Source organism: Martes martes, assembly GCF_963455335.1.
Source record: "Martes martes genome assembly, chromosome: 1".
Taxonomy (NCBI): domain Eukaryota; kingdom Metazoa; phylum Chordata; class Mammalia; order Carnivora; family Mustelidae; genus Martes; species Martes martes.
In genome coordinates this window covers 115,930,573-116,041,607 of record NC_137888.1, presented here as the reverse complement: position 1 = coordinate 116,041,607, position 111,035 = coordinate 115,930,573, and the positions used below count along the sequence as shown (strand labels likewise).

Genomic DNA, 111,035 nt, shown 5'->3' with positions numbered 1-111,035 from the left:
TATTTGACAGAGAGAGCATGAGAAGTTGGGGGAGTGATAGAGGGAGAGGGGGAAGCAGGTTCCATCCAAGGACCCCGGGATCATGACCTGAACCAAAGGTAGCTGTTTAATGGACTGAGCCACCCAGGCACACCAAGCACCGTATTTTTTAAATCAGTTTTGTAATTCTGTGTATGGCCTTTTTTGTTTAAAGTGAAGAGAATGGGTACTGTCCTCTTGGTCATTTTGTTCCAGTATTTGTTGAACTTTTATGGTTTATTTTTCTTAAAGTATTAGGTTATGTTTGTTTAGATAAACAGAGACATGAGTTACCTCAGCTAAGGGTGGTGATGGGGCAGAGATGTGTGTGTGTGTGTGTGTGTGTGTGTGTGTATCTAAGCCACTCTACCAGGAATTTAGATTATTTAGCTAGGTCTCATGGAAGATGATACATATATGACTTGGAAACTGGAAAGATCTAAAGCAGCTCTATTGATTTCAGAATATAATGAGTTTAAGAACGATTCGAGGAAGATATTCTATTTATTTTAGGTACTCATTTATATTTTGATAATTGGTGCTCAAGATATGGAGATAAATTAGGGTGAGATGACTAACACCTTTCCACATTACCCTCCAAACTTAGAAAATACAATACTGGCAGGTAGTTGAATGTAGGGTTTGGTAGGCTGTGAGAGAATGAGATAATATGGATTAAATATGCTCTTCAGGATTGTCCTAACCAGTGATAGGATGGGTAGGTTTAGCTAGCTATCTGATTTCTTACATCTCAGACCTTACTTCAGGAATCAGTCTCCTCCTGAAGTATACCTTTTTAATGAGTTCCTTTAATAGGTCTTTGTCTTTTTTTTTAATTGAAATATAACTGACACACAATGTTACATTAGTTTCAGGTGTACAGCATAGTGATTCCACAAGTCTATGGTTTTGCTCTGCTCCCCACAAGTGTAGGTACCGTTGTCACCATACAACACTATTATAATACCAGCAACAGTCTCTGCTTTTGTTTGATTCCTTTTTTTTTTTTAAAGATTTGATTTATTTATTTGACAGAGAGAGCAGAAGAGAGGGAATACAAGCAGGGTGAGTGGGAGAAAGAGAAGCAGGCTTCCCACCAAACAGGTAGCCTGATGTGGGGCTTGATCCCAGGACCCTGAGATCATGACCTGAGCCGAAGCCAGATGCTTTATGACTGAGCCACCCAGGCACCCTGATGATATTTTTCTTTCACCCTCATATGACTGATAATTTAGCTCAGTCTACATTTGTAAGTGTGGTTATTTTATCTTGGTACTTTGAAAATATTTTTCCACTGTCAACTGGCACCCATTGTCTCAGTTCAGAAGTGTTCAGAAATTTAATAGTTGTTTCTTTGTAGGATATGTCTTTCCTTTCCCGTTGCTTTATCTATGGTTTTCTGCAGTTTGACGTTGTGTTTGAAAAGATCCCCTTTACTTATCCTGGTTGGGCTTCATTTTGCTTCCTGAATCTGAAGATTCTTGTCTTTACTCAGTTCTGGAAAATTCTTAGCCATTATCTCATCATATACTGTCCCTTTTGTATTCTCTCTTCTCTCAGAGTTCTTGCTAGGTGTATGGTAGACTTTCACAATATATCCCCAATGTCTCTTGATCTTTCTTTCATATTTCCTTTGTCTCTGGGCTGTTCTCAGTAATTTCTTTAGATCTGTCATCCAGTTTACTAATTCTCTCTTCAATGTGTAATCTACTGTTTAACCCAAACATTGGCTTTGGTTGCAATTATTAAATTCTTTATTTGTAGAAGTTCTACTTGTTACTTCTCAAAGCTGTGTGGTCATATTTTTAAAAAAGCAGTATCTTGTTTCTTACTCCTGTATTATTTTGTTTAATCTTTTAAATTTATTTTATTTTTAAAGATTATTTATTTATTTATTTGACAGAGGGAGAGAGACAGGGAGAGAGGGAACACAAGCAGGGGGAGTGGGAGAGGGAGAAGCAGGCTCCCTGCTGAGCAGGGAGCGGGATGCGGGACTTGATCCCAGGACTCTGGGATCATGACCTTAGCTGAAGGCAGATGCTTAAAGACTGAGCCACCCAGGCACCCTTAAAATTATTTTATATTCTGTAACCAATAGTTCCACTATCTAAAGTTCACAAGCTTCATTATTTTGTTTGTGGTTTCTGTTGATTCATTCATGGTGGCTTATTTCCTCACATATATTATAATTATATTTTGGGTGCTCATAGTTAGCTTTTGAAATCCTCTTTATCTTTGGAAATCCTTTCAATCCTGGGTTAAGAGTGAACCTGTGCAGTGAGGATTTGTATTTGTTTCTTCTGGGCCTCCAAGCACTACCAGGCTGGGACCACTTTCTTGACTTGAGGTTTCTTAGACAGTATAGGTACTATAAACTTTAACTTTCAAACCCATCTGAGGGAAAGCTTGTGGTTATGAATTCTAAAGGGAGATTGTTTCCCCCTCCGTGCCACTCTAGACTAAAACATACTAATTTCTGCTTGTCTCCCTGGGCTGGTACAGGGGATTAAAAAAAATTATTTTAATCCCTAGTCTATTTTTGGAGCACATAACCCTGTGAGTTTCCCAGCCCTAAGCAGGATCACTGTCCCAACTCCTTGTATATACCCAAGGCCTTGTCTTTGGTCTTATGTGCAACCAGTAAAACCACAGAGATTTCTGAGATAGTTAACATACCCTCACTACAACCATAGCTTCACCATCCCACTCAGGTTTCTTGCTCCCCCTTTGGGTTGTGTGGAGTTGGAGGACTATCAGAGGTATTCCTCTTTCTTCCTTGAAAGCTTAGTTATGCCTTTGAGGGGATGCTCTTTTTTATCCAGCATTTCACTGTGTTTAATAATGGGACTGTTTTTCAGGTTATCTAATAATACTGTGCCATACTGCTCTTTGTTTCCTTTCTCTCAGCATCAGCTGGGTTTTTATTCTACATCTATACATAAGCACAATCTAGGTACCTTCTCCATTTCTACCATGTCCTTAATATCTGTCACGATTACTGCCTTTCTAGTTCATTTCCCTTCTATTCTTGCATCTGTATACTACATTTTCCATATAGCAATCTAGTGATCTTAAAGTATAAGCCAGATAACTTCACTTCCTTGTTTGAAACTCTTTAATAGCTTTTTGAAATAAATCCAGACTCCTTAGTATGGCATTCAAGATTCTTCTTGACCTGAATCTTATCTACTCTAGTGTTTTTTCACAGTACACTACTCTTGCACTGAGCTCAAGCTACACCGGTCTTCTTTACTGATCATAGCAAGCCTTTTTCTTGATCCTTTTGCCTGTAATGCTTTCTCCTAGGAGCTTCTCATGTCTCTCTTCTGTTCTCAGCTTAAATGTTGTCTCCCTAAAGATGCTTTCTCTGGCCACCCAATCCAAAATAATCTCCCCGGTTTTCTTCTCATACCAGATATCATGAGTTTAATTACTTGCTCGCATATCTGTAAGCTCCACAAAGGCAAAGTGATTCGTGTCCACCCGTTATCCCTGATGCCTAAATGATACATTTTAGATGTTCAAATGTTTGTAGAATTAGTGAATACGCTGATGAACTCCTCCCTGGATAAAACATGAAGGCTTTAATTTCAAGGAGGTGGGACTTCATTTAGTAGCAAAAAACAGTAAGAGTTTGTAAGTAAAATGCAAAATGGATAACCATGTAGTTGTTACCACAAACAAATGTACGGAAGCAGATTTCTATAACAGCAATGTTGGTCAGCGTCTTTGACTGGCACGGACCCGAATGGAGACAATGCTCAATTAAAGGAGGGACTGGCTGTCTTTCTCAATTTAAAGAACACTCTCTCCGCCCTTCCCACCGCCAAGAAGGAAAAAAAAGAGCGTGAAAGAAAGCGAAAAGAGCCGGGTGCACGTGTCCAAACTACGACTCCCAGCAGCCCCCGCGTGAGCCCGCCCATCCGGAGGTGGTGCGGGTCTCCGCCCCGTGGAGCTCCGGGCTTGGGCCAGAGAGGGGCGGTGTTCTGGCCCCGCCCCTGCCCTCTCCCCGCCGTCGCCCTCCCCCAGGGTTGTGGCCACGCGCAGCGGCGGCGGTTGTTCCGCTTCCCCTCCGGCCCGGGCCGTCGCCATTGCCGAAGGCTCCCTGCCCTCCCCTGCCGGCGCCCGCGGGGCTCGGCTGCCGCTCGGCCTAGCGGTAGCAGCGGCTGCGCTCCAGCGCGGCTCGTCTTCCCGCCCCGCTTCCCCTTCCGTCCCCGCCTGCCCCGCGCCGCGCGCTTGCCCGGGGCGGCTCCGGAGCCCGCCGGGAGCTCGGACCGAGGCGCCTCGCTGGGGCGGGGACCTTTCCTCGCCTGGGGTAAGTGTGCAGACAGGCCGGGACGCGGGCCCTCGCTCTCTTCCTCCTTCCTCCTCCGCGGCCTGCCCGGCTCGAGCGGCCCGCGGCAGCCTACCTGCCGGGGGCTGCGCCGGGGCAGCCGCCACCTGCGTGCCTGGAGCTGCGGCTCCTGGGGCGGTGGCTCATTGTCTGCTCCCTAGGGCTGTTTTCTTCGGCTTTAGCCCGAAATGGGAAGCTCGCTAGGCTGGCGAAGTCTAACTCTTCCTGGACCCAGCCCTGCCCAGGGCCGTGTCGCGCCACAGGCTCTGCCCACTCTCGGTCTCCCTTCCCTCGCATTTCAGCGTCCTCCTGTTCTCAGTTTAGTGGTCGACCTCACGTCTCGGCTTTTAGTCCTCGATTTTTCCTGTCGTACTGAGTCCCAGCCCCTCCTTGCTACCTCTCTGGTCGTCCTAGTTTCATCGGTTAGGCATATTGTCTCTCGTCCCTTTACTCTGTTCTAAACTGCAGTGTGCGGTCTCTTCCATATTCCGCGTTAGTGGGAACGAATAGTCTTCCGAGGGTTTGAGGGCCTCGCCTAATAACCAGACTTTCGGATCTTCTCGTGATTCTTGTTTGGTCTTCAGCCAGGGGGTGAATAGTTGCTTCTTTAGGTAATTTAGGCGAAGGTTGGCTTTTCACCGTGTTTGGCTTTAATCCAACCCACATAGTACGTTGCTACAGTCTTCGGTGGACTCAGCCTTTTGACTAATTATTTAAAGATAAAGTCATCCCAGAGCTAAAGTGTGAAAAGTAATTTCTGTTGTTGGTTGGTGCGGGGCCGTATCCTCCTTGTAGCTTCATTTTAATTGGAAGTCGTGAGCGTGATTTGTTTCCTCATTGATAAATCATGCCAACTCCCATTGATATAATTGTTTCAGTTCTACTTTACAAGTTGTCTGTAGTTGGTTGTTTTCTTTTTAACCTCTGTAAAAGACAATCAAAATGGTTAGGCCTAAAATTAGACAACGACGAGCTGTGTTTTGGATCAAGGTTGTGCACGTCACGTTTTTTCCCCTTCTCTGTTTGACTCTTCCGCTCTTATAAGTAGGCAGGATATTGAAATTTACAAGAATTTGCTTGTGGGGTTTTGTTTTTTTTAGGATTATCCAAAAGAATAACATTAAATAAAATTAGATTGGGGTGAAGACAGTGAATAGTAATTTTTAAAGCAGGTTAGAACTTGTCAACTTTGCCAGGAGCTCTGTGGCATTTGTAAAACACACTCACACTAACTTCTAAGTATGTTTTATGGATATGTGGAAACATACATGTATATACACACATACAGATACATATGAATGGAAAGCTTTGTTCATGTTCTGTTAATATAGGGTATTGATTAAGGCAGTTCTTTAATCCTTAGCTTTTAAATCTATTAATTACCCAAGAAAACTGATTTACATTGTGAAAAATGAGCCTTAAAATGTTTTTGACTTGTAATATATGTAGGTTGTTAAGCCCAGTTTCAGGGTTTGGTGAAAGTGGTTGATCAAAATTCAGTGAATTTTACTTTCACTAAATACTCTACTTTTACCTAAGTGATTTTGTACGGAGCTTTAATACTATCATCATTTGATAGTGTCAGTTGTCAATTTGAGAGGTCTTATTGGTCAAAGGGGCCTAATGTACAGAAATGTTGGAGTGTGAAATTTGGTCTGTTGATGTCATTCTCTCTGTCAGTTCTTCTATAAGCAGATACTTTTACCAAGGAAGAGTGACTGGATATTCCTCTTCATTTAGGGGTTTGATTCCTGGTTTACCATTATTCAAAAAGAGAATTATTCTTCTGGACTTTGTGACGTTTAATACTAACCTTCCAAACCCCAAATAAGTTTGTATTTGGAGTGTATCTGCTAAACAAATGAATAGGGGTTCCTGTAGTTCTCTGATCTTTATGATAGGCAGGCTTCCAAGTAGGCATGGTTTACAGTGGTGTATATTTCTTTTTAATTATAGTTTTTTAAAGAAAAAACATAAAACTTGCTCAGATAGCTAAGGATAAACTTTCAACTATACTTTTTAAAAAAGAGAACTTGTGGGGCGCCTGGGTGGCTCAGCGGGTTAAAGCCTCTGCCTTCGGCTCGGGTCATGATCTCGGGGTCCTGGGATCGAGCCCCACATTGGGCTCTCTGCTCAGCAGGGAGCCTGCTTCCCCCTCTCTCTCTGCCTGCCTCTCTGCCTACTTGTGATCTCTCTCTCTCTGTCAAATAAATAAATAAAATCTTTAAAAAAAAAAAAAAAAAGAGAACTTGTTCGAATAGATAAAGATAAAATAAGTAGGTATATTTCTTCTGTCAATATCGATTATTCTAATAATCAAGTATAATGTTTCTTTTGACTTTCTGAAATTTCTCTTTTTTTTTTTAAGATTTTATTTATTCATTTGACAGAGAGAGATCACAAGTAGGCAGAGAGGCAGGCGGGGGGGGGGGGGGAGCAGGCTCCCTGCTGAGCAGAGAGCCTTATGTGGGGCTCAGTCCCAGGACCCTGAGATCATGACCTGAGCGGAAGGCAGAGGTTTAACCCACTGAGCCACCCAGGCGCCCCTCAAATTTCTCCTTTTGATTAAAACTTGAAACTAGGTCTTGTTCAAGGCTAAGGCTTCAGGATGCTGATAGTTTGTTTTCAGAAGCCCATCAAGTTACATAGAGGGCTAATTCCAGACTAGTCAGAGGGCAGGTAAGTTACTTAAAAATCGGAGTTGTCCCTTGTATCCTTCTTGTACCTTGGTAGAAGCAGAAGGAGAAGGAAAAACAGCCCCGCTTGCCTTGAAGAAATACTGATTGTTTTCTTCTGTGATCAGAATTTTCACTACTTCTTCATTTTAGGGTCATTAACCTATTTAAGGATAGCCATTCTGAACATTCATGTGGGATTTCAGAGTTCTAGCCTATTTATTATCTCTGAGGTACATTAGTACTTACCCTTCCATGTGTCTTGAATGGTTAGATGCTGGAGACCTGGATTTTGAATCATGGCTCTTCTACCTGACCCTAGGTAAGACATGTACTCTTTCCAGGACTTGGTTGTCTTCTTCTGTAAAATGGGGATTGATAGTAATAATAATATAATTCAACTTTCATTTGGCTATTTAAAGCAAATGAGATAATGCAGGTAAAGTACCTTGCAAATGCAGTGCTTACATTCTTAATAAAGGTTAGTTAATATTCCATTCTAAAATAGGTTTGGGGCGCCTGGGTGGCTCATTCGTTAGGTGTCTGCCTTCGGCTTGGTCATGATCTCAGGATCGTGGGGTCAAGCCCCGCATTAGGCTCCCTGCTCTTTGGGGAGCTTGCTTCTCCCTCTTCCAGTCCCCCTGCTTGTGTTCCCTCTCTCGCGGTCTCTGTCAAATAGAGTCTTTAAATAAATAAATAAATAAATAAATAAAAATAAAATAGGTTTTACATTTAATTGTTTCTGTAGCAAATATTATGCTCCCAAACTTAGATTTAAGAATGCTTTCTGGAGGGGTGCCTGGGTAGCTCATTTGGTTAAGCGTCTGCCTTTGACTCATGTCATCATCCTGGGATGAGTCCCCTATGGAGCTCCTTGCTCACTGGGGAGTCTGTCTCTCCATCTCCCCCTCCTTGTGCTTTCTCTCTCTTTCTCAAATAAATAAATAAAATCTTCAAAAAAAGAAGTATGCTTTCTGGAAGAGGTTGGGATGTCAGGACCAATTTTCTGAGACCATAACTGTTAAATTAAAAATATTGGGGGAAAAAAAGCTTTGCCACTGATACAAAATACAGGTTTTTCAAATTTTAAAAAATATGTGTATTTCTCATAGAATATTTGAAGAGTAGCAAAGATTATTAAGAGACGACAAAAATCACTTTAGCCTCAGCCCCCAGAAATAAGCATCATAATGAACTAACGTTTTCCCCCTTATTTTTAAATTCCAAAAGTAGCACGTGCTTATTATAAAAGGTTCAAGGCAACCCAGTTATTTAGAATAAAAAAGTAAAAATTGCTCTTTGCTCACTTTCTAGTCTCATTCCCTTAGAGGTACCCACTGTTAACAATTTTGTTTATGCAGAAATAAGCATATTTTTTTAACCAATTTTTAAAAATACAAGGTCTGGTTATTACATACTCTTTTCCATCTCAATATATACAGTTGTACTTCATCTTTTTAACAGTCATGATATAGTCCATTGTCCTTTAATTATTCTTTTTTTTTTTAAAGATTTTATTTATTTGACAGAGAGAGAGAGAGAGCGCGTGCGCGCGCGCGCACGCACACAAGCAGGGGGAGTGGCAGGGAGAGGGAGAGGGAGAAGCAGGCGGGACTGGATCGCAGGACCCCGGGATGAGCTGAAGGCAGTCACTTAACCAAGTGAGCTACCCAGGTGCCCTATTCATGGTTCTTTATGTTGCAGTAATCCCACCTTATCCACAGAGGATATTTCCAAGACCTCCAGTGGATGCCTGAAGCTACGGATAGAGTGAAGCCTATATAAACTTGTCTTTTTTCCTTATATACATACCTGTGATAAAGTTTAGTTTATAAATTAGATCCAGTAAGAGATTAATAACAGTGACTGGTAATAAAATAGAACGGTTATAACAATATGCTATAATTAAAGTTACGTGAATGTGATCTATCTCAAAATATCTCATTAGACTGTACTCATGTTTCTTGTGATGATGTGAGACGATAAAATGCCTACATGATGAGATGAAGTGAGGTGAATGGCAGAGGCAGTGTGATGAAACGATAGGTTACCATTGACCTTCGGATGATACCTCAGCCATGGGATCCAGGGCGGCGGTTGACTGCTGGTAACTGAAATTGCAGAAAGAGAAACTGTGGTAAAAGGGGACTACTGTACAGATCTTCATCAACTTACAAGGGGATTTTGTCCCAATAAAAACACTGTAAGTTGAAAATGGCATGAGGCGAAACATCATCATTTTGCGTAGCCTGCCTTAAACGTGCTCAGAACACTTAGGTTAGACTGCTGGTGGGCAGAACTCTCTAACAATACTTATTTTATTTTCAAGTGTTGACTGTCTCATTTACTTTATTGAGTAGTGTACTGAAAGGGAAAAATAGAATGGTTTTAAGTGTATGAGTTGTTTATCCTCTTGATCACGTAGCTGACTGGGAACCGTGGCTCACTGCCACTGCCCTGTGTCACAAGACAGTATGGTACTGCATATTTCCAACCCCGGGAAAAGAGCAAAATTCAAAATACAGTTCCTACTGAGTGTGGAAACTTCACTTTCATGTTTTCATAAGGATGAAAAACTGTAGGTCAAACCATGGTAAGTCAGGGACATTCTTTATTCTCTCAATTTTAAGCAAGTAGAACTGGAGCTTTACTGAGCTTCTGTGTATCTTTGTGCATATGCATATGTGTACCAGTATTTCCATAAAAAAGTTTCTTCAGTGAGCATTTTAAGTTTTGATAGATGCCAAATTACTGTCCAAAAGTCTACATCAGTCTATACTTCCTCATCAAATTATAGAAGCTCTTCATACGTCATGGGTAGTAATCCTTCACCTTCTCTTAGGAAGATCTTTCCCATTTCACCTTTATTAAAAAAACATTCTTCTTAATAATTGTTGTATTGGGACACCTAGCTGGCTTAGTCGGAGGAGCATGTGACTCTTGATCTCAGGGTTGTGAGTTCGAGCCCCATATTGAGTGTAGAGGTTACTTAAATAAATAAAACTTTGTATTTTATTTATTTATTTAAAGATTTTTTATTTATTTATTTGACAGAGATCACAGGTAGGCAGAGAGGCAGGCAGAGAGAGAGAGAGGAACGGAAGCAGGCTCTCTGCTGAGCAGAGAGTCCGATGCAGGGCTCGATCCCAGGACCCTGGGATCATGACCTGAGCTGAAGGCAGAGGCTTTAACCCTCTGAGCCACCCAGGCACCCCAACAATTGTATTTTAATCTTTTTTTTCCTAATATTTAATTAATTAATTTATTTGACAGATCACAAGTTGGCAGAGAGGCAGGCAGAGAGAGAGGAGGAAGCAGGCTCCCCGCTGAGCAGAGAGCCCGACATGGGGCTCGATCCCAGGACCCTGGAATCATGACCCCAGCCAAAGGCAGAGGCCCCAACCCACTGAGCCACCCAGGCGGCCGTCGTATTTTAATCTTAATCCTTCTGAAATATGGGGGCTCCTTGGTGGCTCTGTCGGTTAAGCACCTCTGCCTGCCACGGTCTACTTGTGCTCTCTCTTTCTCTGTCAAATAAATAAATAAAATCTTAAAAAAAATCCTTCTGAAATATGTGTAGGGGCAAGTAAGAGTTTTAACAATATAAAATAGCTTGGCTACTGAAATGAAATACGGGTCTAGAAAAAGTGTCAGGAGTTGTAGGTTGCTGTGAAAATAAATTGATTATAGAAATTCAGGGAATAATATTGTAATGGTTTCATTGTAAGCTCACATCTGAAAATGAAAAAAAATGCCCCCTTTAACTCTTCTTTTTTCCTTTTTTTTTTTTTTAAGATTTCATTTATTTGTTGACAGAGCATAAGCAGGGGGAGAGACAGAGGGAGCAGGAGAAGCAGGCTCCCCACTGAGCAGGGAGCCCAACGTGAGGCTCTATCCCAGGACCCTGGGATCATGACCTGAGCTGAAGGCAGACACTTAACTGACAGAGTCACCCAGGTGCCCCTTGACCCCTGTTTCTTGTCATCTACTGATTTCATCCTCATCCTTCAAATTTCCACCGTTGAGCGTAGCTCTTTGGGAGTCTTTCTTGATCTCTACTATGATATAAATATTCTTCTTGTATATTTTCTTAACATGTTTTAATCCACAATCCTTATTTGTGGTGTGCGGAAAGCATGAATTATTTATCTGGAAATGAGAGTTATTTCTCAATTTTTGCCAGTTGAAACTAATCAAACAGGGAGATGTAAGGAAGAATTCATTAATGTTGGTTAAAAGTGATACACACACATACCCATGCATGCAGAGCACTTTTAACTGGCATTACTGAGTTCTTCCTCACATCTTTCTGATCAAGCTGTTACATTGGTAATATTTTTTTCAGGTAAATGGTTAATAGGTTCTGGAAAGCTACAAAGTTTTTTTTTGCCTTGCATTTATTTCATCAGAAAAGGTATATTTTGGGACACCTGCATGGCTCAATTGGTTAAGCATCCAACTCTTGGTCTTGGCTAGGGTCTTGATATTCGGGTCCTGAGTTCAAGCCTCACATTGGGCTCCACGCAGGGCGGAGAGTAGGAAAGCAAGGTGAATTTTTTTTTTTTTTTAAGATTTTATTTATTTATTTCACAGACAGAGATCATAAGTAGGCAGAGAGGCAGGCAGAGAGAGAGGGGGAAGCAGGCTCCCTGCCAAGCAGAGAGCCCGATGCGGGGCTCGATCCTAGGAGCCTGGGATCGTGACCTGAGCGGAAGACAGAGGCTTTATTAACCCACTGAGCCACACAGGCGCCCCGCAAGGTGAATTTTAAGATACATTCTCAGCTTTTAAATTTTTAATTACTGTTGTTGTTTTTTCTTTTTTTAGTTTATTTTGTGATTTATAGGCTTAAAAGTGAAACAATTATTGTATAATAAACATGAGCAGCAAGAGGTGGGTAAAGCATTTAAACAAAATTTCAGGTACTCTAAAGAGCGAAGTATTAAAAAAGGAGAAGGTATATTGGCACAAAAAATAGTGGAAATAGAGCTAGATGTTTGATAAGGTGTCTCTATTGTAAATTCTTCCTGAACTTTTTTCACCTTCCTGACTAAATACTTGAAAAGAATAAAGTTGCCTTTTTTTTTTCTTAAACCCCATATTCCATTATATATAGATAACTACTGTTGATATTTTGGTATGCTTCCTGCCAGTACTTTTTCTTCTTTATATATATGTGTATGTACATAGTTTACTTTTATAAAATTAGAATCCTGTTCTGTATAATTTACCGTGCTAAATCTTGAAAGTGTCCCTTTGTTCTTAAAGATTCTCTTAAAATCATCTTCTAATGTTTGCCTGACATTGCATTGTACAGCTGTGCCTTATTTGCTCTTTTCCTATTGCTGAATGTGTAACTTATTTTCAGTATTTTATATAAAAATGTTATAATGAATGGTTTTCTAGTCATCCCTGATTATTTTAGAATATTTTCCTAGAAGTGGAATTGCTGAATGAAAAGGTATAAGAATGTAACAGTCTTAAATTATCCTTCAGAAAAGTTTGCTGTGTGTCATCACTAGCAGTGTGTATCCCATTTGATTGCTATCCTCAATGAAGCAGCCATCATTTTTAATGAAATTAATAAAATTTGCTTATTAGGAAAATAAAAATACAGTTTAATTTGCCTTTATTATTTAAATTGTAATTTTGTTTTAGTTAATTTGATTTACTTCTGATAAGTACACAGATGTAACTAGATATTTGTGTCTAATATTTTTATTATTTTACTGGTCTTCCAATAAAATTTTATTTACTTTTGTTTTCTAGGTTCATTGTCTTGTCTGAAAATATTATAGTAACCTTTCCTTCCTTTCCAATAGTCACAATATTGATTTCTGTTTTAGGGCTTTATTACATTGGCCAGATTTTCTAAGACATGGTTCAGTAAGAGAGGTGATAATTGTCTTAGAGTATCTCTGATATTTTTACAATTAAGAATGATGGCAGTTGTTGGTTTTAGAGAGAGAGATTTTTTTTTTTTTAAGATTATTTATTTATTTATTTGACAGAGATCACAAGTAGGCAGAGAGGCAGGCACAGAGAGAGGGGGAGGCAGGCTCCCCGCCAAGCAGAGAGCCCGATGTGGGGCTCGATCCCAGGACCCTGGGATTATGACCTGAGCCAAAGGCAGAGGCTTAAACCCACTGAGCCACCCAGGAGCATCAGAGAGAGATTCTTTAGGGAGAGATTCTGTTCAAACTTTACAAAAAATAGGAATGGCTTCTGAATTTTATCAAATGTTTTTGTAACACTTCTTTAGGTGATGCTAACTAAGGTTTTTCTTCTTTTAACTACTAATAAGGGTATATACTAATAAATTTGCTAATAGCCAAAGGCACGTATTATGAGGAACCAGAATCCCACTCATATTAGTCAAGTGTACGGAAGTTATCGAAAGAGTAGAAAAAAAATCTCAGAAATTTAGTTTAATAGGAGTATACAGGCCATGTGGTAACTTCTGTAGTTCTGTAAAATCTTGAGGAATCCTTACTTTTTGAGTCAGTTTTGATCATTTGTATTTTTCCAGATTATATATCTATTTTGATTTTTAAATTTGTTATTGTATGAATATATGTAATATTTTACCTTAAAGTCTGTGGTGTTTATTTTCACCTTTTACTAGTGATTTTGTTAATTTTTCATGATTTGCCAAGTGTTCATCTATTTAGTTTTTAATAACCAGCTTTCAGATTTATCCTGTTGGTTTTCTGTTTCCCTGATTTTTGCTTTTCTCTTGATTAGGGATCTCATCAGTCATCTAAAATAGCCTCCACCTACCCAACTTGGTCTCTAACTTCTTGCCCTTCTGTGTCTGTCTGTATTGCACTTTTCATCTGAAGTCATTTGGCTTTGTTCATTTTCTTGTTTCTCTATTTCTTTGCTGCTATTCTATTTAGAACTTAGAACACGTGGGCATGCAGTAAATAGATGCTGGTTGAATGTCAGTTTCTTTTATTTCTAATGATTTTTAATTTTTTAATTTATAGACTTTATTTTATGTAGCCGTTTTAGGTTCACAGCCAAATTGAGTAAAAAGAACAGAGTTCCTATATATCCCAAGCTCTCCCTTACTCCCTTTACCCCCACCATCAACATCTTACCATGTATGATACTTTTTTTAAAATTGATAAACCCAACATTGACACATCTATTATCAACCAAAGCCCATAGTTTAGGGTTTACTCTTGATGTTATACATTTAATGGGTGTGGACAAATGGTGGATGTTGACATGTATCCATCATTACAGTGTCATACAGAACAGTTTCCCAGCTTTAAACATCTCCTGTGTTCTACATAGTTGGCCCTCCCTTTTCCCTAATTCCTGGCAACTACTAGTGCTTTTACTGTCTCCTTAATATTGCCTTTTCCAGAATGTCCTATAATTGGAATCATACACTGTGTAACCTTTTCAGCTTGCAGTATGCATTTAAGTTTCCTTCACATCTTTTGATGACTTGATAGCTCATTTCCTTTTAGCAATGAATTTTATTCCATTGACTGGATGTACTGCAGTTAGTTCATTCACTTGCTGAAGGACATCTTCATAGCTTTCACATTTGTCAATTATGAATATAATTGCTGTAGACATCTGTGCTTCATTTTTGTATGGATACAAGTTTTCAGCCGATTTGAGTAAATACCAAGGAGCATAATTGCTGGATGGTATGGTAAGAGTATATTGAGTTTTGTGGGAAATCTCTAAACTGTCTGAATTTCAAAGTGGCTTTACCGTTTTGCTTTCCCACCAACCGTGGGTGAGAGTGTTCGTGCTGCTCAGCATTCTCACGAGCATTTGATGTTCATAGTGTTTTGGATTTTAACTGTTCTGATAGGTATGTAGTGGTATCTCATTTTTTTTTTTTTAAAGATTTTATTTATTTGACAGAGATCACAGGTAGGCAGAGAGGCTGGCAGAGAGAGAGGGGGAAGCAGGCTCCCTGCTGAGCAGACAGCCCGATGTGGGGCTCGATCCCAGGACACTGGGATCAAGACCTGAGCCGAAGGCAGAGGCTTAACCCACTGAGCCACCCAGGTGCCACGGTATCTCATTGTTTTGATTTGCAGTACTCTAATGACTGATGTTGAGCATCAGTACTAATGATGCATGCTGCTTTTCCATCCATGTATCACTTTTGGTGAGGTATCTCTTCAGAAGTTATGCACATTTTTAAATTGGGTTGTTAATTTTTCTATTGCTGAGTTTTAAGAGTTCTTTGTATATTTTGGGTAACTGTCCTTTATATCTGATATTTCTTTTGCAGGTATTTTTTTCCCCAGTCTGTGACTTGTTTCTCATTCTCCCAACTCTAATGATTTTTGTTATGTATTTTGATTCAGTATTATTTGATGTATATGTAAGTTATCTACTGCTAAAGGTCTCATTATGAATTATACTTAATAAAAATAATCATCATACTTTCTGAATCTTGTATTTTACTTAAATTCCTGTCTGTACTAAATGTCTTTGTTCAGTAAATTATCCAACTTTGTCTTTCCATACCATTTTGTTTTAGTTGTGCCTTTTAAAAATTACATGTAGTTTTTTTTTTTTAAGATTTTATTTATTTATTTGTTTATTTATTTATTTGAGAGAGAACACATGGGAGAATGCACTTGAGCAAGCAGGGGAAGCTCAAGCAGACCCCACATTGTATGTGGAATCCAGTGTGGAGCTTAATCCTATGACCCCGAGATCATGACCTGAGCCAAAACCAGAGTCAAATGCCTAACTGACTGAGCCACCCAGGCATCCCTGTAGTTTATTTTTGTTTTAATTCAAAATGAATGCTTAAAACATTTGTTTATTGTCATAATGAATTCTGTTGGGTGTGTTTCTATCATTTTACTTAATGTTTTCTGTTTTTTAATGATTCCTTGCTGCTTCTTTAATTGTAAAATATACATAAGATAAAAATTACCATCTTCACCATTTTTACATAATAATTCTTTAGCATTAAGTACAGGTACATTGTTGTACACCCATCACAACCACTTTTTCATCTTCCCCAACTGAACCTGTATACTTTTTATTTTTTTATTTTTATTTTTTTTTAAGATTTTATTTATTTATTTGACAGACAGAAATCACAAGTAGGCAGAGAGGCAGGCACAGAGAGAGGGGGAGGCAGGCTCCCTGCCAAGCAGAGAGCCCGATGCGGGGCTCAGTCCCAGGACCCTGGGATTATGACCTGAGCCGAAGGCAGAGGCTTTAACCCACTGAGCTACCCAGGCACCCCGTGAACCTGTATACTTTTTAAAAACTAACTCTCCATTCCTCCTTATTCCCAATCCCTGGTAACTTATCTCTGATCTTCTTTATGTGTCTTAGAATTTTGCCTGTTCTAGATGAGTCATGTAAGTGGATCATACAATATTTTGCCCTTTTGCATTTGGTTTGTTGCACATAGCACATGATGTTTTCATCTTGGTGTATTTTATGTATTGTATGTATTAGTACTTCATTCTTTTTTAAGGCGGAATAAGAATACTCCATTGTGTGTGTGTGTGTGTGTGTGTGTGTGTGTGTGTGTGTGTGTGTTTGATCCTTGAACAATGTGGGGATTAGGGGTGTCTGTGCCTGCACACACAGTCCAAAATCTGTGTATAACTTTGACTACTCTCCCCAACACTTAACTACTGATAGCCGACTGTTTTGTTTGTTTGGTTTTGTTTTTTTTTGTTTTGTTTTTTTTTTCAAAGATTTCATTTATTTAACAGAGAGAGAAATCACAAGTAGGCAGAGAGGCAGGCAGAGAGAGAAAGGGAGGCAGGCTTCGTGCTAAGCAGAGAGCCTGATGTGGGACTCGATCCCAGGACACTGGGATCATGACCTTAGCCGAAGGCAGAGGCTTAACCCACTGAGCCACCCATGCGTCCCTGATAGCGTACTGTTGACCAGAAGCCTTACCAATAACATGAACAATTATTAACACATAATTTGCATGTTATATATGTTATAGATTGTAGTCTTATGATAAAACAACGTGTTACTCAGAAATCATAAGACAAATTATGTAGTACTATATCAAAAAACTGGCATACAGTGCACAGTTCAAACCTGTGGTGCTCAGAGGTCAGCTGTATATCACATTTTGTTTATCCAGTTATCTATTGGTGTTTTCTAGTTTTTGCTTTGTAAATTATGTTTCTTGCTTTTTTTTTTTAAAGATTTTATTTTTTTATTTGACAGATCACAAGTAGGCAGAGAGGCAGGCAGAGAGAGAGGAGAGAGGAGGAAGCAGGCCCCCCGCTGAGCAGAGAGCTGGATATGGGGCTTGATCCCGGGACCCTGGGATCATGACCTGAGCTGAAGGCAGAGGCTTTAACCCACTGAGCCACCCAGGTGCCCCATGTTTCTTGCTTTTATCTCACTTATTTGGAATTTATACATCTTGTTTTTAAGTCCACTGATTTATAGTTTAAATGAATTCAAGTATAAATCTAAATTAGAAAAAAATTAATTTTTCTGGTTTGTCAGTCTGAAAGAAAAGTATACTTTGACTACCCCTAAATTAGAAGACTAGGGGCGCCTGGGTGGCTCAGTGGGTGAAAGCCTCTGCCTTTGGCTCAGGTCATGATCTCAGGGTCCTGGGATCGAGCCCCGTTTCCGGCTCTCTGCTCGGCAGGGAGCCTGCTTCCCCCGCCCCCTGCCTATCTCTCTGCCTACTTGTGATCTCTGTCTGTCAAATAAATAAATAAAATCTTTAAAAAAAAAAAAAAAAGACTAGCTTCTCCTCTTAATCCACCCTCACTTTATCTGCTTTTCCTCTCCATGGTGAACTTGGAACTTTGTATTGTTCATATATTTTTTACCTATTTCATGTTTTCAACTTCTTTCAAGTCTTTCATCTTGTTAATTACATTCAATGTTAACACAAATTATTTAAATTTTCTTTAGATGGAGTTGGTGCTCATTGCAATTTTACTCAGGCTTACATTTAAGGTGATTGATTTAAGTTTGTCGACAAGCATTTTCAGCTAATTTTTGTTTAAATTTAATTTATTAGAGAGTGTACAAGCAGAGGGAGGGGTGGAGGTAGGGAGAGAGAATCCTCAAGCAGGTGCCCCCTTTTTTCTTTTTTTTTCTTTTTATTGAAATATTTTGACAGATCATGTCTTTTATACATGTTCCTTAATATTGCCTGATACATTAGCTCCTTACAATCTTTGTACTTGGTTCTTTTTTCATTTCCAGAAATATTTTTGGTTATTTTGTTTTAGTTTTCTTTCTTGAAAATACTTAACAATAATTGGGTTGGCTTGTCATTTCTGTCCCTTGTGTGAGCTTCTCATATATTTGTCTTGTCACTCATTTGATTTTCCTTTATCTCTTCCAGTGTAGGCTTTATTTCTGCTATTGAAATTTTAGCTTCTTTGTATCCATTAAAAATTTGTGCCACTCCCTTTTCTTAAATTACTTTCATATTATCTTTGGTTTTTCTCTCCATATATGCCCGTTTCCTAGTTTGCCAGACTTTAGAAATTAATTCTGTATCTTGAGGTGATTCATCATCTAAGTCAGACTGCTTTATGTGATGGGTATTATCTTTTCTTGTGTTAACATTATTTTTTGTTGGGATCAACAAAAATTGTTGAATATTTTTTCTGCTTCTTTATCTTTGAATTGTAATTGTTATATATTATCTGATGTGTATTTGTTAGAAGTGTTCGTGGCTTACCCTTGCTATAGTTAGCTGGATTTCTGGATGAAACCTCTTAGGTGTATTGCTAAAGAATACATAGCTCCTAGCCCAAGTTCTGGTGATTAATAGACATTCATCTGATATAGTAGTTCTGGTGGGATCTTATCCTACCCTGGTTTCTGACTTGTGCCATGAGGGCTCTTCCTGATTCTAGCCTTATACCCACAACACAACACTTTGCTTATATGATTACACCTCTCAGGAAGCCATGTGCCAGTCCATGTTTCTCTGTGCTTATATAGCTCCATGTGAACCTTACAGACACATGGGCACATAGACACTTGGTGGGTTTGGTTTTTTTTTTTTGGAACTTGCACGGTAAAATCCTAACTTGTATGTAGAAAGATCAGAGGGGAAAATAAGGATCTCTGGTTGCCACAAAACCCCCCTCTGCATAGCAAGAAACAGCTTAGCAAGGGTGGGAGACTAGTTCAGTTCTTTGAGGCTCACTTGGTCTTTAAATAAAAGGATGGCTAGTAGAGAGAGACACCATGTTTTCATATCTTCTTTTAGGCGGATAGTTGAACTTAGTTTTATGAAGCAGAGAGCATGGCTGGGTCATGAATCTTAGTTAAGATTGACCTTATTGTTAGTGGATATCCTTCAGAGATCTGATATAAGTTGTTTTCGTGGAAATTTGTGATAGACCACGTGGGTGGCTTCTGGTTCGATACCATTGTTTTATGAGAATAAGCCGGCTCCAGTTTTTGTTTAACCTAGATAACACTGCAGGAATCAAGTAATCTGTCTGCTGTTAACCATTTTTTAGTCAAAGGTCTTATTTTTAGATTATCACTGTGATAGTAGGAAATGTTATCTTATTTCAGTTCGCATCTCTTCTGAAGTTGAACACATTTCATAAAACTACTGCCTCCCCCCCCCGCCCTTTTTCATTTTTGAATTGCCATTTGGGTTTTGTGACCAAAGCCGCCTTTTTTCTTTATTACTATTTTTTTTAATGGTTGTTCCTTACTTCCCCATTCCCTACCTTATGGTCATTTTGAAGCACTTCTGAGTCTTGTCCCTTTTTTCATGCTTGGTCATTGTTTCACTTTTTCACTGTGGAGATTGGGTGAAGGCCAAGGGAAAAAAGAAAAAAAAAAGAAGGATCACATTTAGATTACTACGTTTCTTTACACACCCTGCTTCCTCTGTATATAGAGACCTTCCTCTCTTTCCTTGCCTGGTAAATTCCTTCTCATCCTTCAAAAGCCAAGTCTGATTTCTTGGCCTAATAACTCATATAAATGGGAGCTGTGGTTCCTCTTTTCCATTGTATTCCACATATCCCTATCAGCTCTTAACCTCATTTCAGAGTAGTTGTCTGTTATTTTCCCACTGACGCCAGCTCAAAGGGGACAGTGAATCATAGTTATCTTTGATCTCTAGCATCTGACACAGTGTAGGCACAAAATAAATATTTGACTGACTTAGGAGAGACTAAGGTTTTTTCCTTCATCTGTGTCATTTCCCTGCTTCTAGTGTGAAAATAGAAAAAACAGATCTTTCTGGGAAGTGGAGTTACAAATATTTTTTTGTTTAGATTTTATTCTGGTCTGGGTTTTTTGTTTTTGTTTCTGTAATGATCAGGCACTACTTTTGAGAGTAAGAAATACTCAAAACCAACCTCTCAAACTTCCAGGTGCTCCCTGTTGCCCAGCACCTGTGACTTTTTGGTCCTACCCCACAATCTGATTTTTCACTACTTGTGAAAAGTCTGCCATATGCCCTCTTGTCTTCTTGCTGTCTCATGAACTAGATCATACTTGTTCCTACTTGTTCCTGTTCTCCAGAATCCCATCTTCTTGATGGGAATGTGCTCTGTTGTAAATTGAGATTGTAGTAGGGATTGAGTAGTGAGAATTTAGACTGCTTATTGTTGTGCTGGTCTTATATTGAGTATGTGATGGTTAAGATGAGGTTCCTGGATCATTTTTATCAATTGTGAGGATCAAAATAAATAGAGCATTTAATTGTCTTAGTTCTAGTGATCTTAGTGTCTTAGTTCTTAGTGATCTGAAACAAGACAGAGTAGTGACTGTTACTTCAAATTTTGCTGAGTTCCCTCTGGCCTAAAAAAGGAAAAAAACCCTTCCCTTGACTTTGATGCCATCACAGATAAACCTTTCACTGGTTGATTATTCATTCAGCAATTACTGTATAGACAGATGAACTGGATACAATTCTAGGTGTTAGTGATATAGTGGTCCGCAAAATACTCATTGGATCCATGCTTGTGGAATTTATAACGTAGTTAAGGAAGATAGACAGTAAAGCAAATCCAGTGTGATGAATGTTAAAGGAAATAAAGTAATATGCATGGGTTGGGAGTGAGTAGAAGGTGTTCTGAGAAAGTGGCCTTTAGTCAGTAATTGAAGTGAGTGTTTGACAGGTGGAGCTGGTGGACAGAAAGTAGGGTGACCAACTCAATGCCTGTTTGCTGAGGCCTTTCCTGGGTTTAGTGCTGAAAGTCTGGTGTCCCAGAGAGATGGAATGATTGGTCAGTGAATGGAAAATCTTCCTAGGAGGTCCCATGTAAGGCCTGAGATGGCTGTTAGAAAAAGTGAAAGAATGGACAAAGCTACAGGAGAACTCTTTAAAACTACAAAAAATGAGTATGGAAAGTTAGGGGCCTGCTCATGCACGTACTCTTGAGCTCTGTCTTCAGTCTCTCACTTGAAGGTTTTAAGTGGGACACTGACATGGCAGAGTTTAATGTACTTGTAAGTCCTTCCCCCTGCAGTGTGAAGAATAGACTGGGAGGGGCTGAGAGTTCATTTGGGGATAATAAATAACAGTGATTAAGTCGTAGGCTGCAGTGACTTAGACGTTTTGAGAGGCATGGATAGTTTTGAGAATTAGGATATTTAGAGAGTGTGAAAGCCTCTGAAACAAATGATTTTCAAAAATTGTTTGAAGACTAATTTCTTAAAAATGGAAAAACTGACCATTTTTACTTCCATATTTTTGTCACCTCATAGACATTTTACCAGCAGAACACATAATCCAGAGAGCAGTTTTGTTTTTTTGTTAAATGATGACAACCGGTCTTTTTTCCACAAATGAAGACCAGTAGAGTAGAAGATAGGAAGCGTAGCTTTGACATTTTGAAGATGATTCCTTTTCCGAGCACAGCAAGAAGTATGACTTTAGGTCGTTTGTCACCTTGAGAGTAGTCCCACTGCAAGGCTGTATGATCTTTCCAGTGATGGTTCCATTCTCCATTTGTTTAGAAGTCTTCTTTTTAATTTTTTTTTTAAATTTATTTATTTGTTAGAGAGAGCGAGCGAGTGAGCACAGGCAGACAGAGCGGTAGGCAAGAGGCAGAGGGAGAAGCAGGCTCCCCGCCGAGCAAGGAGCCCTATGTGGGACTCGATCCCAGGACGCTGGGATCATGACCTGAGCCGAAGGCAGCCGCTCAACCAACTGAGCCACCCAGGCGTCCCAGAAGTCTTCTTTTTAAAGTACTGTAGGAGACTGCAGCAGTTGCTTCAGAGTTGTTTCTTCCCCAGAGGGGAACCGTCCGTCTCTGCTTCTGTTTCCATCACTCCCTTTCTTTCTGTGTCTACATCTGCCCCACTGTGACTGCTTTTCCCTTAAAGAGAGAGAAAGGATAATTCATATATGATAAAATCCACCCTTTAAAAGGTATACAACTAAGTGGATTTTGTTTTTCTGTATTTGTAAGATTGCATAATCATCATCACTCTCTAAGTCTAGAATGTATTATCACAGAGAGAAATCTCGTACCCGATAGCAGTCACTCATTTTTCCCAACTGCTCCTCTTTGTCCCAGGCAACCACTCATGTATTTTCTGTCTCTATGAATTTGTTCTGGACACATAAGCAGATTCACATAAAACGTGGTCTTATGTGACTGGTTTCTTCCATTTAGCACAGTGTTTTCAAGGTTGTAGCATGTATGAATACTTCATTTCTTTTTATGACTAAATAATACTCCATTTTATGGGTTTACCGCATTTTTTAAATCCATTCATTGGTTAATGGAAATAGGGTTGCTTTCACTTTTTGACATGTTAGATGAATAGTTCTTCTGTGAACATTTGTCTGTAGGTTTTTGTATGGACATATTCTTGCTTCTCTTGAGTATATACATAGGAATGGAATTGCTGAGTCATAGGGTAACTTCATGTTTAACCTTTTGAAGAGCTACCAGGATGTTTTCCAAAGCAACTGTACCATTTTGCAGTCCTGCCAGCGGTGTGTGAGGGTTCCAATTTCTCCCTGTCCTCACTAACACCTGTTACTTTCTGTCTTTTTGAATGTAGCCATCCTACTGGGTATGAAATGGTATCTCATTGGGGTTTTAATTTGCATTTCCCTAATGGCTAATGATGTCAGGTATCTTTGAATGGGCTTATTGGCCATTTGTGTATCTTTTGAGAAATAGGTACTCAGATCCTTTGGGAAAGAATTTTATGTTCAGAGTAGATTTAGAGCAATGCCTCTCAGAATCTTTTGGTAATAAACTAAAAACTTCTGCAAAATACTATAAAATGGAAATAAAAGAAAAAGCAGACGTACAAAATACAAGCCCCTTTTGTTGTTGCTGTTGTTGTTAGAGTCAACAGCAAATTATTGTGTCAGATTGCTCTGAAAGTTTCTAAACACTTTTTCTTAATTTCCGTATTTCATTGAGTACTGATAAAAGAAATAGTCCATGTAACACTCTTTGAGTGGTACTGCTTTAAATTACTAAAAGGCATTTGAAAAGCAGTGCTGCTTTTTCTGTGTTTGAACTCAAGGCATAGCTTTTTTCTTGTGTATTCTGTACTTCCAGCTCTGACTCCCAATTCTAACTTGCTATTGAGGTAGTCCCCCAGAGGGCTGGTTTTGAGGCTTGATGAAAACAAGCATTTCATACGGATTTTACATAAGCAAGTTATGTTTTATTGGGATAAGCTAGAGGGTCCAGTTTCAGCAGAAGACAAGGTTGCAGCCAGTGAGGGCAGCCTTCTGACCATTTCCCAGTTTTCCTCACAGGAGATTCCCTCAGTGTGGACGACACTGTGCTTGTGAAGGGGAGGTTCCTGCTAGGTTTTCAGAAGCACAGAATGCAGGTTTACCATAAAGCTTCGTGTACCTTCCAGTCATGTCACCCTGAAACTCCAACGTAGTTATCTTACTTGTTATAAATAAATAACTTATCACTGGGCTGTAACATCCTTGTCCTGATGTTCTGTAACATCTTAATTTCTTACCTCATTATTTATAGTTATACGGAAATAAGCATTAATCATCCTCAACCTCTTTCTGACCCTGTAGCCATGAACAATCTGTGAGCATGAACAGTTCATTATCTCCTGTCTTAAAAGTTATAGGAGGTCTAAGCATGCAGGCTCTTCTGTCTCTGAAACCTTTTAGTCTAGGGACACCAAGGGATGCATTCTTACACTATTGTGATTATTTTATGTTTTGGGTGGTGAAATTCTGGAACAGTTGTGGGTCATTAGAAAGTATTTTATTTGTTTATAGTGGCCTTAAACTAATGAGGGTGGATAGAGTATTTTTGAAGCATTTGAAGTGAGTTTGAACATTTGTTAGTCCTTTTGTGTTAAAAGCATTATTTTGGACAATGTCAGATGGATACAGCAAATTAAGAAAAGTGTTCCGGGAAGCTAGGAGTTTAAATTCTTATAGAAGAAAAGAAAGATGCTGGTGATTGAAGTACAAAGAAGTGTGTGAGTGTAAAACTTAAGGATAGCACTGTATCAGTCTGGGTCCAGTCAGGAGAGAAACCACACAGTAATTTGAACATGGAAAGAATTATTGACTATAACAAGAGAGTAGAATATAGAATAATGAGGGATGAGCTAGTAAGAAGTAAATAGCAGTAGCAGGTAAGGAGCAGCTGCTAACCCCTGGAGCTCATATCTCAGCACCTAGGAAGGAGCCATCTTTCCCCTAGAGCTGAGATCCAGATCTTGTTGGAGAGAGATGGCTGCGGATCCTTGAATGGTAGAGGTGCTGTGTGGGCAGAACTTGCTGGACATCTGCTCTCTAGGGTACCAGAGAAAGCTGTTGACAGGGAGGTGTTAACTCCACTACAGAAGCTCCCAAAAAGAGGGTGGGAGAAGCTGTGGGCTGCCGGATATGATGCTGGTCACCTGGCGGTACAGAAGCCTGGTACTGGAGGAGTTTGGGGAGCAAACACACCAGAACCAGGAAGCAGAACTTTTCTCCTACATTGTCTCCTGCGCCCTCTACTGATACAGCTTAATATCGTGCTAGCTAGCCAGGGAGAAACACTGAAAGGTCCCAGATCTATTTTCAGAGAAGACAAAAAGGATGAACTTGGAATTGAGAGACACTAAATCAGTTAACTAGCATGGGAATGATATTAGTGCTGTCAGAGCTCATAGGAGTAGAGCTCCTATGAGATTATGACAGTTGAAGACTAGTAGTGTATGAACTCTTGAAGATCAGTAGGGTGTTTGTTTGTTTTAAATTCAACTGTGGTTGACATACAATGTCACATTGCCTCCAGGTGTACAGCATAATGATTTGACACTTTAAAAAAAAAAAGATTTTATTTATTTTTTTTTGAAAGAGAGTGAGTGAGAGAGAGAGCGCACAAGCAGGGAGAGGGCTAGAGGGAGAGGGAGAAGCAGACTCCCCTGCTGAGCAGGGGGACGTGGTGCTCACTCCTAGGACCACAGGATCCTGACCTGAGTGGAAGACAGCTGCCCAACCAATTGAGCCGTGATTTGACACTTCTATACATTATGAAATGCTCACCACAATAAGTGTGGTTACCATCTGTTACCAGACAAGGTTATTACAGTATTATTGACTGTATTCCCTGTGCTGTATTTTTCATCCCTGTGACTTACTTATTTTGTAACTGAAAGTTTGTACCCCTTAGTCCCCTTCACCATTTTGCCCAGGGTTTGTTGGTTTTGTTGTTGTTTTTTTTTGAATTGAAGAGGACAACTGTTTTTTCCTCATTACAAAAACAGTACATGTTCGGGCGCCTGGGTGGCTCAGTGGGTTAAAGCCTCTGCCTTCGGCTCAGGTCATGATCTCAGGGTCCTGGGATCGAGCCCCACATCTGGTTCTCTGCTCGGCAGGGAGCCTGCTTCCTCCTCTCTCTCTGCCTGCCTCTCTGCCTACTTGTGATCTTTCTCTGTCAAATAAATAAATAAATTTTTTTTAAAAAGTACATGTTCATTTTAAAATTAATTAGAATATGGACAGTTATTTTTGTCCTTGTGTATATTATAAAAGGATGGGAAAAGCAATCAGCTCTGTTACCCTTAAGAGAACCATTGTTAATCATTTGATAAAATATAGCTAGGTAGAGGAGATAGTGGGGAGGAAAAGCTTTCTATGATGGTGTTTGCTGCTGCTTTTGTGTATTTGTTTACAGAAAAAAATTGTCTTTGAAATATAATAATGCTAGGAACACCTGGGTGGCTCAGCAGGTTAAGTGCCTGCCTTCAGCTCAGGTCATGATCCAATCGTCCCAGGATCAAGTCTGATACCAGGCTCCTAGCTTAGCAGGGAGACTGCTTCTCCCTCTGCCTGTCACCCCCCCTACTTGAGCTCATGCTCTTTCTCTCTCTCTCTCTGACTAATAAAATCTTAAAAAAAAAAAAATACAATAATGCTAAATGATATATACTAGCATTTTGAGGAACTTTCTGTCTGGTGTTTATGTGAAATACGTTTGTGTAAGTTCTTTTTAAATGTTTTATTATATTTGAATTGTATTAATTTTAAAATTCCAATGTAATTAACCTGCAGTGTTGTATTAGTTTCAGGTGATTCAGCAATTCTATGCATTACTCAGAGTTTATCACAGTAAGTGTACTCTTAACCCCCTTCACCTATTTCACCCATCCTCCCCCCACCGACCTCCCTTCTGATAACTATCAGTTTTTTCTCTATATTTAAGGGTATGTTTTTTTGTTTATCTCTTTTTTGTTGTTGTTCATTTGTCTTGTTTCTTAAATTTCATGTATGAGTTTAGTCATACGGTATTTATCTTTCTCTGATGGACTTATTCTGCCGTAACTTATACCCTCTAGATTGACCCATGTTGTTGCAAGTGGCAGGATTTCATTCTTTTTTTATGATTGGGTAATATTCCACCGTATTTATATACCACATCTTTATCCATTCATTTATGGGTAGACACTTGGATTGCTCTTATATTGTGGCTGTTGTAAATAATGCTGCAATAAACCTAGGGGTGAATATATCTTTTTGAGTTAGTGTTTTTTAATTTTGGGGGGTAAATATCCAGTAGTAGAATTGCTGGATTATATGGTAGTTCTATTTTTAATTTTTTGAGGAATTTCCATGCTGTTTTCCACAGTGGCTGCTCCAGTTTGCATTCCCACCAATAGTGCATGAGGGTTCGTTTTTCTCCACGTCCTTGCTAACAATTGTTTCTTGTGTTTTTTATTTTCCCCTGTCATGTGTGAGATGATGAGATCTCATGGTTTTGATTTGCATTTCACTGGTGATTAGTGATGTGCATCTTTTCATGTGTCTGTTGGGAATCTGTAGGTATTCTTTGGAGAAATCTCTGTTCATGTCTTCTCATTTTTTTCTTAAAGATTTTATTTATTTGTCAGAGAGAGAACACACCTGTGCTCTAGCACAAGCTGGGGGAGCTCTTCTGCTTTTTTTTTTCCCTGCTCATTTTTTAATTGGATTATTTGCTTTTGGGTGTTGAACTGTGTCAGTTCTTTATATATTTTGGATACTAACCCTTTATCACTTACATCACTTATATCATTTACAAATACCTTCTCCCATTCAGTAGGTTGTCTTTGTTGTCTTTTAATTTTGTTGTTTGTTTCCTTTTGCTGTGCAGAAGCTTTTTATTTTGATGTAGTATTTATGTAACTTAACTTTGTCAAATAGACAATCACTAGACATCACTTTGGTGCTCTTTAAATGACCTTTAGGAAGATAATCACATTGTAATCACATTGATGGAATGTTGGATCTTATAAGTCATCATGCTTTATAATGATGAATGCTCCTCGTAGGAACAGGGTTCTAGCAGATTTAATCTGAGAAAACAAATTGAAAAGTAAATCTTGCCCTTGTTGAGGTTTAAGAATTAATTCCTCCCTAGATATCAAAGACTGAAGGATTCTCATAAAAGAGAAGGACTTTATAATACCATATTACTGATGATTGGCATTTATACTTTAAAAGTTGGAGAGTAATTCTAGAGAATGAAAATGAAGTTCTTGGTTGTTAACCCACAACTGGGCCCTTATAGTCAGGATACATAATGTTAGGCACATTTTCAGAGAAAAATCCTCTACTACTAAATCTAGACTAGTACTTACCGACTTACTAACCTTTTACCAGGTTGGTAGAGAAGTGAATTGTTTGCTTTCATTTTTTTTTTTTAAACATTCTTTTTTTTTTTAAGATTTTATTTATTATTTGACAGAGAGAGATCACAAGTAGGCAGAGAGGCAGGCAGAGAGAGAGGGGGAAGCAGGCTCCCTTCTGAGCAGAGAGCCCGATGCAGGGCCCAATCCCAGCACCCTGAGATCATGACCTGAGCCGAAGGCAGAGGCTTAACCCACTGAACCACCCAGGCGCCCCTCATTTTTTTTTTCTTTTTAAGATTTTATTTGTTTATTTGACGGAGAGACACAGAGAGGGAGGGAACACAAGCAGGTGGACGGGAGAGGGAGAAGCAGACTTCCCACTGAGCAGGGAGCCGGATGTGGCCCTCAATCCCAGGACCTGATCATGACCTGAGCTGAAGGCAGCTGCTAAACAACTAAGCCACCCAGGTGCCCTGCTTTCCATTTTTGACAAATTTAAGAAAACTACTAACAGTACAGTTTTTAAACCTTTTGGATATAAGCTTTGACTTAGAAATATTCAATTTAAAAATAACCACTCTCCCTCTGATTATGTATGAGTAGTTGTGTAGAAGTGTTTAGAATAATGCTAGATTTGGGGCATTTGGGTGACTCAGTTGGTAAAGCATCTGGCTTTGGCTCAGGTCATGATCTCAGGGTCCTGGGATTGAGCCTCATGTTGAGCTTTCTGCTCTGCTCCCCACTGAGCAGAGAGCCTGCTGGGGGACTCAATCCCAGGATCCTGGGATCCTGACCTGAGCCAGAGGCAGAGGCTTAACCCACTGAACTGCCCAGGTCCCCTGGAATATATATATATATATATATATTTTTTTTTTTTTTTAACTTATTTCACTTCTCAAAAAAACATTTTTCTTAAAGCAAGGAGGGATCTTTTTTTTTTTTTTTTTTTTGGCCTTTCTGTCCTTGCTGGATTATTTTGTTTCATTCCCTCCCATGAGAGGAATGCAGCCTCAGAATTCTCATCACAGCGTACAGGACGTGGCAGCCAGCCGCTCAGGAGCCTTCAGAGTAGCTCTGTGAAGTGAAGCCTGCGGGCTGTCAGCATCTCTGGTAGTACCTGGAATATCCTGCCCCCATGTTTTATCTGTGCAAACTGTTCTTTACATCATTTTTTAAGTTACAGTGATGCTCTTTTGAAGGGATAGACGTGATCTCTCACCCCTCCATACGCATGCATTCATTTAGCGGACATTCATGGATGGCCTTGTATATGGCAGGTCCTTTAGAGCACGAGGTGGGAAGTGAGCTATGTCACTTCTGGAGGCCCACATGCCCTCTCAGTCTCTCTTCCATTTTGCTGGTGACTTGTTAAGATAGTGGAACTTGAGGATTGCAGCAGCCTAGATCCATACATCATCTCAAGGGGAAGAACTAACTTCCTCATGTTTGGTGTCCACTAGAAATAAACCTTCATTGTGTTAAAACATTAGGATTTGGGGATATATTTGTCACCAGTGCATAGCCTGGTCTGATAAAGGGTTGTTTTTGGTCTTTTATTGGTATGACATTGCTACTATAAGTGTTCTTACAGTTTGCACATGTGTAAGAGTTTCTTGGATTTATATCCAGGAGTAAAATTGGTGAGTTGCAGAATGTAAAAACAGACAGTCTACTTTCCAGGCTAATACCAAGTTTTCTGAAGTAGTTTTTACTTTGCACTCCTGCTAGCAGGAAAATTCTCTTTGGAAAATTCTCTTTGCTCTACATCCTGGATAGTACTTGATTTTGGTCAGCCTTCTTAATTTTTGCCAATCTAGAAGGTATAAAATGGTATCTGCTAGTGGCCTTAGCTTACATTTCCATGATTTTTTTTATGAGGTTGGGCATTCTTATGTATTTATTTACTTTGTCTTCTACAAAGTGGTATTTGGGTCATTTGCTCATTATTGATTGGATTGCTTGTCTTTTACTTCTCCCCACCCCTTTTTTTTAAAAGATTTCATTTATTTACTTGGCAGAGAGAGACAGCGAGAAAGGGAACACAGCAGAGGGAATAGGAGAGGGAGAAGCAGGGAGCCCGATGCTGGGCTGGATCCCAGGACTCTGGTATCACACGACCTGAGCTGAAGGGAGCTGCTTAACGACTAAACCACCCAGGTGCCCCTTAGGTTATTTCTTTATAGAAATTCATTGTATGTTCTGAATATAATTTTTGTCAGCTGCTTCTTTTGCAGCTGACAAATATCTCCTGGTTTGCAGCATATCTAATGTCATATTTATCAGTCTTTTCCTTTATATCATAAAGATAACTCCTCTGCATAAAGATACCCTCCTATATGATTTTCTGAAAGTTAGAATTTTGCCTTTCACATTAAATCTTTAATTCATCTGAAGATATTTTTGGTATGGAAGTGGAACTGATAGCTCAGTCTCCTCGTGTTGCCTCCCAGGAAGTTACAGAAAGTCATTCTTAGGGTCATCCAACAGGGGATAAGAAAAAGGATCTATCTAATGAGATGGGATCTCTTCTCCTCATGCTGGTCATAGGCTCACCCCACAGTTAACTCCCCTGCACTACCAGGTTGCAGTTGAGTGGGTGGTGTGCAGCTCAGGAATGAAGTGAGGCGTTGTCATGTGCCTCCATTTAAAAGTTGGCCACATCCAATCTAGAACTGGTAGGTGGAGTAGCAGCTTGAGTAAGAGATAGGTGAGGCTGAAAGGATCAGAAAAGATAAACAAACGGCGTGGTATCTAGTACAGGATCCAGCTTCTTAGATAAAAAATGTTCCTGTCAGGGTCTCTCTACATTATTATATTTCTGGAATGTCTTTGCTCTTCCTGGGCTTTTGCTCTTCCACATAGATTTTAAAATTAGCTGTCCAATTTTTCATAAAACCCATCTGGGATTTTGATTAAGATTACTCTGAATCTAGATTAATTTGAAGAAATTTGGCATTTATACAATTCTGAGTCTTTCTAAATTTTTTTCTTTTTTGTTTACAATTTCTTTCTTTCTTCTTTTTTTTTTTAGATTTTATTTATTTATTTGACACGGGGGTGGGGGGTAGAGCAAGCACAAGCAGGGGAAGTGACAGGCAGGGGAGAAGCAGGCTCCCTGCTGAGCAAGGAGCCCCATGTGGTGCTGGGTTCCAGCACCCTGAGGTCAAAACCCGAGCTGAAGGCAGATGCTTAACCGACAAGTCACCCAGGTGCCCAGTTTGAGTCTTAAATTCCTGAACATTAGTATCTCTCCATTTATTAGTTCTCCTTAATATCTTTGAATATATTTTCCTCCTATATAAAGATTCTAGTTCCATGGTTCCCAAACCATGCCAGTGTACCCAGAGATACCCCCTGAACTCAGAGGCACCATGGTATTTTAAATTTTAGAGAGAATCAGTGATCGACACCTGTTGAACACTCTGTGGGGTCTTCCAGTCCTAGGGGGTTCCACAGTTTGAACATTAAGTTCTGATACCTTTCATAATGTCTGTTTTTATGAAGCAGTTGCTGTGATTAAAGGTACAGAAATCGGGGCGGGTGGGTGGCTCAGTGGATTAAAGCCTCTGCCTTCGGCTCAGGTCATGATCCCGGGGTCCTGGGATCGAGCCCCGCATCTGGCTCTCTGTTCCGCAGGGAGCCTGCTTCCTCCTCTCTCTCTCTCTGCCTGCTTATCTGCCTACTTGTGATCTCTGTCAAATAAATTTTAAAAATCTTAAAAAAAAAAAAGTTACAGAAATCAATGTGGAACAGAAAGTGAGGGTGGGCAGTACCTGAGCTCTTGTATGATGCAGTGCCAATCGGGTGCATGTTTCCAGTTTTTAAGTGATTGAGAAAGAAAGAAAAGAAATCTTCAGTTTATGTGTATTGCTTTTTAAAATAACTACTAAGTTTTGGGGACATAAATACTAATACAGTTGTTTGGACCTAACTACTAAATAAATGAAACTGTTAAGAATTTTTTTTAGCATTGTGAGTAATTACTGAGAATAGTAAGGGCACCATGAATTGAGAAGGTTTGGGAACTTCTGTTTTAGGAACTTCATGTTTTTTTATATCATGTTATAAGTGGTATCTTTTCCCCTTCCAGTCTGATTTTGTTTAGTGCACAAAAATGCAGTTGAATTTTGGATATTCCTCTTTATCTTGCAAAATTTGCTAAATTTGTGTTTATCTTAACTTACTGTAGTTTTTGAGCTACCACCTCACACCTGTTAGAATGGCTAAAATTAACAACACAAGAAACAACAGGTGTTGGTGAGGTTCTGAAGAAAGGGAGAAAGGGAAACCCTCTTGTACGGTTAGTGGGAATGCAAACTGGTGCAGCCACTTTGGAAAACAGTATGGAGTTTCCTCAGAAAGTTAAAAGTAGAACTACCATATGATCTAACAATTGCACTACTAGGTATTTACCCAAAGGATACAAAAATACAGATTCGAAGGGCACATGCACCCTGATGTTTATAGTGGCATTATCAGCAATAACCAAACAATGGTAAGAGTCCAAATGCTCATTGACTGATGAATTGGTAAAGAAGATGTGGTGTGTACACACACACACACATACAGCTATTACTCAGCTACCAAAAAATGGAATCTTGCCTTTTGTAATGATGTGGATGGAGCTAGAATGTGTTACGCTAAGAAAACTAAGTCAGAGAAAGACAAATACCGCATGGTTTCACTCATGTGGAATTTAAGAAACAAAACAGATGAACATATGGGAGGGGGGAAAAAGGGAAACCGTAGGAGACTTAACGATTGAGAACAAACTGAGGGGTCGGTGGAGAAAGGTTGGGTGGGAGGTGGGCTAGATGGGTGATGAGTATTAAGGAGGGAACTCAGTGCCCTAGCATATTTTTAGTATCCAGTGGATTATGTGATTGGGTCTCTGTGCTGTCTTATTTATTTCAAGTAGTATTACTCATTCTACTTTTGCTGATGATTATATATAACTTCCAAAGTTCCAAAATCAAATATACGAAGCAAGATATATTCAGAGAAATCTGACTTTTTAATTCGGTCCCCTCCATTTTGTTCCCTTTTTCCCCCAGAGTAACCATTGAGAAAAGTTATGGTTTATTATTCTGTTAAAAAAAGTAATAAGGTTGTGTGTGTATGTGTGCATGTGTATGTGTGTTGACATGCCTTTCCTTTCCACTTAGATAAAGGGTAGCATACCATACTTACATTTTTCTCCGATCTTGGATTTTCATTAGTAGTATACCCTGAGATCATTCCGTGGGATAGATTAATTTCCTCACTCAATTTTACAGCTTCCTAGTACTTGAGGGGGGGGATACATCATAGCTAATTCAACCAGTCTCATATTTATTGCCATTTGAGATGCTTCCAGTCTTTTGCTGTTAACAGGTAATACAGCCTATTATTTATGTATGTCCATTTATATATGTTTGTCTGTATTTTTGCCATTGTGTCTTTGGGATTGATTCTTAGAAATGGGATATCTAGATCTGTACTCCAAAACACTGTGTTGTACTGCTTTCCTATGAAATAAAAGTTAGAGATTATTTAAACCAGTCCTCTTTTCAGGGTAAAAAATCAATGTAATGCCCTAACTCACCTCCCTGAATCAGTTTTGAGGGAAAAATTAATAGAAAAAATAAAGGAAAACTGTAATAAAATATATATTTCTATTTGTAAATATGTATTTGTAAATACTTGATCACAACATACTATAAAAATCAGATTGAAATGCCTGTATCTATCTATTTAGATACATTAAGGCTTGGCCTTAATGCAGTCTCATGCAGAGGTACTGCTGTTGATAACTCCACCAGTGCGAGCATGTTGCTTTAAATGGTACGATATTCCAAATAGTAAATAACAGTAACTTCTCAGTAAAAATGAACTGAGCAAGACGAATTCCAGGCTCCTCTTGGTTTCATAGTGGTTGCACAGCTGGAAAATTCAGTGTGTGTTGAAACTGTGTAAAAAAATATATTTTATAGGGGCGCCTAGGTGGCTCAATGGATTAAAGCCTCTGCCTTCGGCTCAGGTCATGATCCCAGGGTCCTGGGATCGAGCCCGGCATCGGCTCTCTGCTCAGGGGGGAGCCTGTGTCCCTCTCTCTCTCTCTGCCTGCCTCTCTGCCTACTTGTGATCTCTGTCAAATAAATAAATAAAATCTTTTTTAAAAAATATCTTTTGTGTGCAAAATAGAACTGTGCCCTAAGTTCAGATAATTTTACATATAATATTTTTCCTTTTTTCTTTCTTTTTTTTTTTTTAACTGTGAATTAGTACATGATGGGATATTTAAGAGTTGTGAGGATGTGGGGTGGCTGGGTAGCTCAGCTGGTTAAGCAACTAATTCTTGATCTTGGCTCAGGTTTTGATCTCAGGGCTGTGAGTTCAAGCCCCTCTACACTGAGTGTGGAGCCGACATAAAAAATAAATAAAAATATAAAAATAAAAATAACTATAAAAAAGAGTTGTGAGGGTAGGCCTGGGTGGCTCAGTCAGGTTAAGTGTCTGCCTTCAGCTCAAGTCATGATCCCAGGGTCCTGGGATGGAGCCGGAAGCCTACTTCTCCCTCTCTCTCTGCCCTCCCCCTGTTTGTTCTCTCTTTCTCTAATAAGTAAAATCTTTAACATAAAGAGTTGTGAGGACTTGCTGGCACATTGCAAAATGCTGGTATCTGTGACATCTGCTCTCTAAATACCAGTAGAACCCCCCCCCCTTTTTAAAGATTTATTTATCTATTTTAGAAAGAACACGCACAAGCAGGGGGAGGGGCAGAGGGAGAGAGAGAGACCTAAGCAGACTCTCCTCTGAGCATGGAGTCCAACGGGTCCTCAATCCCACCACCATGAGGTATGAGCTGAGCCAAAATCAAGAACTGAACACTTAACCAACTGATCCACCCAGAACCCCTTAGACCCTTTTTCTTTCCTATGGGTGTTTTTTTGTGCTTTCTCTGTTTCTTGATTAAATTTGTCAGAGGTATTGTACTGGTTTTATCTGAGATCTAACTTTTAGCTTTATTCATCTCCACTGTATGTATAATAGTCTTCTATTAAGCAATTTCAGTGTCGATCTGAATTATTTTCTTCCTACTTCTTTGGGTTTACTTTGTTGTTTGTTTTTGTTTTGCTTCTTAGGCTAGATGCTTAACTCATCAATTTTTAGTTCTTTTTTAAAGTAAAACTTCAGAACTGTAAGTGTCCTTAAGTGCTTTAATCATGTTCTACAAGTTTGTGTATGTGTAGTAAAATGCATTTAACATAAAATTTGCCATTTTCTTTTTTTTTTTTTAAGATTTTATTATGTACTTGAGAGAGAGAGAGCATGAGAAGGGAGAGGGTCAGAGGGAGAAGCAAACTCTCCACTGAGCAGAGAGCCCAACGCAGGACTTGATCCTGGGACTCCAGGATCATATGAGCGAAACGTAGTCACTTAACTAACTGAGCCACCCAGGCACGCAAACTTGCCATTTTCAAGACTGTTTTTGTCTTCCCAAACAGAAACTCTCTACACATTAAAACAGTAAGTCTCCACTTCACTCCACCATCAGGCCCTGATGATCTCTAATCTTTCTGTCTCTGTGAATAATTTGACCACTCTGGGATGGTCACTCATAGATGTGACCATGGAAGTGGTCCATGGATGCCTCCTGGAAGTGAAATTATACAGTATTTGTCCTTTGTGTTTGGCTCATACTACTTAACGTCTTTAAAGTTCATCCTTATTATAGCACATATCACATTTCACATCTTTTTTTATTTTTTTTTTTAAGATTTTATTTATTTGTTTGACAGACAGAGATCACAAGTAGGCAGAGAGGCAGGCAGAGAGACAGGGAGGCAGGCTTCCTGCTGAGCAGAGAGCCCGACGCGGGGCTCGATCCCAAGACCGTGGGATCATGAACCGAGCTGAAGGCAGAGGCTTTAATCCTCTGAGCCACCCAGGCGGCCCTTCACATCTTTTTTAAAGATAAACATGCTCTATAGTAGGTATATACAACATGTTGTTTATCTAATCCTGTAAGTTTTGGCACATAGCTTTTTCATTCTCATTCAAATTCTAATAAGTATTTTCTAATTTCTTTATGATCTCTCTTTTTTTAAAGATTTTACTATTTATTTGACAGAGACAGCGAGAGAGGGAATACTATGATCTCTTTTCTTAACCTAAGTTTTTTAGAGGTGTTTTTAAATTTCCAAACTTAATAGAGTATGTTTCTAATTAAATCTTTTTGTTACTGATTTCCAACAACTGACTTCAGTTAAGAGTATAGAGTACTTCTAATCTTTTGAAAAGTTTCTTTGTCTCAAAATATTTTTATTTTGTCCTCATTCTTGAAAGAGTCTTATTGAATCTGCAGTATGTTGGCTCCTTCTCAGAAGATTGAGAATGTTCCAGTGTCTTCTGGCTATCATTGTTGGTATCAAGAAGTAAGCTTGAAGTCCAGTTGCCCTTTTTCCTTCCTCCTTTGGCTGAGTTTAAGAACTCTGGTCTTTGACCTTAGTTTGACTATGATGTGTCTTTACTTCAATTACTTTTTTATCCTGCTTTTGAGTTATTAGGTTTCTTCATCTTAAGGATTTGTGTCTTTCATCAGTTCTAGAAATTTCTCAGCTACTGATTTATCTAGTAAACCAGTCCCTCATTCATTCTGTCCTTTCCTACTGAAACTCCAATAGTTTTATCTTAGGTCATCCAACCTATTCATCTTACTTTTCTTTCATATTTTCTATCTCTTTGCCTCTGTGCTGCTTTCTAATGTGACTTTTTAAAGATACATACATCTCCCAGTTCACTGATTCTTTCTTCTGTTGCATCTATACTAATTTTTACTGCAAATGTCTAGTTCCCATTTTCAGGTATTACGGTTTTTTCTTACTGAAAGTAGTCTGGTGGTTTTTCATACTTGCTTTTTTTCAGGTTTCTTGACATGTTCTCTGTCAGATCATTCCACATTTATTTCACCAGTCTGTTTTGGATCATTCTCAATCCCAGTGCCTTGTTTCATTTTCTGAATTTTAACTATGAGATGTTCCTTTTCCTCAGAATTTTATCTTTGGTTATTATTTGAGACCTGTATTAAAGTTCTTTTCATTTGACTTTGCCATTTACTAGCATGACCATATTCAGTTACACTTATTTGGGAATTTGGGGGACCTCAGAGGTAGGATGAATTCAGACCAAAAAATGTGCATTTTCTTGTTAGGGTTACTCAGAGATCCTCGCCCTCATCCCCCACCCACATATTAACCAAAAATATTGGACCCAAAATATTTAAGATTTTCTTGTTCTCTTTGACCCAGAAGGATTTATTCCTGATTTAGTCTTATATAGATTATACTTTTTAGGTCTTAGTCTTATGTGGAAGGACCTTCTGTTAGATTTTTCAATTTAGGCAGACTTGGTTTTATTACCTGCTCCCTATGACAGCCATCAAAGTGGAAGTTGAAGGTCTTTAGGAGTTAGTAAAAAAAAATAAATCCCCCAAGAATAACTGGATTTAGTAAATTGCTTACTCTCTTGTTCTTGATTTCACTCAGCCTTGGGCTCTATGGAAACATCCTTTTCATCTTAACTAGCCTATCCTTGCATTTTTATACATTTGATAGGTTATCCACTCCTTTATTTGAGCTTGATGCAAAGTTTCTTTCCACTTTCCTTCTTTATTCTTTTCCAGTGTCCCAGTTGTGTTTTCTACATCTGTTTCCCTCTTTCCCTTTTCCTTTCTGGCTTTGCTACTGAATAGGCCTAATGTTATGGCCATTGTCACCAAATAAAAACATTCCTTACCTTCTCGTTTGTGGACTTGCCTTCCATAGTGTGTCTTGTCCATTTGAGGTGATTTAGGATATTTTCAATGGATACTTTCACTCTCAAAGGCATTTGAGGCTTTTTTAGAGTGGGAGGGGAAGAGAGGCCAGTGGTTTGAGAGCTCTTGTAGCTTATTAGAGATTGCTAGAAGTCTTTTCAAATACTGTTGTGTTATTACATTCATAAGGTACTGAAAAATTAAGGTTCATTTGTTATTTATATAAAATGTAAGTGCAAATATAAAGCAAACTGCTTTTTTAAATTGTCATGTTTGTCAGAAATAATATGATTTATACTTGAAGTACCATAGTAGATCCAAGTTAGATTGTAAAAAAATTAGTCATTTTTACTACTTTGACTAGTACCCAGACACCACTCCTTTTTTCATTTCTGTTGTATATTTAGCTTCCCCTAACCTCCTTCAGTAAACAATGAGGAATTGTTTGTCTCTGAGTCGTGTCACAGTTAAACAATGGGCCTGTTAGAAGAGTACAGTGTGTTTTGGGCTTGCTTTTTGTTTCGCCTACTTGTTTTTCACTGAAAAGTAGCAAAAAGTGTTTGAGCAGATTTGGAGAGAGACACTGTACACTTATCATTTTTTTAATAAAACATTTTTGGGTAATGATGGAGCGAAACATTAGTAAATCAGAATTTTATCATGAATTGTCTTTATATTCTTTATTGCTTCTGACTAAAATATAAGATGTAAAGAACCTTATTGCATCATCATCTAGCACTTTTTAGGCATTTGATACCATCAGTAGAAGCAATACACACAAAAAATAACACTGTCTTATGGAAAAGGATCAAAGACTAAGGCCATGAATCAGCTGTTAGAGGAAAAGTATAAATCTTTCCAGTGATACTTTTGTTAATATTGGGTAGTTTATATGTTGTCAAGTGAAATGCTGTTTGATAGAGAACTAATAAATTTAGGAAGGATAATATTTCATCTGGCAATAGAGTCCCATAAATCAGTAGATATTATTGTCTTAATACAACGATCAGTGTTACACATTAAAGGAGGTAGTACCATGTATAATAATAGTAGTAGTAGTAGATAGTATGATGTATAATAGTAATAGTAATAGTGATGGTGGTATAATCCCTGCCTTTCAGTTGCTTAAAGTCTTGAGCAGAAAAGGCACCTAAAATAATAAATGATGCACAGTTAAAATTCATTGCCATAGTGATTCCATATGTATATGTTTGTTTTTAAGATTTGGGTTTTTTCTTTTTAAGATTTAATTATTGTATTATTTTTTATTAGCATATTATATATTATTTATCTCAGGGGTACAGGTCTATGAATCATCAGGCTTACACATTTCACAGCACTCACCATAGCACATACCGTCCCCAGTGTCCATAACCCAGCCACCCTATCTCTACTGCACTACCCCCCAGCAACCCTCAGTTTGTTTTGTGAGATTAAGTCTCTTACAGTTTGTCTCCCTCCTCGTCCCATCTTGTTTCATTTTTTCCCCCTTCTTCCCCCCCACAACCCCCTGCCCTTAAGTAATCTCTTCACCCAATGTGGGGCTTGAATTTAGAACCCTGAGATCAAGAGACACATGCTCTACTAACTTAAGCCAACCAGGTGCCACCCCCGTACCCCCGCACCCCCCAGAATGGTCCAGTCTATTAAAATGATTGAGAAAAAACAGTATCAGGGATGTCTGGGTAGCTCAGTCAGTTGGGCCTCTGCCTTCAGCTCAGGTCATGACCCTAGGTCCTGGGATCCAGTTCCAAATCCCACTACTTGCTCAGCAGGGAGCTGGCTTCTCCCTCTACCTGCTGTTCCTCCTGTTTGTGTGCTCTCCGTCTCCCTCTATCTCTGACAAGTAGAATCTTAAAAAAATAAAAAATAAAAAGAGGGGCGCCTGGGTGGCTCAGTGGGTTAAAGCCTCTGCCTTCAGCTCAGATCATGATCCCAGGGTCCTGGGATTGAGCCCCGCATCAGGCTCTCTGCTTGGCAGGGAGCCTGCTCCCCTTCCTCTCTCTGCCTGCCTCTCTGCCTACTTGTGGTCTCTGTCAAATAAATAAATAAAACCTTTAAAATAAATAAATAAATAAATAAAAAGAAAAAACAGCATGAGATTAAGAGTTGTTAGTAGACCTTGAATTCTGGTCTTAGTTTTGTTTGTAATTAGATTTGTGTCACTTTAGGCAAACTGCTTATTCTTTGGGGCGTCAGGTCCTTCTCATATAAAATAGGAAAGATAGACCAGATAAATTCTAATCCAACTTCACTACTCTCTGAATTTGTTTTCCTGTGAAACTTGTATTCAGAGGACATGGGGGAGAGAGGGGGTCTTTTTTTGTGTGTGTGAGGGGTCATTCTTGTTCAGAAGAAATAAAGGCTCATTTTGAAGAAGGATAGACAGAAATGACCTTATATAGGAAATAATTATTGCTAAGCATTGAAAGATTTGGGTTAGATAGAGAAAAGGATGAAGAAAATATAAAAATGGAAAAATAGGGAAGCCTGGGTGGCTCAGTTGGTTAAGCGGCTGCCTTCGGCTCAGGTCATGATCCCAGCATGCTGGGATCGAGTCCCACATCGGGCTCTTTGCTCAGCGGGGAGCCTGCTTCTCCCTCTGCCACTCTGTCTGTCTGTGCAGTCGCTCTCTCGCGCTCTCTCTCTGACAAATAAATAAAATCTTTAAAAAAAATGGAAAAATACATATACAACGCAAAGATGATTTAGGCCAGAAAATTCTTTGGTGTATTTGGGCAACATAAAGCATATGATTTATGTGGTGCATTTATATGATATCAGATTGATTCAGTAGTAAATGTCCCAAATATCAGAGTTTAGTCCTAAGTCTGTTGGTTATGGGTAGCTCTAAGCAAAACCTGAATGCATAGAAACTCTTTAGGAAGCTCGTTAGAGCTTTTATCCTCTTCCCCTGAACAGCAGCTTGGAGACATAGGTACTAGTTAGAGAAATCATGAAATGAAGTGATGAAGTCATCTTCTGCTAAGCTGGTGTCAGTGTATCAAAGATCATGGGTATCATTACTAAGATCTAATCATTTATGAGGCCTGTTAACTTAGAATTGTTGCTATCATATCTGTTGTCTTGAGTAATTTCACTACAGACATCTGTAATGCTTATGTTTCATGTTATATTTGGGCTTTATTTAGACGTGTGTTGCCTGCAGGGTACATGATGTTAATTGGGATTTCCTTGAGACAGCTAATTCAGCTCTATCTATAATGTACAATCACCAAGAAGAATGTTTTGAAACAGACAAATAATAAATTCCCCTTTAGTTCTACTGGACTGAATTTGTGCAGCAGATTAAAAAGCTGCTGTGTAGTATATTAAAATAGAGCAGTAAAGAAATTTTTTTTGGATAACCAAAGTATGAGGAAAGGCTGTGTTCTGCAAGTTGCCATGTAGTATTCTCTGCTTAGAATTGTGTGTGTGTGTGTGTGTGTGTGTGTGTTTGTGTTTCATACAGATGGCAGTTAGTCTTTTTGAGTAACCCAGGAAAGCCTACTGCTCTTTCTGATTTTTGTTATAAAAAGTAATGTAGTAAATTCCACTGTATATAGATTTTCAACCATGTTAAAGGTTTAATTAGGTTTATATGCCTTACCGTTTCCTACGTTTAAAATGTGGGGAGTATAGGATGAATAAATAGGGGTCTTCCACCCCAATAGCACATTAAAACTGGGGGTATGAGGGTAATAGAGAGCTGGGATATAGTTTAAGGTCTCAGTTCTCTTAAGTGTGGTCTGTGGTACTGTTGGGATCTATGAGGTCAAAACCTATTTTTGTAACAGTACTAAGATATTCTTTGCTTTTCATACTGTTGAAATTTGCATTGCTGGTACAAAAGTAGTGGTAGGTAAAACTGCCTGTGCTTTAACAGAAATCAAAGTAGTGGCCATGCACTTTATAGTTTTTTGTTGTTGTTGCAGTGGGTGGAGGCAGAAAGAGAAGGAGAGACTCTTAGGCAGGCTCCTTACCTAGTGGGGAGCCCCATGTGGGGCTCAGTCTCACAACCCTGAGATCATGACCTGAGCTGAAATCAGGAGTTCTGCGCTTAACGACTAGGCCACCCAGGCACTCCCACTTGTAGGTTTTTGGTTTTGTTTTTTTTTAAAGATTTTTATTTACTTGAGACAGAGGGAGCATGAGCTGGGGGAGAGGCAGAGGGAGAGGGAAAAGCAGCCTCCCTGCTGAGCAACAAGCCTGACGGAGCCTCGGCTCCATTTTGGGACCCTGAGATTATGACCTGAGCTGAGGGCAGCCACTTAACCAACTGAGCTATCCAGACACTCCGCCCCCACCACTTGGAGGTTTTTCATTTTTGTTTTTGTTTTTTGTTTCTTGTTTTTTTAAAGCTAGTTTTACTTAAGAATGTACTTGATGGGGCGCCTGGGTGGCTCAGTTGTTAAGTGTCTGCCTTCAGCTCAGGTCATGATCCCGGGATCCTGGGATGGAGCCCCATATCAGGCTCCCTGCTCAGCAGGAAGCCTATGTCTCCCTCTCCCACTACCCCTGCTTGTGTTCCCTCTCTCGCTGTTTCTCTCTCTCTCTCTCTCTCTGTCAAATAAATAAATAAATCTTTAAAAAAAAGAAAGAAAGAAAGAATGTACTTGACAGCACTGTGGTGATTGAGCCCCTTTTTCATTGAATGCCATTTTTATTTTTGTTTTGTTTCAAGTTTTTATTTAAATTCTGATTAACATGGAGTGTAATGTTGGTTTCAGGAGTAGAATTTAGTAATTCATCACTTACATGTAACATCCTGTTCTCATTGTAACAAGTGCCCTCCTTAAATACCTATCACCCATTTGGCCTTTCCCATGCCCGCCTCTCCTCCAACACCCCTCAGTTCTCTATAGTTAAGAGTCCGCTGTGGTTTGCTTTCCTTTCTTCCCCTCCTTGCCCTATGTTTTGTTTCTTAAATTCAACATAGGAGTGAAATCATATGGTATTTGTCTTTCTTGACTGACTTGTTTGACTTCGCGTAATATACTCTAGCTCCATGGAACACCATTTTTATTTGAAAGAGCAGCTGGCCTACAAACTGGTTGTTCAGACTAGGTATTTAGAAGACACTTCCTGAAAATGAAATACTAGAATTTGTTGTAATTGATTAAAAATGTTTTTAAGACTTACTTATTTTAGAGCAAGGGGAGTGCAGAGGGGGAGGGAGAGAGAATCCTCAAATAAGACTCTCCGCTGGGCAAGGACCCCACTGCAAGTCTCAATCCCAGGACTCTGAGATCATGACCTGAGCCGAAAATTACCCTGGTAATGGATAAAATTTAAGCTTGCAAGTGAAAGTTAGAATTTCCTTAGGGGTGCCTGAATAGCTCAGTCGGTTAAGCAGCTTGATCTTGATCTCAGCTCAGGTCTTGATCTCAGGGTCATGAGTTCAAGTCCCACATTGGGCTACATGCTGGGTGTAGAGCCTACATTAAAAATAATAATAATAATAATTTTAGAAAACTTATATGTACTTCTCTTGAGTTTTATAGTTTCTGAATACTTAGAGAGTTTTATGATGAGATCACATATTAATGAATATGATTTTTATTGTGTCATAAAATGTGTCAACATTTGTAGTAGCTTCATAATTCAGTAACCAATATTTTCCAAATAATCAATTTATAACATTATAAAATTCATGAATGGGTAAAAGATCCATTCAAAGTATAAAAGAAATAATGAGTTTAAGGTAATAGAGTACAAAATTTATTGCTGGATTTTAGATTACACAACCTACCTTTAAGAAGGTTGAGTTTAGTGTAATATCAAAGAAAGAATATCCACAATTAACTGAAAGCTATTAAAATACATCTTTCCCCACTACATATCTGTGTAAAATCAGATTTTTTTCATTTCTGTCAACCAAAACATAATAGATAGAACACAGCAAATACGAGAATCCAACAGTGTTCTACGAAGCCAGACATTTAAAAAATTATCAGAAATGTAAAATAATGCCACTCTCTCACTAAAATTTTGTTTAAAAAAATACTATCTTTCATGAAAATGTTATTTATATTAACATATGAGTGTTTTTTTTTAAGATTTTATTTATTTGAGAGAGAGACAGTGAGAGAGCATGAGAGGGGAGAAGGTCAGAGGGAGAAGCAGACTCCCCATAGAGCAGGGAGCCTGATGCAGGATTCCCTGCTCCATGGACCCTGGGATCATGACCTGAGCTGAAGGCAGTCGCTTAACCAGCTGAGCCACCCAGGTGCCCGTGATGAGTATTTTTTGATGAAATATTTAACTTACTTTAATTTCTCATATAGAAAATATAGACATAAATAATATGGATATATAAACAAAAATTATTTGGGAGCCCCAATAATTTTTAGGAGTGTAAAGGGGTCTTGAGGCCAAAATGTTTTGAGAACTGCTACCTTTTGAAGAAACTAAGTGGTTTTTGATATGCATGTGTTGAGATGTCGATAAGGGACATGTGTGACCTATCTTACTTGTTTTGGTCTTTCCCCTAGTAGTTTATGAACTCTTGGAGAAGAACTAGATCCTCCTTTTTTCTCTAACTTAAAGTATAGAGTTTTATAAATATTAGTGATCATGATAGTAGCAGCAACATTCTATCTTTATTAGCTCACTTAATCTTTATGAAGTAAAAATTCTTTTTTAAAAATTGAAATATAATTTACATAGCTAAAATTTACTATTTTAAAGTGTACAATTCAGTGGTCTTAAGATATTGAAAAGGTTATACAACTATTACCAGTGCCTAATTCCAGAACATTTCATTACCCAAGAAGAAACTCCATACCCATTAGTAATCACATCCCATTCCCCTCCCTTCTCAGTGATCACTAATCTACCTTCTGTCCTTGTGGATTTGCATATTCAGAACATTTCATATAAATGGAATCATACAGTATGTGGTCTTTTTGTGCCTTTCTTTTTCCACTTATGTTTTTAAGGTTCCATCCATATTGTAGCTTTTATTAGTACTTTACTCCTTTTTGTGGTCAAATATTCCATTGTATGCATATGCCACATTTTGTATATCCATCTGTTGATATTTTTGTTGTTTTATCTTTTGGCTATTATGAATAATGCTATGAACAGTCATAGGTAATTTATTTGTGGACATATATTTTCAGTTCTCTTAGGTATATTCTTTTTTTTTTTTTTTTAAGATTTTATTTATTTATTTGACAGAGAGAGATCACAAGTAGGCAGAGAGAGAGAGGGAAGCAGGCTCCCTGCTAAGCAGAGAGCCCGATGCGGGACTCGATCCCAGGACCCTAAGATCATGACCTGAGCCAAAGGCAGCGGCTTAACCCACTGAGCTACCCAGGCACCCTCTTAGGTATATTCTGGGAGTGGAATTGCTAAGTCATATCATAAATAATTCTGTAACTTTTTGAGAAACTTATTACATAATTCTTTTTTCTTTTCTCTCTCTCTCTTTCTTTCTTTTTAGTTTCAGAGGTAGAGTTTAGTGATTCATCAGTTGCATATAACACCTGGTGCTCATTATGTCACGTGCCCTCCTTAATGCCCATCACCTAGTTACCCCATCCCCCCTGACCAACTCCCCTCCAGCAACCCTTAGTTTCTTTCCTATAGTTAAGAATCTCTTATGCTTTGTATCCCTCTCTGATTTTGTCTTATTTTATTACATAAGTTCATTTTAAATAGGCTTTATCATGGGATAATTTTAGATTTATAGAGAAGTTCCAGAGATTGTGTATTTCCTGTATACCTATCACCTATCTTGTCCTAATGTTAATATAAGCCCTAGAATGTCAGCAAAAGCAGAGAAGCCAACATTGGTCCATTACTGTTAACATTTTTTAAACTCTAGGTTTTATTTGGATTTCACCAGTTTTCCACTAATGTCCTTTTTTGTTCCAGAGTATAATGTTGTCATGTCTTCTTAGACTCCTGCGCGGTGACAGTTTCTCAGTCTTTCTTTGCTTTTCATGTCCTTGCTAGTTTTAAGGAGTATTGGTCAGGAATTTTTGTAAAACGTCCTTCAGTTTGGGTTTGTCTGATGTTTTCCTCATAATTAGACTGTGGTTATGGATTTTGGGGAAGAATACCGCAGAGGTGAAGTATGTTTCTCATCACATTAAATCAGGTGGTGAGTGATGTCAGCATAAGTTATTATTGGAGATGTTATCCTTTGATCACTTGGTTAATGCAGTGTTTCCACATTTTTCCACCATGAAGTTATTTTTCCCTTTCCATACACTGCTCTTTGGAAATGAGTCACTAGGTCCAACCTACATTCAAGTGGGGAGGGAAGTTAAAATTCTGAGTGCTAGAAGAGGATTTGTCTACATTTATTATTTGGAATTCTTTTTTGAGGATGATTTGGTACCCCACCATTTTATTTACTCTTCTTGGGGGCAGGGAGAGGGAGAGAGAGAGAATCGTAAGCAGTCTCTGCCCAATGTGGAGCCCAACATAGGGCTTGACCTGATGACCCTGAGATCATGACCTGAGCCAAAATCAAGAGTTGGGGTGCTTAATTCACTGAGCCACCCAGGCGCCCCTTATTCATTCATTTATTTGTATTGATATGAATTGTGTATATTTATTTTATACGTTGGGTCAAATATAATGGTACTTTATTAATTTTGTTGCTCCAAACCATTCCAGCACTGGCTTTTGAAAACTCTTTACTGGGGCACCTGGGTGGCTCGGTCAGTTAACTGCTGCCTTCAGCTCAGCTCATGATCCCAGGGTCTTGGGATCCAGTCCCTTGTTGGGCCCCTGCTCAGTGGGGAGCCTGCTTCTCTCTCTCCCACTCTCCCTGCTTGTGCTCTCTCTCTTTCTCTCTCTGTCAAATAAATAAAATCATAAAAAAAAAAAAAGAAAGAAAAGAAAACTCTTTTCTGTGTGTGTTCCTCATCCTTTTTAAGTACTTCCTACCTTCTGACAATATAAGATACTCTAGGCTCATCTTGTATTTCCCCAGTCCCAGGCCTAGAACCAGCTATTTTTTTAAGGAACCCTGAGGTACAGTTAAGTAATTCGTCCAAGGACACAAATTGAAGTAAATGGTGGAACCAGGATTCCAACCGAGGGATCTCATTCCACAACCCATGCTCTTAATCACGACATTGGGCAGCACACTGCTGAAGGGGTACTGGCAGTGTCTAATCAGGTTCCATCTATGAGCCAGCCTTAAGGACAGAATTTGTAGTCAGTTTACATTAAGAAATTATTGTGTCCTGTTTTATTTTATTTTATTTTTTAAAGATTTTGTTTATCTATTTCACAGAGAGAGACAGTGAGAGAGTGAACACAAGCAGGGGGAGTGGGAGAGGGAGAAGCAGGCTCCCCTCTGAGCAGAGAGCCTGATGTGGGGCTTGGTCCCAGGACCCTGGGATCATGACCTGAGCCAAAGGCAGACGCTTAACTGACTGACCCACCCAGGTGCCCTTGTGCCCTGTTATAAAGATTTATTTTATCTTGAGACAGAGTGTGAGCACAAGTGGGAGGGGCAGTGGGAGAGGGAGAGAGAGTGAATCCCAAGGAGGCTCCATGCTGAGCGTGGAGCCAGACATGCAGCTGGACCTCACCAGCCCACAACCTGAGCCGAAACAAAAAGTCAGACACTCAATCAACTGTACCACCCAGACACCCATGTTGTGCCCTGTTTTATATTGATTTTTTTTTTCTCAACCACAGCTGTGATGATTATAATCAAGCTAAAAATTACTTGTTAGTCACAGATAACTACTAATATTTTGGTGCATTTCTTTCTTTGAATTTATGCAAATGTATTTTGAAATTTTGCTATATTTACCCTGATTTTTTTAAAGATTTTATTTATTTATTTGATAGACAGAGATCACAAGTAGGCAGAGAGGCAGACAGAGAGAGAGGAGGAAGCAGGCTCACTGCTGAGCAGAGAGCCCGATGTGGGACTCGATCCCAGGACCCTGAGATCATGACCTGAGCCGAAGGCAGAGGCTTTAACCCACTGAGCCACCCAGGTTCCCTACCCTGATTTTTTTAAAAGATTGATTGATTTGGGAGGGAAAGAGAGCTTGCACATGAACACGTGAGCATGAATGGGAGGGGCAGAGGGAAAGGGAGAGAGAATCTGAAGCAATCTCGGGGCTGACTGCAGAGCCACTTGCAGGGCTTGATCTCATGACCCTGAGATTGCCACCTGAGCCAAAACCAAGAGTCAGCCGCCTGACTGACCACGCCACCCAGACATATTACCCTGATTTTTCAAATTTCATATGCATAAATATGGAGCATTCACAGTGTAACCAAAATCCTAACATTGTGTGTCTGTTGGAACTGGTGATTAAGATGAAAGTGAGCTGCTACAGGGTTCATCTGGTTTGTCTTGATGTTCTGGTCACATTTGAAAAAAACATCTGTCTTGATTGATCGTGTTCTCAAGTAGTCCTGCCAGTACCGGGACTAAGCCTTACCTTTCTTCCATTTGTAGCTGTACGTAAGTCCTCTCTGGTGATGTATACGTGACAGCCCACACTGAAGAACAACCAGGTACATCTCCCTCCAGAGCAAACCGAACCCCCGCCCCCATGAATCACCTGACTGCGTCTTCTGCATCACGTTCCTAGATTCCAGCCCTGTTTCGTCTTTTGACCACCAACAGTGATTTCACTTCAGGCGTCTTTCTCACAGATGAGAGATCTTTTGTACTCTCTTCTCCCAGTCCTCCTGTAGCTACTCTCCCCAGAAAAGTTCATTTTCCCCCTTTACCTTCTCTCCTTCCTCTTTTGTAGGCTGAAATCATTGTCATTACGGCAGATAAAATATGGCACTTCTAGGGACACATACTCTTGTCAAGGAAAACAAAAGCTGTAAGATTTGAAGTGGACTTAGGTACCATAATCTCTTCATTCCTCAGTTCTCCTCAAATGATACCACTTTCTTTTAGGCACTAACATTCAAACTAAATAAAAAAATAAAAATTTATTTTTATTTTTAATTTTATTTAGATACAGTTGGCCTTCTTTTCATTGTACATATACAATGTTTTGTTCACTTACATGCATTAAATAACTATAATCAAATCAGGATCTAATTACCAATCAAAATCTTGTTCACTGGGGAAATGTATTGTTTTACTAATGTATACTTTTGTATCAGAACTCATCTGGGGAAAAAAAAGAAAGCAACCTGGAAGTTAAGCATCTCCTTCCCTTTCCTGCTGACTTTAAATGTGTATAATCTACTGTTTTTAAAGGCCATATATATATGTATATATTTCCTACAGTGTATATATAAACAGTGTTGAAGTTTCCACTGAATTAGTAACATGTGGATTAAGAGGGGTAACTAGACTGCCTGGACAGGGCATCACAGGATAACCAAATCTTGGGATTTGGCCATACTCTGGTTTTCAGCCAGACTCTGGATTTAACTTGTCAGTGTTCCCAGATGGGTCAGGTTCTGTGGGACTATCTGCAAAGCTTACAAGGGACTAACACATGTAGTTAGAGTGTCAGATTTTCAGAGAAACCAAATGTTGCATCAGTGGCACATTCTCATCCTTTAGGAAAGTTTATGTGAAGGCTGAGTTGTAATCACAAGGCTAGTGAGCGTGGAGTCGGATTCTTCATGGAGAGTGGTGTTGGTGGATATATTTAATAGCAAGCGTTCTATCTCTGCTCTAGAAATGGACCTATCAGAGACCTGTCTTTGGGTTGATCAGTCAGAACATAGTCTTCCTCTGCAGAATTCTCTCTCTTTTTAAGACTCCCATGTTGTCTGTCTTTTCGTTGGAATATATACTCTTAGACTCAGGTGAATATTTTGATATGTTAGTATCATCATGCTTTCCCAAAACTTACCATCGTCCTCTTTACTGGACTTGGCTTTTCAAACACTCCCTCAGCTAACCATTTACCAACTTTGTTAGGGGAGATTACCTATATTAATAACCAATTTCATCTCTTACTCATTGAGTTTTACAAATTTTGCAGATTGCACCCTAAATGGATAACCTTTTCTAATTCAGAGTTGGAAGGAGGATAATTACTACTGTTTGTGCTTGTCTGTACTGTTTTTTACCTTGCTGTCAACTTGTTGTTAACTGTATGATTTTGCCTATCTATTTCAGGCCATATCATAATTCCAAATCATGTCTGATAACGGAGAACTGGAAGACAAGCCTCCAGCGCCTCCTGTGCGAATGAGCAGTACCATTTTTAGCACTGGAGGCAAAGACCCTTTGTCAGCCAATCACAGTTTGAAACCATTGCCCTCTGTTCCAGAAGAAAAAAAGCCCAGGAATAAAATCATCTCTATCTTCTCAGGCACGGAGAAAGGTAAATACCTACTATCACTTCAAGAGTCTCAGTTATTTTATGTTACTGATTTCGATGTCATTTTAATTGAAGTATATAGAGAGTTGAGATTTTTATGGTGAGGGCAATAAACAGATACAAGAAAACTAATAATGGTGGTATATAGGCACTATTAGAAAGGCGAATTTCTCTTAACCTGTGATAGGAAAGAATTAAACTAAATATGTTGGCTTATCTACTTGTTATATCCAGTGAAATTCTGTAATCCTCTCCTTCATTTTCTAAGACTTGGGCCATAGTTTATGGCTTCCCAACATTAATGAGATTTGGATATTTGAGAAAGATCTACTTAAGAGAGTTTCTGATTTTTCAGTAGTAGTAATACTTGCATTTTTTATCATGTATTCTGTTATGCCCTGAGAAGCGTCAGAGCCTGCACTCAGTGATCAGTGCATCACTGTGTCTTCTGCAAACATTAGTCCAGTCCAGGGTTTCTTAACCTCAGTAAGATTGGCATTCGGGGGCCAAATAACATTTTTCGTGAAGGGTTCTGTCTTGTGCATTAAGTGGTCATCTCATTTAAGTTGAAGTCACTGAATTTGTTTTGATAACAAACCTAAGGAAAAAACCTGGGTTTTCAGAGCTTTTTCAACTTTAGAATTAGATAGGGATTATGGACTGGTAGTGGATTTCAAAGTAAGAATTAGGGATTAGTTTATTTGATTACATTAAGCATGACTGTATGGCTCTGATAGCCAGTAATACATCTAAGTGAAGATAAAGATATATTTTCACTTTTATAGCTAGGTTAACATTGAGAAGTAAACGTAAGTGGAAGAGGATTAGTGCTTTATACATAATAGTAAATGCACATTTAACTTGAGAGTTAAGAATACATAATCAGTGAAAATATGAATGATTTAATATTAATAAAGAATCAGATCTTTGAGAAATTAGATTTGCAGACAGGATGTAATCATGGGACAGTTGAAAACTTATTCCTTCTGTAGTATATCTCTTATTTCTCAATTTGCTTTTAAGATTTCATGTAGGCTTGTAACTGAAAACCCTCATGGAAGTATGTTTTTCAAGTCTGTATGGGAAGAGGGCGGACAAGTGTGTGTGTGTTGGAGAGCACTGAATGCTTCTCTTCCATGGTAGTAAGTTAGTGTATGGAGTAGGAAAACCCAAAAATGTCTGTGTAAACACAGTATTTATAATTACGGAGGTTAGAAAACAAATTTATGCAGGTTAGTACCAAATTGCTGACAGGGTTGAAATGACTTGCCTATAGTGAACAGAATGCAAAGTGGGGTGGGGGAAGGGTGCCTGGCTGGCTCAGTCTGTGGAGCATGCGACTCTTATTCTTAGGGTAGTGAGTTTTAGTCCCACATTGTATGTAGAGATTACTTAAAACAATAAAATCTTAATAAAAGGGTGGGGTAGGGGAATGCTCATGATGGGACTTAGGGACAGCCTTGGAAAGGCAGAAAGCACACAAAAGGAAATGGGTTAGTGGTAGGGTTTGTGAACAAGTTGAACGTGCCTTTACATAAGTTGAAAAGAGCATACTCATCTCTCTGATCATTTTGAGAATCTTCTCATTTTACCACCTTCTTTTTTTTTTTTAATTTTTTTTTATTTTACCACCTTCTTAACTTCACTTTCCCTTTCTTTCCCTGTATTACTCATCAGCTATTACTAACTCAAGGTCACCCCATACCAAGAGAGGGTGAAGGTACCTAGGATGGCTCTGATTGCATTTAAGTTTATCAGCTCTTGAGATCTGTAATTAATAACCATTAAATTTTATTTTGTGATTTCCGGTCTTTTTCTTTTGTTAATCACATTCAAGGTCTGATAACTTTTTAGTGTTAATATTAAAACTTTACAGGCTCTTTATTTTATTTTATTTTATTTTACTTTATTGTTTTAAAGATGGATTGGTTGACTGATTGATTTGACAGGGAAAGAGAGATTGGGAGAAGGAAAGAACCCCAAACTGTCTCCATGCTGAGCAGGGAGTGCTGAGCCCCGTGTGGGACTCAGCTCCATGACCCTGAAGATCATGCCTTAGCTGAAACCAAGAGTGCAACATTTAACCAACTGAGCCACCCAGGAACCCCTACAGGCTGTTTTAAAATAAACAAACAAACAAATGAAAACAAAGTTTGCCTTCTTACTCATTTCTTATTTTTCTTTTCTCTTAAAAAAAATTCTATCAAAGGGGTGTCTGGGTGGTACAGTTGATTAAGCGTCAGGACCTTGGTTTCTGCTCAGGTGGTGATCTCAGGGTTGTGAGATCTAGCTCCATGCTGGGCTCTGTGCTTAGCACACAGTCTGCATAAGATTCTCTTCCTCTCACTGTCAAATAAACAAATCTTTAAAAAAAAGAAAGAAAGGAATCTTTGGCAAACTAGGGGGTCAAAGATACTTTCTTATGTTTTCCTTAAAGTTTTACAGTTTAAACCTTTGAACTATCTGGATTTGTTTTTTATATTACTGTAGAGATACATATTCACTTTTAAAAAAAACCAGTGACCCAGATCTTTCATTGATACTTTTATCATTTCCCCACTGACCTGCAGTATGAGCCATTGTTGATCAGGTTTCCAGGTGTGCCAGGGTCTGTTTCTGTGTTCTCTTTATTGCATTGGCTTATTTGTCCCTTAGCGAATACTGTACCGCCTTAACTACTATAGCTTCTAATTCTTAATACCCGAGAGAGCAAACCAACCAAGTTCTTCTTTATGATATTTTGGCCCTTGGCTCTTCTCTGTACATTTTAGAATTTGTTTATCATGTACTTAAGAAAAAAAAACTGTTGATATTTTTATTACAATTGGATTGAATTTGTAGAGCAAGATGGGAAGAATTGCATTCAGCTTTGTAGTTGAGAGTAGAGCACCTGCAGAGGCACTTTTTTTTTTTTTTTAAGATTTTATTTATTTATTTGACAGAGAGAGATCACAGTAGACAGAGAGGCAGGCAGAGAGAGAGAGAGAGAGGGAAGCAGGCTCCCTGCCGAGCAGAGAGCCCGATGCGGGACTCGATCCCAGGACCCTGAGATCATGACCTGAGCCGAAGGCAGCAGCTTAACCCACTGAGCCACCGAGGCGCCCCAGAGGCACTTTTTATAGCCTAGTTGGAGGGAGGGAAGAAGAGAGAGAGAGGTGAAATGTTTGGAGGGCTGGGTGCTCCTTAATTTCTCATTCCCGGGGCCCCTTCCCTCCCCTTTCAGCGCAGCCTCCCATACTTACTGTTTCTTTCTGGACGCTGACATTTCCAACACAACTATGACCTGAAGCTTTGATGATTAGGAGGAAAGGAGAGCCCTGTGTGTGTACCCACCTTCATGCTTAAATGAACACAGAGATCTACCTGCTTAATCAACCCCAAGATTTCTGAACTGGCCTTCTCCTGCCTATATCCTGAGTGGTTGTTTCTCTCCTCAGTTTTATCTGAATTGCTCTTCATCTTGAGGCATTCTTCATTCTTTTTCTTTATGATAAATAAAAACATTTGTTCTAAAGGAGGAGAGCTACAGCATGTCATTAGTCTATCATCTTAAAACAGGAGTCTAGAAGGGAAAAACTGTATTCTTTTTTTTTTTTTTTAAGATTTTGTTTATTTATTTGACAGAGAAAGATCACAAGTAGGCAGAGAGGCAGGCAGAGAGAAAGAGGGGGGAAGCAGGCTCCCTGCTGAGCAGAGAGCCTGATGCAGGGCTCGATCCCAGGATCCTGGGATCATGACCTGAGCCAAAGGCAGAGGCTTTAACCCACTGAGCCACCCAGGCACCCTTGTATTCTTATTTTATTTATGTATTAAGATTTTATTTATTTATTTATTTGACAGAGAGAGACATAGCGAGAGAGGGAACATAAGCAGGGGGAGTGGGAGAGGGAGAAGCAGGCTTCCCACTGAGCAGGAGCCTGATATGGGGCTCCATCCCAGGACCCTGACATCATGACCTGAGCTGAAGGCAGATGCTTAACGACTGAGCCACCCAGGCGCTCCTGTATTCTTACTTTAAAGAAATCATAATTACCCTAAGATTTTTGCTGTCTCTACTATAAAGCCTGATCTAGAGATACTCATTTTATGCTACTCAAATTTACATCTTTATTGCTGTCCTTACTAATAGATAGCTAATGTTTTCATTTAAAAAAAAAAAAGCTGGACTATCTTCAGTTACTCATTTTTGGTTAATCAGTGTTACTGAAAGAGTTAAGAAAATTAGAAATTAGACGTTTTATGACAACTTGAACAAATCTTTTCACAGTCTGTTACAGATGTATCATACGAATCCTGTGCATGATCAGAGATAGTGAGATAAACAAAGCACATGGTGTCCCTGCTCTCCTGACACCTAAACTACAGCATAAATTACGAACTGTGAAAAGTGGTGGTTGGGATAGTGTAAGATGTCTGTCTTTTCTGGGAAAGCTTCCTAAAGAAGTGACAGTGGAGCTGAAGACTAAAGAATGAGTAAGTGAAAATAGGTAGGAGGATTATAATAGTTAAAATGTGTGTCCTGTGCCTACAAAAGTTTCAGTGGCCCACATCCAGGAGGGGTCATAGCACACTCATGGAGCTGCGCACGGTCTATTGTGACTCGAAAGCACAGGGGGGAAGAAGAATAGCATGATGTCTGGAGGAAACTGCAGGCAGGAAAAGAAGCTGAACAGGCGGGCAGGGAGCAGGTCATAAAGGGCCTTGTATTCCAATTTACAGAACTCAGATTTTATCCTGTTTCCTAGGGAACCATTACAGAATTTTAAATAGGGTAAAGACCTGGACATATTTCTGTCTTAAATAGGAGAGACTAGTAGCTGTATAGAAAGTAGGTATGTTTGGAGGCCTAAGGCTGAAGTTGGAAACTAGTTAGGAGGACTTTACAGTAGTCCAGGTGAGAAATGGCTTAACAAGGCCAGTAGTTTTGTTAATAAAAATGGTAATGAGGGGTGCCTGGGTGGCTCAGTGGGTTAAAGCCTCTGCCTTACGCTTAGGTCATGATCTCAGGGTCCAGGGATCGAGCCCCGCATCGGGCTCTCTGCTCAGCAGGGAGCCTGCTTTCCCCTCTCTTTCTGCCTGTCTCTATTCCTACTTGTGATCTCTGTCTGTCAAATACATAAATAAAATCTTTTAAAAAAATGGCAATGAGCCACTGTCTTGGCTTATTTTTAAAAAGCTCTATTCCAGGGGCACCTGGGTGGTTTAGAGGGTTAAGCCTCTGCCTTCGGCTCAGGTCATGATCCCAGGGTCCTGGGATCGAGTCCTGCATCGGGCTCTCTACTCGGTAGGGAGCCTGCTTCCCCCTCTCTCAATGCCTGCCTCTCTGCCTACTTGTGATTTCTGTCTGTCAAATAAATAAAATCTTAAAAAAAAACCACACAACTCTGGTCAGTGTTGAATGGTATAGTACTTATTAACCAAGGCGATTTTCTGTTTCTTTCTTTCCTTTTTTTTTTTTTTTTAAAGATTTTATTTATTTATTTGACAGAGATCACAAGTAGGCAGAGAGGCAGGCAGAGAGCGAGGAAGGGAAGCAAGCTCCCTGCTGAGCAGAGAGCCCGATGCGGGGCTCGATCCCAGGACCCTGCGATCATGACCCGAGCTACCCAGGCACCCCCCCAGGTGATTTTCTAATTATTCAGTCTGTGCACACTTTCACCTCTGGTTAGTGATGAAGATGACAGAACTGTAAATATCCCTTCTGGTCTACAAATTGAATTCTAAGATTAGTAAGAGTAGCCCATACCTGTCTTCCTATTTTTTAGAGAATACCCTTCTTTGTGACGAAATAAAGGTTTACTAATTTTGAAGCCGTTGAGAATCACTGGTTCTTTTAGAGTAGAAATAGAAGAGTCTTCCTTTTAAAGATTTATTTATTTATTTGACAGAGAGAGAGCATGCACAAGCAGGGGAAAAGCAGGCTCCCCGCTGAGGGGCCTGATGTGGAACTCTACCCCAGGACCCTGGGATCCTGACCTGAGCTGAAGGCAGATGCTTAATGGACTGAGCCACCCAGGTGCCCCGGAAGAGTCTTCCTTTTAAAGAGATGGGGATTTTTTAGCCTTAGACTTCAGTTCTAATGTTGCCTCTAAGGTGGTGGCCTTAAAGAATATGGCAGTTATTTATTTAGGATTCTTGTTAAGCACCTTCTGTGTAACTACCACATGACATAAGGGCCCCACCCCTCAGCTGAAAGTTGCTGCCTGCCTGCTTATTTTCTTTTGTCTGATAAAGTTGGAAGGTGGTTCTAAGAATCTTTTTTCCCCCTCCTACTCTAACAAGTTGTGGGTTTTATTGGAAGTTTCTTTCCCTGATCTATTACTTCCCAGTAAGTGATCCAATTGCCTGGTGGACATCTGTTGATAGATGATCATGGGGTTTTTCCTTGGTGGCGGTCCTTTTAGTTCTTGGTTTCCAGAGTTATAAAGGAATGATTCTCTTTATGTAATAGTAGCCTTCCCACAGATGGTTTAATTTGAGACCTGCTTCACTATCTTTTTGTTTTAGATATTTTTTAAAATAACCCCTTTCCCTTCTTAAGACAACTAAAATACAGGGAGTATTTGTATGTATGTATGTGTGTGTTATATAAAAAACAAATGAAATTAAATAGATTTTTAAGATATTGGGTCATTTCCTTTGTAGTGTACTAGTGTACTTAAATGTGTCTCAAGTTCTGCTTAATTGTTTTTACTTCTTTCCTTTAACTTTTCATTCTGTACTCCTAATATAGGTGAAACTTTCTTTAATATAGGTCTCTAAATTCAGCATTCCCAAGTTGAAAAATATGGTTGGGCCTTAGATACAGGTGGAACCAGGAATTCTCTGGCTATATGTCTGGTCTTTCTTTTTCCGTGTTACCTGGCTTATTTTTTTTAATTTCAGGCGCTTTTTTTTTCCTCTGTGTGTTAGGAAACAGCCCTCAACAGTTCTTGAGGTTTATTTCTTATAACTTCATTCACTAGTGAGAGACTGATTTTTGGGTGTTAAGTTTGGCTTAGTTTAGGTATGCACTCCTGAACCATGCCTATTGGCTGGGAGTGTAGGGGGAACAAGGGCTGACCTGGCTTGAATTTCATGCCTACCTTGGACCAGTCATCTGTAATCAAGGTCATTTAAGAAAATAGTATCTTTGCCAACCATATGCAAATCAAAAGTGGGATGCTGAGCAGATTTTTTTTACAAGAAGAGGAAACAAGTACTTTAGTAAGTATATGAAATTGTTCTTCTGTCTTCAATTCAGAGCCTTGTAAAAAGTAAACTTTTAGTTTATAGTTGGTTAAAAAATATTTCCTTCTATATGCAGATATGGAGTTGGAAATCTAGGGATTTCTAAAGAGTCTTCCAAAGAGAAGTAGAGGGCATGACCTCCAAACACTCACAGTGTAGTTGAAAATGAGAGGTTATTTATGATAGATGAAACTGTGCATTTCAGTAGAGATAGCAAAATTTATACTAGCCTTGCAGTTGCGTTTCCCTCTGCTCCTTGCTACACCTAATTTGCCCTGCCCGCTTACCATAGTCATATCTCTTGTAAATAAATGCATGTCATGAGACCTAAAAAGGAGATGGACAGTTGAGCACAAATCTATCATCACTAGTCAAAAAATATAATATGTTTCTTACTAATGCTGGGTCAGTAGCATCTTATAAACAAAGAATAGTGTGTACAGTGACCTTTCAACTGTAGATATGCAGACCTATCAAACAACGTGACTTTTAGCTCATTTATAGTAGAAGACTTCTCTGGTTGACAATGCAGCAGATTGACCACATGCCTCTATTCACTATCCCTCCCCAGACCCAAGTAAAATGACAGTTAAAAAGATGTTTTTAATATAACAAGGGCAAAGAGAATAGAAGAAGAGACATAGTATACATATTTGAAAGAAGGGTGGAAAAGTGACATCTCACTAAACTGAACAGACGAGGACCTATCCTAAGCATTTGCAGATGGGAATGTCTGTGAGAAGTGAACCGGTTTCCTTGTAAAAATCTCAGAGGTGTAGGATTTAGGGACGCACAACATCATGTGTGTGTGGTGGGGTGGGGAGCTATAATAATGCACAGGCTGAAGGGGGGGGGAATTAATTGAAAATCTATGCAGGTGGTGTCAGAGGCCCATTAGGATCCCTTCTTTATCCCATACAGCCAGTGAAATTTTAAGTCCCATCCTCCAGTAGAAGAAAAGAACAAACTAATGTTCATATGTATTTGAGGAGAAATTAAACCTACGAGGCTTCTCATTCTTGTCAGAGGAGTCAGTGAAAGGTGTAGCACAAGAATAAGAAAGGCAAATTTCTTAACTATAGGAAACAAACAGGGTTGCTGGAGGGGAGGTGGGTGGGGGAATGGGGTAATTGGGTGCGGGCATTAAGGAGGGCACTTGATGTAATGAGCACTAGGTGTTATGTGCAATTGATGAATCACTAAACGCTATCTCTGAAACTTGAAAAAAAAAAAGAGAGAGAGAAGAAAGGCAGATTCAAAGCATGTTAACATGTTAAATTTGTTTCTAAGCCCTCAGACCAGAGATTGGAAGATTTTTCTCTGGATAAACAAATGCCCTGGAAAAAAATACTTTAGGTACCCTACCCCCACCTTTAATGAAAAGGCTGACTTATCTCCTAGTTAACTTTTTTAAGACTTTTCTGTATGAGTAGACAGCAAAGGATTACTAGACATTTGAGAAACACCCTTGGTATAAGAGAGTACAAAACAAAGGGGATAAAAAAGGAATATGGAAGAAACAGACAATGGAGGTAAAGGGAACCAACTTATACATACAAGTAAACTATATAATCTTCAAAAAGATCAGTGGCATCCATGAAATAAGGAAAATATTCTCAGAGAAAGAATGATCAGAAAACAATGAAAAGTAATTCTTGGGAAATCAACATTTAAGATTACCAAACCAAACCAAGGATACCAGTGGGTAGAAGATTTGAAAGACACTCAAGAAAATTCTCCCAGATTATTAGACAAAAATACAAAGATGGAAAATATGAAAGGAAATATATGATTTACTGATATAACTAATAGTGAACAAAGAAAATAATCCAAGGAATAAAAGAAAAAATTTCCCAGATCTGAAGAATATGATTTCCAGATGGAAGGGACTCACTGAGTACTCAGCTCAATAAAAGAATAAAGACCTCATCAAATCATATCATCCTGAAATTTCATAATACCACAGATAAGACAGCAAAACCTGTTATACTTTCTGTCAAGATGGAGTAACGGACCAGATTTACCCCTCCATGTGAAAGAACTAAAAACTGGCAAAAAATATACAAAACAATGGTTTTCATGATGTTGTACATCAGATAATAAAGAAAAGCAGTCCCTGAGAAATGGGAAACAATGGTGGTAAATTCTACAATTGATCCAGCTTACTGTCTGGAGTGAGTTGTCAGGCTGCAGCAAAGGGAGGACAATTAAGTGGTCTCCTAGAGCTAAGAAAGAGAACTGGGAGTTGGGAGAGGTCAAGGCAACTAGTTTTTATACACACATACCCAAGAGAGAGAAAGATCTGTAGAAGTCCCCCTTGAGTCTTCAGTAGCACTTGTATGTGCGAATAACTACCCAGAGCTGGAAAAGGAACCACTGGAAATGCCCAGAGGAAACTAACCTCGATGTCCACAGGGCCTAGAATATTTCCTATTCACACCATTTAGAAAAACATTAATGGGGTAGAATTAGCTCTATATTAAATGTTGCTCCAATTTTGCCTAACAAAACTTTAATACCTAAAAGGATCAACTCTTCATAAATTTGTTTCTCCCCTATGTGAGTAAACAGCTAAGAATAGGTCTCAGAACAAGCTCACATTTATAGGAACACAAAAATATCTAGTACCTACCAGGGAAAAATTTTCAATGTCTGGCATCCATTTAGTATTTTCCAGGCATGCAAAGACCCATAATGAATAAAATCCATCAATTGAAATCAATTCAGAAATGACACAGATGATGAATTAGTAAGCAGGGATATTAAGACAGTGAAATACTGGGGCACCTGGGTGGCTCAGTTGGTTAGGCGTCTGTCTTCAGCTCAGGTCATGATCCCAGGGTCCTGGGATCAAGCCCCACATCGGGCTCTCTGCTCAGTGGGGAGTCTGCTTCTCCCTCTGTCTTCTTGCATTCTCTCTCTCTGTGTCAAATAAGTAAAATCTTTAAAAAAAAAAAAAAGGTGAAAAATTATATTCCATATGTTGAGGAACCCAAAGGAAAGATTCAGCATATTTAGAAGTAGTGATGGAAAATAGAAAAAAAGAACAAATCAAAATCCAGTGGGCAAGATTAACAATAGATTAGGCATTTCAGAAGGAAAGATAAGTGAATTTGAAGACCATGGCAATGGAAACCATCCAAAATGAAACTTAGAAGAAGAAAAGTGAAACAAAAGAGAATAGCTGTGGGACAAACTACGTGCAGAGCTAATGTAAGCGTAAATGAAGTCTCCAAAAAATGGAGACTTTAAAAATCTTAAAAAAAAAAAAAACTTATTAAAAAGTGGCTGAAAACTTTACATATTTAATGAAAGCTATAAACCCGTAGATTCAAGAAGTTCAGTGAATTCCAGAGCCAAAGAAGTATGATGAAAACTACACCATGACACATAATCAAATTGTTTAAAACTAGTGATAAAGAGAACATTTTGAAAGCTTTCAGACCTTTGGCTCAGTTTTCTGTGAACCTGAAACTGCTCGAAAAAATAGTCTATTAAAAAACAACAACAGAAAAAACCTTGTTGTAAGCCAAAAAATAAGCTGCCAGAAAGAAAAGACACATTACTTTTGGAGGAACAAAATATGACAGTGGATTTCATGGAAGTAGCAGTGCATCTCAGAAGATAAGAAGGAACATCTTTAAAGTACTGAAAGAAAAAAAAAATCTGTCAACTTAGAATTCTGTTATCTTGTGAACATGTCTTTCAAAAATGAAGGGGAAACAAAGACTTTTTAAAATATATAAAGGCTAGTGTATATATATTAAACATATAAGGCTGAAAGAATTTATCACCAGCAGGCCTGCCCTATAAGAAATGTTAAGCCAGATCATTCAGGCAGAAGGAAAATGTTGTCAGATGGAAATGTGAATCTGCATAAAGGAATGGAAATCACTGGAAATGGTAAAAGTTTCTTTTTATCTAAATCTCTTTAAAAAATAACCAAGTTTTTAAGAAATGAAATTCCGATACATTCTATCACATAAATGAACCTCAGAAACTAAGTTAAAAAAGCCATTTACAAAAGACTGAACGTTGTGTGGTCCTGTATATATGAAATGGCCAGAATAGGCAAACAGAAAGATTAGTGTTTGCCTAGATTTTGGGAATGGTAGAGTGAACAATGAGAAGTGATTGCTAATGAGCACAAGGTTTCTTTTAGGGATGTTGAAAATGTCCACAGTTAGATTGTGGTGATGGTTGCACAACTCACTCACTGTGTGTGTGTGTGTGTGTGTGTGTGTGTGTGTGTATAGTGTATATATATATACACTAAAACCCAGATGAACTTTATGGTATATAAAGAGTTATTTAAAACAACAACAACAACAACAACAAGGGAGGGGGCCTGGGTGGCTCCGTGGGTTGATCCTCTGCCTTTGGCTCAGGTCATGATCTCAGGATCCTGGGATCAAGGCCCGCTTTGGGCTCTCTGCTCAGCAGGGCGTCTGCTTCCCCCACCCCCCTGCCTGCTGCTCTGCCTACTTGTGATCTCTTTCTCTCTGTCAAATAAATAAATAAAATCTTTAAAAAAAAAACAAAGGAGATAAAAGGGAATTATAAAAAATATTTAATCAAAAAGAGGAAAAATGTAAACAATAGAGAGCATTAGAAAACAAATAATGAAATGGTAGGTTTAAACCCAGCTGTATCAGGGGGCACCTGCTCGGCAGGAAGCCTGGTTCTCCCTCTTCCACTTCCCCTGCTTGTGTTCCCTCTCTTGCTGTGTGTCTCTCTCTGTCAAATAAATAAATAAAATCTTTTCAAAAAAGTAAATAAAAAGCAGAGGTTATTAGATTACTAACTATATGCTATCCACAAGAAATCCACTTAAAGGGGTGCCTGTGTGGCTCAGTCATTAAGCATCTGCCTTCTGCTCAGGTCATGATCGCAGGATCCAGCTCTGCATCAGGCTCCCTGCTGGGCGGGAGGACTGCTTCTCCCTCTCCCACTCCCCCTGCGTGTGTTCCCTCTCTTACTGTCTCTGTCTCTGTCTCTCTCTCTCTCTCTGTGTCAAATAAATAAATAAATAAATAATCTTTTTAAAAATCCACTTAAAATATATAAAGCTACAAAATAGGTCAAAATAAAAGGATTTTTTAAAAGTATGCTAACAGTGAAAAGAAACCTGGACTGACTAAAATCAGATAAAGTAGATTTTAGAGCAAAAATTAATGCCCTAAATATTTAAGGGATAAAGATAGGGAATAGGTTATTTTAGAATGGTAATAAGGTCAGTTCATCAAGAGGATATAATAGAAGTAAACATTTATGCACTTAATAATAGAGCAAAAGCAGATATAATTTTAAGGAGAAATAGACAATTCCAGTTGTAGTTGGAGATTCAAGTACACTTTTCTCAGTAATTGGTAGAGCAAGTAGACGGAAAATTGCTAAAACTGTTAATCAGCTTTGACTAGTTGATATTTATAGAACACTCCACTAGCAGAATACGCATTCTTTCTAAGTGAACATGGACTACTTACTGAGCTAGATCACATTCTAGGGAGATTTTTAAAATCCTAATAAATGTAGAAAGATTCAAATCACACAAAGTATATTTTATGACCACAGTGTATTTAAATTAGAAATCAATAACAGAAGAATCCCTGGAAATATTTGGGGAAAAAAACCCACTTGCAAATAAATGAAGAAATCAAAAGGGTACTTAAGAAGTATATTAAACAGGATGAAAATGAAAATTCAAAGCATCAATATCTGTATGATGCTGTTAAGGCAATACTTAGAAGAAATTTTAGGTATTAAGCATCCGTATGAGAAAAGAAAAAGATTTTAAGTCAGTGACTTAAGCAAAGCCATCTTAATAAACTAGAAAGGAAGAGTGAGTAAGATCCAAAGTAGTAGAAGAAAAATAGCAAAATTCAAAATGGAGATCAATAAAATAGAAGAATCAATGAAACCATAAGCTGATTTATTGAGAATATCAATAAAATGGATAAACCTCTAGGCAGACTGAAGGGGGGTAGGGGGAAGACACAAATTACCAATATTGAAAATGAAAGAGGGACGCCTGGGTGGCTCAGTTAGTTGGGTGGCTGCCTTCGGCTCGGGTCATGATCCCAGGGTCCTGGGATCGAGTTCCACATCGGGCTCCTTGCTCAGCAGGGAGCCTGCTTCTCCCTCTGCCTCTGCCTGTCTCTCTGTCTGCCTGTGCTCACCCCCTCTGACAAATAAATACATAAAATCTTAAAAAAAAAGAAAGAAAGAGGTCACGTTTTTATAGATATTAAAAGTGATTAGGGAACAAATTCAAACATGTTAGATAAAGTGGGAAAATGTCTTGAAAGACAAATTTTCAACGTTCATTCAAGAAGAAATGGGTAACTTGAAAACACTGTGTCTCTAGGAAAATTTAGTTTGTAGTTACTAACTTTCCACAAAGAAAGTGTCAGACCCATATGGCTCCATTGGTGAATTCTACCAAATGTTTAAGGAAGAAATACCAACAGTTTTACATAATCTTACAGAAAATTGAATGGAAAGGAATACTTCCCTATTAATTTATTTTTAAGATTTTATTTATTTAATAATCATGGGGAGCTGCAGAGGGAGAGGGAGAAGCAGACTCCCCACTGAGCAGGGAGCCCATTGCAGGACTTGATCCCAGAAACCTGGGATCATGACCTGGGCGGAAGGCAGCAAGATGCTTAGCCAGCTACACCACCCAGGCCCTCCTCAGGGCTTATTTTTATATCTATAACTGTCAAGGCAGGCTGGTATTGGCATAAATATAAAGAGATCATTGTAACAAAATTATGTATCTAGAAATAGACCCAGGCATATATGGACAGTTGGTTTTCAACAGTAGGTCAAAGTATCATTGACCTTCTAAATAGCAACACTGGAAATTAGAAGAAGTTCTGAGGGGGGAAAGCATTTTCGACCTAAATATATATATATGGTCAAGAAGTATCAAGGGGTAAACCAAAAAGAAGCGAACAAAGTATCCAGAAAATATTCTAGCAAGGGTAAAAGGGAAGGAATGTGCTAGGAGGACAACTATGCCAGAAGTCTAGGCATAAACTACTGCAGATTAGAGCAGGAAGATCTGAGGAGTGGGGATGGGGGGTACTTACAGAGAATACTATGGATAGATGTGTGTTAGAAATAGTTGGTGGAAGCATGGAAAAACCGGGAAGCATTAAGATGTAGCAGTTATTAACTTGAATAAAAAGAGGAAAGCTAGAGTTGGTCAAGAAAGGTGGCGTGCTTATTGCAAACTCTTTGTTTATACAGTCTATACTATCTAGGTGATCAGTGGTAATAATGTAAGTTGTTCTTTGGGATGAATAGAGCCAAATGGAAATAGGACTTCATAGACTTTGTTTTCCAGATTGCTCAGTATCTGAAGTGTAGGCCTCTATTTATGAGAAGCAGTGCTCTAAAGGGCTGTTTGTGTGCTCTTTTATTCAGACCTGGTGCTGGGTCAATCCAGGTACCTCTTTAATCAGGACACAGATATGGTTGTCCCCACCTCTGCTTGAAGACAGAATAGGTTACTTTACTTTTATCAGTTTCCTATCAGCCAGTGTCTTTAGGGGAAATCTCTTCTAGAAAAACTTTGTTAGTAATTGGTTCTTGGGAGAAACAGGATTATGAGTACCTTGATTAATCTTGTTTAAATAGGCTGATTCTTTTTTGAATGCCCTCTAGGAAGTAAGAAGAAGGAAAAGGAGCGGCCAGAAATTTCTCCTCCATCTGATTTTGAGCATACCATTCATGTTGGCTTTGATGCGGTTACTGGAGAATTCACTGTAAGTTTACCCAGTTGGGACTTATTATGTATCAGCACTCAAACCTTTCTTTGCAGTATTCAGTTTCAAGCTAACTGTTCTATCCATGTATTAACTGTGAATTCTTAGTGCTTTTCATTTCTTATAAAAGTGTTTGTGTTTGGATGTATCTTTTTCTTAGGGAGCTGAGCCCATTATTTAGAATTACGCAAAATAGCTTTAGAAAAATAAGACATTTTATAATTTAATCAAGGCTACAGTTGATTGGCTTGTTTTTTATGTGTTTTGTCTTTTACTTCTGGAAATTGATTTTATTGGAGCAACTCAAAACAATTAATTTCTGAATATCTTTTTGTTAGGGCATGCCAGAACAGTGGGCTCGATTATTACAGACCTCTAATATCACCAAACTAGAGCAAAAGAAGAATCCTCAGGCTGTGCTGGATGTCTTAAAGTTCTATGACTCCAACACAGTGAAGCAGAAATATCTGAGCTTTACTCCTCCGGGTAAGACGTCATACTGTATGGTAAAAGGCTGATTCAAATGGGATTGCAGAATTGGGAAGCACACCTAGATAAAAAGATTGCTTCTGGAAGAGTAAAAAGCTGCAGTATGGTTCCTGTCTCTATTGTTGCCCCTGTGTAGATCTGCCTTTTGTAAACTAATTGGAGCAGCTTTTACGCATAATTTGGAGTCTGGGGAGTATGTTAATCTCTTAGTTTTGCCAAAAGTGGATGTTTTGGCCTTTTGTTTGTTTTTTCATGTCACTGCTTTGGAATAACTCCCAGCAATAAAAGAGAAAGGCGCTGATTTATAGACCTGTTCATACTAGAAATATATTTATTGTTAGTAGGACAGGAGGAGCATTGTTTGCATATTTAAATACACAGACTTTGAAGTAAAAAATGTTTAAGTCCATTCAAAAATTAAAACTTATCAAATATATAAACATAAAATAAGCATTAGAATGAAAAGATTTTATACCTTGGAATTAGATTATCATTAGGTAAGAATTGGAGTATAGTGGGTTTTTTGGGTTTTTTTTAAATATTTTTTTTTATTTATTTGACAGACTGAGATCACAAGTAGGCAGAGAGGCAGGCAGAGAGAGAGAGGAGGAAGCAGGCTCCCTGCAGAGCAGAGAGCCCGATGTGGGGCTCGGTCCCAGGACCCTGAGATCATGACCTGAGCCAAAGACAGAGGCTTACCCCACTGAGCCACCCAGGCGCCCCTATAGTGGGTTTTTAAAAAAAATAGTTTATTTGTTCAGATGAGGATTAGAATAAAGACCATGCAATATAGTTGCTTGCTGTATCTCTTGATTCTCTTTTGATGTTTAGGCTACCCTCACATGGATTCTCATACTGTTTTCCTTGTAATTTATTTGTTGACCCATGGACCCGTGGATTTTGCTAATTACATCCCCAAGGTGTCTTTATGTTTCTCTGACCCCTAAAATCATATATGTATTAATTAATTGCAGTTGATTACATTTTCTCAGAAATATGGGCTGTGCTCAAAAGAAAAAATAGAGAGCTCTTGGCCAAATGATCTTCTCTTTTTTACTTAGATCTTGATCTCTATATCCTTAGCAAAAGGTCAGACTTGTCCCTAGAACTTCTGTGTCAGTAAGTCTGTAAATTAGTATTTTTTTAAATCAGCGTTTGACCAGAAAATGGTATATTCTTTTCACTTATTTTTCATATTATATAGTTTATATATGTTAAAGTTATATTAACTATATACCTTTAATATAATCATATTTATAAATATGTATTTATATATTTATACAAATAACACATATAAGTATGTTGCATATGTTCACTAATGTATAGTATATGTTAAATAATATTAATGTATATTATAATTCCATAATTATATTAGTTAATGATCTTATTTAGCATATATTGCTAGATATTATATACATGTATAAAAATGTAAAAGTCTCTGGGCCTATTGAAAAGTAAAACAAAACAAAACTTGCTCTTTTAAACTCCAGAATGAATGTTTCAACGTTTAGTCTTCACAAACCATTTTGCCTTCAGGAATATGCTTTCTTATTGATCAAAATTTATGTCAGGTATTTTCCTTTTCACAGTCCCTGTTGTCTGAGTAGTTGCTTTAAGTTTCTAGATAGACAATTTTTTTTCTGGAGAAAGTGTTGCTATGAATAAACTTCTGTTTTAATATATACACATGGAGAAGTATAGTTACAAATGTTTTTGATAACTTTGTTAAAATGTAGTTCAAATGCTATAAAATTCACCCATTTGTAGTATGCAAGTCAATGATTTTTAGTAAATTTACGGAGTTCCATTAAGATTTGAGATTTGTTAACACAGTCTCGTATAAATTCATATTTGATTACTGGTATTGTCATTTTTCTCAAGGTTTACTTCATCTTCAAATGTAATCAGTCTAAGAACATTTTACTTGCTCTGCTTTGTATTTTCTTCCCCTTATTTTTTTTCCTTTTCTTTATTATATAGACATTTTATTTTTTGAGTTGTTGACTTAGCCTTATTTTCTGTTTTGTATTCAGAGAAAGATGGCTTCCCTTCTGGAACACCAGCAGTAAGTTAATATATTACTTCTTGTAGCTCTTGTTCTAACTTAAGTTACTCAAAACGAATCTCAGTTTTTATTTAGCTTTCTAAAATAAATTACAGCCATCAGAAATAAATAACTACTTAATATGTTTTAAGCTAGCCACTTGATTAAGCAAATAAGGAACCCATATTAAGTAAACAGTTTCCTCAGTTAGGAGGAAACAATCTCTTTTGAGTTTTATGAAGACAAAGTGCAGTAATAAACATACCTACCTAGCACACATCTGGCATGTAGTAAGCTCTTTATAAAAATTAACATCTTTTATTTCGTCAACCACCATTTTTGAAGGTGAATCTAGCTGTCTTAAATGACCGAAAATGACTCTGACTTACACAAATCCTTCAGGATCTTTATATTTGGTTTTAACAAACAAAGTGATTGGTTCCTTTTAGGGCTTAAAGGACATAAAATTGTCCATATAAAAGGTATAGATTTTCTCTTAAGAAGACTTGGTACTTACTGTAAACATTTCATAAACTTTTCTGTAAGTTATAGGATTCCTTTTACTTTTTAAGTGATTAGATTAGAACCAATGAGGTTTTATCATTTTGAAATGAGCTATTAAATACATTTTTTCAAGTATGTTTATTGTTATATCTGACTTGTCTTCCTTGCTTTGCTCATGTGATTAATGCAGCTGAGTACCAAGGGATCAGAAACTTCTGCAGTAGTAACAGAGGAAGATGATGATGATGAAGAGGCTGCTCCTCCTGTTATTGCCCCACGACCGGATCATACAAAATCAGTGCGTGTCTGGGTACTTGGACTGTGGATATCAGGGCATGTGTGTTTTTAAGAAACAGCAGTCTGTAGTTGTCTGCCAGTGATTAATTTTCAAAAACCTTCAGTATGGGGAAATCTGGGGAAAGATGAGGAGATCTTTACCTAAAAATCATTCATCAAAAACTAGGTTTTTTGTTTGTTTGTTTTTTAATTAAAATTAAATGACTTCCTTAAAAGTTAAAATAGTTACCTCTTTGTTTTTCCTTTCTATATTACTCCTTCTATTCCAGAGAATTCATCTGTTTCTCTGGCTTTCTCTGTTTTTCTCAGTGCAGATAACTGCTATATCTAAAACTTAAATCTTACTTCTTACCCAAATTGTGTAAATAATCTCCCATTTTACGTTTCTCTTAAAGTCTTGGTGTCATTCAGGAGCAGAGAATGAAATTCCCAATCAGATAGGGAACAATTTAAAAAATAATGATCTTAGGGGCGCCTAGGTGGCTCAGTGGGTTAAGCCTCTGCCTTCAGCTCAGGTCATGATCTCAGGGTCCTGGGATCGAGCCCCGTATCGGGCTCTCTGCTCAGCAGGGAGCCTGCTTCCCCACTCTCTCTCTCTGCCTGCCTCTCTGTCAAATAAATAAATAACGTATTTAAAAAAGAAATAATGATTTTAGAGAAAGAGTCCTGTATCCCTGTGCCAGTACAAGGAAAGGGCAGGAAGGTGGTGTGCCCTGGAGTGCTGGCACAATCAGCAGGGAGGGCTCTGAGGACTGCTGTTGCTGAGTCCTGATCTAACAGTAAAGGGCTTTGTTTTCTGGCTTTACCTCCTAGAATTGGCTGTTTAAAATGAAATGGTAGGGACGCCTGGGTGGCTCAGTTGGTTGGGCAACTGCCTTCGGCTCAGGTCATGATTCCAGCGTACTGGGATCGAGTCCCACATCCGGCTCTCTGCTCGGCAGGGATCCTGCTTCTCCCTCTGCCTCTGCCTGCCACTGTGTCTGCCTGTGTCTGTCTGCCTGTGTACTCTCTCTCTCTCTAATAAATAAATAAAATCTTTAAAAAAAAAATAAAATAAAATGAAATGAAATGGTAGAGCATTGGGTATTATATAAGATTGATGAATCACTGACCTTTATCTTTGTAACCAATAATATACTATGTGTTAATTGAATTTAAATAAAAAGCTTTAAAAATAATAAAAAATTAAAAAAATAAAAAGAAATGGTAGAAATCATCTTTGGTAAAAGGTTTTTTTTGTTCTTTGGGGGTTTTTGGTAAAAGTTTTTATGAGAATTAATAGTTAATTCAACATCATGGTTTCTGTAATTTTGCTGTTTATTTCTCTTTTGTAGTAAGAATGCTGGCATATCCTTTTAGATCTGGCTAAACTTAAATTTCATTCAGAGATCTGGTGTTTTGCTAGACAGACTTTTAAAATCTATACATCATGTGCCAAAAGTGTTTAACATTTATTCATCTTAGTTATGGGTCTTTTATTAAGACAAGTTGAAAATATTATTCTCATTCTTTAGAACACTGGAGAAAACTAGCTTTGATTAAAAATCAAAGAACTGAATAGTGTACCAGTAGGAATACCTAAAAATACTTTCCCTCGGATCTCAGTAACGAACTGTCTCTCTGCAGATTTATACACGGTCTGTAATTGATCCTATTCCTGCACCAGTTGGTGATTCTAATGTTGATAGCGGTGCCAAGTCTTCTGACAAACAGAAAAAGAAGACCAAAATGACAGATGAAGAGATTATGGAGAAACTAAGTATGTTACCTATTTTACATTATTCTTAAATTGTTAACAGCTCTTGACACATTTGGCTCAGATGGATTTTAATTTATACCCTGTGTTTTGGCTTAAGACATCAATTATAGGGGCACCGGGTGGCTCAGTCGGTTGGGTGTCTGCCTTCAGCTCAGGCTCTTTGCTCAGCAGGGAGTCTGCTACTCCCTCTCTCTGTCTCTCTTTTTGTCAGATATATAAATAAAATCTTAAAGACTAAAAAGACATAAATTATAAATTGTTTCCTTCTAGGAACAGTCGCTTCCATTAAAATCTAGTAAAGCCAAATTCATACTCTGATTTGCTTGTTAATTATGTATTGACTATTGAGTAATATATGCGGTGATCAGTACCTTCGGGAGCAATACTTTTTCCCAAAGGGCCAAATCTGAGGGTTATGGTTGGAACCCTTATCAAAGGAAATTTGTATATATTTATATATACTTACAGTTTCTCAATACGAGAATACAAAATGTTCCCAAATAACTAAACAATATGGCCTTCCTGTATAGATATATGTGCAGACATTAAATTTTTTTTCTCTTCTCCCTTTTCGTCCATTAACTGTCATTGGCCTGAGTCAATCAACCATTGGAAATAATGTACACAGTGCCAGGAAGAGGGTAGCAACAATGTCCATTACAAGTCTACAGCAACTGTAGTTATAAAGAACACTGACATAGAGGGATCAAGGATCACGGAAAAGTACTGTAGCTAAAGTGGCTGTAGACCTGAGATTGGATACTTATATAAAATTGGGTTATTTGTGTGTTTCCTTAATATGATCATACCTACTTTTACCTTGAGCAAGTGAAAACTTAGCATGGTTTTCTCATGTTTTGGCTTGGTGGTAATAAGAATATATTGTTACAGTTTTATGTCCAAATACTAATTGTAAAACTGTTTCTTAGTTGTGACTTTGTGAACTTCCCTAAAACAGATATGATTAATTCATACTAAAGTAGAGTCATCTTTATAGAAATAAGTGGTTTCCTAAATATATTGGAAGAGAAAAGGTATGTGGGAAGAGCCAAAAAAGCCATTTAGGGTTATTTATTTGGATATCATTTATATATTATTTCTGATAATAAGTAGTTTCATAATTTACCATTAGTTTAATACATTTCAGTAGAGTTTATGAAAAGTAGAATGACCAACTTCTCGATTAAGACTGAACATCCCACATCCTGAGAACCCCTTTATTCTTAGGCAGACTAAACACAGTTGGTCATTTTAAGGTGTTTATTTTTGAGAAAGAGGATAATTAAGACATTAGCTAGGAGGTCCAACCTCATGGAAATAATATGTCTTCTTGCTTCTGATACTTTCTTAAGTTTCTTTAGTTTCTGTGTGAAACATACGTGATTTTTTTAAAGATTTTATTTATTTATTTGACAGAGATCACAAGTAGGCAGAGAGGCAGGCAGAGAGAAAGGGGGAAGCAGGCTCCCTGCTGAGCAGAGAGCCTGATGCAGGGCTCGATCCCAGGACCCTGGGATCATGCATGACCCAAGCCGAAGGCAGAGGCTTTAACCCGCTGAGCCACCCAGATGCCCCAGCATACGTAATTTTTGAAACTTGTGTTTGAAAGTTGTGTTTGAAAACCAGTGTTCTGAAATCAGTAGAGTTTATTAAAAGGAGTCATGATATTAGTTTACAATTTTGAAATGCTTGACTAAGCTTCCAACTTTTTGTTGTTGTTTTTTTGTTTAAAATAGGAACTATTGTGAGCATAGGTGACCCTAAGAAAAAATACACAAGATATGAAAAAATTGGGCAAGGGTAAGTATTTGTGACTGTATTAAACAGTATGGTAGTAATTCCTGGTTGTATAGTGTATCTCTTCTGCCTGTTGACATTGAGCACTTAGGGCATTCTATGCATGGTATTCTTGGATTTGTGTAAATAAGTAATGTATTTATTTCTACCTGCTGTTACAAAAGTGACCTATTGAGCAATGACTGTACATTGTTTTTTTCTTAAATGTTGTTTCCCATTGGTGGTTAAGAGATTAGATGGAAAAATTGACCACCAAATATGTTTTTTTTGACCACCAAATATATGTAAAAAGACAATAAGAACATTTACTACAAGATGATAGGCAGTAAAACTGTGTATTTAATCACGTTATTGAGTATTGAAGTTTGAGTCTACTGATCTGCTTTTGTCCAGTAATTTGTGTTTTTAAACTATACTTAACTTTGTTTCTGTTGCCCGGGAGCAAATGAACATTTTGAATTTTTATTATTATTAATCTCTGGACAGTATTCTGTGAATTTAGAAAGAGAGCTTAAGTCTATTTTAAAAACCTCTTTATGAATTTTGATCTAAAAACTAAATTTGGTGGGGTTCCTGGGTGGCTCAGTCAGTTAAGCATCTGGCTCTTGATTTCTGCTCAGGTCATGATCTCTGGGTTGTGAAATCAGTTCCTCATGGGGCTCCATGCTGGGTGTGGAGCCTGCTCTCTTCCTCTCCCTCTGCCTCTCCTCCACCTCTACCTCTCTTTAAGAAAAAAAAAAAAAACAACCCTAAATTTCATTGCATAACTGGTTTAATAACAAAAATTGAAAATCATCTTAATATTCTTGAGCATGATAATGGATAAATTATAATATATTGAATAATATAAATAATAGTAATGAGGGAGCAAGTATAAGACCTGCCCTAAATCCAGTGTTAAATTAAGAAAGCAAATCTCAAAACAGAAAATAAAAAATAAATCTAAAAAATTAAAAAGCAAATTCCAGAAAAATACATAAAATGAAGCCATTTATAAGAAGTTTAAAAATTATGTTGAATTTATTTTAGTGATATACACCTAGGCCATTGATAGACATAAAGTATAGACAAATGCATGGAAAGGATGCACATCAACTACAGAATAAACACCAAATACCGATTACTTTTGGGAGCATGGAAGGATGCTTTTGGGAAGCACATGCAAGGACTTCAAATTTATTTGCTGGTTTTTGTTTCTTAAGCAGGGATGTAGATCCATGAGTATGTATTTTTTCTTTCCTTTATCTTTTCCTACATTTTCGTAGGTATATTGATGACAAATTTCTAACAAGTTTTGGCTAGGAGGATTGCCTTTTTCTTATTTTTTCCCCTTTTGTGCTTGCTTTTACTCCTGTTTAAAAATGTTAAGTCTTAAATGTTCTTTAATCCCTTTCTAGTTATTCTAAGTATAAAGTCTTTAGATATATAAATGATAGTGATTTAGAAACCTTAAATCTGGTTATGTCTTTTTTCCCCCTAGGGCTTCTGGTACAGTTTTCACTGCTACTGATGTGGCATTGGGACAGGAGGTAGCTACTTTTTCATACTTCTGGGTGTTACCATTAGCTTTTAGTATAGGAGGAAACTAGATAAACCTATGAATAATCAATGGGAATCTTTTTTTCAGTTGAATATGTTGAAAGAATTACTCTATGTATTTTATAGCACTTTTCTTAATAGGGGAAAAAAGGAATTATGCATTGAGTTTCATAAATAAGCAGATCTTTAAAAAATTATTTTTCCAGCTTGGAATGAAAATAGGATTAATTCCTGGCATTGGTATGACCTTGAGTTGGGTAATCAGCTTCAGGAGAAATCTTAAAGTAATTAGGCTCTAGGTATTACAAAGCATTGTTCATAGGCAGTGTGGAAGTAAAAGTACTACCTGTGAGTAAGTTACAGTCTCATTGTGTAATGTAATAGATATACAATAAAGTAAATCATTACCTGGTTGGTGTTTTTAATTTTCTGAGAGAATTGGGAGACTTGTTCTGATTTTTTTTTTTTTTTAAATTTCTGTTTCCATCATAGGTTGCTATCAAACAGATTAATTTACAGAAACAGCCAAAGAAGGAATTAATCATTAATGAGATTCTGGTGATGAAAGAATTAAAGAATCCCAACATAGTTAACTTCTTGGACAGGTAAATACAAATATTTCTTAAACAGTGGGGAGAAAAAGTGGAAATTTTACATCTTGTAGTTTGGGGGCTAACTCAGGCACTTGATCAGAGTAGGTGTCAGTGTTGATAAGTAAGCTTGGAGGAGGAAGAGAGGTAAAAGAAAAAATAGCACATTCCAGGGGCACCTGAGTGGCACAGTTGGTTAAGTGTCCTACTTCTGGTTTCCACTCAGGTCACGATCTCCAGGTCATGGGATCAAGCCTAGGTAGAGCCAGGCCTTGGGCTCCATGCTCAGTGCAGGAGTCTGCTTGCGATTCTCTCCCTCTGCCCCTCCCTCCTTGTTCCACCCTCCCCATATGTGCGCATGCTCGTTCGCTCTCTAATAAATCTTCTAAAGGGGTGGGGCACATTGCACTTCAGCAGGCTTTTTTCTACATATATATCACCTGGCAAGTAAGGGAGAGCAGTTAAATGAAGGACATTACTGCTGGTGCTTATATTAATTACAAGTGATCAGAAGCAGAAACTTTAAGGAAATGAGCTATGATTCATGTGTTGACTGACAGCAGTGCCTGGCTACATGGTTTTTAGACTTTCAGATCATGTTTCTATTTTAGATCCTGTCGTTCATGGGCAAATAGTTTGTCAAAACCTCATTTAAGAATTGATGTTAAGGGGCTCCTGGGTGGCTCAGTGGGTTGAGCCTTTGCTTTTAGCTAAGGTCATGATCCCAGGGTCCTGGGATCGAGCCCCGCATCGGGCTCTTTGCTCAACAGGGAGCCTGCTTCCCCCTCTCTCTCTGCCTGCCTCTCTGCCTACTTGTGATCTCTGTCTGTTAAATAAATAAATAAAATCTTTAAAAAAAAAAAAAAAAAGAATTGATGTTAAATAACAGAACAAAGAGCAGAATAGAAAATTATATTCTACGATGACAAGGGGATTCTTAAGCAGTTACATATATGCAAATGAAAGAATTGAAAAATAAATGAAAATTTAAAAAGTGATTGTGGTGGAGATAGAAGATTATAGGTGACTTTCTTATTTCCACATTTAAATGTATTTAGAGGGGCGCCTGGGTGGCTCAGTGGGTTAAAGCCTCTGCCTTCAGCTCAGGTCATGATCCCAGGGTCCTGGGATCGAGCCCCGCATCGGGCTCTCTGCTCTGTGGAGAGCCTGCTTCCTCCTCTCTCTCTGCCTGCCTCCCTGCCTACTTGTGATCTCTCTCTCTGTCAAATAAATAAATAAAATATTTAAAAAAAAAAAATAAATGTATTTAGAATGGGAAAAAGATAATACATTTTTAGATTTTAGCCCTAGTAATGGAGGCCATGTTCATAAAAATCAGTTTTCTAGGTCTATTTCCCTGCTTTTGAAAGTACTACGTCAGGTCGGTATTGGAGGGTGGGTAAGATAAGCCATAGCTTTGGAATCCATTACACTTGGCTTCTGATGCTTGTTCTGTCACTTACTAGCTATGTGAACTTGGATGAGTAACTTCTCCAAGCCTCCATCTCTTCATCTGTAAAACAGAACAAATGATTCCTTCCTTACAGTGTTATATTAATTGAAATGACCAAGTTACAGTTGTAGGCCAGCTCTGAAATCACTCAGAAAAGTCCTAGTGCCTGTCAGTTACTTTCCCGCGCTGTGGGGTTGCAGCTGGCCGGTTTTCTTCCTGGCTCTCACAGCTTCCAGCTTTCTACCTTCCTGATTAGGGAGTCTGACATTTGAATTCTTCATCGCAGAGTGGTGTGAAAGTAAAAACGCGTGTGTATTTTGTGTGTTTTCCATGTTTTTTTAGTTACCTGATGGGAGATGAACTGTTTGTGGTAATGGAGTACCTTGCTGGGGGATCGCTTACTGATGTTGTGACAGAGACCTGCATGGATGAAGCACAGATCGCCGCTGTCTGCAGAGAGGTGAGTGTGCTCCTTTTCCCGTAAGTTACAGCCATGCATAGTTAGCAGGAGGTTAAAAAAGAAATGGAGGAGGAGAGTTTTCGCACAGGTGATTTTTACTATGTGTGATACTTTCTCTACATACTCTGTGTAAGTTGTCTCCATACCATTTAATCCTTCCTGTGCAGGCTAATTCTGGAATAAAGTATGGATTTTTGAAGAGACCAGCTCACAGGTAAATTTCAGGGAGTTCGTCATTAAAACTTACCATCCCAACAGGGTACTTTTAAGAGTGAAAGGAAAGGCCGCTCAACAGTGGAAACAAGGACTGTCTCTCACAAAGCAGGACACAAGTTCACCTTAAGTATTAAGTCTGCTTCTGGCTTTATTAATCTCCTCAGAGGTGAAAAGCTAGGTGTTTCTTGATATTCACTATTTAATTTTTAGACGTACCATTGCTTAAGCCAGTAGAATTCTGCCAAATTGCCTAAGTCTAAACTAAAACTAAAAATTTTTATTTCTGAGTTAATTATGCTCCACCGAAGGGGTAGCCCATTTGGTTGTTTCAGGAGGGGAGGAAATAAGAACTCTTTTAACAGTTATGAATATGGTATTTAATAACATAGCTCTAACAAAGAGTGGCCACTTAAAAGCTGACAAAAACTCAAGAATGTATCCATACTTAATTTGTTTCTCTAATAATTTCTTTTTATAATTGTTTTAAAAATTATTTTAGGAGGGACGCCTGGGTGGCTCATTGGTTAAGCAGCTGCCTTCGGCTCAGGTCATGATCCCAGTGTCCTGGGATCGAGTCCCACATCCGGCTCCTTGCTCGGCAGGGAGCCTGCTTCTCCCTCTGCCTGCCACTCTGTCTGCTTGTGCTCACTCTCGCTCCTCTCTCTCTCTCTCTCTCTCTCTCTCTCTGACAAATAAATAAATAAATAAATCTTTTTAAAAAAATTTTAAATTAAAAAAAAAAAGCTCCAAACTTTAAAAAAATTAATAATAAAAATAAAAAACAAAAATTATTTTAGGAGGTCCTCGGATTGTGACAAATTTGTTTCTGTTGTACAAGTGTTTTGGGGAGGATTTGTTCTCAAGAATCTGCTTAAAATGCTTGGTAAATGCAGAACTGAGCCTGGGTGGCTCAGCTGGTTAAACATCTACCTTTGGCTCAGGTCATGATCTCAGGGTCCTGGGATCAACTTCCACACTGAGAAGTCCCTGCTTCTGTCTGTCTTCTGCTCCCTCTGTTTGTGCTCTCTCTTTCTCTCTGACAAATAAATAAAATCTTTAAAAAAAAAAAAAATGCTTGGGGGGGCGCCTGGGTGGCTCAGTGGGTTAAGCCTCTGCCTTCGGCTCAGGTCATGGTCTTAGGGTCCTGGGATCGAGCCCCGCATCGGGCCCTCTGCTCAGTGGGGAGCCTGCTTCCCCCTTCTCTCTGTCTGCCTCTCTGCCTACTTGTGATCTCTGCCTGTCAAATAAATGAATAAAATCTTTAAAAAAAAAATGCTTGGGCGCCTGGGTGGCTCAGTGGGTTAAAGCCTCTGCCTTCGGCTCAGGTCCTGATCCCAGGGTCCTGGGATTGAGCCCCGCACTGGGCTCTCTGCTCAGCGGGGAGCCTGCTCCCCCCTCTGCCTGCCTCTCTGCCTACTTGTGATCTCTCTGTCAAATAAATAAATAAAATCTTTTAAAAAAATGCTTGGTAAATGTAGTACAGTTTATCTGTCTTTCCTTGAATGGATAGTAGAATATTTTAAATGAGATTTTTAGTTGTTATTTATAATGTACAGTCTTTATTTTGTTGTCTCCTCTAGTGGGAGTAAGAAATAAAAATACAACTTTTTCCAAGCTTACATTTTATATTCAGTTAATATTAAAAAACAGGGGCAAGCAGATCTTAAAACTCTAATCTTGTTCTTGAATTTTAAGGAAGGGGGCAGTTTTTCCTTACTTCTGACTCTATGCTTTCTGAAACATGGCATAAGAGGAAAGTTACTCTTTCATCAGTGGTGTCTAAGTTGTCAAAATCACTTTATGTAAAATCTGCTCTAAAAGAAATGAAGAAAATATCCTAACATCACATCAGTGAACAGCTGGATAGAACTGGACCTCCCAGGTTCTCACCTACTTTTCAGGGACTCAATTAGAATTCTGAAGCAATGCTTTAGGCGGTAAGTACTGACTCACTTCCTTTAGACTTTTCAGGGACTGTTTCATTGATAGGTGTTTTTCTTGTTTAGTGTTTACAGGCATTGGAGTTTTTACATGCTAATCAAGTGATCCACAGAGACATCAAAAGTGACAACGTGCTTTTGGGGATGGAAGGATCCGTTAAACTTAGTAAGTAGCAAATGATTAAGTAACATTTATTACTATAGTTCTGCCTTCTGTTTAAGTAAAAAGAAACCTATTAATATTTTTGTGACTTAATATATGGAAGGGGAGGGAGAAAATGGTAAAGAATATGGATTCTCAGCTGGACAGCTTGGGTTTAAATAGCAGATCAGCTACTACTTGCTGAATAATTTTGGGGTGAGTTACTTAATCTATTTATGTTCTCTGATGGTAAGGAAAATAATAGTTACTGTCTCAGATGTATAATATAGTTACTGTCTTAGTTACTCTGAGAATTAAAAATGTAAAGCACTGAGGAACAGTGCCTGGGACTGTCCTCATGTTGGTACTGTCTTCTAAAGATAAGCTTGAATTTGTCTCTGTTATTAGGGTAAATCTTTGTCATTATGCTGTTCAGCTTTCTTAGGATTTGATAGAGCATGGCCTATTTGGGGGAGGGCTTTATGACCCTGACCTAAGAGATGACTAGAAACAAAACCTCTGTTCCTAATTATCTTCTGTATCAGACTTGATAGAATCATGGGGGGAGAAGTCCTGGACGACTTTTCCTCTGCTGGCTGTAATCTGTCAGTTTCAACCACTGCCCCCTGGAGGATTCAAGAAGAACTTCTGTTGAGGTTCCTCCAACTATGCAAAATTCAAGGCATTTCTTGGATCAACAGATCAAAATTTTTTCCTTCTGTTCTGTTGGATTGTTTGACTCCTTTTTCAATATCTCTTTTTTAAGATATTTCTTCTGGGGATTATTCAGCCACAAGAAAGGGGTAATAACAGATGGTCAAAAATATGATTACTAATCTTAATCAGCAGGCAAAATAGAAATGGACATTATCATACTTTTTTGGAGGATACACATGTAAGCTGACTTAGACTTTTTTGGATAATATTTTATCCTAGCTCTTCCACATACTATATGAATGATCTTGGATAACTTAAAAATATGTATGCCTTAGTTTCCCAATTTGTAAAATGAGAATAATATCAATAAATGTACCTATCTCAGTGTTGTCTTGAGGATTAGGTGTGCTAATTTCCTATAAGATACTTGGAACAGTACCTAGTTTGTTACAAGTGACCATTTTAGCTATAAATATGATTTGACTGAACAGTTGCTCACTTAGTATTCTCTTGGATAAAATTATGGCACATATGCACAGCAGTAAATACAAAGTTGTTCTCTGTAACATTGTAAAGAACAACAAAAAGTACCTTAAATGTCTAGCAGTATGGGAATGGTAAATTATAATTTTGTTATTTTGTAATATTGTGTGGTTATAGTAATGAGGTAGATCAATGTTTACAACTATGGAAAAGTCTTTAAAAATAAATTTAAAAAAACAATTTACTGGAGCACTTGGCTGGCTTAGTTGGTAGAGCATGTGACTCTTGATCTCAGAGTGGTGAGTTCAAGCCCCATGTTGGGGGTAGAGTTTACTTTTTTTAAAAAAGCAGTTTAACAGTGTCCTAACTAGGTCGAATAAACCATTCAGTTCACAGGTGATGTTTGTACCTGTGTAAATTCATAACAAAAAGTCCAAAGCTTACAAACCTAAATGTTAGTAGTAGTTGAGTTTGAAATAGAATGGGTCTGTGGAAGGGAGGGAAAAAATTCTAGATTCTCATCCCAAAGATTCTCATCCCACTAAATTAACACTCAGTGCTAACCTAGGCTTTCTGTGCCTGTTACAAAATGAGGTGGTTGGAGTAGAGTAAGCTGGCGAGGACCTTTTTAGGTACAGTTGCATTTAAAGCTGTTCTTTTTCTAGGCCGTCTGCTAGGTCAGATACTTGGTAATTCTGGCTTCTGTTTGTTTTCTTCAGAAATAGTTCCCATTTCCTGACCTTTTTACCTGATTTGTAGAATTTTAGTTTTGATGCTCACCTTTGGTAACTTTCCTTTTTCAACTTTATTAAAATTTTTGGGATAATTACTTAGAATAAAAGACCACCTGATCATTTGGCCTTTGCTTGTGGGAAATAAAAGTAAACAAAGTGAGAGTATATAACATCATCAAGATACTTGTAAACCCATTCTGCGTTCTACATTGTACCTTGTAAACCCATTCTGGCTTACTTTTTTTTTTTTTAAAGTAAGCACTATGCACAGTGTGGGGCTTGAATACGACCCCGAGATCAAGAGTCACATGCTCTATGGACTCTTCAGTAGCCAGGTGCCCCTGGTTTAGTTTTTGAATACAGTTTTAAAACAGAGGCTGAATAGTCAGATGTAATTAATTAAGTCATCTATCATGAGCTCTTAGATAAAAGTATCCATGGGCACCATTAACTGTAGATATGTTTTGTTTTGTTTTGTAGCCGACTTTGGGTTCTGCGCCCAGATCACCCCTGAGCAGAGCAAGAGAAGTACCATGGTTGGAACGCCATACTGGATGGCGCCAGAGGTGGTTACACGGAAAGCTTATGGCCCTAAAGTGGACATATGGTCTCTGGGTATCATGGCTATTGAGATGGTAGAAGGAGAGCCTCCATACCTCAATGAAAATCCCTTGAGGGTAAGAGCAATTAAACACCAGCCTTATTTTTAGAAAAACACATTTCTTCAGAACATTTATTTAGAATCTGATTGCGCCAGCCACTAGGCAAAAATTTAGGATACAAAGTCAATATAACCTAGTCTCTGCATCTAAAAATATTTGCTTCTTCTGGATTATTGAGTTGAATGTGTCAGGTAAAGAGTTTGTAGATTTTTAGTAATCTGTATGATATTAAATTTTGCACTTAAGTAAGAGTTTGTTTACTTTTCCACAAAGTATCTCTAGGTGTACTCTTCAGATAGTCAGCTTTGAACCTTGGCCTCTGTACTGCCAGGTACACAGGAGAGGAGAACAAGGTCACATCTATAAGAAATCTGTGTAGATGGCAATGTTAAAGCTCACAGTCAAACAAAAGAGTGAGGGCCCTGAGTTACAGATGGGGGTGGTAGACTTGAAACAATTAGCATTTCAGCAGTGGAGGTGGAGAGTTGAGGAGTTCATTCATTCTTCTTCTTTCTGTCTTTCCTTTCTTTTTCCTTCTACTTCTACTTTTAAATTACCGTATATGGCTCAATATCATTAGTTACTAAAGAAAAGCAAATCAGACCCCAAAAAGATACTACATCACACCTATAAAAAATGACTGTAATAAAAAAGATGGACGATAGGGGCACCTGGGTGGCTCAGTGGGTTAAAGCCTCTGCCTTCAGCTCGGGTCATGATCCCAGGGTCCTGGGATTGAGCCCCGCATTGGGCTCTCTGCTCAGTAGGGAGCCTGCTTCCTCCTCTCTCTCTGCCTGCTTGTGATCTCCATCTGTCAAATAAATAAATAAAATCTTTAAAAAACAAAAAAGATGGACAATAATAAGTGTTAGTGAAAAATGTGAAGAAATTGGAACCTTCATACGTTGCTAGTGGAACTGTAATATGGTGCATGCAGCACTTGAAAAACAGTTGGACAATTCCTTCAAAAGTTAACATTGAGTTACCATATAACCTAGTAATTTCACTGCTAGGTATATACACAAGAGAATTAAAAGCATACATCCACACAAAAACTTGTACACAAATGTTCAAAACAGCATTATTCATAATAGTTAAAAGGTAAAAACAATCCAGATGTCCATCACCTGATGAATGAGTGAGTAAAAGTGGTATATTTTTAAAAAAAAAGTGGTATATCAATGCAATGGGATATTATTTAGTCATTCATAGTAAAAGTAATGAGGTACAGATACAACATTAAACCTGAAAGCATTATGTTAAATGCAAGAAGTCCTACACAAAAGATCACATATGATGTGACTCCATTGGCAGTCAGTTTTTGTCATTCATGGTAATTAGGTTTTGCAAAGCCACAGTTAACTGAATTAACCAATTAAATGCTGAACTGTTGCTACTAGGGGAAATACAGGGTTGGGTTCCTGCAAGCCTGTGGTCACATTTGTTTTTTAAGATTTCATTTACTTATTTTATTTGAGAGACAGACAGACAGAGTGTGTGAGTGTTGGGGAGGAGCAGAGGGAGAGAAGCCCAAGCAGACTCCCCGCTGAGTGCGGAGCCAACTCGAGGTTCAGTCTCATGACCCTCAGATCACGACCTGAGCCAAAATAAGAGTTGGCACTCAACCAACTGAGCCACTCAGGTGCCCCAGCTTATGGTCACATTTTTGTCAACTGATCAGTCCATAACCTTGCTTCTTAAAGCCATTTTCATACATATTGTTGATTGAGTAATGTTGAAGTCACAGCTGGTATACGTATAACTCATGCCTGAATGAAGCTTTCCAAATGTGTTTTCTCCACAAGGTGCATCACAGCCTCCTTGCACTTAGGACACCACTGAGGGCACATCAGCGCCATGCTTTTTGCCTCTCAGCGCATATCCATAAATGACCACAGAAGCACTGAGAGTATTGGTTTGGGGGTTAAACAGATTTTAGCATGAGTAGGTGAGTTTACATATAAGGAATCTGCAAGTAATGAGGATCAACAGCATATGAAATCTCTGAATAGATATATTTATTTATCTATATATATAAATAAATAGAATAGGCAGATCCATAAAGATAGGAGATTAATGGTTTCTAGGAACTGAGGAGAAGAGGGAAGAAGGAATAACTACAGTACACGTGGGTATTCTTTTTAGAGGAATAAAAATGTTCTGGAATTAGTTGTCATGGTTGTACAGCTTTACGAATACACTAAGAACACTGAATTACACACATTACAAGGGCAATTTTTATAGTACATAGATTACCCCTCAATGAAGCAGTTATTTTTAAAAGTTCTTAAATTACCATGTATGACTGTAGGCTTACTGCCAGACTCTCTTTTTCCTAATTTTTTTCCAACTAAGTTGGATTTCCTGTAAAATGGGCTCCAGAGGCCAATTAATGGTTATGTGTAGGAGAGGCCCTTTCTGGGTGGCATTGGATTTTGATGCTCTTTTTCCTGAATGTTTTTCATCTCCTTGCAAAAAAAAATGCTCAGGTGAGAAATTAAGTACTTTTATAGAGGTGATTAGCTTTAGAACACTTTTGGGACAATTTTTAAAACCCTCTCATTTCATTTGTTTAACAAATACTGATTCAAATACCTGCTCTGTGGTAGGCACCGTACAAAGTGCTATCTACAGACAAAATTCCTGCCCTTACGGTTTCCTGGGTGGCTCAGTGGGTTAATTGTCTTCCACTCAGCTTGTGATTTCAGGGTCCTGGGGTGGAGTCTTAGTGGGGAGTCTTAGTGGGGAGTCTGCTTGTCCCTCTGCCCCTCCCCCTGCTTGTGCACTCTCTGTCTGTCTCTCAAATAAATAAAATCTTTTTTTAAAAATCCTGCCCTCATAGAAAGTAGAGAGAAAAAATAAGAATAATATATGATATATTAAGTGATAGAGACTAAGTGCTGGGACTGGTAGGGAGGGAGTCAAGAGAGTGTTTGGTTTACAAGAGTGCTTGGAGAGGGCTTCACTGGGGTGACATTTGAACATAAGAAGGTAAGAGAGATACTGAGTTACCAAAGGGAAGAACATTCCAGTCAGAAAGAACAGCACCTGAAAGGCCCTGAAGCTGAGGCATTTTTGGTATATTCAGAGAGCATTGAGTATTTTCCCCATAGCTAGTGTGCAGGGAGCATACAGCAGGAGGAAAAAGGTAGATCAGTGAAGAAATGGGACCAGACTATGTAGTGCCTTTTCAGGCCTTTATAAGAATTCTGGCTTCTACATAGGTAAGACAGGCAAACAACTGGAGAGTTTGGAGCAGAGATGTTAAATGGTCTTACTTGTATTTTAATAGGATCACTCTGGCTATTCTGTTGAGAAAAGATTTTCAAGTGAGGCAGAGATAGATACAAGAAAACCAGTTAGAAGACAAGACATAATGGTACCTTAGACCAGAATCGTATCAGTAGAGGTGGGAAGTAGTAGAAGAAGTAGTTGGATTCCGGATATATTTTAAAAGGAGAGTCTATCTGGGAGAGAAAGAGAGAGAGAGATGACTCTAAGAGTTTGGCCTAAGCAACTGGAATGATGAAATTCAAGTTCACCTTAACTGAATTGGGGAAGGCTGCAAGTAGAGTGGTGTGTGAGGATGGCAGGTGGGACATCAGGAGTTAACATTTTAGCATGTTTTAGACATGTCAAGTTTGTAGTGCCTACTAAGACATCCAAGTGAGGGGGTGCCTGGGTGATTCAGTCAGTTAAGCATTCGACTCTTGGTTTTGGCTCTGGTCATGATCCTCAGGATTGTGAGATCTAGCCCCGCAATGGCCCAACCTCAGTTTGGAGTCTGCTTCAGATTTCCTCTACCTCTCCCTCCCCTCTTGCACACAGGGCTCGAGTGCTCACCCTCTCTCTCAAAATAAATAAGTAAATTTGGGGGTGGAAGAGATATCCAAGTGAATATGTTGAATAGGCTGTTGGGTATGGCCATCTAGATCAGGCCCGAGGTGTAAAATTGAGACTTGTTAGCTACAGAAATTGAAGTTATATGTCTGGATAAGATCACCAGGCCAAGTAGGCATAGACAGACAGTAGAAAAGATTCAGCTTACATCCTGAAGCATTTGATCCATAGTTAACACTTGATGTAGTAGACCAGCAGAGGAGAATGAGGAGGAATGGCTGGAGAGGTACACAAAACCAAATAAACACATGCCCTTGATTCTCCATGCAAAAAGCAAGGGAGATACCAGCTTGTCAGTAACCACAGCTAATCAAGTAAGTTGAGGACTAAAATGATCATTCAAGTTGGCAGTGTGTGAATATAATTGTTGGAAACTTAGCAAGCAGGAAATTCTGCTTCCTGTCAAGATAGAGTAACAGGTATCAGATTCACCACCCTTGCCTAAAGTAAAACAGCAAAAATTAGCATATGTGAAACAGTGGTTTGCAAGACACTGGACATCCCTGAAGAAAGTGATCTCCAAAAGTGGGAGAGGCTTGAGGTGAGTGCTGTGATTGGTGCAGCTTAATGTATTGAGAGGGTTTTAAGCCCCGTGCAGGGAGGAAGAACCCAGGTGGGACACAATGGCCTCCTTGAATTAAGGAGAAGGAGTTTAAAGTCTGAGGAGACCAAGTTGGCTAGCGTTTACAAGGCAGAGAGTAGGAGAGGAGAATGTCTCATAGAAGATTCCGGAATCTATGGAGTCCCCTTGAGCATTCAGCAGACACTGGTGCATCTCTGAAGAATCTACCCAAGGTCAGGGGTATACCCATATAAGATGGAAGAAAACAGTGCTTGGTGCTCATACAGAGGCTGGGAATAGTGCCTGCTTCTGTCAGCCACAGTGGAAAACCTTGTAATGCACGGATATTGAATAGAAGACTCAAAAGAGTCTTGCTTCACTGGTGGGAAATAATTACCCCTAGACTGCCTGTTGCTATAGACCCAGCTAACCCATCTGAAAAACAAGACCTGAAGAGATCCCCGGTAACTTGTGTTGCAGAACAAAACTCAAGAATACTTACAGGAATATGGAAATACCCAGCAGCCAACAAGCACGTAAATATCCAGTCAGAGTTTATCAGGCAGACAGAAGAGCCGGAAAGTACAACCCATGATGAGAAAACCCATTGCAGCAGACCAGAACTGACAGAAGAGCACACAAAGTCATTAAAGCAGTTTTTGTAACTGCATTCCATATGTTAAGGGTAGTGGCGTTTGGAGCGAATTGAGACAGAAATGAAATTTTTAAAAAGATGAAAAATAGCAATAGTGAGACAATTTCAAGTGTTCTAATATATGTGTAACCAAGTTTGGGGGGGAAATCAAGACTTCTGCAGCCAGCGAATATCTTTTTAAAAACTGAGGTGAAAGAAAGATTTTTCTAGACACAGACATTGAAAGCATTTATTACCAGCAGATCTACAATATAAGAAATACTAAAGGAAGTCTTTCAAGCAGAAAGAAAATGGTAATAGCACTCTACAAAAAGAATCGAAGAGTGCTAAAAATAGTAACTATGTGAGTAAATATGTAAGGTTTTTTCCTTATGTAAATATCTTTAAAAGATAAAACTTTACATGAAAAAAAACTTTACATGAAAGTAATAATGGAGGGGGAGGAAAAGAACGTAGATAAAAGTAAAATGACAAAAGCATAAAGCTGAGGGGGAGAACCGTAAGAGTGATGCAGTCTGTGGGAAGTGCTGTAATGATGCGATGGTTGTGAAAATGGAAAGATACATGCTCTCACCTCTTCAGCAAGCCCTAAAATAAAGAATGAATTACACCTGATAAAATTCAGCTAAGGAGATAAAATAGGATCATAAGTCATACTGAATTAAAGAGAAGAGCTCACACTTAGGAGTTCTTGAAAGGGGCAAGGGCCAACTGAAAGAGCTCTAGTGGCCAAAGATGCAGCAATTTGAACCACAAAATAAAGTAGTAAGGGATAGTAACCCACAGTATAATGTTTATGTGTCTGTAAGTGAGTAAATAAGTAAGTGGGGCAGAAGGGATAAATCTCATGAGAAGAACTCCAAATAATTTATGTGGTTGTTCCCCCTTAAGGCAGATAGAGCATAACTCCCCACTCCTTAAGTATAGACAGCACATAGTGATTTTCTTCTGAAGAGCAGAGTATAAAAAGTGGAGAAAAGAGTAACTTAGCAGAGGAGAAACCTGACAAGCACAGACCTCAGATAAGGTGAATGTACAGTCATAAATTAATTTGGTAGTATGTACTTTTGATATGATGCAGTGAAAATGGCACTCTTAACTGTGATCTTCCTTCCCAAAGCCCATATTCAAAGCCTGTAATCACAAGGAAAACATCAAATTCCAATATTGGGCATTCTACAGTATAAAAACTGACCAGTACTCCTCCACACTGTCGAGGTCATCAAAAGCAAAGGAAAGTCGAAGAAATTGTCACTGCCAAGAGGAGCTAAGGAGACAAGAGTGTCCTGAAACAGAGAGCAGAGAGTGGGAGAGTGAGTGAAACAGGGAAATCCGTAGTAGGAATGCGGGACGTCCTACGGGCCTGTTAATGACGAGGTGAATGATGCCAGTCATCAGGAATGTATCTTTTTATTCCACTGTCCTTAGCTGCGCAGGTACAGGCAAGGGGTAAGCAGTTTTAATGTGTAGCATAGTGAATGCTGTGAAGTCAAGAGGATCAGAGAGGCGATTATGATGAACACTGGAAGATCAGTGGGATTCAGGTTTAGCAGAGTCAGAGGGATTGCTGGTGTTGGGAGTGCCCAGAGTGAAAAAAGTAGGAGGTAAAGAGCGGCTGCATTTTCAGGCTTGTGGTCATGAGTACTGATGATGAGGCACAGGCTGTGTCCCTGGGCTTGTGTGGCTGTGGGAGGCCAAAGGACAAGAACATGGGAGAAGATGAGGGCAAGGAATTCTCACCAGCCTCTCAAGCTGTTGAAATCCCTGAGACTTATGAATACTGCTAGAGATGGTGACAACAGTGTTTTGTAGATGTGGTGGATATGAGTCTGCAAGCCCGGGAGTTCTGGAGGACAGGGTAGGTATCTCAGAGAGGCAATGAGAAGCCACCAGGACCCTCCTTCTCTAGGTGCAGTGGTGCAAAGTCCAGGAGGGAACGGTGACCCCTAGAGAGCGCTATGGATGAGGCAGTCCTTCAGGGGAGAGCCAGGCCTTAGTAGATGTGGTAGTGCTTAGAGGAAGGGTGGTTTAGAGGAGGGGTAGGGCAATGGTACAGAAAAAATGAAGGCAGAAAGGGGAGTGTGCAGCACCAGATGGGCATTAAAGTGCAGATAGCGAGGAAATGGGCACATTCATATCCTGATCGTTTGAGCCTCAGTATCCCTTTTTTGATGGCATTTTGGTTATACTGCAGAAATGTGAAATAATTCAGGAGAAAATTTAGGCGACCTTGGGTTTGGCAGTGTTTTTAGATCAAAAAGCATGATCCATCCATGAGAGACTAAATTGGACTTCATTAAAATTGGAATCATCCTGGCTAGCTCAGTTGGAGGAGTGTGTGACTGTTGATCTTGGGATCGTGAGTTCAAGCCCCATATCAGGTATAGAGATACTTAAATAAATAAAACTAAAAAAAAAAGAAAATGGGAATCTTCCTTTCTGAGAAAGACACTATTAAAAGAATAGAAAGACAAGTCACAGACTGGGAGAAATATTTGCAAAACACCCATCTGCTAATCAGATGCTATCCAAAATATATAAAGAGCTCTTCAAACTTCAACAATGAGAAAATAACCTAATGTAAGAATGGATAAAAGAGGGGCGCCTGAGTGGCTCAGTGGGTTAAAGCCTCTGCCTTCGGCTCGGGTCATGATCCCAGGGTCCTGGGATTGAGCCCCGCATCAGGCTCTCTGCTCAGTGGGGAGCCTGCTTCCTCCTCTCTCTCTCTCTCTCTGTCTGCCTCTCTGTCTACTTGTGATCTCTGTCTGTCAAAAAAAAAAAAAAAGAATGGATAAAAGATCTCAACAGACAATTAAAGAAGATAACACAGATGGTGTTCCTGGTTGGCTCAGTTGGTAGAGCAAGAGTACGACTCTTGATCCTGGGGTCATGAGTTCCGGCTCCATGTTGGGCATGGAGATTACTTAAATAAATATTAAAAGAAAAAAAAGAAGATACAGATGGCAAATAAGCATATAATAAGATGCTCAACACCATGCAGTTAGGGAATTGCAAAATTTTAAAAAACAGTAAGATACACACCTATTAGAATGGCCTGAGATTTTTTTTTTAAGATTTTATTTATTTATATGAAAGAGAGAGCATGAGGGGGGACAAGTTAGAGGGGAAACCAGACTCCCCACAGAGCAGGGAGCTTGATGTGGGAGTCGATCCCACGACTCCAGGATCATCACCTGAGCCAAAGGCAGTTGCTTAACTAACAGCCATCCAGGCTCCCCAAGCCTAAAAATTTTTAATGGCAGTACCAAATGCTGGTTAGAATGCAGAGTAGTAGCAACTCGCATTCCTTGCCGGTGAAAATGGAATGTGGTACAGCCACTTCAGAAGACATTTTGGCAGTTTCTCACAAAACTAAACATGCTCCTGACATGCAGTTCACAGTTGTGCTCCTTATTTACCTAAATGAGTTGGAAATTGGTGTTCACACAAAAACCTACACACAAATGTTTATAGCATCTTTATTCATAATTGCCCCAAATCAGAAGCAACCAGCCAAGATGTGAAGTACATAAATATACTTTATTTTAAAAGGGTGAGTGTACAAATAGACTGTGGTACATCCATACGGTACAATGTTATTCCATGACATTAAAAAGATAAAAAATAAAAATCAAACTGCAAAAAGACATGGAAGAACCTAAAATGCATATTGCTTAGTGAACAAATCCAGCCTAACACAGCTACATACTGTATGATTCCAGCTATAGAGGCTAAAAAAGATCAGTCGTACTCTCTAAAATAAATAAATCTTTAAAAAAAAAAAAAAAAGTGGGAGGGGGTACCTGGGTGGCACAGTCGGTTAAGCCTCTGACTCTTGGCTTTGGCCCAGGTCATGATCTCATGATCATGAGATCATATATAGCCCAGCGTTGGGCTCCACACTGAGCATGGAGTCTGCTTCAGATTCCCTCTGCCTCTGCCCCCTCCTGTTCATGCTCTCTCTTCTCTAAAATAAGTACATATCTCTTTGGGGGGAAAAATATTCAGTGGTTACCAGGTATTTGTGGGGATGGGGCAGGGAAGATGAATGGGTGGAGCATAAGGGATTTTTAGGGCAGTGAAATTGTACTGTATGATATTATAATGTCAGAAGCATGACAGTATGCATTAGTCAAAATCCATAGGACTATACAACACAAAGTGTGAACCCCAGTGTAAACCAGAGACTTGTTTAATGAAGGTGTACCAGAGACCCTTAACTGTGCAGAACAAACTGAAGGTTGCTGGAGGGGAGGTGGATGAGTAGGGGAATGGGTTAAGTGGGTGATGGGTATTAAGGAGGACACTTGTGATGAATATTGGGTGTTCTATGAAAGTGATGAATCAGTAAATTCTATTCCTGAAACAAATATTGTTATGTTAACTAACTAGAGTTTAAATAAGAACTTGAAACAGACAAAAAGGTTTAAAAATAAGAGTGTAGGGGTACCTGGGGTGGCTCAGTCAGTTGAGCGACCGACTTTCGGTTCCTGCTCAGGTTGTGGGATCGAGCCCCGTGTCTGTCTCCCTGCATCGTGGGGAGTCTGCTTGGGATTCTCTCTCCTCTGTCCCTCCCCCTGCTAGCTCACTCTTTCTCTCAAAATAAATAAATAAAGATAGCGTAAAAATAAAAGTGTATCAGTAGTGGTTCATCACTTGTAACCAGTGTACCATATTAATGTAAGGAGCCTCTCCCATTATCAACATCCCTCACCAGCGGGTACATTTCTTACATTTGGAGAACCTACATTGGCACATCATTATCACCCAGAGTCTGCAGATTGCATTAGGGTTTACTCTTGGGTATTATACAGTTCTGTGGGTTTGGTCAAATGTATAATGAACAACATATATCCATTATCATAAGACAGTGTTTTCACTGCCCTAAAAATCCCCTGTTCTGCCTGTGTCATGTATAGCTATATAGGTACAGCTAGTTTTAAAAAAGGAGGGCGTTCTGAATCACTAAATTCTACTCCTGAGACCAGTATTCCACTATATGTTAACTAACTAGAATGTAAATAAAAACTTGTTTTGAAATCTGGTGTGACTTGGAATAAAATCTTAAGAAAGGCAAATGGATGCTGTGTGTCAGTAGTGTGATTGTGCTTATTTTTCTTTATACCCTTATGTATTATAGTTCTTTTATCAACATGTATTGCATTTATAACCCCTCCCCAAAAAGATAAAGCTAATTTCTGCAAAAAATTAGGGGATTGTAACATCTAAAAGTAAAGAGAAAAGAACTGCTACAAATGGGCAGAAATAATACTACACCTCAATTATTTCTGGTGAATGTCTTTAAAGAAGTAAAAGATCCAGGGGTGCCTGGCTGGCGCAGTCAGTGAGTGTACAACTCTAGATCTCAGGGTTGTGAGTTTGAGCCCCACATTGGGTGTAGAGATTACTTTAAAAAATCTCTCTAAAAAATTGAAGTGAAAGATCCATAAACTTAATAAAGTGCTGTCTCTTTGTTGTGCGGCCTTAAGTATGTCAAAGATACTCTTCTATTTTTAGGCCTTGTACCTGATAGCAACTAATGGAACTCCAGAACTTCAGAATCCAGAGAAACTTTCCCCAATATTTCGGGATTTCTTAAACCGTTGTTTGGAGATGGATGTGGAGAAAAGGGGTTCGGCCAAAGAATTGTTACAGGTGAATTTGGAAGTAATACTGTTTTTGGATAAAGTTGATTTTTTTGAGTAACCAACAAAGTTTACATGGGGTTAATAACATTTCACCCTTCATTGTTCATTGAAGTAGTTCATTGATGTAGTTCATTGTTCATTGATGTAGTTTAGGATTTTATCTGTTGGGAATAAAATAGCTATAATACTGAAATCAAGTATACGAGTTTTTGCATATTGTCACTTCTCAGACAAGGTCATTTGCTGGCGTGGGTATCTGGGTCATTTACGTGAGATTTTATAATACTAAATTAACTAAAAGGACTGCTTTCAACTATAAAGTGATATATTGATTATGTTGATTTTATACACATCCTGAAATACATGTTTGTTAAATAAATTATAATCCATAAAATAGTCTTTGGGGCTTAATTGAAAGGAAATATTTAGCTTCTAAACTGGTGACACTGATAAGTATTTCCCTCCCTTCTCTGGCAGCATCCCTTCCTGAAACTGGCCAAGCCCTTGTCCAGTCTGACACCACTGATCATGGCAGCTAAAGAAGCAATGAAGAGTAACCGTTAGCGTCATTGCCGTGGCCTCGTGTTCTTTCTTCCATTTTCTAAAAGAAATCTTTTAATATATGAAAATGATTACTCTTTTGGGGTTTAAAGAAATGGTCTGCATAACATGGAGGAAAAAACAAACTCCTACTTCCTGAAGACAGCCAAGAGAAAATTGCAAACAGAATGACAGCTTTCTATTGACTCCCTTCTTTATAGGGTCCAAAAGGAATTGCAGACGGAATCACTAGCCTTACTTCTTTCAGCAGACAGCCCATCAGGGCCATTTTATAGTGTTTGAGATTTGCATTTTATTTTGCTGACTTCATCATAATAGATCCCATTCATTTTCCCTTTGGGGAGTATTTTCAATACTTGAATGGCAGATTCGAGTTTTCCAGAGTATTTGTTTCATCTGCTGGTCGTCTTTTCTCTCTTCTTCATAGCCTTCTTTTTCCTTGCCTTGCTCCTTTGAGTTGCTTTGAGAAATTTTTCTTGTGCCTAAATTGAAGGAAGATACAATAAAAACTATGTAGCTCCTTATATTGGCAAAGGAGCTCAAAATCGGTTAGCTATGTATAGAAGTTAGGACCAGCTTTTACTACATGTAGTATTTCAGTTCATAATTTGAACTGAAGGAAGGGAAGAAAAAAATACGTGATTTTTACCTTTTTTAACAAATGTGAAAGAGTCGGTTTTAGAAATTTCCTGGTAGTGAGTTGTTTGGCATTTGTTACATGTATAGAGAGACTAATAATCTATATTTATAACTAAATCATTGAGACAGAAAAAGAATCCCATTCATTATACATCCTTACAATTTTGTTTCTTTTCTGACTGTGTCCTCTCCAGATTGGGCTTCAGGAACCAAAGTGATTTGTTCTTTCTTGTCCAACGTGGGCATTGTGACTGGTTGCTACCGCTACTTTGCCCTTTCTCCTTTTACCTTCATTTTGGAAATAAGTTTCTGTATATGTTGTAATTTTAGTTAGTATGTTTTTTAATTAACCCTCTCTCACCTTATTCCACCCGTCCTCCCCTGGTAAATAATATAATAACCATTGAATTTTCAGAATTTAAAAGTTAATTTTTTTCCATTTAAAGGAGAAAAATACTTGGAGCTAGCAGAAACAAAGTGAGAGGCTAGAACTTCGGTGAGCTCTAAAATAATTAGATAAGATTATATTCATGAAAGAGAAATGACGGTTACATAGAGATGCAGCTTCTGACCAGTAAACTGTAGAGATTTGTTATAAACATTATTTCCAGCCCATTACCAAGATTTTACTATGTATGAGAACTTAAGTCACTTAAGTACTTGATAAATTCGTGGATTACTTGAGATGTTGAGTTACTTTAGATTTTTTTTCAAAAATAAGTGTGTAAAAAAACTGGAGAAGAAAAATGAAATGTGGTTGTTGATAGCAATACTTTTTTTATTTTAAAAATTTGAAGAGGGTCTGTGACCTGTAGCATTAGTTATGAGAGTATCCTTTCTTCTCCACCCCCCTTCTGGTCTCTTTTCTCTCCTTATATTTTGTTGTTCTGCTTGTGGAAGCGGTGTCATACCTTCTGACATGCCACAAGCCGCATAAATGAAAAAAAATCTGGTTTGGTTCAGACAGTTTGTTCCCCACCACCACTTATCATTAACTTCACACTTATTTGCCATCCTGCAGTAGTACAGGTCATGAATAAAAATAATTTTGATATTTTGGATACATTAGGGGAACGAATAGAGTTTTATTTCCTATCATTTTCATCACATCTGTGTTAAGATATAAGGATAGCAGTGGCTGTTTTTTATTGATAATGCAAGAAGGTTTTCATAAAACTGAGTAAAATAATGAAACTTGTATCTAGAGCACTTAATGGTCTCTGTTTTCAGTTTGATTCTGGATTTCATTTTTCTCTGGATTATTTTGGCCACCTGCAGCTATTACTAAATTACAGAAACAGGCTGGTGTATTTCTGATGAAAATCTGCAGTGCCTCTTGGGTTTCCGATTTGAACATTCTATGTCAATAGTTGTTTGGATGGATTATGATAAAGAAGATGCTACCAATGAAATAGAAAACCAACTAGATGCTAAGACTGATCGTCATGATCAACTCTAGAAGGCCCTTCCATACCTATGTCATAAAGACCATGTTCATTGAATACAGTGCCAATGCCCCATTTTTATGCCTGTGACTCAACAAAGGTCTTTTCAGTTTATAGAAGCAGTTTGGGATTTGTATTTACAACAACTTTGAGGGTTACCTGCACGTCCATTGCTGGCAACGGACTTTGTCATTAAAACCTGACTCCTAGGTTAAGGGAGCTACACTGTGGTTTATTCTTTACTTACTTGGATAAACTAACTTGTAATAGAAATATACTTTGGTTAATTCTGGAATGTGTCATTTTCGAACAAAATAATCCTAAAGGCAATATGGAATTGTGATTTATTAGTTAATTTTAAATTAAAATGTTCAGATCTTGTTGAAAGAAAAATTATATCTGAATCAAGATTCATGTTTTTTTTGATAACTACCTTTTGTATTCACCCTTTTTGTCATCACTTTAGAATGAAAATTCCCATTTAAATCTAAAAGTTACCTTAGTCTCCTCTTGTGTTATGAAAACAATATTACTATAATACTTATTTATTGTATTTCAGACTCTCTGGTGGTCTTAAAGTTTCCTTCTCCTCTTGTTCCTTTTGCTGCTTTTAGGGACAGTTAAAACTGGGAACCATGAAAATAGTGAATATTATATCCTACCTGAGACTAGTAAAAAAGTAGAGCAGTTGTGGTAGCGTAGGAAACCAAAGCTAACACAACTATGTTTTCATGTGTTGAGTGCCTGGCACATAGTATAAATTCTCTTCCCTTCCACACATAAATATTAAGCTGCTTAAAATGTATCCAGTTACCACCAGTCCTGAATGAATCTGTGCCTTTAATAAGCAATTTAAAACTACCTATGAGTATTTCTTTATAGGGGTCACATAAATACATGTCTGTTTATATATACTGTATTCTAGCCAGAACAATTTCAGATCTAATTGGGCTGTAGGTATAGCTAGAAAAAATGGGTGCTTAAAGAATTTGCATCAGTTTTTTAATCTAAAAATTTTAAATATAATGAGATCCATATCCAGTGAAGTGTCAAAAAAAAAAAAAAAACCATTGTAGAATTAGGGTTAAAATCCAGATTCATACTCCTTTTGGGTTTTTTTTTTTTTTAAAGATTTTATTTTATTTATTTGACAGACAGAGATCACAAGTAGGCAGAGAGGCAGGCAGAGAGAGGGGGAAGCAGGCTCCCTGCAGAGCAGAGAGCCTGATGGAGGGCTCGAGCCCAGGACCCTGGGATCATGACCTGAGCCGAAGGCAGAGGCTTAACCCACTGAGCCACCCAGGCACCCCTCCTTTTGGGTTTTTTATAGTGGATTTTCATCGTTATATAGAATGAAGATTGTCTTCCTTGTTTCCATTGCTTCCACAGTAGGTAAGCTGGACAATTAAAATCAGTTTTCCCACAGGGTGTGTATATGTGGGTTTGTAAGAAAGGGAAAAAAATACGCAGATACAGTTTTTAATCACTGAACACATTTATTGACCACTTTGGGAAAGACACGGTGGTAGCTATTGGAATTACAAGGGAGAATCAAGCACTGGCCTGCCCTTGAGAGAGCTGAAGTCCTTTTCACTCACCATTCTAGAATGTTTCCAAATGAAAGGGAGAAAGAAATGTATAATTCTGTCAGACAAATTTTCATTCTGTATTAAGAAAAGCAAAGAATTATATTTAGAATTGGTAGGAATGTGTTACCTTTTTTTTCCCCTTATTTTGGTAGATAGAAATGGAATTAAGTGAAAGTAGTTTGTCTTTTCTGTTTTGTCTTCAAATTTTATATTGACTTTTATTTTTAATTTAATCCCGTTCAATTATTTAATTGTTACCTTGACATTAACTGCTGTATTTGATGACTTTGTTCAATAATTTTGTTCTTTCAGGGCTAGAAATAAACTCTTTTTTTATGTTCATTTTCCCCTTTCCTAAACTTCAGTTCTTTCTTCAGATCAGAATAGTTTAAAAGAATAAAGATAATAGGTTTTTAAGAAGTATTTTGATATTTTTAAGAATAAATATTTGTTAAACACAGCGCTATTTTGAATGTATTACAGAGCTCCAATTTAGAAAAGTTTCCAGAAATGTATGGGTAGCATAACCTCTTTTAAATCAGGTTTGGAATACATTTCTTACAAATGTTCTGGCTGTCAGACCCAGAGAAATACTTCTGGTCTGTTTAAATACCTCCAGTAACTCAACCTGAAATTCTAATGCTTACCTTGCTGAGATAATAAGAATCTTTTTTTTTCTTTTAATTTTTTAATTTTTTAATTAACATGTAATGTATTATTAGCCCCAGGGGTACAGGTCTGTGAATCACCAGGTTTACACACTTCACAGCACTCACCATAGCACATACCCTCCCCAATGTCCATAACCCAACCAACCTCTCCCTATCCCCCCACTCCCGGCAACCCTCAGTTTGTTTTGTGAGGTTGAGTCTCTTACTGTTTGCCTCCCTCCCAATCCCATCTTGTTTCATTTTTTCCTTCCCTACTCCCCAAGCTCCCCACTTGCCTCTCAAATTCCTCGTATCAGGGAGATCATATGATAATTGTTTTTCTCTGATTGACTTATTTCCCTCAGTATAATACCCTCTAGTTTGTGGCTTTTATTTTTTAATTAGGGAGATTTTTTTATGCTATATTATTTAACAAGTTTTATCTTTCAAAAAGGAGAACGAAGGGAAATGTCTTTTCAGGCCTAGTTTTTTAGGTTTTTAACAAACCGAAGTACATAGATTAAAAATCCAAATAATCTTAAAGGAATTGTAATACAGTGCTGGTTACCAGCTTTAAACTTCCCACTGCCAAGTCCAACTCCACAGAGGATTCTACTTTTAACGCTGAGCTGTTCTTAGTAGGCATTAATCTTCACATCTCTTTTTTTTTTTTTGAGATTTTATTTATTTACTTGACAGAGATCACAAGTGGGCAGCTCAGAGAGGGAGGGGGAAGCAGGCTTGCTGCTGAGCAGGGAGCCCGATGCGGGGTCCCAGGATCCCAGGACCCTGGGATCATGACCTGAGCCGAAGGCAGAGGCTTTAACCTACTGAGCTACCCAGACGCCCCTAATCTTCACATTTCAAAATTGTATACTTCAACCGGTATTTCTTAACACTTCTACAATTTACTTTATCTAGTAATTTCTTATGACAGTTGAGAATTTGGGCACAGTCACACCATCCCATTCTCCCATTTCATTCCATCTAGTCTCCCATTTAAGTGAGGTAGCAATTTTTGGGGGGACGTCTAGGTGGCTCAGTTGGTTGAGTGCCCGACTCTTGATCTCAGCTCACATCTTAATCTCAGGGTGGAGTGTCCAAGCCCTGCATTGGGCTCCACACTGGGTGTGGAGTCTACTATTTTTTAAAAAGTAACAATCTTTATTCAAGTAACCATTTTATTTCTTTTTAAATATTTATTCGTTTTAGAGAGAGAGGTGTGGGGTGTGGCGGCAGAAGGAGAGGAAGAGAGAGTCTTAAGCAGACTACTGCTGAGTTCTGAGCCTGTGGCAGGGAGTAGGGGTGTTGATCTTACCACCCTGAGATTATGACCTGAGCTGAAACCCAAGTCAGAGGCTTAGCTGACTGAGCCACCCAGGCACCCCAGTAGTCAGCTTTTACTTCTGACTATGTGGAAGTGTTGTTCACTTAAGTAATTCATTGTCATTACATTAGCATTTCTTGCTTTTCCTGTTTTTAATTTTCTTATTGTTTTCTTATTGGTTCTTTTCAAAGTGTCCTATGTCCCTATTAACCAAGTTATCCCAGGCTTGCCACAAAATGGCAAAAACCCTCTGAAGACTATTTTCTAATAATTAAATGTCTCAGATAATGACAGTTCCTTTTTCTTTCCTGGAACTTGGCTGGGACTGCAGTGTTGGACTGTTGCTCTACAGGCATTCTACCCCCCGGCATCTGAAACTCAAGTTCACTTTTCTTCTGAGTTAGAGCCTTTGTTTCTTCGATACCGTATTTTCTTGCTTCATTTATTCCCTCGTTTCAAAAAAGTATGTCTTCCACTAATTTCCTGAAAAAGAGTACATAAAGGTCAAATATTTAAGAACTTGTATGTCAGAAAATTTATTTAATTGATAACACAGGATTTTAGGTTGGAAATTATCTTCCTTGAGAATTTTAAAGTTACTACTCATTGTCTTATACCTGCCATTGCTGTTAGTATGTTGACATGTAACCGTTTTTCAGCCACCTCTTCTGAGATTTTACCATTAAGTGCCTTGGTGAGGGTGTAGATGTTTTTATTAGCTTTGGGCATAATGCATGCCATCTTGGTAATAGACTCCTTTTCTTCAGTTCTGGGAAATTCTTATATTATTTCTGTAAAAATTGCCACTTTTTCCTCCCCGTTCTTTCTGGAATTCCAGCATTAATCATCTGTTTTCTTTGGCTTTCTCTTCTGCTTTTCCATCTCTTTGCCTTTTGTTGTTTGTTCGTTTTTGTTTTAGAGAGGAGGGGAGAGAGAGAGAAAGTGAGGGAGGGGCAGAGACAATCTTTTTTTTTTTTTTAAGATTTTATTTATTTATTTGACAGATAGAGATCGCAAGTAGGCAGAGAGGCAGGCAGAGAGAGAGGAGGAAGCAGGCTTCCCGCTGAGCAGAGAGCCCGATGTGGGGCTCGATCCCAGAACCCTGGGATCATGACCCGAGCCAAAGGCAGAGGCTTTAACCCACTGAGCCCCCCAGGTGCCCCATGGGCAGAGACAATCTTAAGCAGGCTCCATGCCCAGTGCAGAGCCCAGCGTGGATCCTGAACTCACAACCCCAAGATCATGACCCAAGCCGAAATCAAGAGTCAGATGCTCAACCAACTGAGCCACCCAGGTGCCCCTCTTTGCCTTTTATTTTATTTTTTTTTTAAGATTTATTTATTTTAGAAAGCGAGCACAAGTGGAAGGGGATAGAGGTTGAGGAGAGAGATTCTGAGGCAGATTCCATACTAAGAGCCTGGTGTGGGGCTCGATCCATCCATCTCATGACCCTGCAATCATGACCTGAGCCGAAACCAAGAGTCAGATGCTTAACCAAATGCACCATCCAGGCACCCCTCAACTATCAGATTTTTAATCTCCAAAAGCTCACTCTTGTTTTCTAATCTTCATTTTTATAGCTTTCTGTTCTTATTTCATGAATTTAATATCTTTCCTGATGTATTAATTGTGAGTTTTTTCTAGTTCAGGTTACCATAATGAAATATAATAGCCTGAAAGATTTAAACAACAAAAATTTATTTCTCACAGTTCTGGAGTCCAAGATTGAGATGTTGGGCAGGGTAGGTTTCATTCTGAGGCCTTGGCTTAGCAGCAGCCATCATCTTGTGTTTTCACAGGACCCCTACCTTTTATGTGTGCAAGAGGAGAGAGCAGTCTCTCTGGTGTCTCCTGAGAAGGGCACTAATCCCATCATGAGGCCCCACCCTTAAGTCCTTTAACCATTAATTACCTTCCAAAGACTCCCATCTCCAAAATCAACCAATACAGTGGGAGTTAGTACTTCAACAAATTAATTTGGGGGCATTCATGCCGTATTATCTCTGGATTGTGGTTTGTTGTTTTTTTTTCTGGGTTCTTTTTTGCTTTTAATTCTGTCTTTCCCATAGACTTTTTTCAGATGTCTGGTGCATACTTGCTGTTTATATAACAACAGTAATTTTGCGCTGTTTGGCGCTGCACTAAACAAATACTCATTTATACATTGATTTTTCTCAATCCTCAGCTGGGTTTTCTTGGTGGTGTTCACCAGTCATTCATTTTGGTCCTAGATTTTTTTTTTCTTCTTTCTTTCTCCAGAGTATCTCATGACTCTCAACCCCTTTATCCCATCATCTTAACACTTTCTTCTACCCTAAAGCTGGAATGTTAAGTGTTTCTATCTTTACCTTCTTCCTTTTGGTCTCAGAGGAAGATGTTCTCCGTCTCTGCAGCTAACCTCACCAAGGACATGTTTCCATATTTCACCACCTCCCAGATCCTCACGTCACTGACTTACTTGGCTGTCCTCTGCCTGCAACCTATAACTCTCAGCAAAACAAGCATGCACACGTATCTTCCTAATACAACAAATTCCCTTTGATTTTTCTCAACTAAAACTTGTAGAGACTGTTCCTCTCTTTGTTACCACTTTGATTCTCCCCTCAGTATATCATTGAAACTACTCTTAACCAACATCACCATTGACCACTGTCTAGGCACTTCTTAAAACATCAAAAAGAAGACTCCTTCAGCTGGTAGCTAGTGTGCTTACTGTGGGGTTTTCAGGATTCCTAAGATTCTACTGTTTTCAGACTTCCTTGTTGCAGAATAGAGGACTTTCATTCCTAGCTTTTTTAAATTTTTTTCAAAAGATTTTATTTGAGAGAGAAAGAGCATAAGCAGGGGGAGGGGCAGAGGTAGAGGGAGAAGAGCCTGACATGGGTCTCGATTCCAGGACCCTGGGATCATGACCTGAGCTAAAAGCAGACACTTAACTGAGGCACCCAGGTGCCCCTATTCCTAGCTTTTTTTTTTTTAAGATTTTATTTATTTGACAGAGAGAGCGATCACAAGTAGGCAGAGAAGCAGGCAGAGAGAGAGGAGGAAGCAGGCTCCCTGCTGAGCAGAGAGCTCAATGTGAGGCTTAATCCCAGGACCCTGAGATCATAACCTGAGCTGAAGGCAGGTTTGAAAATTACACTGAGCCACCCAGGCGTCCCTATTCCTAGCTTTTAAATGCTATGACCAAACATTTATTTTGAACTAAGTTCTGGAATATGATACAGCTATTGATTTGGTAAGCTTTTAGTAGGATTGTATTTTTACCATTGAATATACAAGATGCAAGAATCTCTTGAAGTTATCTTAAAAATCTACCATTTATAATAGACCAAAGATATAAAGTACCTAGAAATAAGTAATGCAAAACAAAAAACAAAAAACTTTATAAAGAGAAGGTAAAGATTTTATTGAAAGATTTTTTTTCTTTGCAATTTTCTTTATTTATTAGAGCACAAGCAGAGAAGGGGCAGAGGTAGAGGGAGCAGCAGGCTTCCAGATGAACAGGGAGCCCAATGTGGGGCTCGATTCCATGACCCCAAGATCATGACCTGAGCCAAAGGCAGATGGTTAACCAACTGAGCCATCCAGGCGCCCCTTATTGAAAGAGTTTAAATTTGGGTTGGAAACTGCTTTATGGGTAGGATAGTTTCAAGTGTGAACGTTGAAAAGAAGATTAAAAGTGTGAAACAATTTGATTCAGTTTATCCCAGTTTAATGAAACATTGGTTCAGAGTCAGAACTATATATTCTCCTGAGTTTTAATATAAGGTGACACTTCCTAGAAGCCATACTGTGGCTTGTATACTAATCTAGACTCTTTGGATAGTAGTTTCGTTTGTATGTGCCACTTCACCTAAAGGAATGTACCCACCCATTTGCTGTCCCCAGTTCTTGGGGCAAACTGTTTTCCACAGAGCCACATCTCGTTGTTGGCTGCTAAACATCCTACCAGTCAAGAAACTTGATTAAATTCTGGAATCCTCTTTTCACTTGTAATTGGAGGCCCTAAGATCACCTTTGGCTGAAAAGAGATGAAGTTGATGAAAAAAAAAAGAAAGAAAGAAAAAAATAATAATTTCAGGTATTTTCCTCCAGTGTATGAGTGTTGAAATTATGTCCCAGTCCATTCTATGAATAAGATATTTATTTGGGGGGTCACCTGGGTAGCTCAGTCAGTTAAGTCTCCAACTCCTGGTTTCTCCTCAGGAAACAACCTCCGGAATATGAAATCGAGCCCCAAGTTGGGCTCTCCGCTCAGTGCGGTGTCTGCTTGAGATTCTTTTCCTCTCCCTCCCCTCTGCTTCTTCCCCCTACTTGCATGCTGTCTCTCTAAAATAAATATATCCTTTAAAAAAGAAGATACTCATTTGGATTATGAGCTTCTCTTTGTTGCAAAACTTCCCCTGAAGTTTTAGACATCTCCCCTCTCCTCTTCTCACTAATCCATTAATCTAAATTCTGGTTGAGCATTAATCTCTTAGAGAATGATGAAAAAAATTTTGGCGTTTGAAGGTCTTCAGGACACAGGGGACCTTGACAGTAGTGGGTGTAAATTAGAAGATAAACACTGGGCAGTATCTTTTTTTTTTTTTTAATTTTTTTTTATTTATTTGATAGCACAGGCACGGGAGTGGGAGAGGGAGAAGCAGGCTCCCCACTGAGTAGGGAACCTAATGTGGGGCTCGATCCCAGTACCCTGAGAACATGCTCCTGAGCTGAAGGCAGATGCTCAAGCCACCGACTCACCCAGGTGCCCTGCCCCATGGGCAATATTCTAGAAAGATGATAGAACACTGACAAATTTTGCCTTCTCAAGTTTTCTTAGGTAAGATCTTAGCTTGGTGTCAACAGTGTTTTAAATGGGACTGCTTTCTAAGGTTGTAATTTTCAACCCATCCTAATTCAGGTCTTGTCATGCTGTTGCTGAGAGGAAGAGAAAAAGAGGAATCAAGTAGAGATGAAAGGATGTTCGAATTCACCCCCACCCCCTGCCTTTCAGGGTGATTTAGTGCAAACTTTATGGATCAAAAGCTCTTCAGTCATATAATTAAATGTGCAATACCCTAGTTAGCACTGGATTGGGATGGATTAGTAGGTAAGGAAAGAGCACAAGGCAAATTTGAAGACTGACCATGTTCAGGATTGCAGGGTACCATGGTCTTCCATAATGGGGATCTTTTGTGATTAAGCAGTCTCTGGATTTTAGGAGGGAGAAGAGGTAGAAAGGGATAAAGAAAAGCATGATTTGTGAATTATTGCAAAAATAAAAAAAGTAAGTCAGTCTTTGGGTATAGCTAGCCACCCAAAAAATTTGAAATGGTGGGGGGTAACTAACCTATGACAGTTGTGTGGCTAGATTATGAGCTAGTCTCAAACCAAGCTCTGCCACACATCTAGAAGCTAATTGAGCAAACAGTTATTAGCAAGAGCATTCATTTGGCCTGTTCTACAGCTCATTATCATCCTTGGTGTCTGTCCTGTTAAGGGCTCTGTCCACACTTTGCACAAAAGGTTTCACTTTAAGGGGCAGAGAAACATTCTAGAGGCCAGAATTCTGTCAGCCTTGCCATCACGGAACCAGACGTCCTCCTAAACAGTGTTCATTTAGGGACAGAGCTTTGAGGGCCATCCTTGAAGGAGTCAGGTGGCAGGCCTCACTAGATTCTTAAACCCTACCAATGCAACGCTGCAGTTTCAGCCAATCCAAGTAGCTTGAATACCTTTAATTTCACTGTTGAGAGCCCATTGTTAACTACCAAGCAATGAATTTCATAAGGAAACCCCCCATTTCCCATCTTCATTTTGCTTGTTAGCGGAACTCAGGTGATGATTGAGATACAGATACAGAAGTGCTTGTAGTAGCTGTCCATAGAGTGACCTTTCTGACTAGGAGCTTACTGCACCTCGTGTGTGAAGTTTCTATTAGAACGACATACACTGTCCTTGCTAAAACATTTTAAATTACAGATGTGATACAGGTGAAGTTTTTGGCACACACAGTTTAATGTGGATTTAAATGCTTATTTGCAATAAGCATTTAATTTAGTGAAATTAATTTAGTGAGATTAATTTAGTGAAATTATCATTTCACTAAAGGAAAATTACCTAGAAGACTGACACAGGAAAGAGGGGCACTTGCTTGGCCAGGCAATGATTTTTAGCTGGTCACTCTTTATGCACATTTTTCTAACTGACATGGAAGCACTAACTAATATACGGCTAACAGGGGCCGCTTAAATTTTCAGTTCTACTTAAGTGTTTTTGTTTGTTGAGGGACGTTATGTTACTTAGTGCTGTTTGGGAATGCATGATGCTATCAGGATGTCAGAGATTTACTGCACTATGTAATTTTGCCGATGGCAGATTGTACCTCCAGGATTAGTCTCAGAGGTCCAGTGAGATGTTTCCACTGTCTGGAATTCCAGTTCAGTATGGCTAAGTCTATATAATCATATCAGGATCCTTAGATGTTTAAAGATTGATTTATTTTATTTTTTTTTTAAAGATTTTATTTATTTATTTGACAGACAGAGATCACAAGTAGAGAGGTAGGCAGAGAGAGAGAAGGAAGCAGGCTCCCTGCTGAGCAGAGAGCCCGATGCGGGGCTTGATCCCAGGACCCTGGGATCGTGACCTGAGCCGAAGGCAGAGGCTTTAACCCACTGAGCCACCCAGGCGCCCCGATTTATTTTAGAGAGAGAGAGTGAGCTGGGGGATGGGGAGTACGTGGAGGGTAGGGTCAGAGGAAGAGAGAGAATCTCCAGGAGACTCCCTGCAGAGCTGGGAGCCTGCCTCAGGGCTGGATCTCATGACCCAGAGATCGTGACCTGAGCTGAAATCAAGAGTCTGATGCCTAACTGACTGAGCCACCCAGGTGCCCCATGGATCCTTAGAAGTTTATACATAGTTCTTGGAGGCTTGGAATGCAGCCCAATTAAGAGTTCCACAAGCCAATGAGAGTTTTTCCAAAGACAGAATCTTCTAACAATTAGATTCTTTTTTTTTTTTTTTAAGATCTTATTGATTTGACAGAAGGAGACAGCAAGAGAGGGAACACAAGCAGGGGGAGTGGGAGAGGGAGAAGCAGGCTTCCTGCTGAGCAGGGAGCCCCATGTAGGGCCCAGTCACAGGACCCTGGAATCATGACCTGAGCCGAAGACAGACACTTAACAACTGAGCCACCCAGGCACCCCTAACGACTAGATTCTTTCTTTTTTTTTTTAAGATTTTATTTATTTATTTGACAGACAGAGATCTCAAGTAGGCGGATAGGCAGGCAGAGAGAGAGAGAGGAGGAAGCAGGGTCCCCGTTGAGCAGAAAGCTTGATGCGGGGCTCGATCCCAGGATCCTGGGATCACGACCTGAGCCGAAGAAGGCAGAGGCTTTTACCCACTGAGCCACCCAGGGGCCCCTAACGACTAGATTCTTTAGAGATTTTTAGTTCTGCCATACTTGTATCCTAGTTATGTCATCTTTCAAGTCCATACTTGGGATGCCCAATATAGGACCTATCCATTATTTCCTATCTACCAGTCTTAATTAAGTCTCAGAGGATATAGAGGAGAGAGATTCCACATCTTCTCTTTCCTTTTGTTAATAACCAGCTAATTTCTACTTTCTGCAGGGCATGGGAAAGGACTTTGCAAGAAACTGTCTCCCCATCCCAGCTCTTTTCCTGCTTAGACTGTCCTGATGCATTGTTAGTAGAATGGCCTAAATCTTCCCATAACTGTAGAATGGAATCAGTAGTGCTCACTTCATGGATTGTTGTGAGGATTATTTGAAATAGTTCACTTAAGGTGCTTAGCACATAGAAATCCCCTAATACATGTTATTATTTTTTTAACTTTTTAACTTAGGTTTTTAACTTTAAGATAACTTATGGTTTACAGGACTGTTCCAAATATAGTGCAGAGATCTTATTTACCTTTCTTTCAGCTTCCCCTAATATTAGCATCTTACTAACCATTGTGCATTTATCAAAAAAAAAAAGGTACAATAATGTTAAACTATAGGCTTTATTTGATTTCACCAGTTTTTCCATTAATGTCCTTTTTCTGTTCAGAATCCAATCCAGAGTACCACATTGCATTTAAGATTATGTTTTTAAGAAAGAGAATTTTCTTTTCTTTTCTTTTTTTAAGGATTTTATTTATTTCTTAGAGAGAGAGAGTGCGCACAAGTAGGCAGAGCAGCAGGCAGAGGCAGAGGGAGAAGCAGGCTTCCTGGTGAGGAGGGAGCCGGATGTGGGGCTCAATCCCAGGACCTTTGAATCATGACCTGAGCCAAAGGCAGATGCTTAACCAACTGAGCCACCCAGGTGCCCCAAGAATTTTATTTTCTCAACCCATCCTTATTCCCTGATGTTCAGCATTGTAACACCATCAAGCATTCAAGATACTCACCTTAATTTTCTGGGACTTCCTTTAGGCCCTCATCCTATCTGTTCCAGCCAAACAAGCTAGGTAGATGTGAGGAATTGTTTTATTCACTTTGACTCTTGAGGGTCTTTAAGGAAATGGTCTTAGATGCTGAAAGAGCTCAGGGCTGGACAGGGGCAGAATTCTAGGATCTGAGATGGGGGGTTGGGGTGAGTAGCTACTTGCTCATGGACTTTTTGTATCTCCAGCCAAGGGAGTAGCATGGGCAGAAGTGTCTCCTGGAGGTGTCATATTACAGCCAATTAGCTAATGCAAAACTGGGTTACTAATCCATAGTGGATCAGAGGTCCAAGTACAAGGAAGAAAAACATAGTTCAAAAGAAATTTAAGCTGAATTATTTGAAGATGATGAGCAGCACCTAACACCATTCATGAGCCAAGTGTCAAGTCCCGAGAGCTTTCAAACTAAGTCCTGTGGCTGTGGATGCAGGATGAGCTAGGAGGGAACACATAAGGACATGACAAGATGGACATTTTCTGACCTTTATAAACTGAGAATTTGACTTTGAGACAAGAAGAACTTCGTGAGTTGCATTTGATTGTATGCTCAAGGTGAGGCTTATCAGTCTGCAGCTAGGATGCATCCATGGTGAAAATCAGCTTGGCAGCCCACAGCAGAGCTGGAGAAACAATAGACTAAGCAGAAGACTTGCAAGGGAAAACTGAGGATTTAAATATCCACAAGGGTTTTGAAAACTTTAACATATTCTCAGGAACGTAGACATCCACATGCATGCTCAGGTGGTTCATGCTGTGTGCATTCTCAGGAAACACCTGACAAGGCTTTAAGCTCTGTGCTCTGGCTGATTTTAAGGCTCGGACAGAGCAGGAAATAAAAGGTAAATCATATTTGTAAATTGCATGGTGCAATAGTGAAGGCATACTGCAGCATACACATAGAGTCCCTTGGCAAAGAGACTTAACTGGTTCCAAGAATTTAAGATCGTGGGCACCTGGGTGACTCAGCCATTAAGTGTCTGCCTTCAGCTCAGGTTACTATCCCAGATTCCTGGGATCGAGGCCCACATCAGGCTCCCTGCTCGTCTGGTGGTCTACTTCTCCCTCTCCCACTCCCCCTGCTTGTGTTCCCTCTCTCTATGTGTGTCTCTCTGTCAAATAAATACAAAATCTTAAGAAAAAAAAAAAAAAGAATTTAAGATCTCTGGGGCACCTGGGTGATTCAGTCAGTTAAGCATCTGCCCTTGGCTCAAGTCATGATCTCAGGGTCCTGGGATTGAGCCCTGCATTGGGCTCCCTCCATAGTGGAGAGTCTCCTTCTCCCTCTGCTCCTAACCCCTCTCATGGTCTCTCTTTCTTTCTCTCTCTCTCTCTCAAATAAGTAAATAAATTCTTTATTTTTATTTATTTTTATTTATTCATTTGCCAGAGAGAGAAAGAGAAAGTACAAGAAGGAGGAGCAGCAGGCAGAGTAAAAGGGAGAAGCAGCCTCCCTGCCGAACAGGGAGCCCGATACAGGAATCAATCCCAGGACCCTGGAATCATAACCCAATCCAAAGGCAGCTGCTTAAAAAACTGAGCCACCCAGGCATCTCAATAAATAAAATCTTAAAGGAAAAAAAAAAAAAAAGGAAGATTACTGTCTAATCATTAGCTAACAAGTCCATTAAGCTGAGTAGAGACTTCAGGGACCACATACAACAAAGAATACATACTTCACAGAATTGGCTCAGAAAAATCAAGTAGCCACTGCAACAAGTAGTAGCAGCAATAAACCCTAGGTAGAAGATCTGATTCCCAGAATTATCACACTATATTATTTAAAATGCTCAGTTTTCAACAACAGAAAATTATAAGACATGCAAAGAAACATGAAACTGGCCCATAAACAGCCAAAAAAAAAAAAAAAAAAAAAAGCGATCAATAGAAACTATCCATGAGGGAGCCCAGACATTGAATTTATTAGACAAAGACTATTAGCTATTTTAAATATGTTCAAAAAACTAAAGGAGACCATGTTGGAGAATGAAAGGAAGGTGTCTTGCCAAATAAAAGATATCAATATATAGAGAAAATATTTTAAAATAGAAATTTGGGAGTTGGAAAGTATAATAATTTACAGGAAAAAAAGGCTGAAGGGTGGTTGATAACAAATGAAAAATTGAAGAGGCTTAATAGCAGATTTGAGCTGGCAAAGGAATCAACAAACTGGAAGATACGTCTATTGAGATGACCTAATCTGAGGAACAGAAAGAAAAAAGAATGAAGAAAAATAAATGAAGCCTTGACTTGTGGGAAAGCATCAAGCTTACCAAAATATGCACAATGGAAGGTGATAAGGAGAGGAGAGAGAAAGCAAGAGAAGAATATTTGAAGGAATAACAGCTAAAAACTTTCCAAATTTGATGAAAAAGTTTACAAATCCAAGAAGCTCAAGAATTTTCGAATAGAATAAAGTCAAAGATATTGACATCTAGACACATCTATAATCAAACTGCCAAAAGCCAAAAACAAAGATTCCTAAAGCAACAAGTGAGATGCAACTCCCCAAGCAAAAAAGAGCTTCAATAAGATGAACAGCTCATTTTCCATCAGAAACCATGGAAGCCGGAAGGAAGTAGGATGACATTTTCAAATTGCTGAAAGAAAGAGACTCAACTAAGAATTCTATACCCAGCAAAACTCTTCTTCAAAAATAAAGGAGAAATTAAGATATTTTCAGATAAATAAAAAATAAGAGAATTTTTCACTAGTAAACCTGCCTTATATACTGAAGGGAGACTTTATGATTGAAAGGCACTAACTAGAGAGTAATTTGAAAACACATGAAGAAATAAAGATAATAACACCCAAAAATATAAAATATAGCACATGTGTATTTTTTCATAATACTTTTTTCTTCTAACTGATTTAAAGAAAATGTATAGAGCAGTCATTTAAAATCTGTGTTGAGGGATGCCTGGATGGCTCAGTGGGTTAAGCAGCTGCCTTTGGCTCAGGTCATGATCCCAGATTCCTGGGAGCGAGTCCTGCATTAGGTTCCTTGCTCAGCAGGGAGCCTGCTTCTCCCTCTGCCTGTAGCTCCTCCTGCTTGTGCTTGCACTCTCTATCTCTGACAAATAAATAAATCTTAAAAAAAAAAACTGTTAATATGCACATAGTGTGTAACTTATATAACAGTTGTACAAAAGGGGGAAGAGAACTGAGTATGAAAGAGGAAAGTTACTGTATATTATTCAAATGAAGTTGGTATTAATATGAATTAGGTTGTTATAAATAAAGTTGTTAATTGTAATTTCTAGGGAAACAAAATAACCCAAAGTGGAAGTGTGTGTATATGTGTCTACACATATACGTACTATGTAGTAAAAGAAATGACAATGGAATTAAAATAGCACAGTAGAGGGACACCTGGGTGGTTCAGTTGGTTAAGCAGCTGCCTTCGGCTCAGGTCATGATCCCAGCGTCCTGGGATCGAGTCCCACATTGGGCTCCTTGCTTGGCAGGGAGCCTGCTTCTCCATCTGCCTGTGCTCGCTCACACTCGCACTCTCTCTTTCTCTCTCTGACAAATAAATTAAAAAAAAAAAAGAAAGAAAATCAACTTTCTTTAAAAAAAAAATAGCACAGAAGAAGATACCTAACATAAAGGAAGTCAGTAATGTAGGAAGAAAGAAAAAAGGCATGAGACATATCGAAACAAATATCAAAATAGCAAACATAGGGGTGCATGGATGGCTCAGTCAGTTAAATGTTCACCTTTAGCTCAGGGATAGAGTCCCGCATTGGGCTCCCTGCTCTGCGGGGTGTCTGTTTCTCCCTCTCCCTCTGCCCCTGCTTGTGTCTTCTCTCTCTCTCTCATTCTCTCTTTCAAATAAATAAATAAAATCTTTTTTAAAAAATGGCAGACATAAATTCTACCTTACCAGTAATTACATTAAATGCATATTGATTAAATGCTCTGGTTAAAAGACAGAAATTTGAGAATAAAATACATGATCCAATTATATGCTGTCTATAAGAGATCACCTTCAGATTCAAAGAACAGAGGTTGAAAGTAAAAGCATGGGAAAAGACATAGCATGCAAACAATAATCAAAATAAACCTGTAGTAGCTGTGCCAATATTAGACAAAATAGATTTTCAGACCAAAAAAAATGTTACTAAAGACACAGAAGGATATTTTACAATAGTAAAGGTCAATTTATCAAGAAGATTTAGCAATTATTAAACATATATGCACCTAACTATAGATCTCCAAAATACATGAAGCACAAACTGATGGAACTAAGAGAGAAATAAACAATTCAACAAAAACAGAGACTTCACTACCTCACTTTCAGTAAGGGATAGAACAATTAGGCAGAAGATCAACAAAAAAGTTGAGAACTTGAACACTATAAGCCAACTAGACCTGACAGACATATAGAACACACCATCCAGTAACAGAAGAATACATATTATTCTCAAGTGCACATAAAACATTCTCAAGGATAGATAAAGCAATTCTTAATAATTTTTAAAAGATTGAAATCAGGGGCGCCTGGGTGGCTCAGTTGGTTAGGTGATGGCCTTCAGCTCAGGTCATGATCCTGTAGTATGGGGATTGAGTCCCGTGTTGGGCTCCCAGCTCCGAGGGAGTCTGCTTCTGCCTCTGACCTTCTCCCCTCTCGTGATCTTGCTCTCTCTCTCACGTAAATAAATCAATAAATCAATAAAATCTTTTAAAAAATTGAAATTAGGG

The 111,035-nt window shown here is 38.7% G+C and overlaps 1 protein-coding gene across 2 annotated transcripts; it reads left to right on the top strand.

Annotated features, from left to right (window-relative positions):
* The first annotated feature begins 4,051 nt into the window (after nucleotides 1-4,051).
* Nucleotides 4,052-94,816, top strand: PAK2 (p21 (RAC1) activated kinase 2). Of its 2 annotated transcripts, XM_080827279.1 has the most exons (16): nucleotides 26,546-26,557; nucleotides 48,297-48,355; nucleotides 49,938-50,145; nucleotides 65,047-65,147; nucleotides 65,486-65,633; nucleotides 67,670-67,701; nucleotides 68,375-68,482; nucleotides 70,108-70,240; nucleotides 71,977-72,040; nucleotides 73,518-73,566; nucleotides 74,069-74,181; nucleotides 75,962-76,079; nucleotides 78,302-78,401; nucleotides 80,732-80,928; nucleotides 91,548-91,685; nucleotides 92,156-94,816. In XM_080827279.1, the coding sequence occupies exons 3-16, from the start codon at nucleotides 49,959-49,961 to the stop codon at nucleotides 92,240-92,242; spliced, it is 1,575 nt and encodes a 524-aa protein (XP_080683405.1). In that variant the 5' UTR covers nucleotides 26,546-26,557; nucleotides 48,297-48,355; nucleotides 49,938-49,958; the 3' UTR covers nucleotides 92,243-94,816. The 2 variants fall into 2 exon arrangements, with proteins under 2 accessions (XP_080683404.1, XP_080683405.1); XM_080827278.1 differs by lacking the exons at nucleotides 26,546-26,557; nucleotides 48,297-48,355 and adding an exon at nucleotides 4,052-4,333.
* Nucleotides 94,817-111,035: the final 16,219 nt, after the last annotated feature.

Bases quoted from the DNA above. Each gene is read 5' to 3' on its own strand.
- PAK2 (XM_080827278.1), top strand. From the start codon at position 49,959: ATGTCTGATAACGGAGAACTGGAAGACAAGCCTCCAGCGCCTCCTGTG. The intron at 72,041-73,517 runs GTAAGTATTTGT...TTTTCCCCCTAG, and splicing joins TATGAAAAAATTGGGCAAGG to GGCTTCTGGTACAGTTTTCA. The intron at 74,182-75,961 runs GTAAATACAAAT...ATGTTTTTTTAG, and splicing joins ATAGTTAACTTCTTGGACAG to TTACCTGATGGGAGATGAAC.